This window comes from Melopsittacus undulatus, chromosome 4 (assembly GCF_012275295.1).
Source record: "Melopsittacus undulatus isolate bMelUnd1 chromosome 4, bMelUnd1.mat.Z, whole genome shotgun sequence".
Lineage (NCBI taxonomy): Eukaryota > Metazoa > Chordata > Aves > Psittaciformes > Psittaculidae > Melopsittacus > Melopsittacus undulatus.
The window spans coordinates 50,712,103-50,830,355 of record NC_047530.1 but is presented as its reverse complement, the minus strand read 5'-3'; the positions used below and the strand labels follow the sequence as shown (position 1 = coordinate 50,830,355).

Sequence of the window (118,253 nt, the reverse complement as noted above, 5' to 3'; positions counted from 1 at the left end):
GTTGTCTTTCTTTTGCACCAGTAGTTCTCCTAGTGCTAGTTGTTGTGTATTTTCCTTAATGCAATCAGGAGGAAAACAGCTAATCTGACATGACAAACTCATTGTATCAGAAGTCATCTCTGCTTTAAAACATGTGTCATATGACTAAACACCCTACTCCTGGTACAATGCATCCCACAGTAAAATTGGATGGAGTTCATCCTCAAATGCCCTGCTATAAACACTCCTAACAAAGGCCAACAAGAAAACATAATTCAAATGAGGGACATCTGTTCTCAAATGTTTGCAGATAATGACTGGATCAAGTGTGTGCATAAAGGATAATTATTTTCTGCAGATGGTTTGATCTGGTATTTTACACATTGCAAAAAATCCTCGTTCCAGCCACTCAGTAAAGTACGTGGGTTTTGTTGCAAGAGACACCTTCCTTATCCCATGCTGCATTTTCTAAACACAAAAATGACTAAAACTATAAACAATGAAAAGATAAAATGTAGGTGTTATACTTGAACACAGACCACACACATTTTCAAGTTCTGTGTCTTACATTTCTTGTATTACACTGACGGATACCCATGTAATCCTCAGTGTGAAATTTCGTTAGAAGAGAACGGCAAAATAAAGCAGTTATGTGTTGTGCAAAGGGATCCCCAGCAAATTTCAGAGGGAAGGTCTGCTCAAAGATGACGGTGCAATATGGTTTTTAATACAAAACAATTCTACCGCCTTTCCTCAAGACAGAGGGATACAAAACAACCATGACCAAGACACCTACTTACTAAATCAAACCCATGACACTCCCTTGCAGTGCATTACTAGCCCCAGGATAACACTGCTTGGTTGGAACTCTCACTGGAGTCAGTTTGATGGCTGGAGACCAACTCTTCCTATATGAGTGGGGCCACGGGTGGGTGCCTGTGGCCTGAGGGGCTCTGGGGACCCCCACACCTATAGCACCATGGGGCTGGGAGGGTCCTTTGTGCCTCCAGCACAGCAGGGGGGGATCCAGAGGCTCAGACAGCCTCTGAAAGATACCATTCAGAAAGCCGGTGGCTGCAGGGTGTCCAATGAACTAACTGTCACTCTCCTTAACACAAATAGCTTTTAATTAATATGTGTGCCTGGAGCATGAAATCACCCCAGCAGACCTGCCTCTGTAAACATCTCCACCTAAGCAGGTGCTGCTGATCCAGGGGTGAAATCCGTGGGCATCTGTCTCACACAGCCCTTGGAAAAGCTGCACCTCAATGATTTGCATGGAAAGGATTTCTCCTCTTTAAAATCTGGGAGCATTTACACTTTAAAGAGGTGCCTTGTCAGACTGTCTGTGGGTGTGGGCAGGTACTTCCTGCTGGGTTTGTGGAGCTTATTATTTTTGCAATTAGAGGAACTAAGAAAGGAGAGGTTCTGAGCCTAAGAGGAGACTCTGGAGCACAAGGTGCGTCAGCAGCAGGAAGGATGAGGCAGGTGGAGGAGGCAGCCAGCTTGTGTCCCACCTCCAAGGCTCTGGGGCTCTCTCAGGATGCCAGGAGGGATGAGAACAGCGGTCTCCGCACGGGAATGGTTTGGGTCAGTGCCCGGCAGCCCTGTGGGACCTCCAGCCTTTCCTCACCCTCTCGATGCCTCAGCCCCGAGGACGCCCCTTGATAAGCCCCACACCCATCAGCCCCAGGACCCTCCGGCCGAACTACACTTCCCATCGTGCTCCGGGAGGCAGCAGGAGGCGGGGCAAGGAGGGGGCCGCTTCCGGGTTGGCGCCTGGCTGCCGCCAGCACCGTGTGTTTACTTCCGGCCGCCCCAGTGCGCGAGTGTCAGGCTGAGGAGGGGACCCGGCGGCAGCCCCGCCCGCAGCGCGCCGGGCAGCCCGGCAGGGAGCGAGCGGCCCGGAGCCCGGCCCCTGCGGCGGTGAGCACATGAGCGGGCGGTGAGCGGCGAGCCGGGACCCAGCCATGGACTGGCTCATGGGGTGAGTGGGGCCCCCTGTGCCGCGGGGGACACGCACCCGCCGGAGCGGCCCGGGGCCGTGAGGCGAGCCGGTGGGGGAGCACGGGGAGCCGGCGGAGCGGGGAGGCGCCGGCCGGCTGTCGGGAGCGGGACGCCCCGCGGGCGGCGCAAATGACTAATCAGTTCTTGCGGTGGAGGTGACAGAAGGCGGCGGAGTTTGCGGGGACAGCGGGGGCAGCGGCAGGGAGGGCGGTTGGAGCCGAGCTGCGCTGGGTGCAGCCGGCCGCGCCTGAGGGAAGGAAGAGGTGCGGAGGAGCCCGCGCCTCGTCCCAGGCGGTCGCCCTCTGAAAAAGTAACTTTCGTCCCTTTTTGGAGGGGTTAAAGGAGGACAGGCGTTGCAGGTGCTTCCCACCGGTACCGTGTGGGAATAATCCCTCTGCGACAGAACATCACTTTAAACCGAAGGGCTTGCCAAGATTTAAATGGCTTTCTGTGGAGAGGAGGAAGAGGCCTCGGCAGAGATTAAAGCCAAATCAGAGGCACGCCAGGGGGCTTGGATAGCCTGGGATTAATAGTGCTAATTAGGTGGAGGCAGAAGGTAGCAAGCGCTTTGCTGATGGTTTTAGGTCTGAAAACCTCAGTGCAGGAGAGGGAGATGCAGTTGATGGGAGTGACCTGATATGCTACCAGTATTCCGAGCAAGATAACGCTGTTCCTTCTTGCGTGAATTGTGCTGGCGACCTGCACTCAGGTGAACTGTGAATAATTATGCTTCAAAATCCCATGAGCAGTGGATTTGTGCTTCAGCAAAACTAGTATAGCAGTGGTAACTTGTTGCCCTTCTTCACAGTAGTTTAGTCTGGTTCCTAAATGGGATCTTTACCATATGAGTTGCCTCCTAGAATACAAAATAAACCATTTTGTTGCAGATGCTAAATGTGATGCATTAGAAAGATCATTTGTGTTTATGGCCTTTTGACTGCGGCTGAACTGTTTGCTGGTGAAAATATGGCATTTGTTACTTATCTTCAAACTAGATATGGCCAACACTTGAGCTTTTGTTAATACCAGTTATGTTTTACCGGAAGTTTGACTCCTCACTGTGATGGAGTGAATGCTCAGTAGCTGATGGCTGCATTTTCCTCCAGCAAACTGAGCAGTAGAACTGCAGTATTTGTGGCATGTGAAGGGGTCTGTATGCGGTGTACTGCAACACTTGTGCCTTGTAAGTCAAAGGGCTGCACTCTGTTATTACTTGATCTTAACGAAAATATAAATGAGAAGCTTGTTTTGATAGGCTTCATGATGGCCACAAAGCACAGGTGGTCTGCTTTATTTACTTCGTAAAGGTAAAAGTTGATGTGTCAGAAAGTGCCACTGTAATGGCAAAAGTTGCAACTCATGCAAGATGTTTGTATGACTCAAAATGCCTCGTGTACGCAGTTGTACTTATTTTGTGAGAATTATGTTGTAAAGTATAAAAGTATCAAGGTATAGTTCAGTCAAACACAGTATGTTAATGTGCTGGTTTTCTCATGAAAATTATTTCATCCTTTTTGAAGTTGTTATGAAAAAAATTGGCATTTGCTCTGCACTTTTTTACCTGGGGTGGGTGGAGCAGTCCATGTGTGGAAAAAAGACTTGCCTGTTTTCCCCATTGTAATGCGAATGGATTCTGAGTCACTTGTGTGTTACCTCACTTGTTCTCAGCTATTTCCTGATACATTTCTCATCTGACCAAACCCAGTATTGTCCCACTGATGCTCTTAATGTCTTCTCCTTTAAAACTTTGCTAGTTACATTTGTGTGAATTTGGCGAGGGTTATGGCAGGAAGGGAGAGCATTGATATTTTAAAGGGAGAAGGCCTGAGAGACCCTCTCTTAGGTCCCTGACTCAGGATGGCTGTTGTTGGCAACTGTGTGTCTAAATGAAAATATCCTTCGAGCTGTTTGAGAAAGAAACTAAGAACAGGGCAGAAGTTTGGGTAATGTCACTTGCTCGGCCTTGTGAAAACTTCAGCTCTTTGGGTTTTTTGTATGAGAAGGGAAGGGCTGCCGAAAAGCCTGCTGAAACAACAAGAAAATGGGTCACTCGCAGTAACCCACCAGGTTATGTTGATCTCAGCGACTGGAGAGCAAACTGTATTGGTCTGCTTCTTGGTGTTGTCACTCTCTCCTGAGTAAGTGGCACTGCTAATACTGTGATCTTTGTTATTCCTAACTCCTTTGGTAATGTGCTGGTTTGCAGTTTCAGCTTTCCATGTACTTTCTATACCTTTCTTGTATGTCTCATGTTCTTTCTTGATGTTTTGCTGTGAGAAACACTCTGTGGTTTAGCTTCCTATTACTGAGAAATTAACCTTCAAGTGGGTGTTTAAATTAGGCAGCAGTAACAGTTACTTCTGTTCTAGATTTCTACCCTTCAAACTTGTGTCGCATTTATCCAATAGACGATTTATCGTGAGATCTGCTTTATTCCTTGCTGTTCTTACCCTTCAATTGTGGTCTCCTGGAAAGTGGGGGAAGGGTAAATTCTAATCAGACCATGCAGTGCAGCAGTTCAAGTGTCTCTGAGCACCTCAGAGTGCTTGAGATACAGAAAATGGAAGCTGAAGCTTATAAACAATAATAAATTTATTATGGATTAACAAATGGCTATAGGCTTATGTGGTCACACAGCAAAACTTCTCTGGGTGCAGCCTTTTGTTCAGCCAAGTGCTTCAAAGTCCAGACAAGTCCTAGGGGAGAAAGCTGAAGGGGAAAAAAAAATAAGAAAGAAAGGAGCTGCTGACATATTACAGTGTGGAGTTTACCACTAGAATAAACCTGAAGTCTTTTCTGTTGTCAGTTAAGCCCTTCCACTGAACATAGCCTTAATACAGATATTGATGAAAGACTATGGTTTTTGCAGTGCATGCTTGCCATTAAAAAACACAAATAAACAAAACCCTCAACAAAACAACAAAAAAACCCACCAAACCCAAACTATTCTGAGCTTTGTTTTGTTGTGCCTAGAATATATTTTCAGCGCAGCTTTGACTAGAGATCAGTGTTGCTTAATTGCTTTGCTCACCAACATCTAATGGAGATCTATATTATCCTCTCTGGAAGAGATTCTAGGCTTTTGTGTTACAAATGGTATTGATCTGCTTTTGAAGTTCAAAGTAGCAACAAAGATGGGGATTGTTCCTTCAGTTATAAAACTTGCTTTTTAATCTGTTTTAAAATTCATCATTGAAAAAGAGTAAAGCATATTAGTGGTACTAGTAAACTTGACACAGTGTCCGTTACTTTTAATCTTTGGCTGTTAAGTCTGATGCTGCAATGCATTTTTTTCATAATAGAAGAGGACTGTGAACTGTAGCCTTTTTTGTGAACTCCAATGTAAAAAGCTAAGAGAGAAACCAAGTATTTTACTAATAATTACCTGTTAACCACAAAACATTATTTGAGGCTACATTTGTACCATAGTACTATTTTAGCAGGTTAATAGACTGTGCTGATTGAAACTAGGGAAACTGCAACAGTTTAACATAGTTGTGATGACAAAACAACTTGGTAGATGCATCTTAAACTGGGTAAAAAAAAAAAACCCTCAACCATACCTCTGCATAAATCAGCTGGAGAGCTTTGTATAGGCTATTTGAAAGCCTTCAGCATGTAGACCAGACCACAGGGTCTTAGGAAATAGGTGGGGAGGCAGAAAGATCTTCCATTTTTTCATTGTTCCAATAAACTAATGGCATTCCCTCTTGACTGCTACTTGAATGCCTCTGAGGACAAGAAGAACTCTGCATCCTCAAGAGGTGAAATGCTACTTCTAAAATCTTCAATGAAGAGGTGATCCTACCCCTCTACTCTGACTTGTGAGACCTCACTTGGAGTCCTGTGTACACTTCTGGTGTCCTCAACATAAAAAGGACATGGAGCTGTTGGAGCAAGTCCGGAGGAGGGCTATGAGGATGATCAGGGAACTGGAGCACCTCCTGTATGAGGACAGGCTGAGAAAGTTGGGGCTGTTCAGCCTGGAGAAGAGAAGGCTGCGTGGAGACCTCATAGCAGCCTTCCAGTATCTGAAGGGGGCCTGTAAGGATGCTAGGGAGGGACTATTCATCAGGGACTGTAGTGGTAGGATGAGGGGTAACAGGTTCAAATTTAAACAGGAGAAGTTCAGGTTAGGTATCAGGACAAAGTTCTTTATTGTGACAGTGGTGAGGCACAGGAGCAAGTTGCCCAGGGAAGTTGTGAATGCTCCATCTCTGGCAGTGCTCAAGGGCAGGTTGGACAGAGCCTTGGGTGACATGGCTATGTATGACTAGACTCTTTTTTTTTTTTTTTTTTTCCCTGAGGGAAGAGTGCTTGTTAAAAACTTAGCTACAAAACTTTTGTTGTGTATTAAAACTTTTTTCCTTGTGGAAACCAAGACGTCTAGGTCTTGTGTAGGGATTTTTGACAGTAAGAAATAAGTTGTGGTAGCATGTTCATTTTACACAGGTGTATTATCTTTCTGCCTTTCTACAGAGTCACAGCTCCTTCTCCCAGAGAGTGTAAATGGAGTAAAAGAGGAAGGGACTGCCTGCAGTAGGGATTCCTCCTGTCTTTAGTTTTCAAGTTGTAGGTCTTGCTTGCCATACTGTCGTATCATCCACTGCTCAATTATCTGTCCTTTCATATGTTGTCCTGGTGACTTGGAAAGGAGGGCTAAAAATGATTAAAGGTTGTCCTTTTCTCATATTCCACATCTTCAGCTTCAAGGACAGTTAGAAAAGCAATGGCCTAGAAAAATCAGGAAAACATAGATGGCAGAAGCAGCAAAGTCCTGATGAGCACATTTGTGCCAGGAGGTGGAACACACAGGTTTGCTCTACTCAGGTGTTCCGTAATCTGCAAGATAGAGCAACGGATAACAGTTGTAAACTGAAGAATGTCTAACCCAATATAACAGCCTTCTGACTTGCAAATTTTATTTTTAATGTCAGTTAATGCATTGTAAGTACCACGTATATACACTGCCTTGCGTAATCATCATCTGACCAGGACAAGTAGCTGGACAGTATGTTTCATTAAGACAGCATGTTAACTGTGCAAATTCAGTCGTTCCTAATATATGCTATACTGAGGATTTTTAACGAGTGGTGCAAGAGAAATTCTCAAGGACTGCACACTGCTATGTTTGGCTAGTACAGAAGGCTTGTGTGTTATGCGTTTATTTACTTATAAATGTCCTTTGTAAATGACCTTTACAAATTTTATTACTTAAAATAAAGCTAGCAGGTTTTCCACTTGTTTTGGATGTAGGATTTTGCCACATTATCCTAGCAGTGATTTTGAAGAAAGTAAAATATCTTGCTGATTGTTGTCGTCCATTCTGCATTTATGGAAGTTTCTAAGAAATATCTTCATACGGCCTTAAGACACTGTCCAGTTAAAGAAACACTATGGTGAAATATGAGTAATAATTGTTATGCAGAGAAGTTCTAGTCTTTAGCTGGAACAGGTAAGGACTAGATGTGGAAAAAAAACCACACAAGTGTTCTAGTTCTGAGTCAGTAAAAGTCCAATATACTATTTTTTTTTGGCTGTTAGACTAAATCTTGGTTGCTTTTGAACAGGATGCATTATCATAAAATCATAGAACATCTCAAATTGGAAGGGACCCATAGGGACCATCAAGGTCATTAATTGTAAGGAGTGCATCATGTAGTGGGAACAGTTAGAAATCATGCAACGTACTTAGCTATCAGGTTGGCTGATGCGTTGAACCAAAAAGAGTACTGTTGTCTTTGCCTAGCAGGCCTTTATGTAAAAAGGTAGCTAATGATTTTTATTCTAGGTGCAGTTTGAAACTTCCTAATTATAGCAAATATTTTTATAAATAGGAAGAAAGGAAGAGCATTAGAAGTTTGTCAGCTCCTGTAACCATAAGGAATGTTTTCCCCTGTCTTCCCTTTAGTCATCTTAAGTGAAGAAAGTCTCCTGCCTTTATAAGGCAGTCTTCCCCCTAGAAACTCTGCTGCAGTTTCTCACCTTTCACATCTTACATGGTGTGTATATTCTGTTTTTAATTGATCTCACAACAGGTGTTTCCTTTGCATTACATTCCCTGCACATTGTTGGCTTCACAGACTCTTTTCCCTACTTTGTGGAAGCTGAAAATAACCAGTAAACCAGACATGTCCAGTCCCATCGGGCAGGAGATATTCATGTGTTCCTTGTTTACTTCTATTTATAGATGTAACATTACCTATGGGGTCCCAGTTTATTCTCCACAGATAAATCTAGGTCTGTGAGCCACTTGCACTCAGTTCACTCCTTACTTAGGAGACTTCTGTATTATTTCATATACTTGTCATACATGAGCACTGTACCTCTGCTAAACCAGAAATTATCTGTGAAAACAACTAGTATAACATATTCTGCAGGTGAAAGAATATCTCCATTAAATATTAACTTGTAATATTCATTAGTATAGTAGTAGAGAGGTGCTGTTAATTTGAAACATGAGTTTCCAGGGCTATCGTAGTTTTAGAAAAGGAGTTGGGACTGGATGAGAGCAATTTAAACTTTTGCAGCATGTTGTTCCCTCATGTCTGTGGTTCTGAAAGTGTTCAGTTATATTACTGGGATTGTCATTGTTAAGGCTTTTCTGCTGTAGTGCAAAACAAAACACAAAAAATTGCAGGGCCTTGCTCCTTAAAGTGTCCTGGTAAAGTTAATTATTGATTTATTGGAGAAAATGCCAAATAAATCTTGCATTTTGAAACCTGTGTTACTTTAGCAGACCACAGAATTTTTATCTGTTAGGCAGTTACTTTCGTTTGGTCAGTACAATGCATGTAAATACTGGCTTGTTCTTATGGGCACATTCCCTTTCCAACAGGGATTTTATTGCAGGACAAGAAGAGTAGATCAATCTTGAGGTCCCTAGAGTAAAATGAACTATTACTTTCATGAGGAGGAGTTGAGCATTCTAAAAGGTAGCAATACTCTTCCCTTGCATCTCTCTGCATGTTGCCCTCTTCGTTGTGCTAGCATCAGTATTCAGGAAGGTTGATAGGTTAAGATGCTCATCTGACTGAAAACTAATCTTTTTTCCCTTTCCTAAGGTTAGTTTTCAGCTAAATGAGTTCCTGCAGCCTGTTTGTGTGGCTGCATGAATAATGTTAATAGCGCTATGGAGCTGGTGGGAATGTAAAGCTCAGGGAACACTCTTGTGGCAGCAAGGACTTAAATCAATTGAATGTATTCATTTACTAATGTGATTATTTGTGGTAATTACTCTGCAAATAATTAACAATTTTTTGATGATGTATCCTCCTGCCTGAATTGTTTGGAAGCACTGCAGAATGTCTGAAAACAGGAGATGCTATGATAAGGCTTCTATCTTGGAGCAGGTAGTGGCCTCAGAGCACTGGCACAGTTGCTGTCCTACTGTGTAACATTCAGTTTATGTCTAAACTATAAATATACTCACAGTGAACTGGATATTTATGAATAGTTTAGAATTTATAATTTGCTCTAAATCATGTTTCATCTACCTGAGAAAACTGCTGGCTCTGTCATGGTGTGAATGCAAAGAAGGTAGATGGTGTTTTGGGTGCCTGGCTGAACTCAGCAATCTCATTCAAGTGAGTTTTTGGGAAGCTTGGTTCACGCATGGTGGCCTACATAGCTTTACCATATTTCACTGGCAGTTTCCATCTGTTACATTCACTGGATGTGGGCCCAGAGCAAGTATACTTGAAAGAGTAAAATTAATAAGAGACTGCAAATTTTAGATAGCTGTGTGTACAAGTTTGGACTCGGTGCTGTCGGATCTGCATAATCTGCAGTCGTTGCTGACCTATTAAACAACTTTAATGTGGGTTTCTGCCAGTGGAATACTACTGAAGTAAAATTGTGCATAGTTTTTAACCCATGCTTAGCCTTCTACAATCAGTGCTAAGGTTATGAAACTTGCTAGGTTAAGATTTTTTAATGCCTGCCTTGGCAATTTTTCCACTCATTCTGTGATTAAAAAAACAAACCAAAACAAAACTTGGTCCTTCACTGTACTGAGCTTTATAAGGGATAAATGTGATCTAAAAAAATATTATTTTTGCAATCGTTTTTATAATATCAGTGGTGACTGTTGTATCTTAAGGACTCTTGCTTCATGACCTTGTTCCAGCACCTCAAACACTTGCTCTATAGGAGCTTCCCTGCTCCTGAGACAGTGTGCAGTAATTTAGAATAATCTATTTTTGCAGTTAGGATGATGAGTATAACTGTAAATGGCTGAACAAAGTACTAGACTTTTATCATTTGGAGGGGAAATAATGGTAGCTTTGTGTGTTTAGTTTTATTTTGCCAGCCAAGAGAAACTGGTCAGGGTGCAAGTTCTTCATACAGTCCTCAAAGCTCTAACTGTGGAAAAAGACCATTGAACACACACATTCAAAACCAAACCAAAACAACCCCAAAACAAACCTGCAACCAAACAAGAACAGAAAAGCAAACCAAATAAACAACCCTCCCACCCTCCCCAGAAAACCATTGCAGAACAGAATTTAGATACAGTTGTTAAGGCCCTGAAGAATGTCAGAAACTAAACTGGAATCAAGACAGGAATGACTGTCATAGATTAAATTCCTTCTTACTCTGAACATTTGGAGAGTAAATCCAGTAAGCTAGAATGTAAGCATGCAGAAAACTATATTTTAAAATGATCCACATCTGGTAACTCAAGCTCTTCAAAATAGAGCTGCATGCTTCTTTTTTTCTCCTTTTCTCCCCTATTGAGGTTGGAAAGGTGTTCACTGAATACGTTTATCAGTGTTCAGTGGCTGGATCCCTGCTGACCCTTCACTACACTGAAATGTGTTAATAGTTGGGACTTTCACCTGAGAAGTCTCCTAGTATTTATACATAAAGCACAGAATTTGTGTGAAGTGGGTTGCATAGAGGTGACCTTGAGACTTTAACTGCTTCATTTTACCTTAATGTGCCTTCAGCCTAGAATTTCCTAATTTGAGAACTTTATTTTGTGTGGTTCATCATAAAACAGCAGGGAGTGTTCAGGAAAGGCTTTGTTCCTTACAGTGTAACTTAACTGGTTATGCAAAGCTGGGTAAAGATGTGTTTTTTTACACCAAGTTTTTTTGTGTAAACCTTGTGTTTACACCAAGTTTTTTACTTTGTGGACGGGCTCAGGTTACAGAGTTAACTCTGGTTTCAAGTTTGGGTCAGGTGTGATAAATGATAGCTTTCTTTTCAGTCAGTCTTCTCTGATGATATCCAGGTGTTGCTGGAACTCCAGTCTATTGCTTTCACAATTGTCATGTCTAATAAAGTGTTAGTGTGTGACTGCTTTCCATCAGATTTAAAAGAGACAAATTTTTAGTGATGGCTAATAACTTTTATTAGACCGACAGATGTACCTGAGGAAGAATGGAAAAGCTTCTGGGCATACTTGTATCTCTTGTTTATATTAATAGACTGACTTGAGCAAAACCATGTTAGTACTACGGCTCCATGTCAGCTGGATAAATCTCACCTGCTGATGTAGCAGGGGGCTGGTACCCTTTAAAGTTAGAGCTCACCAGCCTACATTCAAAAAGCCACAGATGCTGGTTGTGTCATTTAAGGTTATCTGAATCTCTGCTAGGAAAGGGATAAGGTTAGAAATGAGAGTATTTGCCTGTTCTGGTCTAGGCTATCCAAATCCTCAGATGGACCTAGTTACCTCTGGTGTCATTTTGTTCTGTGAGCCAGCCTTTCTTGTTTAATCTGTAATTTCTGGTTGTGCCGCATGTGCTGTTGGGGCACATGTGCTAACCTGCAGTTCTAACATATTTACACCTCTTGCCTGTGTCTCCTTTTTATTGTAACTAGATAGTGCCATTTTTTTTAATTAGGTGATTTTTGAATTTGGACAAGAAATAGCAAAGGGGATACTTGGGCCTAATAGGTTTTGTTTTGTTTGCTATTTCAGTTCTAGTCTTAATCTTGTCAGGTAGAGAGTCTTCTGGATGCCCCTCTGCTGCTTGATTTTTGGGGCATTAAGGTGTAGTCTGTTTTCTGCACAGCAGAGCATCTAGCAGAGCATCTAGAGACGAGCATCTAGCAGCAATTGTTCTTATTCAGTCCTTCCTTTACTTGATACTGCGGTGCTGTTGGTTAAGAGCAATTTTTGAAGGCTAACCTAAAATGTTTTTTATTTTGGATATGTTTAGTAATGTTTGTTATTAGGCATATGACAGGCTTTTACCTTATGGTCTGGCACAGCACAGCTTTTAGCTTTGTGTTATGGGTGCTATTCAGAATGCTGAATATAGCGATTTGTATTCTCACAACCCCGGTGTTCCTATTGAGATTGAAAAGGGTGGGGCAAGAAGAGACAATATGAAGGTACTGGCCTGAGTCACTTGAGCTTGTTGAGGCTTGAGCTGGTGGAGTAAAGTGCTATGAAAATTCATCTGTGAAAGGAGAGATTCTGTGTTAATGCTTTTCATGCACAGCTAGGAATTTAGCTGCAAGTTTATAGGCAATGTGGCTGGCTTACTTTTCAAAATGTGGTCTCCTGTTTTCACACAGTACTATAAGGTATATAGTATAAGTTCTCAATTTATTTGTTTGTTTTAAAGTGTTTCTAAATGTTTTCTAGGCTTATTTCAGGCAGGATATACCAATCATCCACTGAAATGTAGGCTGGTATTGCTATATATGGTATAACTTTCCAAAATATTATTTGGATGTTCACTGCCTTACATTTTCTCATTCTTGTTAGTAGAATCAATGCTTTTGTTTAAATCACGTTCATCTTGGTTTTAGGTAGAGTAAAATCTTCTGAGGTTGACTGGTTGGGAATACTTGAAATCAGTCATCTTTTTAATGAAAAAATGTTTTCTGCAGTTCATAAAACACATGCAGTATAATTATCCAGGACCTTGCAGCTCAAAATCACTTGCTGGTTGTCTTCCCTCCCTGCCCCTCCCCCCCCCCCCCAATTTTATTTTCAGTAGAAATGTATGGAGTACTTTTTCTAAGTAAATAGAATAAGAAATACTCTTGCTTGGTAGATCCATTAAATTCCCATGTTCAAACATTTTATTCTGAAACATGGGCTCTTTTTTTTTCCTATTTGGCAAAGATTTCTTGAGAAGGAAGTGACTTTTATTATAAAGACAGGCTCATTTCAACACATTGGTTCTACTTGTTTAGGGTGTGTTTGCTATGTGCAAACACAGAATTTCTGAGCAGAGCCAAAAATGTAAAATGAAAGGGTGTTAAATATTTCTGTGGGCATCATGAATTAAGCTACCATGGAGATTGCTTAATTTCTGAATGACAACTTCCATCAAGGTTTTAATATGTTTTAACAGATACAGTTCAGATCCACTCTTTTAACTTAATTTGACTTGCTGTGTAGAAAAGTGTTCTTGCAATGACAAAACAGTAAAAATTTCTTGGGGCAGGTGGGGAGAGCAAACCTCAGAGTGCAGGAGAGACCACCAGGCTGATGGTCCCCAGTGTTGTGAACAGCCATTGCTGTTTGAGTCAGCAGTCAGAATTTGAGCAGAGAGGAATCAAATACAGGAATAAGGATGGTGCTTATATGTGTAATAAAGTTTTGCTAACACATACACCATCATTTCCTGTCTGGGTATAATAAATACAATAAATATAAATATAATTATTTTCAATTATTACTGAAGCCTTGATATTTTTATAAAACAGCACACAGTAGTATTGTAGCAGAGCAGAATTGCTGTTTATAATTGAACTGTAGCTGTCAAAACAAATGCCAAAGAACTTGAATCTGGGAAATTCCAGTACATGCTTGACCTAAAGGAGTAATTTACTGTTCATCCAGATAAATGTCTGTGGCATGGTTTATCACATGCACATTTTGCGAATAGATGACTGCAACATGTTACCCACATATCACAGTACACAGTATTGCTGTCTCTTACCACTTTTCAGTTGCCTGTGGCTGCAAACATTATTGCTGCACTATAATCCCTAGGCCAATAGTCTCATCTCATGGTTTGTTCATGGCATTTTCTTCTACTTGTGGACTTAGCACACTTTTTCTTATAATAGATGTGGATGTGGTTTGATTTGGTCTGTGACTTCACAGACAAAGGTTCTAGTCATAGTTATGCCCAAAATCAATGTGTAGTTTGATGATATCAAAAGTCAGACCAAATGATACTATTGATCAGTCTCGAGGCCTAAGATGGAGAAACATGGATGTTTCCTGAATGATGTGAGATTTGAACTTGAGGGCACCTAACTACCAGATCAATGCACCCTTCGTGGATTACAAAGCACTCCAGTGGGAAAGAACATCTGCTTTCTAGAGGGCTAAGATTTGATAGTGTGGTGGAAAATTAAATGCGGTTGGGCTGAGACGTGAAACTTTAAGCAAAATTGCATCCTCTGCCATTTCATTTGAAACCAGAGTTTAGCAACTGCACCATGTATGCTGCTCTTATTGTGTTAGTCAAATACTCCAGAAGTCAAACTAGACATGTGTTAAATGAGCTAAGAAAAAGTGATGAGGCTTGGAGGAGGTCAAAGGCTGTTGTATCAGGGAACCAGACTGCACATGCTAACTAACATGAAACCTAATCCACCCAGTGCATTTTGTCCCTAGGAAAGCGAAATGCAAAGGTATACTTTTCCCCTTTTCCTTTTAATTCTGTGATCAGCTATCCTCAATTTTATACTTTTGAAAAATAGCACACAAAGCTTTACTAGCTAGATGGAAGGAGATTTAATTTCACCTGTTTAATATTGCTGACCAAACAATGAAGTCGTTCTGGTCTGTATTACCTAAAATAAGAGGGATAATGCATCTCAGTTTTGATATGTTTTGGACGAAAATACCACATCATTCAAAATGGATGTTGCCAAGATGAAGTTTCTTGGAGTCTAAGCAAAATTGACTCTGCCCTTATCCTTTTGTTAGTATATGCACAAGTGTATGGACTTTTTACATGGAGTAATAGAAGGCAGAACCAAACAGCTGTGGGAACAGCTAATCCAAATTGGACCCGTGTTCCCTCTGAAAGTAATAATGTGGCTGCTCACAGGAACTATCCTCATGGCTTGTTTCCCTAAGATCCTTGGAGATGAGTGTTGTTGGTGGAGTGCACAGGACATGAAGTAAAAATATTGAGATAAACCTGTCAATAAATTAGTCTAATCTCTCAAGGAAGACAGTGGTTATCGGATAGCCATGGGCTACTCATTTAACCCAGGGTTCCTAAACCAAATAATGTTCTAGAGTGACAGCCACCTACGAACATGAAACTGTTAATTACTTTTAAATCTCATTTTGGATTTGCTTCTTTGCACCATTTTTCTAGTGTAGTAGTAAAATGACAGTGTGAGCATGACAGCAGGCACTGACTCAGACCTTCAAAGAATGACTTCTTCAATATGCTTGTTACAAAATTAAATCCAGAAGAACTTCAGATTAACTAAGCTTCAATAAATACTTATTCTGCTTCAATATGTGAAAAAGCAACAGCAAGTTCAAAAAGGGGAGGAGAATAAGGCAAAAGTGGGTTTAAAGACAACTGACTTGCCAGCATGCTTTTAGAATAAAGAACAATATTGGCATCTTGCATAGTGATAGAAGGCTGGAATACTAATATATACGAGAATTTTTGTATGCAACTCATAGTTGAGCTATGTGGTTTAAGTTGTATGATTCACTAAGGTGTAAATAATTCAGTTCTGTAAAAATGAACCATGTTAGCAAGAATACTAGCTAGGATAATACTGATTTTCAGTTCATGCATAAAAGCTGACCAGTCAGAGCCAGGAAGAAATTTCTCCTGGGATATGGTGTTGGGCAATTAGCTGCATTTCCAGAGATCTATGGAGTCTTCTGAATCAGTTCAGGGTTGGTCATTGTCAGAAAAGGAATATTAGGCTTAGTAGGCTGTTGGTTTGCATGATGCATGGTCCTGTGATACAAAGGTAGATATCCAACCACATTTACATAACAGGACGGTAAAGCTCAATCTTTCCTTCTGTTCACAGTTACCTCCCCTTTCAATGTACAGGAAGTTGAAATGCTTCATAAAAATCTGATTGTTACAGAGGGACAAAAATATATCTACCTTCTAAAATAACTTTTGTAACATCAATTTCCAGTATTTGTTTCTTCTTGCAAAAGTACTAACTATATTAGTCAGTGATCTGACTTTAAGTTTGGAAAACTTTTTAAGAAGTACTACTGGAATGCTTTTTCTTCTGTTTTGTAAGTCAGGGCTATTTGTGCATTTGCACTTCCATGATGTGTCTTACAGAAAGATTAAGAAACTGGTATATTTTCCTCCTTCTTTTACATTAATGCTTTTTGGACTAAGGTCACCTTTTCAGATTTGTTATTAAGTCAGCTGTCTTATTATTGTATTTCATTCTTGTGTTCGTTTTGAGGTTCTGAATTTACAGCATGTGGTTCTTAAGCATGATGAAGTCACTGATTTTCTGGTATTTACTGTTCCCTGTTGTTGAAATGACACCTTTGGGACTGTGACTGTCTTACTACAATGATTAATGATAAGTTGAAACTTTTAATGATATTGCTAATGCAATAATAATGAGGGAAAAAGAACTGCTTCTGGAAGATTTGAAATTCTGTGGAATTAAAGTATCCCAGGATGTTAATACTGAATCATGATGGTGCGCTTCCTTTATTATTAGTTTTCTAAAAGTGAAAATACATCAGCTTTTACATATGTAAATATACACACACACATTTTTGTGGGGTTTTTTTGTGTTTTTTTTTTTTTAAGTTTCTTCCTCAGAAAGAAATTTGGAAACAATACCACATGGTTTCATATATATATAAGTTGTATTATTGATCTACTGTTGTTTTTCTAATCTGTATTGCTGATGTTATCATTATAGCTCTTTCTCAATGACAAATATCTGCTTGAATCCTGGATGTGTTTTTGGGGATGCCAGATGGTACATTGGTCTTGGTCTTCTTAAACCTGCAGTGCTTCCTGAATAATTTGAGTACTTTTAATTTGCATATTCCTCTTGGCTGTTCTGAGCTGAAGCTTCTGAAGTTTTATTAAATTTTGTCACAGTCTGAAGGGTTTCAGTCAATGGTAGTACTTTGGATTTTTTGTTTGTTTGGTTGGTTTGGTTTTTGTTTTTTAAAGAGTTACAATATAATGATAATGTTTAAGCACAGTTCACTAATTATAATCCTTTAGTAGGAATTACTTTAGCAACTGGAAATATTAAATAAAAAGATCATGGATTGAAGGTGCTTTCTCTAAATGTAATTGGCATTTAACATTACGTAAGTGCTAAAGTGAATTTTCTCTCCTCCAAAATGCTAATGGTGAGGATCTGTAATAGAAAAGAATGACAACTTTTTTTTTGTCTCATTAGGTGAGTGCTTTCCTTGTCGGTGCTTTTATTTTGTTTGCTTGTGTAAGCACGAGAGAGATCTCAGCATGTAATCTAAATAATCTTCGTATTTTTCAAGTGTTATGGTTAGTAACATGCTAAGTTAATAACCCTAGCTTTATTTCTGTAGTATAAGTACAGGAGAAAAGTGTTAATCAGGAGACGTGTAAATAGTGTCTAAGTATGAAGGTGAAGAAAATACAATTCTGTTGGGGGACTGCAACAGAAGTTGGATTTTGGTATCACGCTGAGAATAAATCAGGTTTGTGTAGTGACTGGAAATGACCTTTTTATATTCTTTGTAATTGTTCTCACTTTAGGACTTTGAAAACCCACTGCTCTTCTCTGGCTTCATTCTTTAGTAGGTTTTAAATCAAACTGTTGCAACAACATTGTGTACTTATTATTGTCCATGTAGATTTTATGAGAATTTGTATTTGTGTAGTGCTCAACATATGAGTCTTGTACCTCAGCTCTTCCTGGTGAGATTCTGGTTCCTAAAAAATACAGTAGAACTTGACTCATTCAGGTACTGCATTCTCCAGAATCTCTTGGTGAACATTAACGGGTTTATCATCTAAATGATGATCTCATCATATGCCAAAGGAGCAAATGAGGCTGTAGCAGCTGTTATGAGCCTTTATTATGAAAAGTTGCACAGATCCTAAGTGCTATATTATCTTTGTCCTTTTTCCTATAGAAGGTGTGCCTTTTACCAAAACAAATAAATAAATAAGTTGTTAACAAATCCTTTGGTAAATTTTGAAAATAGTACTCATATGAGAGTGGAAAGGAAATTAAGTTAAAAATGCAGTTCCTGCTTCCTCAGCTGCACTGTGGCTGCAGCGTGCTTGTAACCTCCCTGATGGACTTCAGTATGATACAGCTTGTAGGCGAAAAAAAAGCTCTCCGGATTTTTAGCATGGCTGTGTCAAAACAGGAGATTCCTTTTTTATAGTGGAGAACTGTTGCTTTCTATTGCTCCAGTTTCTCCCTCCGGTATGTTTACTGAGGACAGTGTTTTTTCATGCTGTGCCTTGCAACCTGAAAAACAGAGCTGATGTGTGCATCAACTAGGAATGGTGCATGAGCTATGAATGTTTCTGTAGAGTGATTATCTTTAGAAAAACCCAACAAGTAATGATGTGGGAATTCCATGCTGATCCATGTTAGACTACAGCTGTGAGTGTTGTCAGTGTTTTGGGTACTACAGTAAATAAATTAGTGTTTAAAAATTGGAATGTTTGTCCATATACCACAGTAGCCTTTGCTTGTTATAATTCTCAGTTCTGTACTGATAAGGGAGATATTTTTTACCCCGTGTCTGACAAGTGAATACAAATTTCCTTTGTGAGTGTCATTGTCATAGCTTCTTTGTCATAGCCTGATATTATGAGAACAAAAGAAAGCTAGAGACCCTAGTGAGAATGTTAGAGAGGGATTAACAGAGCCTTGTAGCTATGGAGTTAAGCTGGGCTTCTGTTTTCATTGCCAGTGACATCTTGATTTATGCATACTGGAGATGTTTTTAAAACACAGAAGCAATAGGAAATAAGACAGTTTGCTTCTAGCCTGTGTTTCCTGCAGGGCTTCTTGGCTTTGCCTTCCTGTTAGACAAGAGCATTCAGAGCATGATCTTGGTGTTTTGTCCTCTTATGTCTGTTTATTTGTTTTGCTGGTTATGTAAAACTCTGGGCTTGAACCTGTTCTCCCCTTGCCCATGTCTTCCTTGAAGACATAAGTTGGGAATGTGCATGCAAAAAATCTCTTGCGTGCATCCTGTTTTCAAATTGTCTTATTTCCTTCAGTCTTGCGCTCCTACTGAGAATGTGGCTTGAAGGAGGATGTCTTGTGCTTGCATCTAACAAAGTTGGTCAGTGCTAAAAATAGAAGCGCATCTGTTCATAAATGGTTTTAAAGTTGGACAACTAGCAAGGTTGTTTTAACTAATGGATGGATTTATTGCTTTTTTAGCAGTATTTTGTGATGATACAGGCATCTAAGTACTCTAAATTGTGGTCTAGTGTGTAACTTTTCTCACGGTGTATATTAAAAGAAAGTCATTTGGTAGCAGGTTGAATATTCACACTGTCATTATGGAACAGTGTAACCGCAGATGAACTTGCACAAATACTGAAAGCAGCAGCCTGGAACAAAAATATAAACTTCTCTCTTCCTACTGTTTTATTTATTTCGAATGTGCAGAATGCTGAGGTAAGCAAGCCTGCAAAGTTGAAACCGGTTGGCTGTAATGTAAGCGTTAACTACTGTGAAAACAAGTCGTCTTGTATTACCAAGCGCTTCTGAGTCGCTTCTTGCTGGCCACTTGCTAAAAGGTGACCGAATTTGCAATTCTTAAACAGCCTATTCCTGCCATGATAAAGTACTTTTGAGGTTTTCAACATATGCTCAGGAGAAATACATTCCTGTGATTTTGCACATGGGTTTAATACAAAAGCAAAATGGTTGACGGAAAGTAAGTATTACAAAAGGAGGAGCTTTTAGAATGCATAAAAAGAGTTTTACTAGGAAGATGACTGGTGTTAACCTGTAGCTCTGTCTCAGTGTTCTTAGCTATTAAATTGCTAATACAAGGTACTGATTAGGGTCTTCCCATTCAGTGAAATCTTACTGCTTCATCATCTTTTTTTAGTTTACTGTAGAAACAGTGTCTTAACCCAATGTAGTTATAGTGCCGATAAAAAGTAAAATATGCCTTCATCTGTGTAAAAAGCATATAAGCATAGAAGCTTTCTTGGTCCTTTAAGTGCTCTAAAACAATAAGACTTTTTTTTTTTTTTTTTCTACAGAGCATTTAACCATAATACTGCAGTAATATGGCTTCACAGGATTTTGTCATTCAATCCTTCCATGGTGTCTATGCCACTGATTTCCGACATTGTGCCTAGAGTTTGTACTGTATCACTTAGAAACTGTGGCATCTCTTGTTTTTAAGCTATGCCAAAATACAGATGAGATTTTTTTTTTTCATTCCATCAATGTTTGAGGTTGGAGATACTGAATGAAATAACATGTAGGTTTTCCTCTATTAGAATTCCTCTGCACTTTATCCTATTGAGAACATTTGCATCATTATACAGCAGAAATGGTGCTAATGTTTGTTTTTGGTTTTGTCATACAAGGAATAAATCTGGTTTGGAAAATTCTTCTGCCTAATTCCTATCTTTAAAGTCTTTGTTATGGTTCTAATTGGTAGGTATTAGCATATGCATTAAAATGCAGAATATGCAAGTACTATTTGGAAAATTAAATGCTGGGTTTAGGTCATAATTTTGTATCATTTGGATTTATTCTGAACAAAACATTAGAACATTGAAGTATGAAAACTGTAAAATTATGGCATAAAATCAGCATCAGTAAAAATCTGTCTTATGCAGAGCTTTTCCTCTGCTACTATCCCTGCAGCTGGGGGGAAAAAAAAAGGCAGTATAATAAATGTGTTGCTACTCTAATGACTGAGACTGGAAAAGGTAAATGTGAAATTATTAATGTGGAGCTGAAAATGTAAAAATGTTAAAGTGCTTTTAGAGCATCAAGAAGGAGGAAATGGGGTGGATCACTTTGAGGAGAATTCTTCTTTTGAGGCAAAACAGACATGTATATGTTTTGCCAGTTGTAGTGTGCCACCCAGCACAAATGTTGGTACTGCTCTGTAACAACCACAACCATAGTTCTAGAAGAGCATGCCTGAGCCCCAGTGAGCTCTGACTGCTCTGGGAGTTATGGCCAATTATTTCTACTGTGATCCTTCCTCTGTTTTTAAAAACTTGTTTTCTGGAGAAGGTGAGAAGAGAGGTATTGGCATAAATACCTCTTTTGGTACCTTGTTCTGATTACTACAGGCTGCATATTTTGGTTTTTTAAATTTTTATTTATTTTTTTATTTCCTAATGCATATATTCCACTTTTTCTCCAGAAGAAGATTTTGGAACAACTGGAGAGTATGTAAAGGCAACCTTGAAGGCTTTTCTGTGGAGCTGAACATTAAATGTGCATATTTACAGGGAGTAACGGGTCTTTATAAAAAGCACCACAATACCCTATAACAAAAATCTTGGTATCACACAAAGGCTATTTTATGCCATAGTCCCCTGAGCACTTGGGGCTAATTGGGCTGCCATGAGAAGTGCTCTTTTCACTACTCCAGCTATTTATTCCTCTCTGCCAGCTCAAGTGTGAGGGATCTCTTTAGGAACTGGGTTCAACTGCTAGTGATGCAGGTTAAAACTATGGGAAGCAAACAGCATTTTAGTTTAACTAGGATCTAGTGTACTGTATTGCTGCATAAACAGCTGTGCATGGGAGCGGCACAGAGGGTAGATTGAGAGAACTGGAGTGATAGAGAGGGAGCAGCACAAACTCCAGTGATGGCAGCAACAGTTTGCTGGTTTAGTGAATTTGTGGAACTGTGTCATTAGGTGCTGTGGTCTCTCTGGGAAACTTGTTATGTACTAGACAAAACTTCTTTTTCTATAAAATAGGCAAATATAATCCATTTTCAGTTAAGTAATGTGTCCTCTGAGAAGTAAATAATTGCTCAAATGTATATAAAGTCATTCCTGTTTGCTGCAGCTGTGGAGGCAGAAATGTCACTAGAGGTTGACAGAATATGCTTCTGTTGGAAGAAAAATAACTTCAAATTTGATTAATCAGTCAGGATGGCAAAGTCAGGCTGCCCTGGTAAACAGCAGAGTAGAGGGGCCAAGGCAATTGCAGAAATAAGCTTCATGTCAGCTTGCCAGGTATCCTCTTTAATTGCTGCAGATCTCATGGGGGTCTGCGGTGAGTTTGAACACACATGTGTGATTTAAATATTTTTAAATGCTCATTAGGTTAATATGTTTTAATAGATGCTTTAGCACTCTGCATAACTGCTGCTTTTAGCTGAGATTTTGCCTTTCTAACTTGCCTGTCATTGTCAGAAGAGTAGTTTGTAAATCATCTGATTTTCTACTAAAATTAGACTCTTGCTACAGCAAAGTGAATGCAAATCAGACTCATTCTGTATGGTTTCTTTTGCGTTCTGTCACCCTCTGTGGTAATACCCAGCAAAAAGCTCAACTCTGTTGTTTGTCTTTTTTGCTAGTTTTTGCTGCTGCCATAGTATTCCGTAACTGCAATACTATGTATGCTTGGGACAGGAATGGATTACCTTTGTGGGTAATCTTTTGATAAAACACATTGCCCATTGTTGGATGCAGCTATTTTGCATGAAATCCCTGTTTATTGAATATGCTACTATAGAAGAATAATGATAAATGCCTTCCCTCCCTGAGTGCCACAGATGGAAAACTTGTGTTGGTCAGGGGACCAGAAAGAGGTTAGGAAATAGGATGCGCATCACACACTGTCTATTGCCACATGCTCCTGGCTACATGTTTTGTGATGTGAAAATCCAGTGTGTAACTTGCAAAACAAAAACGTACTTTAATGTGAAATGACATGAACTTTTCTACTAAAATAAACTATAACAGAATGTTCTCAATTCACTTTCCTTGCAAGTTGTCCTTTGTGTGACTCACTGAAGATGACTGTAACTTTGTTCAGCCTGAAGTTACCGAGCTGTTGTTCAGAGTACATTCATTCTTGTGACTTGGTTCACTTTTAAAAGCTCTGATTTTGTACACTTTTTCCCAGTAATATTTGTACTTCCAGGATGCAAGGGGCAGTGTGTCAATACACTCGTTATAGGACTAAGTGTGCTGTGCTCAGGCACAGTACTTTGGAGGTCTCCAGTGTATTGTGAAATGCAGCTATGTAGGTTTATCAGGAGCAGCTGGTTTTGTTCTCTGGATGGATCCTCTGGGAGGAGAGAGAGTGTGCTGGTGGCTTCTAGAGATTAGCTGGTGACAGTTTTGCTTGGGAAGCATACCAAGTTTTAGCAGGGCTACTGTAACAGTGATAGAATGTGAAAAGGGATGGTGGGAAAAAAACACAGGCTCTACTGATGTTTTTGTGTCAAAAGAAGCCTTCAGGATTTGGTTATCTTCATGTGGGTCTAATTGCAGCTTTGATTAGAGAACTGCCTGACACTTCCTACTTCAGTAAAGATCTGGCTGAGCTGTTACAGAAGACATTTGGACATACGAGGCCTAGATGAGGGGTCAGAGCAGCTGTGTCCTTGTGCAAGCGAGAGGGAGGCTGTCCGGTTTATTGGATCTTGTCAGATCATGGTGATGCATACTTCTTAAATCCCTTGGGGTAGGGAGGGGATGTCAAAGAGGGGATGGCTTATTTTAGGTAAGCTGATTTAGACAGCGGTCTATTTTCTTGTTCCTTTCTGGCGAGAAATGTGGCAAAGTTTCATGAAGGGGTAACGTGCAGTCTTCAAAATGTTCGTGTCTGGTGTCATGGTATTTTGCAGGCAGAAGATGTGGGGCAGATATGAGTCGGGCAGAGGGCCTGCAGCAGTGTGGTTAGTTTCTGTGACTTTTGTTTAACTTGAGTGTGGGTGAGTGCTGCTTTTAATGCTATTCCTACTCTCCTGATTCTCCTCTCATCTTTTTTTCCTAAGCTTATGCCAGTTAAGGATTGACAGCAAGCATTTGTTCAGTTATTGCTTCCTTTTTTATTAAAGGGTAACTGTGAAATCTCAATATAGTGACAGAACCATGAAAGATGTCTGGGTTTAATTATTGGTTGTTGGAACCTCATATTTTTTGAGAAAGTGATAGAGGTTTTGTGGGATCTTCTCCACTCTTGTAGTCTATTAGAGAGTTAGTACTTGGCTTGAGTCTTCTGTCAGTTTCTTAATATACAAAGCAAATGCTTTGCTCTCCAACTAAGCAGAAGGGACTTAATGGCTTTCAAACAAGTACTGTATTTTGGTTGATTATCTTATGGAAGGAACAGCATTGCTCCCGTGTATCAGTGTAGTTCTGTACTGTTTCTGTACTGTGCTTGGAGAACTTCTAGTTGCTACACAGGAATGGATTCTATCTTTTGCAGCCTAGATCCTGCTACTAGAGCACTGGCTCATCTGAGAAGTGGGAGAATGATTGATTCATTTTGGGACTGTAAGATAGACATAAAAGGCAAGTCAGCAAATACAAACTATTAAGAGGAAAGCATGCAATGATTGAAATGCATGTCAGACATAGTACAACTCAGTGTTTTAAATGAGTAAGAACTTGTCCTGTGCGTATACTCTATATGGCTGTGATAGTCAACTTGGTGTCTGGAGTTTTGCAAGTGGTGCAGCTGAGTTCTTAATCTTGTCTTTTAAGCGTAATGGGTGCTTGCTTGAAAATGCTTTTAAGTAGCATTTTTTACTCCATCAGAGCAGAGTCATACAAAAAGGTTGATTTAGGTTGTGGGGCCATTGAGGAAAAGGAGAGTGAATCAGTTTTTCCTATACCAGAATATTGCTGCTTGGTTAGTTGGTCATCTTTAGGGGACTGTGAGATGTTGCACCAACAGTTACTGGCTGCACTGAGTGAGTGGGGGAAAAAAACTTTGTGGGATGAGGGAGAGGGTTAATGAGGAGAAAAAAGATACAGGCATGCCTTTTAGTGTTGATAATAGTGATTGCCATTTCTAGAAAATAGTAATGAATAAATCAGCTATGACTGAATAGTCACAGATACAGACATAAAACTAAACTTTTGGGAGGATTTGTAGGTTACTAAGTGAAGAGGTTAATACCACTTTGGTGAATTCTTTAACAAAAACTTCATTAAAAAAATTGGAAGAAATATTTTTGAGTGATTTGTGTGGATTTGAGCACTCAGGAGAGATGTATCCAGCTCTCACTTTGTTTCCTAAAATCAAGGCTAGAAAGTCCTGTAGTTTAATTGTAAACTTTACAGTTATTTTTCTTCTTCACAGTAGTGCACTCAGTGTAATTGGGAACATTTTACAATGGTAATGAACTTGGCAAGAGAAGAGCCCTTTGCCTGCTGCCAGACTAAAGCAAATAAACAAATAAGGAAAACAAAAGATCATCCCTCCCTGTCCCCTCGGCGGGTTGCAGGAGCGGCTGGCACCACTGCCCATGCTGGCGGAAGGGTGGAATGTCCTGCCGTGCATTCCACGCAGATGGCCTGGACCCCAGCCACCCCAGCAGAGCGGAAAATACCACACTCTCAGCAGTGCCACTTGTGATTTAATTGGAACCGAAGTTAGCTTTAAAAAGTAGCGCATCATCAATTTAAACTGTTTTTCTGTGTTTCTAAAAATTACACATCAATTTTGGTCTCCTGTTGTTTGCTCGGGAGAACCTGAATGTTTCCCTCAAACAAGTTAGTGGGACCTTCCTCTTTAAGAATAACATTTTTTCTTTTTTGGGGCACCTTGCAAATAAGTCCCGGTATAACCATCTGAAGAGAGCAGCGTCATACCCGAAGAGAGTGGTTTTTCTGTAGTCATCTCTTCTGGCTTGAGAACCAAAATGTTGGCCTTCTGCTTTCAAAAATGGTGAAATAATAATGTTTCTTGAGTTGCAAATACCAGTGCTGTTGCTCAGGACTATTTGGGGCAGCCGCTTGTACTTCTAGACTCATTCATACATATATGATAGTGATGATCAATACTAACTCTTGGTAAGACAAAAGTGAATGCATCTTGTAGGACTCTTTTTAGAAACTTGCATTCTCAAGCTCTGAACCGGGGTCTGAGCAATTTATGTAATAAGACTGACTGTAGAAGAAATGTGCTGGTTCTTGCAGGACTAGGTACTCATCTGAGCTTATCTTGCATTTTGCTGTCTGTAGCACTGACTACAATAACAGCTTCTTATCGTTAATCAAATCTGCAGATAGCATGAGAGAGGAATGTCGCTCTTTTCCTGTACCTTATGCATTGTTTGGTGAGTCACTGTTAAGGAAGCAAAACAGAATAACCTTAATTGAAGGATGTGATAATAATGCTTTTTAGTTATTTAGCAGGCAAAATCTGACACCATTAAGGAAGTAGAACACCCTGTCATTAATTGAAGCATATGATAATGGTGCTTTGTAGCTGTTTTGGAGGTAAAATCTGTGATTAGTGGCACATACTGTTTTACAAGCTGGACAAGGATGTTAGAAAGAACATGGAGAATTACTTCACATAAGCCTATGGTGTAGTATTTACGCTGAAATGCAACTTGGTAGTTCAGTGCTTCCTGACATTTGGTAAGAAATTATTCATTGCAACAAAAGCTGGGGTATGGCTTCCACTTAAGTCTTGAATGAGGGGGATGACAGTGCTGTTTAGAAAATTGAAGTTCAAGTAGTCTGTTTTCAGCAAAATATTTCAAGAATGCCATGCAAATCAATATATTAGAATAACAAAGTACAAATCAGATCATCTTGCTAGCAGCTGATGGCAATTTAAGGCCAATCCTACTCAGACAGCCATTGAAAGCAGTGTGAAACTGGAGGAATCCAGTGAGTACTTACCATCTGCATGTTCCTGGTGCAAGAGTGCAGAAGGAAAGGTGAGACTCTTCGGTATTTCTGGGCTTGAAAAACTGCTGAGGCCTGAAGGATTGGTTCATGTGTGCAGCTGTGAAAGAATGAAACTGTAAACTGGAGGTATTTTCTTGTGATGAAAACGGCCAGCAAGTGCTGGATGAATGTCTTTTGTTTCCCTACTAGAGTCTAATCCAAATTTGAGTACCACAACATGGACCTGTTTGAAGCCTTTGTGTGGCACTGGGGTGTTTTTATGTGCAGGTGAGTGCATTGTAGTTACTGCTGCGTTATTTTCACACTGAAAGTAAAACTGCAAAAAACAAACTCAGCTCCAGAACCCAGCACTACATGTTAAGATCTGGTGTGTTGCTTTTCCAGTGTTTGTACTTCAACATGCAGCTCTTAAATTCTTACTGATAACGTTTTAAAAACCTTCACAAGACTAGCTGTTGTACAGATCGGCTTGCCTTGCTTTTATATAAACATGGTTTAATTGTTCAAGTTTCATGCATAGTCATAGGTAACATTAGCAAGGTCTCTACTGTGATGTAGCTTTTCCTCAGTTTAATGTTGTTTTCAATGGGCAAATTACGTGCAGATACATGTGTCTGGACTATCTGATGAAAAACTATCTTAATTTTTTTCTTTCTTTTTTCCATATTTCATAATGTCTGTTGTTTTAAAATGTCTAAAGGCAATTACCGAAGCCAAATCAATGCTGGCTGATTATAAGAGAAATGTACTGCCTGGAGCTGCTTATTCTAATATCACCTTCCTGCTAACTACAATTAGAGGAAAAAATTACATTAGTCACTTGAAAAGGACAACAGTTCCTGTTTTAACAAGCCAAGTAGCTTCCCCTCCCCGCCCCCCGTTATCAGCATCCTTTTGCCTGCTTGGTCAAGCTCAAAGTACACTGTACATTGTGTTGCAAATTGCTGTTTCTTCACTAGCCAGTGTTCTTCACCAGGATTTATAGTTATGATGCAGTGATTTCTGTTAAGCAATGAATTTTAGGTTCTGTTTAGTTTAGCCATTCTTGATGATGAATCAGTTTGTTAGTTGCCCAAGTTGCTTGTAGGAGCGAGCATCTGTGTACCTACACCACCAAGGCTGTCCAGGAAACACTGTTCTCCGAGCAGTCCTCTTTGGGCAGGACCTGATGGTTGTGGTTGAGGTAGTGAACAGCTTCAAGCTGGTGTGACACCGGCAGAGTAGGTGAAGCTTTCTCCACCAGTGCAAACTTCGTGCAGCATGCCATGGAAGATCAGTGATAGTGGGGCTAATACTTCAAGGGTATCCTCAAGAAGTAGAGATTCTTCAGCTTTTTTGTGTGACAATTAAACAAGGGTTAGCTGGTGTTTTTCAGCACAGGCAAATCTTGCTTTTTAGGGTAAAAGAAGCAGAGAAACATACTATCCATGAACACAAATGTAATACTTTAGAGTAAAAGAAGCAGAGAAACATAGTATCCATGAACGCAAATGTAGTATGTGCTGCAGCATATAGAAAAGAGCAGCATGGATATGAGGACATGATATTTAATTCAGTTAAAGGCTGGAAGGTGTTTGGCAGAAAATGCACGCACATATTTGGAGGAGCGTAAGCTACTCCAAAATATGCCACGTTTTTAATAACGACTTGCATAGTAAAGTTTACTAGTTCATTTTCTTGGCAAACTAATGGTTTTAGTTAAGTTCTTGAAATAACTTGTCATGTGAATAAATGAAAGAGAAAATATTTTCATCAGGGTTTTCTCATTAAAATGTATAAAATAAGTAACAAAGTAACCCCAAATATGAAAGGTTTGGGTCAGTATTTCTGAAAAGACAAAGATGTTTTTTTTTTTCCCCACTCCTCCACCCCCACAGCCTCTCATGTCTGTTCTTCCAGTTACTCATCCCCAGTAGCTATTTGGTTGCCTTTAGGTATTGTAATGCATCAGGGCCAGAGAGCACTAGAAAAGGGAAATGGAGACCATTGTTTGGTGCCAGAGTGCTCTTTGCAGGTAACTGGTGATTTGCAGAGTAAGAAACATGCAGACTAGGACTCCAATGATCTGTGGCATCTCTGTTGTTGGGAAAATAGTGAATAAGAAAAAGTAATGAAGTGTTTTGTAGGATACTGGATAGTATTTAAGTACTTTGTTCAGCATAACTAAAAATAACCCCAAACCAACAGAACATCAAACATTTGTGTCTCCAGAAGTTCTTGAATTCATGGTGGTAGAGCATGATTTGGATACAAAGCAGGTATTTCATATGTGGTCAAAAGTGCAGTCTGCATTTGGTTATGCTGATTGTGTACTATAGACTTATCACTGAGAAATGTCAAAAGTTACCTAATCTCCACCCTCACTGAATTATTGTAGAACCTTTTCTGATGAGGATGATAAAATGCTTCTAAACTTGACTGCTGCAAGTAAATTTCATTCTCTTTCCACTGAGAGGGAGGACAAGTATCCTGCTATGTACATATTATTATAAATGTTTGCTAGGAAAATTTACTAAGTAATGTTAATGAACACTGAATAAAATACTCTTTTTAGAAGTGGAGTTGTTCTTGTGACTAATCGGATTTTTTTTTTTGCTGTGCTAGTTTAGGAATCTGACGTCTGGATTTTTGTTTTGAATTTGGCCATTAGCATACTAGGTGACTTCAGACAGGTGTCTCCATTTCCTTTTGGTCTTTCACTTCCTGTCTAAAATGGTTAAGACCAGGTAAGCCATTGAGATCTGCTGATAAAATGAATTTTAAGACTTGGATGTGGTTATATTATTGAAATATTTAGTCTGTATCGTATTAGCTAGTAAGAAGGCTGGAACATTGGTAGGTATGACAAATGTAGATAGAGGGGTAAGTAAATTTTCCCCTGGATAACTTTTGTATTAACAGAGAATGTGGTACCAGAAAATGCAGCATACCTTCAATGTTAGGAAAGCAATGCCACCACTAGGTTCACACTGTAGTTTAATTTCATACTGTGCGTCTTCCCTCCCCAGTGTAAGAGATGGCCACATAGGTTGTGTTTAAGTGGGTCAGTATGGATGTACTAGTCTAGATGAGCTTTGCTCTTACCTGTTCATGTTGGAGAAACTTTGTAGTGTTGGTTCTGCAGTGATTGCTAGCACAACACTGAAGTGATGACCAATAACTTATATTTACCATTGTAGCAGCACTGTTGTAAGCCTGAGGAACAGAAGTCAGAAGAATAAGTTTTTGGCTGCTAGAAACAATTTTGCAAATAGCATCAAAAGTATGTTTTAAAACTGGATATTCTCTGTGGCTTTGTACTCTTCAGTCTAACAGGGAAATTTTTGTTCAGGTAATAGCCTCATTTGCAGAAGCAATATTGCGCACATTAGTGAAGAATCCAAGCATGCTTGGATTATAGCTAAATGGAAGAATTAACAACAGACCACTTGAAGAAACAAGCTGAAATTTCTTTGCTGTACAGATGTATTTATGTGGGTTTCTGGAAAATTATACTTATAAATGGAATCTATTTCCTTAAATATCAAGAATCTGACTTTTTTTTTCCTAAGCCATGCTGTCAAAAATGCTTATATTTTGGTTAAGTGGATAATAAGAAATAACTACTGATGTAGCCCTGAAATAACTGATAGTGAGAATGATGTTTTGAAATGCAGTGATATCAGTTCAGTTTGTCGTGTTTATGCATTTTAAAAAAGAAAGCAAGAATTGGCAATAGAGGTACTGTTGTATTTTGTTTCTGGGTTATCTGTGAAACACTACCAGGAATTTAAGATACATCTGGCATAATAATAAGTTTGAATGAGTTCTGGCAGCATTTACGGTTGAAAACTCGACAGTGTTTTGAGTACTTCACTTTTCAGGGTAGATAAAACTCCTTGCACCACCTTTTCAAGGGAGCCTCTGAAAAAGGCAGTGGTGCAGGAGGTTTGTGAGAAGAGGCATACTTCATTATCCCGGGTAGTATTTTGCCTAGAATATCTCCAGGCCCAAGTCAGAGGGAAGGAAATGTGATGCTCTTGGATCCTGTGGCTTCAGTTTATATTTCCATCTATGTTGTTGCTCAGGCTTTCAGTTTCTTATTGTTGCCTTAGTGGTAGCATGGTAACTGCGAACCCATTTTACTAGTAATTTTCCTGCAGTGGTCTGGGACATGCTTGTTTGATGAGTAACAGCAAACACCGTATTTAAAATTAGCTTGTCACTTGTATTTAGTTATCTTCAGAAAATCTAGTACCCTGATTTTTCATTAAACACACCTCCATCTTCACAGTCAACTTTTAAATTGGGAATGCATACCTGTTAGATAACACATGATATAGTTTCATTGTACGTGACTGAGGGTTTTAAATGTCATTCCCCTCTGCTGTGGACTACTGCATCTTCACAAATACTTTTTTGCAGTCCCTGATAAAGTAACTGAGAACTTTCTTTAAGAAGAAGACCACCACTAATACCAAGGATTGGAAGTATTCATTCACCTGTTCCTGACCTACAGATGAATTGTGCCTTTTTATTTCTTTTTTTTTTAATTTATGATTATTTAAAGCCATCTTTCTGCTTGTCAGATGAGAAGCACACCTGGTGTTTTGAGGTGTGAGAATTCTGTGATAGAGCCAAGACCTTCATGAAGGGGCAACTTCTCTTGCCTTTTGCTTTGATGCTGCCCTGTCTTCAAGCTGTGCAGATTGACATCTATGCAGGACCTGTGTAACTTTTTAAGATTAGCAAATTATAAAGGTATTCCTCATTATGACCTTGGGAGGTGAATATTGTGTTTCCCAGACATACATAAAGAAGATGGAGAGTGCTGTGGTTTGCATCTCTTGGTGGCATATTTCCAAAAGAACATTGTGCAACTTCAAGCAAATCAAGAAGATACATGTTTACATGAAGGATGCTGCTGCTTCTATCACAAGCATAATTCTGGAAGTGTAATGAGAATGAGAGGAAGTGGAGGACTTCCTGCATTAGTTTTTGTGGCTGTGTGAAGGGGCTCTCTAAATTGCAGCTCTGTTACACAACTGATAAAAGTAATGTTAGGCTTAGATAAGTCTCTTGATGTGAACTACTATATGTCATCTTACATGCAGTGTGGTTAAATGTCTGTTAACCTGGAAGTCAGCACAGCAGTAATAATACTGAGTATTCTGCTTGTCTTTGTATTTTACCTGAAGTTTATTCCTTTCCCATGAAATATATTAGTGCTAGACTATGTCCTTAAAATACGAATCACTCCTTTGTGAAATGCTTCCACAGTAAACAAAGTACTTAGCATATGAGTAAAGGGGTATATATAAGACTGGAGAAGGAAAAAGTTAAGGAGGGGGTCTTTGACGTTGTCATCATATATCCTCCTTACGGATCTTAAGGCAAGAAATGGAAAAACACTAAATAGGAAAGGAGTAATTTTACGTGGGAAAAGCTCAGGATATACATGGTGTGCTGTGGGGAAGATAGTTACTTAGATTCCTTTCTGAAACATCTGGACTATCATCTGATTTCTGGATTTTGGGTGACAGTTAATGCTGTGCTGGATGAGACTACCTGGTTAATGATTGTATTTGACTCCTGCACAATCGGCTTATAAACTGAATCGATTATGTTACTAAACATGTTTTATTGTCTTTTCTGGTGATTCCTGTTAAGTGTTAATCATGTTTTTCTGTTCAATGTTTTGTTTTGCAATATCTTTACAGTGTCTTTAGTGAGTATTCTTTCTATTGCTCAACTTACACTGTTTGTTTCATTTTCAACTTGTAAGTTTGCCTCTATGACTTTTTCTTATTAAGGTCTGGGACCTTGATGAACTTTACTGTAGGGCTGAAGGGTGATTTTGAGGCCAACATGCGAGACATTTATTTAAGGTGTAAGGAGAAATGAACACTATTTCTCTTCTGCCTTTGACCTTTGTACTTTTATGTAGTGTGGTTTTGTACCCTGTACGTAGCAGGGGAAGTGCTTTGGAAAGTGTTTTTTTTTATATCTGTGGCTGAGAAGTATTACTGTGCCAGTCAGCTGCTCAGTGAGAGAGCTTTTCAGAAACAGTAAAGCATGCTGGATTTAATTAGCTCAGCTTTGCTGTCTGACACTGAAAGCTGGTTTTGGTTTGTTTTTTGTTTGGTCATAATGATCACTCAGATCATTTGTAGCCATGTTAGGAAAAATCCCAACAACACAGGTGAAAATGGCTTGTTGCTTCTGAGAATTTTTTTATCAGAGAAAATATCTTCTGAAAATCAACTTGATTTTCCTGTCATTGTGCTCTGCTGTGCTCTACTGCAGGTGTGGATATCCTGTATTAAGTGATGTAAACTAGAACAGTACTGGTTCCCAGCAACCCAAATGGTGTGTGTTTGCCTCTGATAACTGCAGTATGTTTAACATCAGATATTCAAAGATTTCAATGCAGAGTAAGATGGATTAGGTCATTCTCTGTTAAGGATATAATGCTGACGTAGCCACTTAGGTAAACACAAAAAGATTTTATGATGACACACTGATCTTGTGGTGTAGGTTACTGTAAAAAAGCAGAAAACCTTAAAAGCAGAGACCAAGGACAGGGGTTGCAGACACACTATAAAAGCTGAGCTGTTATGTAATGTTGGGGTGAAAAGCAGCAGGGAGAAGCTGGATTTCCAGAGTCCAGCTGCTTCCTCGTGTCCAGTGCTCTAGAGAATGCAGGAAATAATTAACACGAATGTGTTTTTAGAATGATGTCTACAATTTCTAAGTGTATAAAAGTGCTGAACACTTTGTTTCATATTCATTGAAGGCCACATATGTGGGCTTTTTTTTGGTACTTGTTGGTGTCTTTCTCAGTAGCTTTACCTAGAGAATCAAAACATAGATTTCCTAGCCTTCAAGAGGCTCATTCAGGAGCTGACCTTTCCCCATAGGCTGTATCAGGTGAAAAGATTGAGTTTGCCGTCAGTTCTTCTTTGCTGCTTTTAAGGTTTAGGTTACTTTGTGTAGGTGTGAAACTTCAAAACATGGACTAGTCTGCCTGTACAACTGCATGTGTTGTAATTCTTTACTAGCACTAGGTGACGACAGTGTTCTAGAATATGCCAGTCTTCTCAGGCTTCATAAAAAAATCTCAAAGGTCAAATAAGAATGTTTGCTAATTAAGCAAAAAAAAAAGTTTTCTTTCTATATATTCATCAGTAGATTCAAAATTAATTATAATTTCTATTTATTGCATCAATATTACTTTCCAAGAAAGTGACTAAAACTACCATTGTTTCCACATAGTTTCCATTAAGAGCCTTGTTCCGATTGGCTGTTTTAAATTCTAGGGGTCAAATTTTGTCACAGTATAAAAAAAAAAGGATTTGGGTTTTTTACCTGTTTAATCTCTATTGCTGGAATGGTGTTTGGTTCATGTCTTTCTCCTTTCTTTTATAGTTGCGAGCTACAGACACAATAACTGCATTTTGCATGAAATCTCTGGCAAGGAGTATCAGTCACAATACTGGCAACAGAATTATTTCATGTCTTTGCTTACTAAACATATGAAAATGATGTAACACCTGAAAAGCTATATCAGTGAAGCTCATGTAATCTGTCTCTGCAGTCCACGCTTCTAACCTGATTTCATTTTAAACACACAAAAGAGGTCTACATGTTTTAAAGGTCATGGTATGTGTATCTCTGTCAAAGTGGATCATTATGGGAAATTCATGCTTTTTTTTTTATTTTTTCCATGCCTTTAGTCTCTTTGGGTTGTAATTTCTCTTAAAAGTGGAGATTAATAAACTTATTTTGTTCCGTTATTGTAAGGTGAAGCAGGCATGAATTTCTTGTGATTCTGAGCTTTTTGCCTAGTACTGAATTACCTGCTTGGACCACACTGCCTGTAATCATGGCATTTACATGTAGTTCTCTGTATGGCCTGGCAGCCTGAATCCAGTTTTGCTAGTTTAACTAATCATGATAGAGAGGATATGCTGAAAAGTGGATTTAGAATGTGCTTCTACTGACAGGCAGGTCTTTCCTGTGGTTCCTTGGAGGGACCTTTGGAATTTATGATTTTTTTATTCTGTAGCATGATAAATCTAACTGAAGTTGTGGATTTAAAAAATTATATGTCTGTTCCTGCTAGCCCTTTCATGCGATTGATGCTTTTCTTACGCTTGCAGACTAAGTGGTTCAGCAGGCATAATATCTCTCAGCCAAAGAAACTAAGCATATGGCATCTGAAGTGAAAGAGTGATAAAGCATGGTGAGGCTGCCAAGCAGAAAGATACTGCTATAGTGACAAAGCATGTGGCAGCACTCGGGGCTTTCAGAGAGATAATGTAGCTGCAACACTCTTGATTTCTAAGGAAGAAATTGCTGGAAACATGATGCAGTATTATCTCAACAAGATGGACTTGGACTAGGCAAGGTGTGTCATTGCTTCTGCTATTGCAGGAACAGTTTGACTGCATTTAAAGTGCTATTTATAGCCTTGCCTAAAAAAAATAAATTCTGGAAGTTGCTTCCTTTCCTGGTTTCAGTGTGTGCCTTCAGCTCAGTGGCAGTGAAGTGCATATTTCCATAGTGAAATGTGGTCTGTCTTCTCCTTGAATGCAGTGTTTAGTGATGCAGGTAAACTAATCCAAGTCACCACATCTGATACTTGTGCACAAGCATAGCTGAAGCAAGTTGGTGGGGGAGAAAAACTGATAGTTCAAGATAGTTCAAGTTCATAGGTTTGTATGTGGGTCAGGGTGAGAGCATTGGCTTTGAAACTTGTATGTATTAGGTGTCATTTTTAGTTTGAAGCTTTGATTTCATGAAGAAGAATTATCCAAGCTTAATTTAAACAACAGATTTTGACATGCCAATGATGACAAATACTTTTGCTTTGTCATGCTGGTTTGGGTTTTTTTTAGGGTCTTCACTTTGTTGTTGTTAATGGGCTTTTGTCCTCCTGTCCCTACATAGTATTTTATTATCAGAGATTTTGGTCCTGCTCCATGAACTATAAAAATTGAGAACACTGCCATGTTTTGGAATAAAGACTGAGATTTTGGGATTATTATTATTTTTTTTTTAAATAAAGACTTGAGAAGTTTCCTCTTGCAGGCTGCAGAGTGGAAAGTGAGCTAAATTGGCTCAGGTTACGTGCTAGGGTATATTTAATATCTTCTGTTGGTTTTAAAATAAATATAATGTTTAGTTCTAATGTATCTGGGCTCTTTTTTAAGTAACAGCCACCAACAGTGAAAATTACTCAGGACTTCATAAAGCCTGTGAACTTTTTTCTTGCAGTAAGAGGCTGCTTGGATCTGCCTTGAACAACCTCAAACGTGTTCAGCTATTTTCTCTAGAAGAAAGCCTGCTCTCCCCACAGAAGCATGGAGTGAAAGGTCATTCAGAGTTGGAGCTAGTGTAGCTTAGACAACAGGAAGAATAAAATATTCAGTGTTATCTAAAACAAGCATTCTAACACAAGGAATTTAACATGCACGCTATGAAACAGATGCGAGGGGTGCCATGCAGGAGCGGATCAGGTCCTCTTCTCCTTGCCGGTTGAGTAATCGCCCTTTAATTTTTGCGATACCATTGCTGGAAGTGAAACCTCGTGGTAGCGTGTGTGGCACGACGGTCACGGCCCCTTCGGGAAGGGCCCCGTGGGCAGCGGGCTCCCTCTGCAGCCGCTTGGTGCCAGCGCTCCTCGGGAGGTCCGGGCGCCGTGTGGGGCTGGGGTGTTTTGCATGATTTTGAGGGAATGGAGTCGGCCTCCAGCTATGGAAACTTGCTGAAGCGTACGCAATGTACTCTTAGCGGCTTTGAAAATCTTCTGCTGCCAGCTGGGGTTTGGGCTGGGATACAGGCTGTCCCAGCTCCCGGGCACTGCAAGGCTGACATGCTTCTGAAGTGATGTATTTCCTCTGTTTTGAGTGGCATGCACCCGTCTTTTTTACAGGCTCAGAGACCCTGCATTCAACCAGTTCAAACTTTGTGCTCCTTGGTGTTCCAAACCAATGTATTGTTCAGCCAAATTATGTTGCTAGATGTGCTGCATTTCCAGGTTTTGTACAGGATATCAGTCCTTAAGTTATTCTGAGTTTTAGATTTTTATGAATGTCTAGATCTCAAAGTGGAGCAACTGATACCATATAGAAACATAGCAAGGTTTACTTTGGAGAATGATGTGGTTACTGTTAGTAATCAATTACTAATTATGGTATGTTTATTAATTCAAAGTATTTAACCAATATGGATATATTTTCTTTAAATATCTAGTGTCTACTACACAGAAGAACATTTCATGACACTGTTATATAATTGGTGTACCACAGATGACAGGAAAATTTTAAATTAATTATCTGGGCTTATTTTTTAACATCTCACTTTTTGTTCTTTCATTATTATCAATATTGTATTTGTTTATAAGCTCTTGTGTTGCTAAAAGCATGAGCTGTGCTTGCAGTGCTTTAGTGCAGCAAACTCTGATTTCTGGAGTCTCTATGTGCTGGCATGGTATTATGTAGTATGTAAACTTTGAAACCTGCCTGACACCTTTGTTTGCCCTCATGGTGAAAAAACAGAAGGAAGAAAAACAGCAACTCAACCTTCCAAAAACTACTAAAAACCCACCATAAAACAGAACCCTGAATGTTGTAACAGCGTACAGAGAAGAAGGAAAACCAAGGAAAAGTAAGGTACCCATATAAAGCAGAAAAATAGAATGGTGTGAAAGCTGCTACAATTTTCACGTTCAAGCTCCTCTTTCGGTAGAGGGCAGAACTAGTTCAGTTTCCTTTAGAGTCCACTCCATGCATAGTCATCGGCAGCTTCTGACTGCATTAAGCTGTTCTCAATACAAGCTTTTAAGAATGGCTGAATGAGGACATTTAGTTGATTTTGTTTGTAATAGACGGTTGGAGGAGGATTGTGAATAGCTTTCAGAATACCCATGTAAAAATATAGTCAATCTAGTATCACAAGATTAAGTTCTTTTAGTAATTTATCTACTTTTAATGGCAGGGTTGCTATATTCTTTCTTTGCTCCTTGGCCAGATAACTCTGTGATTCCCCGGTTTCCTGCTTATGAATAGAGTAAGTCCAGTGCACAGGAGACAGCAAACCTGGTGAAGGCAAGATCTGCTTTGGACTGCTGTGTATGATATATATTTGCTGATTCACTGCAGGATGACTATTGCCACAAAAAAAAAATCCAGCTTTTCAATTTATTGGTAATCCCCCACTGCTAGTTTTTCTACTGAGGTAGGATGCATTTAAGAGCCTATTTTACCATCTTGTGACTAACGACAAAATATAAATGACGACAAAGTGTAAATGTCAAACGTTATTAATTGTTAGCTCCCTTTGAAGTTCTTTTCTGTATTTGTATATTATAGGCTTCTTCCACAAGGTGGAGCTTTAAGGCTCTGCAGCTGGGATTTTTTCCCCCTCTTGGCTGATAAGCAGAAAGATGAATGGAACTCATGAAATATCTTAAAACAGGTTTAAAATTACAATTTCAGTGCTTTTCAAGAAAGTGGGTAGGTTTTCGGAAAAAACCCCACCAGACTCAGCAGATATTTTTGACTCTTTAACATAGCCGAGTTACTGGAATTAACATTATAAAAAGAGGAAAAAGAAGGATTGGAAAAAGTAGTTCTCATTACTTATTTATTCTGTTGGAATTAATGTTTCTTTGCTTTTAAACTGACTTGAAAGGTAGGCAGGACTAGGTAGACAAAAGCAGTATGAAAATGCTTGCTAAATCTTCACTTATTGGGAGGAGGTTTGTTTTTTTTTTTTTAACAGTCCTACCCTAAAAGAAGAGGAGGAAACTTTAGATAAGAGCTATTCCGATAGTTAAAGGCAGAAAGCATATTTCTTTCTTTTGCACAGCTGTCTTTTCAAGAATGAGCTATGTATACTCTTTCTCTGGAAGACAACCTTTGTGTGCTTTTCACTCTGCCTGCCAGAAATTGCATCTTGCTGAATTCCGGAAAAGTGCCACTAGTATTTCAGGCCATGTTTCTGTAATCGGTTATCTTGGGCTTCCCATGTTTCTTTGAGTATCCGAACTATTGCCATCTTGTTGGAAATCCCCTGCTGTTAATTTTGTTGTAATGGAATTCTTCATCTGCTCGCTGTGCTGCTGCTGGTAAGACAATTTCATGTATTAACTAGCACCGGCATGTGTGGACATGAGCTGGTACTGCGAAGACAAAACCTGGGAAAGAGCTTAGCTGGAGAAGGGGGAAAGGGGACTGGACTGGGGAGGGAGGGTAGCAGCAGGGAGGGGAAAAACAAAATCTTGAGTCTTTCCTGTCTAGCTTTTCTGCCTAAAGCTGGCCTTTTCTGATGGTAACAAATGTTAGTAAAATGCTTGCTGCATCTCTTTGAAGCAAAACTTGTGGATAGAAGCAGGTTTACGGAGCGCTTGTAACAAGTACTTTTTCCCCTCTCACCTTTCTTCATTAAACTCGTATGTTTCTCTCAAAATGTTTAGACTTTATTAGAACTTTCTGCAGGGTCTGTGTTACCACTCAATGCTTGACTTGAGTTGCAGTTGAAGGTTGTGAAACATTTTCTCAAATTATTTGTGTTGTTTCTTTTTTGCTTTGCAGGTGGTGTGTTAGTATTCAAGAGATAAGAAATTGGTTATGATTTTTCATAATATTATGAAAATTATATTAAAATGTGTATTATATTATTGTGTGGTTTAGGAGTCTCCCTAGTTAACAAGTAGGAACAGTAAGAACTTGGAACAGTATTTGCATATCAGAAATCCACTTTCTTCCTTTCTAATGTTGCTAAGCCCCATCTGATGGCTGTCTCAGAAAATAGCACATATCAAATGCAATGAAAACCAGGTATTCTTTATGCCTAACTAAAATGAGTTGAGAGCCTCTCTGGACAGACAGACTACCACTGATTTCTAGGCTGCAGATGCAAGTTAAGAACTTTTCTTTAAACTTCAGTTTCCCTCAGATGCTATCAGAGTCTTGGCATGTTAAGAGCTGCCTGGAATGTCTTTCTTTTGGTTCCTTTCCCCCCCCCCCCCCCAGATATTCTTGTCATGCAGTGTGTTAAAGTATCAGTTTGTTACCAGCTGAGTAGCTGTATCTATTGGTATAGAAGATGCAGTAGGCCATTTGGACAGTTTCATGAAGAGCCCTTCCCCGTAATATAACGTTAGGTTAGATTTCTGAACCACAACCTCAGAATAGAAGTAATATGAGTAGGGTGTTTGAATGAGCTTGAAATCATGTTGGGGTTTTTTTCCCCAGATCTTGTGGGACATATGGTTGTGTATGGGCAAGAATTCTTGCCCTTCCTTCTGCTGCTTCTGCCAGTATGGGTTTCCAGTTTCCAAGGCCTCTAAGTACTCCACCCCTTCTGTGGATGAAAAATACCTTTATTTTCTGAAAGCAATAACAGTATCAGTTATTTAAAAGTATTGTATATACAAGCTTTTGCATAATCCTTAAGCTTTGTAACAGTGAGTGGTTCTGTAGCAGCCAGTTCCAAATTCCAATGACTGTCTATAGACTTGGATAAAGAATTACTCCTTTCCCACACAGCTTTACATAAACAGTGATTTTTGACAGGGGGGTACAGGGTAAATAGTGGTAATAAACTAAGAATACTGATGGTATATTTACTAGGGATAAATATTTTTTATATTACACTGGCCAATGCTCTTTTGACAAAATCATTCTGAGCAGATGGTTCGGAGGCATTCCTCTGTTGGTAACAGAATATGGCTATCTTAGAACAAAGATTTTCTTAGCATTTACTAGCCAAAAGATTATAGTTTCTTTATTTAAACAAACTTTGGCATGAAGATATCAAAATAGCAGCCTAAACCAGATGCTTCCAGGAATACATGTGGGAAGGGGATAAGTGTAGCCTTATCACCCTTAGAGAATGGAATAGGGACTTGCTTACTGTTTGGATTCCCCTTACAGTCCCTTTTCATTGCAAACCCTATTTTCAGAAGAATGTGAAATAAAATACAGCATACTTAGCTTTAAATCAGGGTGAAAAATCTCAGTGCAGCTTACAAAGAGAGAAGAGAGATACAATGATTTTTTGGGATGGTAGTGGAAAATGTCACGACAGGGACGATAAATGCTGTCAATAATAAAGCTGCTGTGACTTCAGCATCTGCTTTTTTTCAAGTTTAGTAGTCTATAGGATTACCGTCCCGTCTTCTGTATCGTTTATCTCATTTTTCATGTTGCTGGTAGACCTAGATGCTCACAAAACTTTATGAATATAAACTTTACCCTCTTGTTCCTGCTTGTAGTGCACTCTTGTCTTGGGCTAATACAGTTGGTTTACAATTGTTCATGCTAAATTCTAAGATAACTCTTTTCTGTGAGGCAATGAGAGAATGTTCATCAGACATCAAGTACTAGACTGATGTTAGCTTTAAAATCAGAATTGAAAATAGATATGTGAAACAAATGCTTAAGTTCCAGTGCAGCAACCTCTTTTCCACTACTGTGCCATAAAGAGTGCAAAACTATTAGTCTATTCACTTACCTCTACGGTTATTAAAGCTTAGCTGTAACTGCTGGACCCAACAGGTGCATTTCCTGTCCTACTTTAATGGCAACAACATGTAGAACGTAACAGATAAAGCAGTCATCATCTTCATTAATCGTAGTACATGTTCATTCATATTTGTTTTTTTCCCCTGTTAGCATATCCTGACATATGATTGTCTTTTCAGGTATTACGGCAGTTGCTGTCTTTCCCCCTCTAGTTTCCCTCACTCACTTTGCTTCCTTGGCCTTCTTTGTGTACTTAAATTTTCTTCTAGGTTTTCTTCAAAGTGTGACTAATTGCATGAGTTTTAAAAGAATTAATGCGTATCCTTCCCCCCCCACACCTTTTTTTTCTTTTTCTTTTCCTTTTACCTTTTTTTTTTTGTTTCCTTATTTCCATTCCACACACTCATACTCTTAGAGTATGAAAGCTCAGTGACAAGGACATATGATGTGGCTTCAGATCAGAGGCCAGATATCTCAAAATATGCTTTGTTGGATTTTGATCGACTTTGTGAACCACCCTTACAAGTGTCTGAGTGTGTGGTTAGTAAACCATTGACTTAAGTAAATCGAGTCCATCTTAGCAGTGGTAAGGCAATGGGTGTCTCCAATCATAATGGGGTAGTTTATTGTCTCCTTATGTTGCATTGACTCTATAGCTGATGGACATAATTTTCTATAATTATCTGGCTCACTCCACCTGTGTTAGCTGGCTCCTATTATCAAAGGTTTTTAGGTGGTCTATAACTCATTTCAGTTTTAAATAACAATTTCTGGGTCAGATTTTCAGTTCATGGAATTAGCTGATCTTCTAGTAATAGCCAACCATTGTGTATAAACTGAACTTAAATAACTTCTGATGAAGGTACACCTTTTTAATCTGTTAAGAAACTAAAGAAGGGAGGAGATAAAACAGGAACTTAAAACCAGTTAATCAGCTACAGCTATTACACAGTAAATGACTGTAAATCATACAGTGGATACTTCATAACAGCAGATAAATCTCAATTAGACAATCCTAAATGCTTATGGGTGGAGCCATGAATATCATTATGCAGTTAGTGCATTACCTTAAGCAAACAGATCACACCCCTTAAATGAAAGGATAGATCTGAAAAGTGTTTGAACTGTTTGAAATAAATTAGGAATCTTTTATACATTTCTCTGGAAAAGATTGGTTTCTAACAATGTAAAATTGTTAAAAAAAAGAGTATACGTGATAAAAAATCTGGCCAGGCTATCTCATATTGCTTATTTATAGTATTTGGTTTTCAAACTACCCTATAAAGGAGTGGTGAATTTTCTTTAAGTCGTTTCTTGTATTATTTTTGGTCAAAATGAGATCAAAGATATCTTCTCACAGTCAGTATTCTGACAAATGTAAATGATAGAAAGGACCAAAGAAGCTATTCAACTAACTTTTAAAATCAATAGTAAGCCTAGAGGATAAGAATTTGACTGAAAAACCAGCATTGCAAATGTGGTAGTGGCACTGCAGTGTATAATATTGCCTCTAGATTGTGTTGTTTTTCCCACCAAGGAAGATGCATTATTGTTATTACTGTTATTAACATTCAGAGACCATGCTTTGCCTAATTTTTTCCCAACACTTTACTGTTCTGATCATTTCCTTTGAGGTGCTGGATTTTTAAGGTTCTACCTGAACTTGGTAAGTTTTCTGTACTGCTGTAGCTTTTCTGTAACTTCTTTTCGTAGCCCAGTTGGGTTTTACTAAAGTTCTGCATTTTATTTTTTCCTCTTGCGGTTCGTTTCCTAAATTAATCTTTCCTGAATCTTCCTGATAGCTTTAGTCTTTAAATGGGGAACTGGCTTTGCTTACTAAATTTGATTTTAGAGTAGTTTATACCTAAATATGTTGTACTCTCAAGTATCCAGCTTTATTTCAGTTTTAAATCCTCTTGGGTCTTTGAAGGTTTTTTTTGCATTTACTTATATGATAAATAATGTCAGATTCTTTGGTATGAATAGGGTTAAAGAAATCTGTAGACATCTTATTAAAACTCATTAAACTGTTCAATGAAGCCTCAGTTGGAAACAGGTGGGTTTTTTTCTTTACTTTCTACTTATTTTGGCAACACTTTTACTTTCTCAAACTAAACAATCAGTAATTCTCTCAAGCTTGTACATGAATGACAGTGTTTGTGATAACACTGTTTTGGTCTTTGTGGACTATACATCGGCCTGATTCTGCTGTCTTAGTGCAAAGATAAGAATGACTGATTTTCTGGGAGAGTCATAGTTTGAAAATAGTTTGGAGGGTGATGGTCTTTATTGAATCTGAGTATATAAACTACTGCTTTCCTGTCATGTCAGGAAATCTGTTGCAGGTGACTGGGATCATTAGGACTGAAACCTACCACTCTACCTTATTCTTCTGCATCTGCTTGTCAAAATAGCATCTGCTTTGTATGTAGTAAAACTGGGGCTCTGGTTGTCCATTATAGCATTAAGACCCTTTTCCTTTGCCCTTTTATTGGCTTTCTGCAGCTTTGTAGGGAATAGATTGTATAAAGCATGCCCCTGGAAAGCAGAGGCTGTTAAAAGGTTTAAGACAAATTTGTTTGAAGACAAAGAGATCATTGAGGAAAATTGTGGAGAGGGATTGAAGGGCTTTTGCACTTCAACAGAGCCTTGTCTGTCCAAGACTCAGTCTGCCTCTGAGTTCCAGCAGGCTGCTGAGAAGCAGGCCAAGAAAAGACCTTCCAAGACCCTGTTCCCTTCATCTGAAGTCTGCCATCTGGACGGAGGATGGCTAGAGGGTTCCTGGAACATATAGAAAGGAATCTCGAGGGCTGAAAATAAATGCCAGTGGAGACAGGAAGCGTCTGAGACGTAGGAGGGTTGGAGGAGGGGAGCTGCTTAGCATCACTGCTCTGTAGGTCACAGTACTGGTAAGGATGAGAGGCAGATAAGGAGAGCCTCTGTGCTGCACTGGGAGATGCAGTCTTTCCTCCAAGGCCTAAGTCCCTCTCCATTTACTGCTTTATGTCTGTGGGGGCATTTTAGTTGTTTGTTACAGGGGTTCATCAGAGTGAGTCAGGTCTTTTTCTCTCATAGGAAGGAGCGCTTAAATTTCTAGCTTTTGGCATACTAGGAATTTTGAAATAGAAAAGGTTTATATAAAGACAGATTTATGCCAGCTGGTCTTAAAATTTATCTTGATGCTGCCGTGTTTGGGTTCTCATGAAGGCGTGTGTTACTTCAGCGTGGTGGTTGGTGGGGTCTGTTGCAGTCGGGTCAGATAATGTTATGAGTGGGACTATGCTGCCCTGAGTGGTTTTTCTCATGTAGTAAAGCCAGTGATCTGGGATGTTTTATTCCTCTAGTGTGCTTCAGTAAGTGTTGTAATACTGGAGAACAATGTTCTTCCTTTTTGGGTTGTAAGGTTGGCATAGTCTTGGTTATCTACTCTGAATGGAAATGTCAGCTAATCACACCACTCATCTTTTCTTTCTATTATATCTCCAAGAGAAAATTTAGAGTGAAAATTCTTTGCATTGCATGTTGTGGTTTTTAAGGATAACCAGACAGATAATGGTGAATGTTTTTGCTTTGTGTGCTGTAAGTATTAAGTTGAAACGAGGTAAATTTTGTTTCTCAAGATATTTCAAGCACCTCCTTCTTATCTCATTGAGCTTTGTAATGCACACAGTAAATGACTCTTCGCAAGATTTTAGGGCTGTTATCATCTGAGGAGTGCTCTCAGAAGACCAAGACATTAACTCTAGATAAAGTTGGACTCCATGTGTAGCTGAACTTCCTTCACTTCCCTTCACTTAATGCTTCTGAAAAATGAAAATTAAAAATTAAAGTATCCTCAAACATTCAGTTTATATCCCATGTGAAGCTGGTGGCACCATTTCTTATTGCTGCCCTTGGAAGCAGAGTGTGCATTAAGTGCCTGCTAGAACTGAGCAGTAGTAGAAAGGCCTTTCTGGGTAAGAGGAGGTTTGCAGAGAAATTGTTTTATTGGGTACATGCACTGGCAGCTGCCTTGGTGAGATCACCGCAGATAGTTTATGGTTTGATTGAGACTTTATGGGGTAATGAGGGTGTGATACCTGAGAGCAGAAGGCACAGATTTGCAATGAGGATCATGTCAAAGTAACACTAATTTTCAGGTTCCTCATGGTACTTGTTCAATGAGTTAGCCTGTTAGCCTAATGTTTTAATACAGCTCTCTGGTAGGATTATGTAGCTGAAACACCATATATCTAACTGACAGAAATCTTAGTCTGGAAATTGTAATTTGCATATTAATTAATACACTGAATTTGGGAAAAAAAAGAATATTATAAACTCGTAATGGAAAATATACATCCTTCCACAGCAAGATCTTCACTGCTGGAAGATGTCTTGTTTTAGTTTCCCTCTAAATTACTCACTATATCATCACTTACAGTGTACCAGTAAGGACTGTAATTATTTCAGAGACTTTGCACACAGCTACCATTTGAATCTGTAATTAGGGGAAGTGCAGGTTATCTGTGCTTAGGTTAAATTGTTCTCCAGCTGCAGTATGTATTTCAAACTCCATAGCACAGAGTAGAGCTACATGGTGTTGCAAGGTGAAATACTAATATATGCATTTAAATGCATCTTGCTCTTGAGGAAGAAATAAACAGTGGAGAGCATCATCTGTGTGCCAGCTCATTACCTTATAAGTGGTTGGTTTTGTTAAAAAAATAAATTAAAAATTAAAAAAATCCTTAAATGTTTTAGGACTGCATAGTGGTAAGCTACATTCTTTGATAAGAGGAGTGTGACATGTGCTTTTCTTTTGCAAGCTTTCCCAAATGTCATTAGTGTTTTCATAGAGTACTAGTTTTCCAGAAAAGGAATTTCAGTAGTTTGTTGGTGTTCAAATGAGTCATCACTTATTCTTTGCTGAAAGTCTTGATTTTTCTTATTGTTCATGTATTGCTATGAAAGTCAGGATTTTAGGTTGCTGTTGCTTTTGTAGCAGTAACTTAAGCAATTTTGTAACCTTTCTTGGCTTGTAATATTGTAACTGGAGCAGTGCAGTATGGCAACATTGGAAGGGCATACCTTTCTGTATGTAACAGGAAAGACCACAGTGTTACTATCTAATTGTGAGCCAGGCTTGAACAAAATCCTGTATTCTCAAGAAGCTTTTTGAGTTCATGGTAGTGTTTTTCACCTTTCTGTCAAGATCAAAAATAAGGAAAAGACCTTTTAAATTGAATCTTTCTGCCCTATCTATAGAGAAGGACAAAACAGCTTAAAGATTACGACAATTGTTTCTAATAAGCTTAGTCAGCACTTATTACAGTTACTTTACCTCTTCGAGCACTTGCTGTTGTACTTTTGTGGAGTTTGTGAAATTTGTTACAGCAAAATTAGGGATTTTGTTAAAAAACCTGCAGGTGAAAGGTGGAATTTAGTGTAAAAAGTTTCATGTAAATGTACATGCATATGCATTCCTTATAGCACATCATTGCTTTCTGCCTGACTCATAATATGAACTATCTCTTTGTTGTCATGGAGTCTCTGCAATAGGAAGGTTGCTGATCAGTGATACACATAAGGGAAGCAATTGTTTGTTGTGTGATTGTGCCAAAATTTGTGCACTGGGAATGGAAGAGAAGGAAAAGATGGCCTTGAAAGTAAGCTTGATTCTAATGTGAGTGGAGAGAACTTTGTAGTATATGGACTTGAAATTATCTTGGTCAATAGGTTAATCAAAGTTGGTGACATATATTAACAAATGTCCAAGTGTTGCAATGCTGTTCCATAAATCTGTTAATGAATACAGAATATCAATTACTCATGTGGGGACAGGGGAAATGGGAAGAGGTAGAGACATTAAAAAGATGAAGCAAGGACTCTGGCTCTAGATTCATAGTGTTTTGTAGGTGCTTGCATAAATAGTTTATCTGGCACTTGAAACTTCAGAGGCAGAGATAAGGCATCTCACTTGATGATCCAAATTCTTCAGTATATGTTACTTCATAAGTGCAGTGTCTGAGGAAAATCAAATGCTGTTTTAAAAAAAATGCTGCCAACCTGCAATAAAGCTTTATGAGAACTGTTGTTTGATATAGGACCAAAACAGGCTTATGCCCTGGTAGTGATTCGCAGAAAACTGGCCTTGGTTTTTCACCACTTATGAAGAAGAGAGCTTTTGTCACTTAAACTTCAGATGAGTATGCTTTTAAAGGTTAACAGCAAAAGTACAATAATATCCCTTTCTAGCTTTCACTGCTCTGAGCTAAGCTTTATCTTATTTTATTGCAATGTAGTGGGTGTTTTGTTTCTAGAACATGTAGGTAATCCATTATGGTACCAGGATGTGGGGAGTCTGGTAATACCATATCAAGAGTACAATTTTTCATTGAATTAGTTGTCAGAAGGAAAAAAATGAAGAGGAATGATTTTCTGAATGATGATATAGCCTAAGTTTTAAAAATAAATTGGGTTTCAGCTGTTGTTGTGGAAGTTGATTTGTAAATAATGTGTGGGGTTAAAGTATGATGCTTGCTTGATGCTCTCAGTGTGGCTGTAAAGAGCTGTTCTGGGAATGCAGCAATTGATTCAGCAGCCATTCCATTGCATCCCTGTACTGAATTTAACTGGAAATGGAGACCTCTGCTAGCCTTTTTAAGGGCTTTTTTTTTTTAATACTGGTTTTTATAGGCCTTTTCAGTTGTGAGATGAGCACCTGAAAAAGTGAAGGATCCTACACTAGCACAGGAGTTTAAAGAGTAGGCGTGAAGAAATAGTACAATATAAAAGCTAAATACCTTTATATGGGTGCAAATTACAACTAAGGGGAAATGTGGATAGTTAGAGGAAGAAATGTCAGCTCTGCTGGAGGCAGACAGGTTTGCAGTTATTGGAGATTTCCTTCTTTCATCACCTGGAGCTGAACCCAATAGTGCACTTTGTCTAGCTTGCTTGTCTAGGCTAGTGCAGAGCAAATGCAATTATAAAGATGCTCATGTGTCCTACTGGAACTGAATGTTTACAGTCAGTATGTGCAAGAAGGCTGCTTTAAGGCCTGAAGTCTTTTAACTGTTGCATTTTGAAACTTGAGTTGCTTGACATTGCATGCCCAAATTGCTTTAATGTGCATTATTTTGGATATGTACCAGGTGGCTAAAATTCAGAGAATAAACACCTTATTACTCTGGTTATATCTTTTTAAAAGTTGCTCTGACTATATACTTTTAAAATTTTGAACTATTGAACTAAAGTAGTTCAAGGACAACCTATACTGTGATCTAATATCTGTTCTTTGATTTTGCTTCTAGACATGACAGGTATAGAAGCCAAACATTCTTTATGCTTTTACTTTTAGATTATGTGACTGCAAAGACACAGCCACACATATTTTGCTAATTGCTCCTGTACTTTTTTTTTTTCGGTAAATGATATTTACTCACAGTGTAAGTGAATGTTAACATTTCTTATCAGATAAGATTTCTCTGTCTCTTTAAATATCTGACAGAAGATGATGTCAACTGGACAGTAGCATAGTGTGAAAATGGCCCATTATGAGCTGCTCCAACTACTGGAGCCTTTAAGCTCTTAGCACACTGTACTATTTGACCCTAAGCAATTTTTGTCCCATTTCACTGACTAGAATTGGAGAATGCTCCATACTGCAGAGATGTAAATGGCCTGGCTAATGATGTGACAACTGACCTTTTGAAAATTGTGTGCTAATTAGCATAGTCTTCTTGAGTCTTCTTCACTGCACTGTAGGCAAGACCACTTGTATTACTGTAGGATAGTAACTTCAAGCAAAATTGCATAAACTGGGGTTAAAAGTCCAAACTGAATAAGTAAATAACAACAATAAAAATAATAAAAAAGAGATAAATAGTAGATGTTCCAGAATAGCATGTAAGGGGAATTCCCTTCTCAATTTGCTGTGTAAGATTTCTTTTGCCCTCTTTTGCCCATGTGCTGGAAATCTAAAATTACACTTAGAGTGGTTTTAATGATGGCTTTTGAACTAATTCCTCTGAATCATGAATGCAAACTAACAGCTCTGTGGTTGTGAACCTGAACATTTGTACATCTGAGATTTAGGTTAAATCCCCTTGTGTGAGTTGAAATTCTGTAAAAGAGCATGTGTATGGAAGGAATGGCTCAGACAGGTACCCAGCCTCCTTTTGATAAATTCCCAGCCTCCGTGATTGCCTGTGTTTCATCCACCACAGTTAGTTAAGCCATGCTCTAGTGGACGTATACAGGTAAAGAAACAGGAAGTTCCACCTGAACATGAGGAAGAATTTCTTTACTGTGAGGATGACAGCATTGGAATAGGTTGCCCAGAGAGGTTGTGGAGTCTTCTTCCCAGGCGGTAGTCAAGAGCCATCTGGACACAGTCCTGAGTAATCGTGTGCTTTAAGTTGACCCTGCCCACACAGAGAGATTGCACTAGATGACCCCCAGTAGTCCCTTCCAGTATCAACTGTTCTGTGATTCAGTGAAACACAATGAATGAGGTTGAAACGTACTACTGTAGTCTTAGTATTCCCTTTCAGTCCTGGAAGTAGTACAGATGGAAATGTAAAAAAGGAAGCGTAACACAAGTGCAGTCTTAAGTAAGCAAGCTGAATACATTGGCAGGAGAGACTCGTTGTGGGGAAAGAGTAGGCTATATATGGTATGTACCCTTAGATAGTCTTGAAAGAAATCGTATTTGACTGTCATATGTACATGTGAAGGTGTATGTGGTGCTAAATTGATTGATGATGGTTAGAAGTCTTTCAGAAACACTCATGAGCCGTTCAAATGAAAAGCTGTCACTACCTGAAAAACATGGTGGTTTTGAGTCGACTCTGACCTGTCATATGAAGTTCTGTGGCTTCATTAATTTGGCACTATTTCAAATTTAAACTGAGTTGCTTCCTGGTTATTCAGTTTTCAGCCAAAACCTGGTTCTCTCATTGAAGCTTGTCTTTGCAGCAAGATCAGTCACTCCCCTTAAGCTGGTCTTCTAGGTAATGGCACAGTAAAAGGATAAAAATTCTGGTGGTAACTTAGAAATTCTGCTTTTAATGTTGAGTCACTCCATCTTTTGACAGGAAGAAAATGTTTCATTCCCAAAACAGGATTATTTTGCTTTGTTCTACCAGATCACTTTTTGGCTGCTGAAGGAGTATATTGCCTTACCTCTGGGAGTATTTAAGATCAGCTTTCTAGGTTAAAACACTTTTAGGATATGACTGTGTATAGGATGGGATACATAATGTAAGTGAGGAGTTAAGGATTGCCTTGGACTGTAAGGCAGTCACACAAGCTAGATAGACTACTTCTCAGTGGGAGTCTGTAAAACTAGAAATGTGGCCAGGCAGCAGTCATGTAGAGTTTGGATGGAATTTAGTGGCTGGTGTACAATTTTTTCTAACTTGATAATGGTTAGAATATAAAGAATCCAGTAATCACACATTGCCTACAATGTTGCTTTGAGAGCTGAGCTCTATGTTCAACAAAAATCTTTAGAGAAAGTAGATGTGTATGCATATAGAAGAGAGAACGAAGGGCAGTTATTCAGAGCTGAAGTGCAGCTTCTCTCATGTAAGAAGTATTTTGAAAGGCATGAGGCTTAAGCAGTGACATTCTAATTGACAGCTGAGGTTTTCAGAATTTTGTTATTCTTTCATTTGGTGCCTGGCTTTATATAAGTCAGTTCAACTCATAAAACTAGACTTTGTATCTTCTCAGTTTCTGGCTGCCCAAATGCTTCTTGAAGTATCATTATGGCCATTTTACACATTGGGAAAAGGAGATTCTGAAGCAGAAGACATGAGCTAACTAAATGCAGCAGACTTTATTCCTGGCTGCAGAACATTTAAGTATTGAGGAGTCATTTATAGCTACCAACTATCAGATTTTGAAAGTCCAGTATTCTGGTCTAACTAGATTTTTACTTGATGTTCACTGCTGTGCCTTACCTAATGCAATGAAAATGCACAATAGAGATGATACCTTGTGTGCCTTATCTCCGGTAATGTACAGAGACAGAAACAGCACTGAGATTCTGATTCTGTTTCCAAACTGTTTCCATTTATTTGTTCCACTTTATAGCTGTTTAGTCCTGGATTTTTCCATTCTCATGACTGTAACAATCACTGAGATGAGACAGGCTGCAGGGGTTGTGGTCTTTTCCCCAAGTGCTGTAAGAATATCCCGAAGTGCTATATAAATGTTAATGTTCTGATGTCCTGAAATACTTTGACTGGGGTGAAGTATTCTTGCCTTTTTTTGAAGGATGGATGACAGGGGTTATGCCTGGGGTTTGTCTAGAAAGACTTTTTTTTGTCAGACATTTGGGGTCTTGCAAAAATGCAGGTAACAGCAGCTGAAATCCAGCTTGGCAAGAGCTTATTTAGAATCACCTGAAAGAGCCAGCGTTCAACTGATTTATGTTGCTGTATTTGCCATTGACACACATGATATTTTTCACTCTCCACTTAATTTCAGAGAAGCTGTTGTATTATCTGTGTTAATTTAGAATACTACAGAATGATCTGCAAAAATAGTAGTGTATTTATTGGTTTTGAGGTAGTTGATTCTCTCTGAAGTTGTATCATGTAAAGCATGTCTGCTAAGTTAGTCTATAAATGTAGAATTATAATTTTAATGATCAGAGTCTATGCTGAAATGTTCAGTTCTCCACTGTTATCTTTTCATACCAACCCGTCAGCAACTGACAGAGTAGCATAAAGCTTCTGATTGTGGTTGTCTTCCTGTAACGTTTGGCTTTATATTCTTTTTTTGCTAAACTTTGTTGTGTTGTCCTATGTCTGCCTCCTTTGGCCAAAGCCAACTATATTCCATGAGTGCAGAAGCGTTCATTTGTTTAGATTTTTACTGCATGCTGAATTCCAGGGAGTTGATGATCAAGATTTCCCTTCCCAAGTAAGAATCTTTACACAGATCTTTCAGTGCCATCTAAGTTAGGAACAGCAAAAGAACAACTTAATGACAGACAGATTTGTCATCTTTTGCAGGTGTAAATGTTAGACTTTAAAAGTAAATACTTTTCTTAAATTTATAATATTTGGCACTACGAATCTGTGTTTTCAGTCTGAACTTGGGACTTAAGTGAATTTCTGTTCCCCTAATGCAAGAGGAGCAGTTACAAGGATAGTAATGATAAGAGGTAAGTGAATCTCTGAGGACACTGGGGTGGGGGGGAGATGTGTGCAAGAGCAAGCACATAATCTAGTTTAAAAGGAGATTCAGAGAGTGAGTGCCTGACATTTTTCATTTGTTTCAAATTACAAGTGTTTTAATGACTAAGCATGTAGTTGTCTATCTCCTTACCTTTTGTACTCGCTAACCTATGTATAGCATGCAGTCTCCCTTATAAAATTTTGCCTTTTACCCAATTGTATTTCCTGATGCATCTTATTTTTAATGATTTGTTTTGTATTTGACCAAAATGGCTGTTAATACTGTTAGAATTTTTCTTCCTTTGTCTTTATTAAAGGTTTATATAGCAAAAGCTTCACTTGTGGTATAGGAATCTGTGTACTGTTTCATTATTAACAAAACCAATCTGGATTTGAACTCTTTTTAGTACAAAAATTGGTTGTAGCTTTTAGCACCTTAGTGTGTGGCCACTTAACTAAATTTAAAATTTAAAAAGAGAGGGAAGAAGCAAGTTGTGCAGTAGAAAATACTTTTTCTTTCTGCCTGTTTTATGGGGATCTGTACGTGCCTGGTCGCATGTAGCTCAGTTTAGCTGAAGTCTCTTTCTCAGAAATGTCTCTCCTGTTCTCCCTCCGTGGTACTTCCAGACTTCTCCTGGATTGTATCATTAGCTAAATTTTGCAGCAGAGACTTTTATACCGACTGGGACTTACTGGGTGGGGCATTTTGGTAAGTCATACAGTTGTTTCCTGTTCTTGAACTGAAGGGGCAGTGCCTGCTCTAAATTACCTGCCTGCTGCTCTTGCCAAGAACATCAGTCTTCTCTTACTATTTATTATGTTACTTTATGAGCCTTCCTTTGAGATGGACAAAGTTTTGGGGGCTGATCTGAATGGGGGTCTTCATACTCTATGGCCATTTGCCACAGTTATATAAATAACTGTTGTCCACGTGGCTGGTCTTAATGGCCATCTGCATGAGGCAGGGCAACTTTCACCTTTTACTGGAAAACAGTATTTTGCCACAGCACACTTGTTAACCCTGTGTAGGGACCTCTCTAACACTGAAACTAATAAATTCTGTCTCGCTGCCTCTGTTTTTAAAGCCTAGAAATCCATTCAGGTAAGTTAAAAACAATGCACTCAAACACTGTGAAGTGTGATACCAAACTTGATACTTAACTCCTTTGGGCAGCCCTCCCAAAGAGTGGTCTGTCCATGTTCATTTTCTCCAAACCTACCTCCAGGAAACTGCCCAAAATGGGGGATCAAAGCAGGCAGCGTGCCAGGCGTGCCAAGGGTTTGCATTTCAGGCAGTTTGGCATACACTGAAAGCTTGGTCTTTCCCATACTAAGCCATGGGCAGACGTCCATTAAGAATGATTAAGCAGAATTTACATAAAGGCATTCTATGATGTTGTATGTGCTTTTTTTTTCCCCTGCTGCTTTTTTCCCTTCTCCTGTCCTCGTACTTGAGGAGTTTTGTGTGGGTGTGTATTTTGTTCTAAATTTACAAACCTCGGCTTTTGCCCTTGTCCGGCAGAGACTGCTCACCCACCCTTTTCCGTTTCCAGGCGGATTGCTTTTCTGTTATTTCAGTTCTCTAACTTTCTCCAATGCTGTCCTGTTTTGCTTATTAGGAAGTGCTTGCAATAACCCTTTCAGTGCTGCTGTCATCTTTGCCTTACATCACGACTGGCTGCTGTATTCATTTAATAAAAACCTCTTAAGAAGCAAATTAAAGACTTCTTATTTGTTACAGGTTTCTGTTTTTTTACAGGGAATGGGATATGGCTTTCATTTCTATATTGACAACTGCAGTGTCCCTGCACAGGTTTTTTTTCTTCAATAGTAAGCCAAAACCCTCACTGAAATGGGATTTCTTTACAGCTTTGGCAAAGAAATCTCTTCAGCTCTGAAGCTGAGGCAGCACTATCTTCATGTGTCAAATGAATTAGCAGAATTTTGGGAAAAATATATTTCCAGCTATGTCTTAGAGTAAATTTTCCTGTTCTCGTACTCCTCTTTTATCGTTTCATTCTCTATACAGGTGTTGACATGCAAGATCCTAGTTTCTCTGAGTGTTTAAGCCTGAATTAGCTATGTAGTTAAGTAGAACTGAACTTGACTGACCCACTGTTTGGTGCCCTGGGTGTTGTATGAACTAATACAAACTGCTGTAAGTGTGTAATCAGACCAGTAAAGTAAATGCAAATTTGTTTCTTGTAACAATTTAGTGCTTCATTGATTATCTTCAGAATTAACTTGGCCAGCCTCTAAGTGCAAGTTATGATGCAAGGCAGTAGAAAACAAGGTTAAACACTGGGTTTGTGGGTATTTTCTGGAAGAAAAGGGTGTAAATTGTTCTCTTCAATAGCATGACAAATTCAAATAGATTTTTCAAAACTGTTGTAGGGAATGGGTCAAGGATACATGTATAAAATAACCTTAAGTGCTGTAAAAGTAACTTAAACACTTGTGAAAAGCCATGGCTCTGGCAAACAGGGTACATATGGGTATGTTGTCTCCTCTCTTTCCTGACCAGATGTGTATTACTGAGGTTGCTAGCGAGTGTTTCTTTTTAGATGTAGAAAGATGCTTCATTCATATGCAAAACTCTCCCTGGACAAATAATTAAGTTTTGAGTGTACTGTAGGTCTTTCCAAGTAGTAGAGGACTAGCTATTCTCTTCTGTACCCAGCTTTTTACTTAACATGTGCATTTCCTTATTAAATGGAGATTTTTTTTTTTTTAGTAGTAATTGAAACAGATCTTTTAAATACTGTTTTCAAAGCACAGAGTAGCTGGGAGATGGTTGAAAATGGTAAATCATCCATACTAATTTCTGTTATCTAAAGAACTGTACTTTGAGCTAATGTCCAGAATTACTGGGCCAAATAGTCCTGTTGAAATTCTCCTCAGAAACAGAGCAGTGGTTAGATGAATATTTAGCCTTAGAACAAATAATCCATACTAAAGTTTATGGATTCTGCTTGGGGAAGGGAATAAAAGAGAAGTGGCCTGTTAAGAATGCTTTATTTGTCAGAAGGGATCTTAAGGAGACATAAAGGTATTTTCCCTCCTCCCATGCGTTTTCACCACAGTAATGATGATTCAGCTTGTGTATGCTCTCTGGAATGCGTACGTGTAGGGAGAAGAGAAAAGGGTTTCTTTAGGTGCAGCTAGCTGAATAGTGTAGGAGATAATGTGTATATCATATTGCCTCACCATGGAGTTGCCTACTTCAGCGAGTTTGTATTTATTTTCATGTTGACTAAAAATAAGGGTGTTTTTATCTTTGTAAACCAAACACATTTCTCCAGAAGACCTCTCCGAAGCAGGAATTCATTGTTTCTGAAGCAGTTGTGTTGGCAAGTAGGCCTTAGCTGTGTTTCTGTGGTAAGTTCTTTTGTCCATGATAGCATTTTGGGATCCTAGCATCAGTGTGGCTGGCTCTGGCTCTGATTGGGCAGTTTATATTTAGTTGCTGGTTTCCTATAATAGTTTTCAGATGGAGATGTTAAAGAACACATACCCTTGTGCTGCTGTAATCCCTGAAAGAGGATGGGGGAGTGAAAAAGAAAAAAAGCATTGATGTCTTTTCAGCAGAAGTAGAGTTTGGAAAAAAAACCAACACAGCAGCTTCTTGCAGCAGCAGGATGCTGAAACTTATTGTTAAGAAATGAGGTAGCCAGTAAAACCAAAGTGATCAGAAAATCTGTGGATACATCCCTTAAATTTTGCATCCAGAAACAAGCTTTAAAAAGCTGTGGGAAGATCTGCTTTTTTAAAATTACAGAATTTGAGATTCTGCAGTTTACAATAGTAGTCAATTGCTATTATGTAGTAGGCATCAGATACCACATTATGACCTGTGTTCCATATTGCTGGTGCACTTCCAGTGCAAATTAGTAGATACCCAACCCCCTCCCCCCCCCCCCCCCCAGTGTCATATATGATTTAATTTTACTGTCAGATGTGTCTTTTAGGTGAGGCATGGTTTATTTCAGTGAAAACTGAAGACTTACCGGATTTACTCTGAGCCTGGGTTTAAGACAAACTCTCCAGAAATCCTGTCTTTAAGGAAGAAAACTGAGTTCATTTTTTTGCTTGATTCTGGGTTTGCAGAGCATTTAGAAATTATCTGTACATATATTCTTTTGGTTTATTAGCTTTAACTATTTTTAATTCTTTAAATTGTTAACCAAGCAAATCATCCTAGTTTTCTTTGATAAGCTTCCAAGAATGTGCCTCAGCTTTATCCAGCTGCATGCAGGGACCTAACTTGTAGCTTTTGTGTGGCCACGGTCAATCTTCACTTGCTTGAGGGACATCAGAGCCTGACCATAGCAACTGCAAGAATCAGGCCGAGATGCCAGCCAGCATGTAGGTAGAACCTTTGCAAAGTTGATGGTTGAGAAGAAATTGAAGTATGATTCTTCTCTCCCCCCCCCCCCCCCAATTGTATAATAACAGCAGAGTGCTGCTACCACTGTGGTAGTAATTTATTGCACCTAATTGCAGTCCCAGCCAGTATAATTTATTTTGAGAGAAAACAATCTGAAGTGCTGATATCTAGTTTGCCTCATGTGGTTACACAGCACAGTTTTCATTCTTTCTTCCATGGGAAGCAAATCATAGAAAGCTAGGGATGAGACACAGCTATAGGAGGCCAACTATTCAGTCCTCAGCTAGGGAGCAAGATCATTTCAAAGGCCTGCAAGCATGTAGACTCTGTAATCTATTCCTGTACTTAAAAACAAAAAAATCTAAACTGACCTGGTTTGTTTCCTAGTTAATTCAAGCCCCTTTGTGATGGGTAGAGCAGAAAGAACATTTTGTTTCCCTTTTCTTTACACCAGCTTCCACTTTCTTGGAAGGTTTTACCTTGTTTTCCTCCCTCGTTTTTCTCATCTGTGAGATAGATAATATTCTTCTTGGTGCTCTCTGGGCTCCAGCTAAATGAAGACATCTATCTTCAACTAGGGTGCCAAGGGTTGGGCACGGTATTCCAGCTGAGGCTTGACAGATGCCGAGAATTGCTTTCTGTCTTGCAGATGTAGCATATTTGTACAGCTCAGTCTCACTGCCTTTTTCAGCAGTACGATGTTGTTGATTTCTGCAGCCTATAATTCATTGTAACCCTTTTTTCTCTCAACACTTGTGATTTAATCAGCCCCTAGATAGGTATACTTGGTTACCACCTACCTGTATAATCTCAGGCACCTGGAAAGAAATAAAGCAATTCTCCTATTTTTAGGCTGGGTTTCTTTAACTTAAATGTTCAGATGACAGCTCTGAAGGAACATTGCAAAGATGGGATCAAGATGGAATGCAGCTTGACAAACACATTGTCCTTAGATATTCCGACCATTAAAATACAGAATAATGCTGTACTCAGGCTGGAGTTCTGTGGGACCTTACCCATTGCTTTCCTCTAAGTAGCAAATATTTAATCTTTGTATTTGAGTAGCATGCAGTTTTCCTGTTATGCCAGAGCAGTTTCACCTAGGGCACAAGTGACAGTCATTTCAATATTCATTGTTAAAAATGCTTTTTGTGTGACTTATTACTTGAGTCGGTGCTTATTTGCTCACAGACAGTAAATGATCAACAATTATCTGGAGCAATTTTTGCTTTGTGTGGTAGATTCACCCCTCTGGTCGAGGCAGTAAGCTGTGCAGCTCTTTAGTTCACATCTATCAGGGAATGGTAGGGTGCAGAGAAAGGAAGGAAAACAGCCTCATCAGAGACAGTGCAATCGTGTGATTTATGCAGGGCAGCCTGCCCAGGACTGGACTGCTGCGGGGTATTTTTCGCTGCAGTGCTGGAGCATGACTTCGGATCTGCTTGGTTTTAACTTTATACAGGGAAAATAAACCTCTTAACCACTAGCTGTGTGTCCCTTTCCACATGTGTAGTTTCCAGCTTGATATTAGGGGAAAAAAAAACCCACAGGGTCTGAGTATTTGTTATTTAAGGCTTCTTGTTTAATTGCCTTGTGCTCCGAGGGTAGTGCTGACTACTTGATAGTCACAACAGGGCTCGTGAGGAGGAGGGAATAGATCTGAAGTTGCTTTGAGACTAATTGGAAAAAGCAGCTCACTGATAAAACATCTTTGTACAAGATTTATTCTTGCACATGGAGGGAGTGGTTAAGGTATTTTATAAAACCCCTTCTCCGTGAATATTTTCTGCTTTTCCTTGGTGGGCAGCAGGGATTTTGTCAGACGTGTGCTGGGGAGATTTTACACCTCCAGACTCTGGTCTGGCTGCAGGCAGTTTCCTCTGGGCTTCCTGCTAAGTGGCTCTGGTGCCGGTTTTGCATTGTTTCTCACTGATGACTCAGAGAAACAGGAAAGAGGTCCCCTGGTGAACAAAAAGCACAACCACCAAACAGGTGCCTGTATTCTGGTCTAGCAGAGGACAAACCACCTCATTCTGGATTTTTTCCTAAGATTGTTATCTGCGAGTATGAGACTCAAGAGGAATGGTTCGTACACACTGAATGGGTAAGAGTGAGCCTGCATCCTCTTTTGAATCCTCATCATTAAAACCACGTGAAAACAGAAGCCTTTATTTTTCTAGTGACGGGGTACATGAAATAATGACCAAGTCCTTTGTCTCAGAAAGAGCAGAGGATCACAGCATATGAAATATGCAGCTCATTTACATTGTTCTGCTTTTTATTACGTTTGTTTTTAAAGTGTACGCATTTTCTGGGGGCAGGTTAGAGTTGCCTGTGTGTTAAATTGAGGAGGAACTGTGTGATTCCAGAAGAAATGCCGGTGGTAATTAATTTAAGTATTTATAAGCAAACATCCTATGCTCTTTATAAGAACAAGAGCTCAGCTCCTTAAATGTGATGCTCCCCGATAGGGAATACAAATGATTTTACATTTTGTCAGTCTAAAAAATAAGCTTAGTTTCAAATACTTAAAACTTCTCTGAGCTACTTTACTAGTTTTGTGGTTTTGAAAATACTGGATTTGAAAATACTGGCTCTGTGGGGGTTTGTGTTGTTCCCCCACCCCCGATGCTTTATTAAAGAAAGATTTTTTTTTTTTCTTTAATAATATGAGAGGATTAAATATCAGAAACAGAAAATATACCATTACTGGAAAGACGATAACTAGCTAGATATTCCTTGTTTAAGGAATATTTTTGTAAAACTGAAAATAGGGCATTTTCAGGTGACAGTATTTTTTTTTAATAATTGCATTTGATTTTACTAAAGCAGATTCTTTTGTGTCTTCCTATGATGTAAATTTTATTTCTCAGCACCGCATACCTGAACTGAAGATGACCTGTATTTCCACAGTGCAGTGTTCACTGTTCCTTCGTACCTGGCAGGTGACTTGACAAATGTAGGAAGTTGTTTGTCTTGCACTGTCATTTTATTTTGCTGCTGCTTTTAACCTTCTGTAATGAGTAAGCATTGTGATCAGTGCTTCACGGCTTAGTGCTTCATTCCTGAAAAACCCAGTTGTATAGAGTACAAGTGTGCAGACTAGCCCAAAGTTGCCTAGCTGCTTTAAACTGATGGTCCATTGTGCACCTGGTTGGAAATCTCTACATAAGAGAGGCAAATAGAAGACCAAGCATATCATATAGGAAGGGCTTTGGCAGTGTTCAGATGGTCTGCACTGTTTTTTGCCTACACTGGATGGAGAGTGCCACTTGGAAGGAAGGGTCCTTTGCTTTGCCAACATATATTTAAATTTGGGTGATTTTTGTTTGTTTGTTGTGATTTTGTTTGTTTTGTTTTTGATTTGATTTGGATTAGGTTTTTAAAGGCAAACTAGATGGATACTAATGTATTCCTGCCTTATCTTTAGGGGTTGTTTTATAACTGTGATGTAAGTTCCATTATCTGACTACATGCAAAATCAGACATAATTGAAAGCTACCATCCTACAGTATTTGCTTTTAAGCTGCAAGATAAGTTTGTCACTCAGTGGGATTGAGTTTGTAGTAGAGAGAGGTTAAGAATATATTAGCATTAACTTGGGTTTTCTTGCAGTTTTTTGATCCTTTGAGAGATTATCTTAATCTAGAGAGTCAATTAAGAAATGATGGTAAAATGCAAAATGTAATGGATATTGCTTATGCTAAAGAAAGTTTTCAGATTTTATTTACGGGAAGCACAATCTTTAATTGATTTGAGGTTTATTAAAAATGAATGTATGGGATAGAACTTCAGGGAAATAAGTTGGGCAGTATCATCCTGTGCATCTGTTCTGCCTTGTTCTAACTTGCAGGATGCTGTATAATAATTTTAAGGAATTTCAGTTGTTGTGGCCCAGTGCATACCTGGCATTGCATTTTACAGCAAGCATTTAACTGGAAGTGTTGTATTACAGTAAGTAAAACCAGTGGCACCTAGATGCTTGCATGGAAAAGAAGCTTCAGCTGTGAGTTTGTGGGAGACTCTAATATTATCTGATTCTAACATGCTGATGTGCTTTGCTCTATTAAACAACAGATGCTGAGGAGTGAATTTATCTAATTAAAGAAATTCCTTTTATGTTTATCTCTTCCCTAGATGGTTTAATAATGCAAGGTAATGGAAAAAGAGCTTCAAGTGTGTTTTCCTGTTTAGCCTAAACTTCTGGCATGTCAGCAGAAAGGCTTGTTTTGATCTGTAGGGGTTTTTGTTTGGGACAGTGTGTTCCACTTGACAGGTGGAGCAGCACCCTCTCGCGCAGGTCAGTTGAGGAGAGGGGAGCTGATTGGCATGGAATGTTGTAGGGCAGATACAAATGCAGCTGCAGCAGGTACAAGTGCATGTCAGGGACATAACTACTGCAGGATTAATCTTTGAATGTAGTGCATGAATTCTGTCAGCTTGTCTTTTTTCTTTTTTTTAATTAAAGTGGGTAGTTTGTACAGCCAAATGTGAGTACCTCAAAATAATCAGCGTGTTCAGAGATACAACTGCAGAGTATGGTGATAAACTCACTTGAGTATACTCCAGATCAGACAAGGTGGTGGCACACTAAATATTTAATAATGGTTAAAAGGTTATGCATCAGGAGCAATAGGAGAGGATTCTTTACATCAAAGGTCACTTTGACCTGCCTACTATGTTGGATTTTATTTTGTAAACTGGAGCTGTTGAACTTCCAGTAAGTTCACATTAAAAGGTGTAACTTAGAACCTGTGAGGGAGAACAAGAATTCTGTTTAAACCCTCAGCTTCTGAAAGTGCAACTTGTACTCATGTACTTTATCCAGATCTTCTTAAAAAGTAAATAAACTATGCCTTAATCTTTAAGTTCTCACATACTGATTAATCAAGCTCTCAATGGTGTTTTTGTTTTAGGTGATTCTGGTATCTTGGATGAGGCAACTAAAAGGAGTGATTGCAGAAGCCCAATCTCTAAGATACAGGGGTTATGTGAAGACCCATACATCTTTTGAAAAAAGATGCTAACTTTTCCTGTTGATAGTTCTGACTTTGACACTTAAAGATATTTGATCCAGTTTTAAGGAAAATCTTGATTCTTGCTCTTAATTTTGCTTGTAAGCAAGGAACTGTAGCAAGAGCCATCACAACAATTAGTTTTTTCCTTGGTATGATTTGATCAGGCTCTGATTGCACTTAGAAGCTCATAAAGGGGAAGAAAGACTGCAAGTGGAGCTAAGATACTTGAAAATGTTTTCAAACCTAATACTATCAAAAATCTCCTGCTGCTTAGCCTTTCTTCTGTTCTGCTGTAAAGCAGTTGATACTAGTGTAAGAACTGTACAAATATAAACTGTAAACACAACTAAAATCCAGAGTTTCATTTAGAAACAGTGATTTATAGGTATTCTTGCAGCAGGTCTCACTGGATATGGGCATGTGTGCTCTTGCTTTTTGAAGTGGATAATGGTGACACATTTGTGGAGACAGGGATTTGTTTGCTGAGATTTGTCAGAGGATACTGAGTTAGGAGACCTACCTTATCTTGTGAAGCTGAGGTAGAAATCTTAACTGCCAGCATCTCTTTGACAGTGTTGTTAAATCAGCTTTGCTGTTATGTGCTCACCTAGAATATGATTGTATTTCTTTGCATTGCAAAGTTTCTTTTTATAAGTGATCTCTTTTGAAGGTCATTGTAACTTGGGAGATATCCCTTTATTTGCTTGGTGCTTTGTTTATTGACAGTGAGAAATGCACTGGCACTGTAATCTTTTCAGCATAATTTTCTTTTTCTAAATGTGTCTGTGTTTTTGTGGTTTGGGGGGTTGGTTTTTTTTTGGGTCTTGTCCCTTTAGCATTTGGAATTACTGGCAGTACAAGTCTTTGCACACGGCTAAGGTGTCAAATATTAGACATGTTTATTAGACATCTATTTCCTCTTTTTCCTCTAATGAGTTAAGGAAGGGTGTAAATCCAAAGCATGTACTTCGCAAGATGTGACCTCAATGCACCCAAAACAAGTATGCAGCTTGAACTTTGGTGGTGTGATCCAAGCTTCCTGTGCCTTTTAGAATCATAATATATGAGCCTACGCATTCCTGTAACATTTGTAGTGGTGCGAATCTGTGCCTGTGCTGGTTTACACTTGCAATGGACATGCCCACTGTAGGAAAGCTTTGCTACTGTGTGCAATTTTAGAAGTGCTCTTTTGGACAGCTGGCAACTTGCTGGCCTTGTTTTAAATATCATAGTTTACCTAGTAGACTGTTTATCAGTATAAAATTGCTCCCAAATTGGGATTTCTGATGACCCTGGTCAGTGAGCCAACATGATGCCTCATCACTCTCATCTGCTTGGCATGGCAGTTTTGACAGCTCTTTTCTAAATCAGTGCAGGTTTAGAAACTTGTCAGCTATCTGAAGATGACTTAAAACTAAGCAATGATCTCTCCACCTCCTGCATAGTGGCCATCCCAAACTCATGGTTATGGAAACTGGACAGCATATACAGATATGTAGCACAAGGTTAAATGTTTAAATGTTAATTATTTTTTATCATCATTACTGTACCTGACTTTGCACTGCTGAATAACTGCTGCATGGCATGTTTTCCTGGGACAAAGGAACATAGCTAGATCATGCATTCTGAAATCTGACAGGGATGAAAGCTTTGAAAATGCATTTTGCAGGCAGCATCTCAGTCAGTGCCTGTGCTGCTGAGGAGCCCTTGCTCAGTCATGAGAAGTTCGTGTTTACCTTGTGATATTGGTGTTCCAAGTGAGAATTGGAACAGTTTGACATCTCACTTCTCCTGCTCAGTGTTGCCCTTGCCCTTCTGAAAATGCTCTTTGAGTTCTGCTCTGCAGAGACTGTTCTATTCCTTCTTTCTTCTTTCATCTCAGGGTTATGTATAAATGCCTTCAGGTACATACAGTCAAAGGCAGAAGTAACTGATGCCTTGAAATAATTCAAATTGGAGGGAGACAACATACTTAGGAACATCTTAATGATTAGTTGGATGCTCAGCAGACTCTGATAAAAATATTGCTGGCCCCATGATCTGTGGTTCCTCTGCTCCAACCCACTGCTTTAAACTAATGCCTGTTGATTTTGAGCCAAGCACTGAAATTGAAAAAGCATTTATTTTTCTTGTGTTCTTCCATCTTGTACTGATGCAAAGCAAGCCAAGATGAAAAAGTTCTATCTTGTTTGTTTTGCCCAAAAAAGTGCAAATTAGAAAAAGCATAGTGAGCCTGCTTCAAAGGCTTTTTTAGTATGCATTGTTGCAAATGAAGGAAAACTAGCACTAAGGGATGTGACCAACAGCTTGTGAAAGCTTGTTGAAATAGCTCATCTGGCAGACAGCATAGTATGAACACCCAAATACCTTATCTGAGGAGAAGCAGCTGTTTGAACTGCTTTACAGTCCTCCCGAATTACCACATCCATATCACAAGAAAAAAGGGAAAATCTAAGGGTAGCAATAGAGACTGTTATCCTTGGAAAGCACAGCACAGATTTATCAGTTTAAGGCCAAAAATGTAGATCATCCACTTCAGTTTTCGCTGGATAGGGAATCCGTTTTTGGAGAGCCTTCTTCAGAATGCTATATGGTGTAAAAAAAAAAGTAAGCCAAGATGCTTAAAAAAATGTAGGCCAGCAGTGTTGACTGAACTCCACCTCACTTGAGGTGATCTTGGTACTTTTTCATCAGCTGTAGCCCTTTGTGCTCGTTTGTAACACAGTACAGCTTGCTCTTCCATTTTCTGAAGCTGGCAGTGGTTTTCATTCACGCTTCAGTTACAAAGTGAGTTGGCTTCTCAGGTGTCATTAAAATGTCCCTTATGTTATTTTTCGGAGGAGGGTTCCTGCAGTGTGTGCAGGGATGACAGAAAGGACTGCTGGCTGTTGCTGACCACTGCTGTGTCATCTGTGCCTTGGAGGTTCATGAGTGCAGGTTCTGGTTGCTGTACTCCCAGTGCTTTGCCTGAGAAAGACCCCTCTGCCCCCCCTTTACCTTATTGTTGCTTCTCCTGTAGGAACTTTGGAGAGGGATGGGGAGCCGTCAAAACCTGGAGAAGCAGAGTGATGATGAACACAAGAGTCTTGAAAGCAAGCAGCAGGGCTGACAGTGGGCTTCTTGTCACTGTCTGGTGACAATAACTTACCATCTGCAGCAATTCTATGACATTTTGGTGTTACTTATGTCCTGTTACTGTCCTGCTACTGTCCACCTTATATGAGAAGGTTGCAATATGTTTGCCAAGTGGAGGGAGATAGAAATATGGTTCAAAATACTGAACTACTTCCAGAATTGTAATTCCAAATCTTTTGCGTTAATCTTCACTTTCAGGAGTAGTATTTCTGTTATAGCTAATGTGGGTATTACTTTTGTAACTGTTGTCCTCTGTATTCAGCCTGTCTGTTCTGGTAGCATTTGTCCTACATCACAAGATCTCATCTGTGTTTTCTTTGGGTTTTTTTTTGCATGTGTGAGCATTCAACAATAGTTAAGTATTTTTATATTCATTAACAATGTATGAATAAAGATTTAAACTGTAAGCCTTATATGGGGAAAGTATTATAAACGTAATGCTTCCAAATAGAAGATTTCATTAGAACTCACTCTGTGAGTCATTGTTGTTATATTAATAGAGCTGTTCCCAAATATGGATTTGGAAATGGGCCTTCTTCATGGTCAGTGCTGCAGATGACTTACAGAAAATAAGCATTTACATGAAATATCAAATAGGTTTTGGGGGGTAACCTCGTAATCAGTCACTCAGATCAATGGAATATAGAATCTTGTAATACAGTTCTGAAATTGTAGTACTTTATGCCAGATAGTATTTTAGTTGGTAAATCTTTCTTGTTTTCATGTGAAAAGTGGTTAAGAAATAAAAATCTCAGGCTGTGATATAGAAAGGCCTCATTTTAATATCTACTGCCACAACTGCTCTGATCACTTAGTTGCCTAGCTTTTGGAAGTATTTAAATTAAATAATAACCTATAGGAATATATGGTCATTCTCATAGGTTATCTTTGTGCAGCTACCAGTAACTCTTCACAAATACCTGAAGCAGAGACATGTTGTTGCAGGTCATGTCTCTGTGTGTATGCTTCTCTCCCTCTTCTTATTTTTCTTCTCTCCCCTTAGTGTTGTGTGTACTTACTGGAAATGTCTCACCTCGATACACAAAACAATGCTGTGGCACAAATTCAAGAAAACTGTTGTCCTTGCTCTTACACAGAATCGCAGGGGATGATAAATGTTCATATTAGGATTTGAGTATTACAAAGATGCTGTTTCATTAACAACCTGGGGCCAGAACAGGGAACAACAGCTCACTTCTTTTTTTGGCACCTTCTGTGCTATCTCCCTCCAATTAAACTGCCTTGTAGAGTATGTAGTGTGGTCAGGGCTTATAATGAAGGTGGTATATATGCAGGGTTAAGAAGTGTCCACCAAAAGTAGCCATATAATTTCTGTTCTACACCAGAGCTATTGACATCCCAGTTTATAGCTCACTAATAATAATTAGGGGCAGTAAATTAACTGTAAGTTTTTACATCCATTTCTGTGAATTAGAGATTCAGTAGCTTGATATGCAATGGACAGTTTAATTCTACTTCTTTCCCCTAAGCTCCGAGTACTAGAGCTTTTAGTGGGATATTACTGTGAAAGCATAATGAACAAATGCATTAAATGTAGTAATTTTAAAAGCATTTTTTCCAGTGATTTCAAGCTTTTTGTTAAAACAGAATGGGAGCTGATTTTCTTCCCTTACCTGCTGTCAAACCATGCCTACAATAATGACGATGTAAATTGAGGCTTCTTTCCTCATAGCTGTATTGAGGGGACTTCTGATTAAGGTCTGCTCTAATGCTAAGAAAGAAAAGTAAAGCAAACCCTGATAATGATTTCTTTTTTAAATATTCCATTCCCAAAGCTCTGTGCTGCCAGTGATGCAGGATGAGCCATCGCTTTTCTGAGTGCTGCTAGCTCAGCTAAAACGAAGTGTGAGTTCTTTAACGTATTCTGCGTGGGACAGAACAGCAGCAAATGCCTGTGCCAATGGATGCTAAAGATAACGAAGCATCGTGCATTGGCAGGAAAGATCCTAACGCTGAATGTTAGGTGGCTGACAGCACCACACTGATTTTTATGTGCATGTCAGGTTTTATTGGCTTGGGAGTTTTATTGCATGGCAGTCATGCAGCTACATTACTCAAAGGTGTTGAACCTATTCTTTTTGAAGATAAGTCTTTGCTTTCCCAGTCACTTTTAATTATGAGGATAGTCTTGACAGAGTAACAAGGCACTTTTCTGAGGGGATTTTAATAATTTTTTTTCATTGTAATTTGATTTCAAGGAGCTTATTAGGGGATTTTTGTCATGAGCGACAGCTCACAGAACACTCTGAAGAGGAAGCACATTGACTACATGTATTTAAATCTTTTCATGGGGTTAAATGCTGTGGTTTGTAATATTCTGAGGACTCTCCCTGCACTTAAGATTATGATTATTTTTATTTCCCTTCCCCATGTGTGAAAGCCTGTTCAGTCTGACCTCAACAAGCACAAATTAAGGTAGTGAAAGACATCAGATATTTTTTTTTTTCAGGTTCATTCCATTCACTAAAATATGTTAATTTCTCAGTGGTTGAAACGTCTTCTTGAAAGAGATTGAGTCCTGTCCAGTTAAGCACTCCACTACTAAGCAGTTTGGATGTTGGATGCTTTTAGTGAAGGTGGATCATGTACCAAACTTCGTGTGTGTAGCAATCGAGTTATTACAGGTTTTTCTTTGGGTAGCTATCTCAGGTAGCTTCGAGCCAGCATCTTAGTGACTGACTTTCCTAGAAAACCCACATACTTTTTTGTCCTAATAATTTCTTTTTTTCCCCTGAGCTAACGACAATGTTGTTACCTGCAGTTTCTGAGGTGGAGGTGTGGAAGTTTTTGTGTGCTCTGGAGAGCTAATCGGCACTTGAAACAGTGTAGTCTCATTTATAAAATAGGGATAAAAATGTCTAGCCACTTTATAAGGCGCTCAAGAACTAATCAACTTGTACAGTTATTTAAAAGGTCATATTTCTTCTAATTTGTTGCCTTTGTGTAAAGGTAAATAAAGACTGCAAAGGTCTAGCCACCTGAAAACTCACATAAAAATAACGGATTTTTACATTTATAGGTAGGTCTGCATGAAATAGAAATACATTTGAAAACAGCAGCACCAGGGTGAGTAAACATTAGTAAGCCCAGCCATCCTGTCGCTTACCCTAGAATAATTACTGGTCTACATTTGAAGAACAAATCTTACTGTTGCCAAACTCCACCTTTTTCCTGCCCAGTCTGAATGTGGGAGAGCCTTTAAAAGAATCTGTTTCCTGTTTCCCAGACAAGGGAGGGGAAATATGTGTTTTCTCCTTGTTCTGAAAAACAAAAGACAGGCAGTGACTGCATACCCACATCAGCTGCCAGCCTAAACGTGAGCATGCAAACAGTTGAAGGTTACAGCAAGTTTCTTCGTTTGACCCTTGGCAAAATGGCACATTGCTACTGCAGTCTGTCTCATCAGGACTTACCCAAAACTTTATGAGCAAGAAACTGGCCGAAAAGTGATAAAGAGAGCTGGATGAGTGTTTTTTACTATGTCACTTTGACCTCATCTTTGAAGCACAGAAATAACTGTGCTTCCAGCATTGCTTCTCAAACCCCTTGTTTTCAGTTTTATGGGTTAATTTTTGTCACAGATAATTAGCTTTGGAGAGTGAGTTTTGCAAGGAAAAGGAGATACAGTGTCAGGGAATGCATGCCTCTGCCACTTGCAAAGTAATCATAGCTCTTTCCAAGTGCAGTGCTAATCAATATGTGACAGCAATAAAAACCATACCACTAAGAACAACAGAACTGTAGCATCACAGAATAGTTTGAGTTGGGAAGGGACGTCAAAGACCATATTGTTCCAACCCCGCTGCCACAGACAGGGACACCTTCCACTAGACCAGGTTGCTTAAAGACCCATCCAGCCTGACCTTGAACACTGCCAGGGGTGGTGCAGCTTCAGCTTCTCTGGGCAGGCAACCTGTGCCAGTGCCTCACCACCATCACAGTAAAGAATTTCTTCCTAATAGCTAATCTAGATCTACCTTCTTTCAGTTTAAAACCATTCCCTCTTGTCCTATCCCTACATACCCTTTCCATACTTCCTGTAGGCGCCCTTTAGGCACTAGAAACTGCTGTAAGATCTCCCCTGAGCCTTCTGTTCTCCAGGCTGAACAACCCCAGCTCTCTCAGCGATTTTTTATTATTATTTTATTTAGTATTTGTTTTTCTTTTGACTTAGATCCAGACCACAGGTGTGGTTTCTCCAAGACCAAGTCTATTCATTTAGGTTTTGATGGTTATTCCAGTTCTGTCCTGTGTTATGTGAACAAGAGTAGCTGCAGCCTTTTTCCACCTTAAATTTTGGACATTATTCATATTTGAGCATTCTGAGTTAAGATGGTACAAATGGGGACTGCTGTGCTTTCAGCTCCGCTGGTACAGATATAAAAATAAACCTTACTCTCACAGAGGCAGCTTCAAACAAGTTGAGTCCATGTCTGCTTTATGCTCTCCTTTTAAGGAAAAAAAACACATACTTTTGCAGTCTGTGGGAGAACTGAGCAGTTAATAGTGATCGATAGTGGAATTGTACTGCTCACATAACAAGACATGTAGTAGTGTGTCCCTGTGTTATTAGAGAGGTCTATGAATAAATAACAGGTGTCCTAAAAATGGTTCAAGAACTAAAAAGCAGCAGTTTAGGTTTTTCAGAAAGTGGTTGTAGAGTTATCAGTTCCCTTTTATATGCTCTGGGAGTTATGTTGTGTGTAAGTTCACTGCTTTTGCTTTGTCTACCAGCATGCATTCTGGCTATAGTCCTTCTGAAGGGCTCCCTTTGGTGGGAGGGAGAAAGTTACTTACTCTTCTGAAGAAAATTAGTAGACAATAAAGAAATTGAGCTTTTGATATTGTATGTGTGCGTATATATATATATGTATATATTGAAAGTCTGGACACAGTAACAAGTTTTCAACTTCACTGCCATGACTGTCAATAGGAAATAAGAAGTGTGAATTCCTACTTCTGTATGCACAGGATACTTTATCATAACAAATTTGCTCTATAGCATGAGTAAGTGTGATAATGATTGAGGCAGTTTGTGTTGCAGATTGTATTGCAATACAGGTTAAATATTTTCATTGTCATGTTCTTGAAAAATAATTACACTTTGTCTGTTCCCCATGTTGAACTACAGCAATGCAATTCCAAAATAGATCCATCTCTGACAATTAAAAAAAAATACTTTAATGGTATGCTTCATTTCATCCTTAGGATTCTATTTGCCCAACATATATACTTCAAACGAACTTCAAGATCCCAGATATAATGCTCAGGCTTGATTTGTTTTATTTATTGTTATCGCTTAGTGTAGTCCTTCAAAGGGTGGTCAGAAAACTACAAGACTGAGAGGAGATTATTGCCTTCTGGTAATCTACCACCATGGTACTTGAGCTCTTTTCTGACACCTGTGTGTGCATGCTGAACAGCTCCACTTGGATTGCCCCTCTCCAGTCTCAAGTCTGAATCTCCTGTTTCTCAAAGTGTTTTCCTGTGTTCTGGAGCACTTCTGACTTCCTCCCACAGCAGTATTAAACACCATATCCTGGCAGCGTGGAACAATGGAACAAGCAGCTATGTGTAATTTTTATCACTTTCACTTACGGGAACTGGCATAGTTGCACGCATTGGGCATTGTTCTTAACAAGTGCATGTGGTAACCTGTTAGCATAAGCACGCTCTTCAGCAGTACAGCTAAGCCACTGCAGTGGCAAACCTCCCCTGAAAGAGACTTCCTATCCCTAGCTGGGTTTCTGCTGTTTCTCTTGTATCGAGTGCTTCTGAAATCGCTCCATAGTGAGCTGAGTCACAGGGTTAAATTTGCAGAAAACAAATGCTGTGAAAATGCACCACTTCCAGTTGGTTTGGGTAGGGGGCCATGGATGGGAATACTCCAATAACCTCTCTGAGGAGGCCAGCTGATAGAGTGACTTAGCTGTGTCACCAAAAGATGCCCTCAAAGGATTTCAGAAGATCCTAGTGGCATTTTATGTTGGTAGACTACTAAAGAACACTGGTAAGAGGGATTGATGACCTTCATTTGTTGAATGCATAAGCCACTATTAAAATATTAGTTTTCTGTATGTGGGCATTTAGAAATTAAAAAAAATCACTTAGAAGTTTCAGATATCTCAATGCCAGGCTAGTTTCAGTTCTCTGTATCTATTCAGCCAATTTTTGAACAGCATCACAGCCTTTGGATCATCTAACATTTATTTGCACAAAGCAGACATTTGTTGCCTTCATGGAAATGTGAGGCTGTTTGTGAAAGGTTACACAAGTAGAATGCCAAACTACTGATGTGTTTCTCATTGCCATTCTGTTTTTCTTACGCAATAATCTGTTAACAGCAGTTGTGGCACAAAAGCAGATGTGTACACTAGAGCAGGACAGCCTGGCTTCCTTTGTTGCATTGTGAGAGAGCATGGGCTTTCAAGTTTCATTCAAAGATAATTGTCTGGCATTAGAAGTAAGGCAGTAAATGAAGCCCCAAAGAGGGTACACTGCAGCTTTAGCTTATAGTAGAGGTGTAACCTGCTAAAGCTGGGAAATATCTGCAAGTTCTTGCCTGCAGAATGGCAATCTGTTAAGCTTTGGGTCTTATCCATCAGGCAACCCAACAATTCTTGAGCGTGTTTATTGGAGAAAGGTGGCTAATGTTTTTCAGTGAGTTCAGGTATAGATGGATATATTTTCTCCAAGTTCTGTATGTTAGTAGCATTGTTCAAGGAGGACCAAGGACAGTATTGAGGGAGATGGGGGCACAACTTATTTTGGGGCCTTTCATTGCTGAGTATGTTACAAAAGTAAGGATGGGAGATTGCAGTTGTGCTTTTTGAGTAAGGGGAGGGAGAATAAAGAAGGTGTTGGAGTCATCAGAGAGTGAAGTGGAACTGAGCAGCTTTCCACACTCATAGTCATACTAGCAGGTGATAAGACATACTCATTCAAGTTTTAGGCTGCATCATCTTCTCTCCTCCGTTCTACACTCTCTTGGGTCAGATAATTTGACTTGAATCAATACTGCTCTTTGCTCAAGGGTATGCAAGGATTACAGTGGAAGCAATGCAGTGATAAGGAGCTAATTTTATGTGGAAGCATAAAGACATACTGTTTTGGCCATGTGCTCTGCATTTGTTTGTTACAACCTAATTTTGATGATCATGCAGTGGCCTCCTTCCCTCTCCCCATCCATGGCTGTGAGTGTGAAAGTGAAGAAAATGAATTACAAGAAAAACAAGTTGTTGGGTTGTTTTTTTTTTTTGCCCTTGAGGTTTTTTTTATCAAGGGTAGCACAACCTGTGTGGGATGAAAAGATCCTAATTGTTACTAAGCTGATTAAATATTTATAAGACAAGGGCTATATTATATCTATAGCTCTTCTGTCTGGAGAGTGTAAGTAAATGTATTTTACAGCTTTTTTTTTTTTTTTTCTGAGCTCAAATACTGAGAATTAGCATACCTCTGTCTTAGGATGCAGATATTCTCTGAATTTCTAAATGTTAGAAACTTAAACATGTTAATCTTGCAATGTTATTAAATGAAAAATGGTACTTTAACTGGGTCTTCCTTCCCCAACAAATTAAAGTCCTGTGTGCTTGTGCAACTCTATTAAAACTTTAAGAACAGCTCCAGATCTTTTGATCAGTTGTGCTTACATTGTTTTGAGTAAGCACTTAGACTGCTTCTAAATTAGAAAGGCAGAAAAGACCTGCAGTATTTAAAGATTGGAAAAAAGATTTCTAATAATGAAGCAGAAGGAGATTTATTTTTTTTTTTAGTTTCTCAGAAGGTGATCAAGAGGTGAATGTAATATCTTGCTAATGAAGTTAAAAGAGGGGGGAAGAAGAAAGCTATAATCTAACAGAAGGGATAACAATCATAATTGGAAGCATAAATGGATGTTAAAGCTAGAAGATTTCAAACATTCAAAGGATATGATTTTTAACAATGGATGGGATTAGTCATTGGAACAAACTGCTGAGGAGAATAACTGATTTTTCTTTCTTGTCAGATGCACAAGTTAAAACCAGATGCGTTTCTGGAAGATGTGCTTTAGGCTAACTAAGCCTTGGGTTCACTACGGGGGTAACTAGATGGAAGGCAGACAAGAACCGAATGCTGGTTCTGACTCCAGAGACTACAGTGCTGGTTGTTGTGGTGTGCTGGCATACAGTGTACCCAGGCATCTCTGGGTACCAAGGGCTGGTAGCTTGTTCTGTGGCCTGCACCTGATTGCCCCTGATGCCCCGAGGGCCTCTGGAAAGGAGCTCTGGACATGGGCATCCACCCTGCCTTGGCTGCTGTCTGCTGTGGGCTCCCAAGCCAGGAGGTGGGTGGCTGCATCGTCCCCTGCACGTGCAGTGCCTTTGATTTGTGCAATCCCAGTAAATCAGGCTTTTCAGGGAAGCACTGGGTAGGTGCTGTGGTGTACAAGCCCAGCTTGCCACAGGAGGAAACGTGTGACTCACCCAGTGGAAAAGTTGGGCGTTACCCACGTTTTGTCTCTGCTCCAGATGCCTTCCGGTGGTGTTGCTTGGGCTATGAAGAAGGTTTTTGAGAGTACACCTGCACTGGAAGCAAGTCAAGTAAAGTTATAGGCAAAATGTGGGATTTTTACCAGTATAGCTTGTTTTACTTGGACAGCTTGGAGGCATGGGTGAGGGGTGGCTTTCAAAATGTGTGTGCAAAGTACAGGTTTCATAGGAAGTGCTGTGTCTACAGTAGCAGCCATTCTTTGCTAGCATGCCGTAGTTGTGTAGGCAAAATATCTTCTTAGATCAAAAAAGCACACGTTTTCATGCTGAAATAATTAGACTATATAAGCTATGAAAGCCACAGTGGGGACACAACTGTTTAGTTTATCTACAAGGTTACTAACAGATGAATTCAACCCCAGGAAGGGGCGTGCAAGGCTGGTTGTATCTACGGGGCAGATCTTGTCTCTATGTAAATTTTAAGCTGTGGTAAGTATTGCTTATTTTGTCTTGTCTTTAAAACTGCTGTCCCCCAACAAACCCTTACTGGTGAAAACAAAGCAATAGTGCTGTATGAGGTAAAAGATAAGAGGAATTGTGTGTTACCTGCATGTTGTTAACAGCTGAATCCATGCCAATTTATTCCTTCTCCAACCAGCTGTTTAAAAGGTAAAGTTTTGTCTGAGGAGGCTTTTTTCCTAAAGGACTTAACGAATTCTTGGATGGTGAAGCATAATTTCTTGTTCCTGCTCTTTTGGGATAGGAAGTAAACAGTGCTGAGGACTGTTGAGAGGCCTGGGATTACAGGGCAGTGGGTGTCTGTCACTGCGCAGCTGATTGATAGCAGGACTTCCCTTTCTGTGTTTATTCTGTGTTTTAACATGCACCCAGATTGTGATAGATAATGGTATTGGCTTCAATTAAGTGGATTTTTACCCGTTTATAAATTTGGTCACAGGGAAAGGCAAGCAAGACAATACTTCATACAAGAATTGCTAGACAGTAGTGCTAGCAGTATAGCTATAGTCAGGTTCCAAATATACGTGAACACTTGTATAGGCAAACAAAGCAAAGCCTGATTTGTAGAATGAAATATTTTATTCCTTTCAGGAACAGCAATAGCAATGTGGTTTGAATGTTCTGTCATTAAAAGCAACAACTGTACTCTTATGATAAAAGGATTTTTTCAGAATCTGCATTTAGTTGTCCATGTGTTCATTGTATAAATGTAGAGCATGTACTGGGAGGAAAATGAAGATTTTCTTCTGCCCTTTAGAGCTACAATAACATGCCCTCATCCCCTGTCTTTCCTGGCCCCCTGAGGAAGCTTCATCATATTGATCATGATTCTTGAAGAGGTTAAGATTCAACCTTTTAATTTCCAGTTTAATAAACATTGGAACATACAGAAAAATTCTTTTGAAGCTAGTCAGTTTTTTGCGTACCTATCTAACAGCCTGGTTGCATTGAAAAGGCTGGAACTGGATCCTTAACAGCATTCATACAGTCCTTTAGATTTAGTCCTGAGTATGTAGGAGGGCACTGGGGAGCAGAATCTATATTCTGTATTTTATCATTTCCAGCCACAGAAATGAAAAACTGAATTCTGAAGTATAAACAGAAGCTTTCATACAGAGTGCAAACCAATATACCAAGGTTAGCTTCTGAGTGCTTAGTTTCTTTTTAGCTGCTCTCTGTCTTCTGTTAACATGACCACTCCTCAGGTGTAGTTAGCCTGACTTGGCTGACTCTTTGACAGGTATGTCTACAAGTAAAACAATGTAAGATTGTGTCTGCTCAGAAGAATTGTGCATGGCTCATGCTTCCCACCAACATATGGAAGAGCTTGTAAAGTTTAGGTGGTATTTTCAATAATCTGATATGTTTTGTCCCTGGTGCTTCTGGTTAATATGTGCAATCTAGAAATACATGCTGTTTCTTCTTTTGCCAGGCCTGCACCTATACATTTTATGAAAACATCAGGAGAAACTCCTCAACGCTCCTGTTGCATAGACATTTAGAAGTTAACTCTTTTACTGAAGATTTAAGGGTATTTTGGAACCAGCATGCTGATTTTATTTTATTTATTTTATTTATTTTATTCCTGTTTTATTGTCTTACAGAAAGTTAAGGCAGCTATGGTAAATACAAGGGAAGTATAATAGTGAAGAAAACTGAAGGAGAGAAGTTAATGCCTGTTTCATAACACTAACAAAAATAAAGCTACTGAAAGTAAAAATAGCTGTTCTTTTACTGAAGTAAAAACAATGAAAAGATTGGTGCAGCCATGTGTGGGTGCGGACCTGTTTATGTAATGTGGGAAAAATTTTCTAACAAACTAAGAATAGTGGTTAAATGTTTGTCCTCTTGGTAGTATCCTGGTCATGATGCAATTCTCAGCAAAACGTGCTATAATTATGCAGGGAAGTTGCTATTTGCATGGTGGAACACAGTGTATTTTCCCTGGTTTCAAATCATTCTAGGAGCAGAATGTTGAAAGAGAAAGGTTCACTTACTGTGTATTGGGGCACATTTCCTTGATGTACCTTCAAAGTGCAGAAGGAGCTCAGGATGCAAGATGATTGTGTGAATAGTATTCGTTTTCTCCACACAATAAGCCTGGAGAATAAAGAATATTTCAGGTAGTGTCTATCACTGAATTTAGGTAAGATTTGACATGCAAAATCTGATATATATTTGCTTTGCCTTATAGATGGGCTCAATTTCACTTGCACCTTAGAAGAAGTACTGGCTGAGTTGGACTTTTGAGAAGTCTGGAGTCACCCTTCCTCTCCTCTGTTCCCACAGAGTGCCTCCTCTGGCACTCACCCGCCTGTGCATCCTCACAGTAACATTGCAACTTGAAAAACATGGCTTTGCTATGTTCGTGGTAATGGTGTTTCTCAATAGCTGAGGAGGAATTACGATAGCATGACATGATCACTCATGGATCCTAGTCTCAGTACATAGTGATACGGAAGCAAGTAATTTAGGACTAGTATGCAAAACAAGGCATCAAAATGTAGGTTATCGTAATGTTTCGCTTTTTTGGCTGTGGAATTGAGGTAGATCGTTAGTAAAATTCATGAAGAACACTCTTGGCAGACACAGTAGTGACCTCTCCTCAGTTCCTGTCCAGTACCTTAAGTGTGGCTTTTTCATGCTTGAGAGCAGACAAGGCTAATTTTCTTATTGCATTATTAAACATGACAAATAGCAATCTTGTCTAACCAGAACAGCAAAGCTCTTCTGTCAGCCGGTGCTTTCCTTTGTTTCTTAGTAAATAAACATCCACTCAAGAGTTGTAATGGACTATGGAAGAAAAGGTGTAAATCCAGCCATAGAAGGAATTCTAGGGAAAATGGGGGTTTTAAGCAAGACGGCATCAGAAAAGCCTTACCTGTAGCAGTGTTGCTTAATGAAAGACGTGTGCTTAATGGTTTTATTTTTGAACTCATGTCTGTGTCTCCATGATTGGCTTAAACTCAGGGCTCTTCCATTGTGCATAATTTTGTCTTTTTTTTTTCCTTTTTCCTTGATCAGATGAGATTTGGGTTCTAGAAGTTTCCTTTATTTCATTGTTTCTCTCTCAAGATATAATCCATGACTGCCTCTTAACCAGAGTTTACAGCAGTACAAGCATAATAAAAATACTTGTGTACTGTGATAATCTAGCCATAATTTGGAAGGCAGTTCTCATGACCTCTCTATGCTTCCAGGAGAGGCGTCAAGAAAAATTGCTTTCAAACACTCTGAGCCCGAAAAGGAAACTTCTGATCATAATTCCAGCAGTTCTGTGTTATTATTTTTGTATAGAGAAGGGACATTTTCTGTAAGTTTTACTCTTTTGGGTGTTCTTTGAGGTTCTTCACTACTAGCATGATTTCTCTCAGTGTCTAGCTTAACTTGATTTGAAGAAATGTGATTTAGAAACAAGGGATGTGATACAAACCCAGTACTCTTACGTATACAAGCCTCTTTAACCCACTAGTTCATTGTTGATCTAGACCAGTGTGCTTCCAGGATATGCTAGTGTAGTGCCTGAAAAAAAGTGTGTCTTGTTTTTAACCTTAAATTGTGTTATCCAGACACTTCTTGTCCAAATCTGCCCGGAATTTGTAGGAGAGGGTTGCTCTCAAGATCGTATGATCATGTTGAGTTTTGTAAGATGCTTTAAATTTCATGCTATTGAAGTGTGAGATTCAAATCAAATGGGTAAGTGAATGCATTTAAGCCATTTTCTTTATCAGAAAATCGAAGTGTGAAAACTGGATATGTTTTTGTAATGAGTTTTAGGGAAATTACAGGCTGGTTACTCGCCCTATGCATTTTTTTGTGGCTGTGCCTACGTAAGTGTATGTCCCATGTGAATCACAGGCACGGCTGGCAAGCGCATTAAAGACCCAAGACATTACTGCTGTAGGAATGTTATGGTTCTCGTGTGTAACATCTTGACTGTGATCAAGTGTCAAGAATTGCCCTATAAAATGCCAAGGTTTTTCTAGTAAATGTACAATCTCTCATTTAGCATACTGAAAAAGAGCTGTTAATTTTTTCAATCCGCTCAATGCTTTCTCAGGGGTATGCTGAGATGTCTTCAAAGGCAAGATCTTCATGCTTTTACTTCCATGACTGCTTGAAACGCAGCCATGTAACTTGAGCAGAGGCAAGTACCTGTGACAAACCACTTGTTACTGTCTTTCTGTAGCCCTGTGTCCATCTCCTATGCACGCCTTCACATGCACACTGACCAAACAGGTTTTACTTCAGAGCTGTGAAGTGGCCCCTCCCCTGGTCTAAGCTGCTGCAATGCAAACAGCACTGACACAGCTTTGCAAGACTGGAGGACTGCTGGGAAACTTTTCATCCGGTTCATAAATTTGAGCTATTTCAGGTTTTAACTTGGGTGCTCTGTGGCATCGTTTACATGGCAAAAGCTGTTACGGCTTCCTGTTGCTCTGATCTGTGTTGGGCCCATGAGGTACTGAGAAATCAAGTTACCTGAGATGTAGCATCTGTGTTTTGAGTCGTATATGGAATGCAAGCATGCACTGGTCTCAGTGTGAACCAAGTCAATTTTCGGACTTCTGGATTTTGTGGCCCTGCTCTCTAGAAGTAGTAGCTAAGGAATTATTCTGTAAGTGCCAGGAATTAAAATGAACAGTTTCTCCTGTTTAATGTTACATAATGTAAGCTCTGTGTGTTGTATTTTGTAATGCATGCCTGGAGAAAAATCCCCTAGAATAAATTTCATGCTTCCTTCATGAATTGTTTTTCCCTCTTGTTGTCATCTAATGGAACATTACCAGATAAAATCATTTGCTATACTGAAATGAAGCCATTCTTAGCACAAAAAAAAACATAAAGAGAGAAACTTGTATTTCCTTAGCGGCTCTCCATCTGTCTGGGAAAACTCTGCAAGTTCACTCCCAGCATCTCCCTTTTTCCTTCTATGCCTTTCCCACCCAAGTGAAGATAGTCCTGACCAATAACAGTACTGACACACATACCCTCCTTTCCTGTGCTGATTACACCTTTGACTTCTTAGTCCAGAGTTTCTTGCCAATTTGCAATTAAGGTTTTGTTTTCCGTGCCATATTTACCCAAGTCTGTGAAAACAGTAGTTGTGTTATAAAACTTACAGGGAGAGTTCTGTATATATGTAGCAAGTAGTCCTGAATATGTTAAACAATCCCTGGGGAGACCTTCTTAGCCAAGTTTCAGGAGCTTTACCTCTTTATATGAAGCTTGAGGTCCAGCTTATTTGGCGAAGGGAAGGAAAAGGAGTCTTTCATTTTAGCATTTCTGTATCAAATGCATATTGCACTAATGCTTCCTGAGAGTGCAGCCTAGTTAAATTTCAAAATTGGGCCAACAAAAAAAGGAATGGTAAAATGTGAGATAAATTTCTCATTTGTGTTATAATGGAACTAACAGTAGCTACAATGGTATAAATAAAGCAACTCAATCTTTACATTATGCTGGAAGCACCCCATGCAGCCTATCAGCAGGTACTCTGCTTAATATGACTTCTTCCTCTGACTTTATCTGAGATACATGTGTGGAAAGACACCAGTTTGGGCACTCAGAATGATAAATGCAGTAGCTTCACCGGCACATCTTTCTTTCTATTTTCTTCTCTCCTCCTCCCCCACTGAAAGTAAAAAGGGGATTTTGTCCTCTTTGAGATAGATGCTGCATGTCGCTAGAGCTTCAGGATCACTTGGAGCTATGCTAGGCTTTTGCCCAGCAAACTGTCTGGATGGAAGACAGTTTTATGAGGGTGATAGATTTGAGCTGTTTATTTGCAAATATTTTCCGGTTTATTGTTCCTTTATATCATAGTGCCAAGCATATTGTTTTGCAAACCAGAAAGAGGAAAACTTTCTGCTTCCTGAGGCTGTGTCGTTGTGATGTTTTATTGTTCTGGAATGAACTATGCAAGAAAGGTCCTGTATAGGAACTTCTTCATCTGTCACTGAAATCTGTCACTGCTATATAATGTTATACAACACCTTAGTACAGAAAGGAGAGAACTTTTTCAGTTGAAAGCAGGAGAAACTTTCATTAGAATACAGTAATCTTTGAACTCGCCCAGGATACAGATAATGACTTTTAAAAACAGAACTTATTTTTATAACAGTGGTAAGTTTTCAGTGATGCTGGAAACTAAGGTCTGAATCTGGTATTTGTGTCCAGCTCCACAGCAATTCATTGACTGGGCACCTGCATTCCTGGAAGAGCTGCTCAGGAAACAGTTGTCCTGCTGGTGTCTGTTTTGCATTTGTCACCTGAGGTGGGCTGACTCGGGAGCAGTGACTGAAATGCAGGTGATAAAAATCAGTCAGTCCTCTGTTTCTCATCACTTCCACATGTAGAATCCCATCTTTTCTTAATAGTTCTTGGGCACTTGTTGAGTGCTGATGAGTTGATTATCTGCTGATGAGCTGCTGCTATTGCTACTTCCTTCAAGACATTCATGTTCTTCAGCTCTCAGTCATACATACTTCTTGATGAACCTGGCTTCCCTTGACTTTTGAGATGTGCCTACACATGTGCCAGAAATACAATACCTTTGCAGTCATGATTTCTTTGTTTGGTAGATACAGCAGCATTCACTTTCCTTGTTCTTTGTTCTTGATAGCTATATATAAAAAATATGTGATGAATCCTTGGTTCTTATTTAGTGCATCTTTTCCAAAATGCCATAATACAAATTATTTGGAATTCCTGGTAGAACTTCACTGGTATTTTGTCATATTTTGCTGTTCTTGCTACAATTGATTGTTGTTATGGATTAGGTCAGAAGTATCATGTACCCTTTTTTTCCTCTCTGCCTATTGCAGACACCCTCCCCATGTCAATTCACAGATACTTCTGTTAATGGTTTAGTGATGACTTCAGTTCACAACTACACAATCTTTCAGCCCTGGCTGGTGGGTAAGTGGGTATTCTAGCACCAGTTTGCCACTGCTGAAGCACACTTGTGCTATGGACAGATTCAACAGTAGTTATGTGCACAGGATGTTGAGGAAGCAAGTGAAAAAGAATCATAGAATCAACTAGGTTGGAAAAGACCTTTAAGATCATCAAGTCAACTTTTACCCCAGGACTGCCATGCTACTGATGGATGTAAATAGGCAGGATAATGCATGGTGGTAAGACATGCCCTTGATGAAGTGCAGATATGCATTCTTTGGAATATGCACACATAGAGATCAGACCAGTAGCCATGCTCAAATAAAGATAGTGCTTTTAGATTGAGTACTGCTCTTCCTGGATGCAGCAGCTTTCAAGCACACCCATTTGTGTCTGCACATGTGCTCTGAATCTTGTTAAAGTGTGAGAATCCATACTGCTTGTACGTTTTAAATTACTTATGTTAATGCCATATCAATAAAACGTGCATGCTTAAGTTGTGCTTCCTATAACAACCTCATTTCATTTTTATTATTTTGAAGCATTTAAAACTGACTTTGACATGCTGGTGGGCTTTCCCACAGCTTGCACAGAATCCAGTACTACAGGTAATCTATAGCATGCAGCTTGAATGGAGGAAAAATGATAGGTGGAGGAGAGGCTGGAAGGGGTACTGTGGAGACCCTTTCCCTGTTAAGGAATGGGAAAGGCATCTGTTTGATACAGAAGCTAACAGAATAGAGAAGTGGGTCATTTATCTAGGTCAAAGCAAAAAGATACCAGGTTTAAAAATTCTATTTCAGTTGATCTATAAGTTTTAACAGCAGAGCATCAGCTCCTAACCTGTGTGGGGTCATTGAAGCTCCATCTCTGAAGAGCAAATGTTTGGCTGTCAGAGTCACTGAGAGGCCAGCTTTCCTAATACAACTGCACGACCACAGAGCTGTATTTATTTTGGTTTGACCCCTGGATTTTTCTTTAATTTACTTTGGATAGACAGACTTTTTTGAAAACTTAAGCTGCTTTATATCACCAGCTTGTTGGTTTTAGGGTGGGTTTGTAACAAACAAGATTCTCTTTGTGCAGATTTCACTGGTGAACGAACTGAGGGTGACTGCTCTCTTGGCAGGTGTCCTTCCTCTGTTTGCCAGGACTCCTTGCTTTTTAATGTTACTGTGACAAGTTGCTGTTACTCGGGGAAAAGATTGAGTGAGCATCAGATTTTTCCAGGGTTGGATAATCTTCTGTATGAAGCGCTGGGCTGCGGAGTGAAAGCTGAGCTGTGCTGAGCTGCAGGCTTCCTGTGTGCTATCAGTGAAGTCATTAAAACTCCAGCTGAAGTGGATTGCTGGGAGAGTGGGAATAAAAATACCTCCTGGTTCACAAGGGTGTGGAGGCCCAACTGGGACGTGTGACTGAAAGACGAACCGACACAAGGCGACACCACTGCCTGGGTCGGTGCTTTGGGTGCAGGTTATTTCTCCTCATGTGGCTGCAGTTTTTCATGGCTTTGTCCCAGCAGCGGCCACATTCCCACCAACTTTGACCAAGGGATGCCAGGTTGGTGATAGCAGCAATGGTGTGACTGTGCTAAGTCTAATTCAACAAGTCTGGTGGCTGTCGGTTTACAGGGGAAGATGCCCTTTTGGTGAACCAGCTGGAGTGCTTGGCTGCACATGACTGGGTACACCCTGAACGTTTGGCTATACCCTTCCTTCCGACTGCAGCCGCCCCTGCCAGAAACGGCAAAACCACTGTTTTGTCCAAGATGTCACACATCGGGTTTTAGCTTGTCAGAGTAAGTGATGTCCTCAGGGTTTTGTGTTCTAGATCGTGTCTCACTAGAGCTCTCAGGGGTTTGTTATGATTTGGCTCTGAGTGCTACATCAGCAAGCTGTGGGCACAGCTGCCTGTCCAGAATGTGTGTGGAGTGACCAAGGAGTTGCACATACAGCACCTTTCTAAGGTCTGTTAGGAAAACTCATGACAAATAGCTTCTCAGTGTAAAACTGCTAGTCTGTCACAAGAGACCTTGTGTTGGAGGATGCTGCTTGTCCTTTGAGGACCATTATCCAAGCGCCTGTCCTTAACTGGTCATAGTGGCAAGTCTCTTGCTGTTTATAGTTTTACTGTTCTCCACTCTTCCTCAGTTTAAACCCCTCTGACAAAGGTTTTGATGTCATTGCTGGGCTGTTTGTGGCAGAACCTATCTAGCTTTGCTCTTGGGCTAGCCCATGCCCTTGCTTGTCACAGTCCTGAGCACACAGCCCAAACCCTAGCTCATTAAAGGTGGTGTTATTCCCATTTCTCACCAGAAGTCCGGTGTGGCCCTGTTACAGATGGGGCCTGTATTGCTCATCACTAGCATCGTGTTTGCCCCGTGCCCAGCAAATCCGCAGCCTTTCTTTTTGGCTGCCAAAAGACGTCTCAGGTTATTACCGATGGTGGTGCTCGTTTTGGGCTGTGCTGCTTGGATTTGTGTAGGGCCAGGGCCGGGTGCTTTCTGCCTTCTGCCCTGCCGCCTGCTGAAGCTGACGTGCAGTGGAGCCCCGGAGCGCCCGGGCCCGGAGCAGGAGCCGCAGCTGCAGCCGGGCCCCGCTGACCGTGCGCGGCCTCCTGGGGGCGGTGCCGGGGGAGGAGGCACGGCCGCCGCCTGCCCCCTGCGCCGCCGCTCATTGGCGGGGCCGGGCCCGTGCGGAGCGGGGCGCTCGGCGGGGGCAGTGTCGGGAGCCGGGGCCGTGCCGAGCCCAGCCCGCGGCGTGTCCCTGCTGGGCTGCGCCGGGCTCCTCCCGCCTGCTGTACCATGGTTGGGGATCACGGCAGCCTCCCCGCTGACCGGCCCGGCCTCGCACAGAGTCCCAAACCCGGATTAAGCTGCAAGATGGTCTTGCAGGCGGTGGGCAAAGTGCTGCGGTAAGGACGGGAGCGGCGGGCGGGCAGCGCGGCTGCGGGGTCGGCCCCAGAACGCGTGTGCGGCCCCCGGGAGAAGGGAGCTGGAGCTCAAGTTAACTTGGCCCGGGCGCCTTGCTCCGCTCGGCCTCTCTCGTGTCTGGGGGAGGGAGGCAGCTTTGGCTCCCTCCGGATCTTGTGTAGCAATCCGGGAGGGTGGAAGTTGGAATGGCAGTAGCTGCTTAGAAAGATTTGTCCACCCATAATACTGCAGTCAAGTTTTGTTTGTGCTCCATGAGAACTAAATTTCCAGGACGTAAGCAGTCAGTGAAGGTCCTGGTTTCCTGAATAAGGAGCCTGACCAAGTCGCTACATATGCTTTGGCATGTTTTCTACAGAAATTTTGTAGGATGAGGGGAAAATATTGCTCATGTAGCTCGAAAGGACTTGTGTGAACACTGAGGCGTGTGTGACTGCTGAGACCAAAACCAGACTCTTTGGCAAAGGATGTGCAGTAATTTGATTCAGAGGAGTTCTGACCCTTTCTGCTTTGCAGGGAAAAACATCACCACAAATATTAGGATTAGCAGCCTTGCTCTTCAACAACTGCAGCTCTTTATTTTGGTTGTGTTCAGATGTTTGTCTGGGGTCTGTGAAGAATGACAGTGCTGCTCCAAAAGGAGCCTTGTTCCTCTGGCGCAACTTTATTTGGCAAGCTTTGATTTGTCCCTGTTCCCTGCTGTCTGCTGCCAATTGTTAGATGTTTGTCAACAGAAACATTATCTCGCTCTTCTGTTGCCTCATGTCTCTTCTCTCCCCAGCAGTTTAGGGGAGCTGTTTGTTAAAGCAGCTCGTTCTGCTCACAAAACGGCTGAGCTCTGGCTGTGACTTTAAGCCCCGTGAACTTCTGTAGTTTAAGTAGGCTTAGTGAGAAGCGCTGCTCGGAGTTGCGCTTGAACAAGTGCTGTATTGCAGGACTTGTTGTGTCGGGTCGTCCTCCACCCCCACCCCCAATCCTTTCCTGTAAAAGACATTAGTTTAAGGATTTCAGTTTTCTCGTTCAGCTTTTTAACGAGTTTAATGTCCTTTCTTTGCGTTTTTTGGGGCGGTGTGTCTATGATTCTGTGTGGTGTTACACAGCTGGTCATATCATAAAATCCTTTGGCCAGTGGCTTGCTATTCATGCTGTGAACCTTTTGAAGTTTTTGGTAGCTGTTCTGTTGGCAGCACTCCCAGATGTAAATAGATGGGTGCCTCTGTAGGCAAGAATTGCCAAACCTTTTGTTCAGCGTCTATAGCAGTTTGTTCTAAAGTATAGGTGACTTCCTGTAACTTAGCAGTGGAACATATATTTTAATGATTTTTCAGTGTATGTGTTCATAACCTTGTCCTTTCTGCTCCAGCTGGAGGACGTGCAGAAATTGTGCATAATTTTGTGTTTGTTTTCTGGTTTTTATTTCCTACATATACCATAAAACTGTTGTGAATGCAGGAAAAAGTCATTGTTGTGCATGAAATGTTTTGGGCTTGGGAGTTAATAGTGTAACTACATTTTACTAAGCTGCTCCTAGGTGGGAGCGATTACTGTTTTGTAGCAGAGGGTTTTTCAATGTGTCTTTCCATTCTGGATTATCTCTTTTTGCATCCTTTAGAGAGAAATGCAAAGTCACAGAAACTGGTTCTCTTATTTCTCAAATGGGTGCATTATCTGACCGTATCTGTGTTCCTTCATCTTGCTTTTCAGTTTTTGTTCTGTACAACATAAACTCATCCTATTTGGCAAAGAGCTTAGTGTAAGAGCACAGGCACTAGCTAGGAGCCTAGATAAATAGGAAGTCAAATCAAAGTTTCCTTATTGCATAAATTGGGTATTTGTGCTTAAAAAAGTGGGAGCCCAATGGTGGTGGAAGAACAAGCCTCATGGGAGCTCGTTTAGGCTGAAAATGGTGGCTTGTTGGTGACAGCTGTGGTGGGATTTCTTTGAACATGGGCATCTGCAGCTGAGCTTTCTCCATTTAATTGTCTGTGGAGAAGAGCAGGGAACTTAAAGATGTGGTTGAATGCAGAGGTGCGATGCCAGCCCAGTACAGCATGACCAGCTCACTTGTTAGCACTTACATCGTAGTCATACGAAGTTAAATGATTTCACATTACTGTCATGGTTTAGCTTCTACTTCGGAGTAAGTGTGGGACAGAGGGTATCAGATAACACTTTTAAGCCTGGCCACCTGAAACACTGCTGAGTTTTGTGTGGTCTGTACAGAAATGAATCAATACTAAACTTTGGACAAAGTAATTTTTCTTCTGTTGATCAGGTCTGCAAATGGCTTGATGAGGACAGAGGGTGTCTTGCTTGCGTGTAGCATGGAGTTATTAACAGCCTACTGCATTTTAGGCTTTTTTCTCAGGCATAACTGGGAACTGTCATCATCACTGCCCCCACCCATCCTCCACCCTCCACAGGCTGCCAAAGCCTCGCAGGAATTCACAGTAGACAAAGAGCAGGGTGCCCGTCTTCTCTTCAGAGTGCCCCATTTCTCTTTCCGTCTTGTCTGTGAATTGTGAAGCTCAGTTGTTCCGGTACGATGGTCAGGCAGTATGATTTTCCTCCATAGAAAATTCATTGTACATCATTTACATGAGTTGCGTGTACTTACAAGTAACTCACTCTTGAAGCTTTTAACATACAAGTTGTTTTCATTAGTTAGTAGATCTGAGCCCTTGTAGCAGCTCTGTGCCAAAGAGTGTCACTAGTACTAACAGCTGCCAAAGGAAAAATGGGTACGGAGAGGAAGCATGGAGGGAAGTGTGTGGAAGCAAAAAGGCTTTGCAAGAAGAAGCAGTAGCCCTCAAAAGAGTTTAAGAGTGTGAGGAAAGACAAATGCACCAGAAAGGGGGTGGGAAGGTAACAAAAGCAACAGATGTGCTCTCAGCATTTCTAATTAATTTTTTATGAAAGCTACTGTTAGGTTTATTACTCCTTTAAATTATTAGTGATTCAGCTATGAAGAACTCTGGAGATGCTTGTATCTTTCATCATATGGGCTAGTAGACTGTGTTTAACATTTCAGGGATGGGGCCAAGACTACACACTTGTAATGATTAAAAAATATTAAAATACCATTAGAAAAGTGTCATCTCCCCTTATAATTAATCACAGCATAGCCGAGGTGAAGTTCTGTGTATTCCTTAGCGCAGCGTTTAATTAGGGCTTTCGTTTCACTTCAGATGTTTTTGAAATAGGTTAATATAATTTTTCCTGTCTCATGTAATGAATTGTGTAATTATTTAGCCCATGGTTAGGGAGGGGAAAAAACCCAAGATGCACACAGTTTTCCTGTTGTTTTTTTTTTTTCTTTGTTCTGTTTTCTGCAAGTTGGTGGCTCCAGAGAGAGGTAGAAGGGAAAAGGGGAAAAATGTGCAATGTGAAAACGTGGAATATTATTCTGCTTTTTAGCATTATTTGTTTCACTTTTGTGATGGAGCTGATTACTGCTGGCTTCCTTGCAGAGGTTTGCTTTTTACTGGCCTCAGGCAGCACAAGCAGAAGGAAGACTCAGCTACATGAGAGGTCCCTCTCTGGTCCCAGTGGATAACTGAGCTGATCATAAGTGTTCTTCAGAGCAACGTGTTGGTGACTTCAGGACAGTGTTCATTGCCTGTGCCAGTGCTTGAACCTGAATTCAGGCACTTGAGAGTGGCTCAGAACTGCAGCACATTTGCCGTGCTGTGGCACTTTGGGTCCTGTGATTTTTAGAGACTGCTGCTCATGCAGCTTCGTAGCCAGTGCATTTCGTCTTAAATTTCCAGTGAAACCAAGTCCCTCTGGGATAGTTGACTACTAATCAGTGATACGGTGTCAGGAAAGAGGAATGGTGCAGGCTACAGAGTTGTGATGGCATTGTGTAATGAATTCTGATAACGTACAGTGTGGTTTATGTGTGCACACAGCCCAGGATGAGTGTGGGAATAGATAACTGAAAACTTCTCTTTCTCAAGAAAGCCTCCCTCCTTACAGCAATGCACAGGAATTGATTTGGATACTAAGCAATAAATAACCCCCCACCCTCCTTGCGTAGGTGTGCATTGGCATTACCAACAAAGTGTGATTTTTACAGGTGCTTTTCAAGTGTAGTAATTTGTCTCCAGTGATAGTGTGGTAATGATTGCTTCAGTCAGGTGAATGAGCAGGTTTGTGTTGGCAGCTTGGATGGTGCTGTGTTTTACCACATCCAGCACTTAGGAATTTTTCAAAAATTAAATTCCTTGCTTATTCCTCAAATAGTTCCTGGCAGCTGAAACCAGGACATGAGATTAGGAAGAAACCAGGTTGCATCTGATCTTGGATTCTGGTTTTTAAGTGATTATGCAAAGTCCTGTTTAGACATGTTCATGAAAACCCACATAAGGTGGGTAGAAGAAGAGTGTTTGGTGTGACTGCCTCTTCTCCACTGCCTTGACTCTCGTTGCTGAAGACAGTTGTATGTGATGCTCGTGTGTATTGACAGGACTAAAGCAAGTATTAAAAACATCCAAAACTATGCTGTGTTATCCTAATTCAGGTAGAAACATTTTTAAGACAATTTAGTCTGGTTTGTAGTGTTAGAGAGTAATTAGGAAGAGCCTCATTTAATGTTAATCTGATTATTGCAGGAATCTGAGAACAGGTGGAGAGAAGGAAGGAGGGCAACGTGGGAAGGGGCTTTTAAGGAAAGGACTTGTAGGCAAAGTGCTCTTCAGAACGATATCAGTTATTTTTATCCTGTTCTTTTCCTTTCTCCCTCCCACAACTTTCCATTGTACCAAAATAGTTCAAAATGTTTATGGTTCAGGGTAACTGACATCACCAGTTGTCGTGCTGTGTTTTACTGAGCATTTCTGTAACAGGAGGTGGTTCCTTGTTCTAGGACAGCCTTTCAAGACTCGCCCAGCTACTTGTAAAGGACCAGTGACACCAGGACAGTAACATCCTGTTCTTTGGCAAGGTGTGACCAGGCAGAAGGGGCTTTGCGGTAGCTCCTCTGTGCATATGAAAGCACAGATGTGCTGTGGAGATGGTTCTTTGATGCAAGTGTCCTGTCCTGAGGACTGCGGGCTGCAGTGGAGGTGGGCTTGAGTGGCCTGGCCAGCCTGGTGGACAGGCTGAGAAAGCTGGGGCTGTTCAGCCTGGAGAAGGCTGCATGGAGACCTCATAGCAGCCTTCCAGTATCTGAAGGGGGCCTACAGGGATGCTGGGGAGGGACTCTTCATTAGAGACTGTAGTGATAAGATGAGAGGTAACAGGTTCAAACTTAAACAGGGGAAGTTCAGGTTAGATATAAGAATATTCATTACTGTGGGTTCTTTACTCCTCCATTTCTTTGGGATAGTCGCCTGTTGTTCACCTGTTCACTTGTCATGACCCTGGTGCATTTATGAAAGTTGGTGAACCTCGTACAATGTATTAACTTAATAAAGTCAGTGCCTTTCTTCAGAGGTATTTACAGCATTGAGCTGTGTTTTGGTTACACGTTCTGCATCCTATGAAGTGATAGCCAGAGGGAGAGGACTGCTAAAATTCTTTGTGTTGAAATAATCCTGTAAGGTGTCTCCAGAGCTAATATGGGAAGGGCACCTGCCCAGGGTTTAATAAGGTGAGTTTTTCCTCTGGGTTAGGGGCAAAAGTATGCTGCTTTTATCTGAAGATTCCCCCCCAGCCACTTTAAAAAGAATAGATTGGGTTGTAATATCAAACTGAAGTTATTTACCCTTCTTTTATCTCATTTCCTTGGTGTGCATCTGTTTCACTGTAGGATTTGCTCCAGATTTTAGCTGCTTGTTTCTGCCTGGAAGATGATTTCAGTTTATATACTTGCAAAAGTGTGAGCGTGCAACATCCATCCGTTTGTGAGCTAATTACAATTCCTGGTTTGGCTCTTTGCTTCCTGTTATAATAGCCCATGATTCTGGTGCTGCTCTTTAAGGAGAAAGTATCAATTTCACACTTAATTTCTGTGTACTGTTCTCTGTTATCTCAACCTGTCTGTGGTGCACCCCAAGGTCTTTACCAGCTACGCTTGTAGGAGGAAAAAAAATATCCTTTTCTTTTGCCATTCTTGATCTTTGGCGAAGAGCTGTGGTGTTAGGAAGGTGGGCTCCCGCCAGTTGTTGCTCTAAGATGGCTAAGACAAAGTGTATCTGTTCCCCTGTCATACATATTTCTGTGACTACACCAAAACTGAGTGTAATAAAGTGTTCTTTTGTTGAGGGGGATTTTCTAATCCTTTTTCTTAATCCCTGGTGCTCTGGGGCTCAACAGAATCTTAACTAAGACTTCAGCAAATTGCTGTCAGAGAAGATGAGATGTTGATTTTCTTTTAAGAGCTGCCAGCACATACTCCCTAGAAAGGTATGAGATATATGGATTAACCCTTTCTTCCAGCTTTCTGAAGAAAAATGCCACTTGTTGGCATTAATGAATTAATTAACACTGGAGCTGAGTTGTTTTAATGTGTCAGAAAATGCTGCTCTGTGAGTTTTCCAAGTTAATTCCTGTCTGCCACTGACATAGCTCTAGAAGTGCTTTTGCTCAAACAGCAGGGGCTGGTGGTAGCGGATGCTCCCCAGGTAAAAGGAACATTGTGGATGCCTGTGTAATTCCCTTTATTTTCAAAAAGGAGGAGTCAGCAATGAATGCAGCTGTCCTCAGAGGGCAGGTAGTGACAGAACAGTGAAACTCTTAGGACAGCTTAGTATCTGCAAAAGATAATTTTGGCACACATACAAAATGCATGGAGTTAATGAAGAACGAAGGCTTGCGCTTCTTCATGGTGATTTATAACAATTCACACGCAGGAGGGATGACATGAGGTGTACCTTGACTCACAGTCCAGTCAACCCAGATCTCCTCCTCAATCTCATGTGAATGCACATTCCAGATTCAGAACACCAGAGCCTTACAGGGTAAGTGCTGATAAATCAGCAGGATGCATTTGGCAAGACAGGGGGAAGGAAACTGTGGCAAACGAGGTTTTGCTGATTCTTCATTACACAAAGTCCTTGATTTTGATGTGACTGCTTTACTTCTTCAGAACAAACCTGTGCAGGGAAAAGATAAAACTGGGGTCTTGAGAGTGCCATCTGTGTGGGACAGGAGAAACTATATTCTGTCTCAACTGAGATACACGTTTTTCTGGTTTTCAGCATACAGTGCTTTTTTCATCTCTATAGGTGCATCATTCAAATACAAAGATTTTTAAATCCATACATCTTATTTAGTAGTCAAGCTAACCTATCTGTTAAGTGACCTCAGTTACAAGCTTTTTAATTTCTATTGGTTTTTGAAGTAGAGAATTGAGAGGTAACTCGATCACCCAGCAGTGATACTAAACTCCTCCAGAGACAGACTTCTTCACTATTTAGGGACTTTCATTTCCTCGTGGTGAAACTACTAATGCAGCTGCACACAAGTAGTATGGTTACACCTCTGCAAAACCAGTATGAACTGCTGCTTGCTGCCAGGAATTGAAACTGAGTTTCTCAGGTGGGCAGTGCAGGCTGTGTTTGAAGGGAGTGAGCTGGTCACAGTCATCCCTTGATTTGAGGTGTGATGTTGGGTTGCAAAGGCCAATGTAAAAGCCCAACTTCATGTTGTGTTTTGAGGAAGAATCTTAGGTGTTGATCTGTGCTTATATGAACTGAGTCTACATGAGGAGTTAAAATCATTGCTTGCCATTTGCACGTGCAGCCAAGGGAATGAAACACATCCAGCACACAACTGTGCCTCTAATTTTAACATTTATTTTTGAAAATTACCAGTTTTCCTTAAGCAATCTCTTGGCTGCACTTTCAGCATTTAATTAAAGGATGAGTTTGTATTTCAGCAAGCCCTTGAAGGTGACACTACAAGTTTGACTGTACCTGTGTTTTGGGGTTTTTCTGCCTGCTAATGGATCAGTACGTGTCTGTGGAGGTGCTTTACTTAAACTGCTCGGTCTCCCTTGGTATATCCTGAGAAGTAATAAATTAGGGTTGGGAATCGCTGCTGTCCCGTGAGCTAATGAACAGTGGCTGATCTAACTGTACCAGTAATTAAACTATTATCTACCCTACAGGGTTTTTTTTAATCAGTCATTCAGATCTTCTTTACTTTGGCCTGGGGTTTCATCGAGTTTGTGTTTTAAATAGAGTTTTCTTCTTCTACTCTGCAAAAAGCAAAACTCTAATTTGCTGTTTCCTCGAATGGACTGAAGCAGCCACGTGCTGTTGGTGACAGAACTGAACAGAGCACGTTGCATCATCCTGTTAAAGTTTAAAAGTAGACTGCATGGTTAGAATAGTGAATGTTTTGTACGTACTGTTTGATAACACAAGTTACCTAATTAAGGTAATTCTTTGATTCCGTTTATCATTAACTCTTACCCTATGAAGAGGCACAGTTTATGCCTTCTAACTATGGCTTTCAGGTTTTTTTGTTTAACAAGGTAGTTTCTACTAAACTGAAAGGCACTTCTCATCATGGATCTGATCTAAGGCGCGTGGCAGGAGAGGTGGCTTAAATCAAAGCCAAAATACTAACAGAATGAAAAAAAACATTTTGATCTTCACAGCTGCCATAGAGGGAGAACTGACCTTGACTAGTGCTCATTTCTAAATCCTTCCTAATTAAAATGCTGTAGTTAAAGTGCGAGAGATATTGGAGCTTGATACAGTGGATGAGAATTTCAGGTGATGCTGATTCTTCACATTGGTATTTCTTTGCCCAACCTGTTCAATAACTAATGACTGGGTAGGTAAGTGAATTCCTCCCAGCTGTGTCTCAGTGTAATGAGGTGCACATGTGTGTGCTGGTACAGATGCTTTAAAGTTGAGCTTACAGGTGCTGGCACCCAGAATTGGTTGTGAATAGTGAAAACAACTTGAGTTTGTTGTTTACCGAAGCTCCTACAAAATAGCTCCTGGAAGCTGTGTGCAGTAGCTGTATTGTTACCCGTGTTTCTATGTTCACGCTCAGTTGTGGCATGCCCGAGCACTTTTCTGTCCTATTAAACCACATTGTTTTTAGGTGTAAACCACATGGTGTTAATGTGAAGGGTTCAGCTGCTGAACTCCTGCTTACTGTGGGATTACATACAGGTGACATCTTCAAAGGTGGGACTGTAGTAGCAAGGCAGGTGATTAATTTGTTTTCACTCTCTTCCCAACAAGAATAACTTAATTTACCATTCCTGTGTAAGACACTTTTTGTGCCTGAATAGTTGTAATTTGCCCAATCCTGCCAGAAGACATGGGCCTTTACTGCTCCCTGCCTCTGGGGAGCCGAGGAGGGAGACAACAACTGTGACTGAGCTCAGCTGCAAGCTGACATGTTGCACCATGTTGAAAAATACTTGAGTTGAGAGCACAGAGTGAGTATCCTGGTTAAGTGTTTGGGGAATGCCGTATGGTCCATGCTGCCGCCTCGGACTGCACAGCATGATTATAAAATACGTTCTTAAACATTTCTGTAGACTTTTGGGAGTTGAGAAATGTCTACTGTGCTCGTAATCTGAACTTTACATGTACCTGTCTTCCAAACCGGTGTGTGGGTAAGGTGGTGAGCTTGGCATGCACACATTCTCTTTGTTGCGGGTTTTCTTCAGGCCACAGCAGTACTTAAAGCTAGTTAGTAGTGTTGGAGAAATGTATGTGTTGTACAAAGAGAGCTTGCAAGGCAAAAAAGCAGGGAACTAAAACACCTCTTACGAAGACAAAACCTGCCTGCACCCTCATAACTCTGAGCAGAGCAGACTCTCTGCGTTTGTGTATCTTGGGCTATATAGCAAGAAGCCTGTCTGACTGCTGAAGCCAGGTTGCTATGGTGAAATAATTCCCAGCAATTAAAGCACAGTTCTATCTTGAAAAGCAACTCTGTGCAAGCTGTGTTGTGAAATCCTACATTTATGAGGCTGTGAGGTTTCCAAATCAATTTTGCTTGGTTTAGAAATATAAAGATAGCTTTGCAATCTGCCAGCTCCACGAGCTTTGGAAGGGCTGGAAGATAACAGTGTCCTCAGTAGTATATGGGCTCTGGTGGTGAACTCCTTCCCCACAAAGGTGGACTGAAGCGTACTGCATGTGCTCTTCCAGAAAGATAACAGGGAGGAGCAGTTGCTGCCAGCACTTGAATGTAGTCATGACGCAGAAGCCAAAGTAACTCTAAGTGTCTTCCAGTGGAGGATTACAGGATAATAAATAAATCTCTGCTGAAGTTAACAGACATGTCTGAAAACATACAGAGAATAGGTATTAACAATTTTGTGCTTTTACTACAGTACATTCACTTCTTTCAGTTAGCAGAGGCCAAAAACCCTAAAAAAGAGGTACAGGCTTGTTTTGCCAAGTATGTTATTTTTAGTTTTCCCTTGTTCTTTGCAAAAGGTTTTTCTGGCCTCCAGAATTTCAAATCCTGTTGAAAAAACACCATTCTGAGTAGTATAATAATAAACCTGACAACCCTATGTTTATTTTCCCCAGAGTGTTAAGAGCCACCCCAAAACTACTTGCATTCAGATCTCAGGGCAGATCACTTGTTCTCATGGCTCTGTACTGTGGGAGATCTCCCCCCTGCGGCATGCAGCCTCTGTAACAGAGCCAGGCTGATACCTCTGCCCTTGTCTGCGCTCAGTTGAGAGCCACTCGCTCTTCTCCTTTGCCTCAGTGTTTCAATTAAAGAAATGTAAGGTGTACTGTGGGTGTCTGCATTGCACTGAAATATTTCCCAGTATACAGAAAAAAACATTTATCTCAGCCGACTTTAAAAGGTCCTTGGAGAGCCAGTTCAGATATATAAACATTTACATATGCAGATATCCGTGGCTGGGTGACATGGTTCCTGCTCATGTTGTCTGGCAGTATGGGAGTATATTTAGCAATGGGGGATGATGAGGAAGCATTTGTGTTGCTAGAATTCAAACAACACTTTCCCTTTAAGGGAAGTAAAGATATAGGAGCATCCTTATCTTGGCATTGTGTATGGGCCTGATGGGTTTGGAGTGTGTGCCTGGGAAGTAAAATGAGCTGTGTGTTAACAAGACAAACCCCAGGACAGAACTTCAGCCTGTGTTTTCAGCTGATGAGCTGATGAAGGGCTGGGCAGAGATGCCTTGGAGAGTTATCATGGCACGTCCTTTCCTGTCCCTTGCTACACAATACCAGGATTTGTTCTGAGGATACCATTCTAGAGGAGGAGTTGCAAGCAGGGAGAGATATACCACAAGACACATTCTCAAGCAGGGATTTGCCCTCTTTCTGCTCGGGTTTTGTCTTCCTTTGTCAGACAGCCAGAGATTGCCTGCAGTTGGGAACTTAAAAACAACAAAACCAAACCCCAAAACCACTACCCCATGTCTCTCACAGGCTGGGGCACCTATGGTGCAGTGTCCTGCTCTATGGCTTGTTTGAGCATTGGATAAATTAACTGTTGCAACACTGTTAGTCTGTGACCTGCTGAATCTCTCTTACCACAGGCCTGATTTGGCTCTGTGTCAAGCTCTTGAAAGTAAACATTAGGAAAGATTTGTATCCTTTTTCTTTCCTAATCCCCAAATTACCAAACATCTGGACTGTCGTACATCACTTCGGGGCACTTTGGGGCACAAAGCTGAAAGAAAACATTTCAAAAAGAACATTGGGGTATTTGCTGTTCCTACCAGTGAGTGTCTCATCTAAATTGCATCACGGGCTCCTAGAAATAAACAATCTGTTCATCTCCCATCTGACGTCACTTCCTGGTGTCCCTGCAGCTCTGCCCCACTTGGCCCCTCCTAGGTGTGCCCCTGACTGAAGGGCAGCCTGGATTAGACAGTCAGAAGAGCCTCCCCAGAGGCAGGCGGAGAGGCTGGACACCTCCTCTGGGTCTGGGGAGGAGCTCTGGCAGGTAACCCAGAGAAGAAAGGAAACTCCAGTCCAGCATGTTTCACCACAAGAATGCACTCTCTGCATTTCTGCAGCATTAAGTGAGCTGTTCACATGCCTGGCCTTGCCTCCATAGCCATGCTTCCCAGAGCTGCATTGAAGATGGGGAATCCTGAGCAGAAGAGGAGCAGCAGCAGCAGTGGTACTGGACCACCAGCAAATACTTGCTTGCTCAGCACTGTACTTTGAAAAGCAGTTAATAGGGAGCTGATACACTGCTATGGGCAAACACTGAGGTAGTGGTGGGAGGTTACATGCAAGGGAGGAGAGGAGGAGGGAGAAAAGTAGAATCAGAATCATTTAGGTTGGAAGAGGCCCTTAACACCATTGAGTCCAACTGTAAACCCAACACTGCCAAGTCTACCACTAAACCATGTTCCTAAGTGCCGTATTTACATGTCTTTCAAGCACCTCCAGGGATGTTAGCTCCACCACCTCCCTGTGCAGCCTGTTCCAGTGCTTGGCAACCCTCTCAGTGAAGAAATTCTTCCTAATATCCAATCTGAACTTCCTCTGGTGCAACTTAAGGCTGTTTCCTCTCACCCTATTGCTTGTTATTTGAGAGAAGAGACTGACCCTCCCCTCTGCTCCTTTGAGGTATTTGCAGAGAGCAGTAAGGTCCCCCTGAGCCTCCTCCAGACTAAACCATCCCAGTTCCCTCTACCACTCTTCATTGGACTTGTTCTCCAGACCCTTCACCAGTCTGACAAAAGGGAGACAGACATACCAGAGCCACAGCGTGTGCAGGTGCCCCATGTTCTCTTTGCTTTGCCAGCAGCACCAGCTGAAACAGTTTGCCCCTGCAGAATGTTTTGGGCTTTCTGTTGAGAAGCAGCTCTATGAAATAATGTTATGGCACTTGTCATCCTTAACATGCCTGCCATGCCTTGGCACCGACTGTTTACAGCAGAGCATCCGGAGGCCAAGCAAAGATTCCCTTTTAAGGCAAAGAGCCACTATGAGAATCCAGAAGAAAAAGTTTCCCTGGCATGTAGGGTACATTCTTCTTTCCTCCTCCTCTTAAATAAACTATTAGTAACTTTTAAAAACAGAACAAAAATGAAGAAGCTGGGCCAGAAATGCTGCCAAAGGCATTTTATGCTGTACAGCCCCCTTAGACCTGTGCAGCAACCGAGCCCTGGAGCTAACCCAGGGCAGGAGAGGGGAAGAATGAAACTTAAGGTCAGAGGGATCTGTCAGATTGGAACAGAGACTGTCTTAAAAACCTTAGTCTCCTTCCATTCCTCAGGCCCCGGAGAAACAGTCTGACCACAGCAATCTGTGAACAATTGCACTGCATGCTGCACTGGGATTTGGGTTTGCTTTGCAATACCTTACACAGCTTATCTTCCCAAGCCAATGCTCTTTTCTGCTCTTTCCCTATCCTGAACGTATGGACATCCAGGATTTGTGTTCTGGGTGTGCTGACACGTGGCTTTTTCAGCTAAAGACTTAGCAGTGATCTGGGTTAAAACAGGACATGGGATTGCAGAAAAATCTCCACAGAGATTCTAATCTCATATGGTTTTAAAGAGAGAGGAAAATATGAACACTGTCTCTTGCTTTTTCTTAAAGGAAGGGCAACTCTGCCGATGTTCAAATGAAGCTTGTTTTTCCCCTTTTCTTGTGTGCTATACAAATAAAGATGTTGAATGACTAAGAAGTGATCTTTAAGCTGTGTAGCAGCTCTAAGCTTCCTTGTGGTAACTAAGGAGAAAAGACTGGGCTGCAGGGGCAGGAAACAGGGCAGCCTCCAAGAGTTTGTTCTTGTCCTATAAAAATAAGCGTAACCTGCATCTTCATTGTTCTTGGGAGTTTGTCACTAGGATTCAGAATGTTTAGCTCATAAAACTGTTTGCTTCCTGCTCTGAATGGGGTTGGGATTCCTGTACTTACACAGAACATTTCTAACTAGAAATTAACTGGTAACTTCTTTCCACTAAAGTGCCACAGAAAACCCAGAAAGGTAACAAGCCAGTCTGAGAGCAACTAACCTGGTTTTCCTTACCAAGCTGTAGCTTTCTGTGGATGGCCAAAATCGTTGGGTTCTAATTCCCTCTCCTTTTCCACTCACATCCCGTTTGACTCCTTACCCACAAATTAAAAAACCCTGTATACATTTAATTTTGAATTCTAAGCCCTTATTCACTGGAAAATATAAAACCATGAAAGTGTTCATAAAGATTGGCCTAAAAGACACTGTAAAAATGTTGGCTTGCTGCCTCTCTAATTCTGTGTTTCAAGACGCTAACCCCCATCCTGACATGACCAAGAAAGTAGGTTTTGGCAGGAGCACTTCACTCCATAATACTTCATCAGTGGATGGTATTTTAAACCATGGCACTTAAAAAAGAAAGGAAAAAATGACAGAATAAAATTGAAGGCCAGGGTAGTTTGATGTATCCAGTAGCTCTGTGGTGAAGAGGTACACCTGGGCGAGGTGGATATGGTGTTGCTGTTAGAGACTTAAGTTTTCTACATAAATGTTTTAGTGGGGAAGGTACCATTTCAACCCCCAAGTTTCCCAGATTGTGATCTATCCATACTATAAAGCACAAGTGAGGTTACATGACAGTAACCCTCAAAACCTCAAGTGACTTTTTAAATACTATTTGGTACCATTTCTTTGGGCGTCCTATTTTTTGATCTTCCTTAAAACAGTATTACTTCTTGTGTCACTTTTGCCTGTGGTGCTATGGACCTTGGGGCTTTTACTCACTTCTCACCAGCAGTGACTGAACACTTCATAAATGGATTGTCAGCAGTCTAGACCTGCTCTCTGGTACATTTGATGGGGATTGCTAGGATTATACCCACCAACCTTGGGCAGGAACTAGGGTCAGTTACTAAAGTAAATAAATGCCAAAAAAGTATCTTTGTCCTATAAGGTTCCTAATCTGTGGTGGTTTTCATCCTCACAGACTGAGATGGCTTGTGAGTTCTGAGGTTTGCAAATGGGGAGACAAATTTGCTATGTAAGGCCCGTTGGACCTGTTCTGTCAATTTTCAAATGGAAATCAGAGTGTTTGAGACTTGGCTGGGACCTGAAACTGGTGCATGATCCAGAAGGCACAAAGTGATTGGAGTGTTGCCTGCAGCTCTGCTCCTTGCCACTGTAGGTTTTTTTAATGAACTTTTAACTTTCTGAAGTTACTCTTGTATCTGGTACTAAAACCACTTCAATAGGCCACGTATTTAGAAAGGAAAAAATAAACAGGCACACACACACACACACCCTGGGTAGTTAGCTGGGTGTGAAGGAGAGGAGATGGTGATTGGAGCATCCTCAGTTTTCCTTGAAGAGTTTTCCGTTTCAGATGCAGTGCAAGTAACTGCACAGCTTGCTGAAGACAGCAAGAAATTAGTATAGCTGTGCTGGTTCCTCCTGGAGAAAAGGCATCCTGAATTGGCAGAGATAACCTTAAATTGCATGATCAAGTTTAGGGGAGCTTGGCATTTAATAAATCACTAGTGTTTCCTCTGTGTGATTGACCTTGCAATAAATAGGATCCTCAGGACCAAAGCCATGGATGCCTGGTACAATTCCAAACAGATGAGAGCTCCATCAGGTTATGAAGCATATCTGCATAGTGGACATTGTGTCTTTGATACTTCTTCCATTAATCAAATTCTTCCACATGTGCTTCTTTCTAAACAAGCCGTATCCATTTAAAGTGAAGCACATCTTTAATATTTGTACTATGAATAAACTTTGAACCTTTCAGCCAGTTTCTGCTATGAAATGGGGATAATACTTTCTTCAAATGATTTTTAAACTAAATGAATACCTCAATGGTGCTTTGAAGATGCTCCAAAGTGCACGGGTTTTAAAATCAAGAAACTACTGGGCATCTGATCAAGAAGGAAATGAGAGAGAGATTAGAGGAGGATCTTTATTAACTGAGATGGGATAAGAAAACAAGCTGGAAAATTGGCAGTTTTACTCATAAAGCAGACTAGGGGGAAAAAAGTCATCGTGGCCCAATGGGGCTGTCACTTGGTTCAGTGTCTTATACGTTTCTTTCTCCGGTGAAATCCAGGCAAACTTCCAGCTGCTGTGTTTTCTCAGCTGAACAAAAGGCTGAGTATGGAAGCCCTGCTAGAAGCATTAATGAATGTACGGTCTTTGTCTGGAGCCAGTTTGCTGAACCTCCTTAGAAGGGACCTCTCTTCTGCCATCTCCCATCGCTTTTCCCTCTCTGAACTTACTCATGGGTGTGACTTGGCCTGTGACATCACGTTCAGCCGAGTGCGGAAAACCAGACACACACAAACCTGTCCATCCTGGGAGTTATCTGAGGAACTAGTTTGTACTCTGGTTTACCTGTCAGTAACAGCTGCCGAGTGTTGTCTCCTCAGGTTCCCTAAAGATGTTTCTTTCCCTAACTAGTAGTAGCATTGACAGCTAGGTTTTGGTCTGACCTTCACCACACTGCTGCATTACAGCTGTTCCTCCAGCTGCTTTGGAGATACAGCTGGTCTGACACAGACATGTTAAGACACATTGACCAGAATTCTCTTTTTTTTAAGACAGGTAAACACGAATCAGGACTTTGGGTTGCTTTAGGGTGCAGTGCTTTGAAAGGTACTGCCCTTTTTACGGTTTTATATGACATTTAGTTATGTTTTCCAGTAAACATTTGCAGGTGATGGATTTTGATGTTTCCTGAATAGAGCAGTAAAACTCCACCATTCTTGTCACTTCTCCTTTCATTGAAAGCAGGCTGAATGAGCTGTTGCTGAATGTGCTGCTTTATGTTTGTTCCTATAGTCTTCACTTCCAGGAGTGTTCTGGGACACCTTGGAAACAGCTACATGCAGTTTTTTGTATTTGTGTACTTTAAACATAAAATGAAAAATTAAGGAAGGCATCCTGAATGTGAACAGCTTGCAACAAAGGAAGTGATGGACGCTTTGCTTTGCACAGTTGGAGTTGGTTCCAGGTAGATGGTGTTTTCTTCCAAGTCTTTGAAAAAAGAGTGAACTTGGAGGTAGGAGAGAGCGGAAGGAAGGAAGCTAACTCCTACGTTTTGTTTGGTGATGCTGGTAATTGTGAGCATATGAGTTTTGGTTTATCTAGAATATGGAACTACAATTTATTGATTCCTAATCACATGTCATCGAGTTCCTGAAACTGTTTCTCCTGTACTGCTGTGAGCTTTAGCTTTGTAAGTCCGTAAAGAAAATGCCTCAGTATTGACTAGTATTGATAATTTCCAAACTAGACCCATGGTTTTACAGCCTGGACTGAACATAACTCAGTTAATATGAGTAAGTCTGACTTTATAACCGCAGTTCTGCCTCACTGAGGGAAGATGTGTGGTGTGGTCTAGTTCAAAACTTGATAGTTTTAAGACTGGTATTTTTTTAGCTTGTATGTACAGCGTTTGGACTGTGTAGTGTCCCAGCTGCACTGCATGCAGGTCATGGAAATCTGTTGGTGGAAGGTCTCCGTGGGCTTGCTTCAGCTCTCATCAGCTGCAGAAGATTGCAAATAAGTTTGTGCTGCACACAGCAATTTGACATGCAGGGTTCAGGGGTGTGAATAAGCCCTCTGATAGCAGTTGATTTCTGAGCATTTTGCAGATTCACTGATGATACATGAGTCGGTGTGTTTTTAAACTGAGCCAAAGCTTTGGAAAGGGGCAGAGCATGGGATCCTTCATGGAGCTTCTGTTTGAAGTGCTCCAGTTCCAGCACAAGGTAGTTGCAGAAAGACTTAAACTATCGCAAAGGTGCAAAGTGGCTGCATGTGCTAATCTGGCAGAGAACTGACATTGTGTGGAGATGAGGGAGTCTGGTTTTTGTAAAAGGATGATGTACAGTTTGCATTTGGAAACTTGTGAGATTTAGTGTCCAGTTTTTGTTTCTTTCCTTGAAACGGGGAGAAGATGCTGGTGTGGGTGAGGTACATTGCTCATTTCTATTCAGTGGAAGGCTTGCCTCAGCCTTGGATGTCTGGCTTCCTTCTGTGGTTTCACTCCCCAGCCTGGCTTTATGACAGACTCTTTGACCTCTTCTTCTCTCTCCCCTTCTCCTCCTCCTCTCAGAAAACTGTTCTTAGCTGATGTGGCAATACCCTAACCTGGGTCCCTTGGCTTAAGTATCCTAAAGTGAAGCAAAGACACAAACTCTGTTCTATCCAAACTGTTTCTCATGGATAATTTTTCTCCCCCAGCATGGTTAATGCAGTTTGTCAAACCAGTCCCTGAAGTTGAAGATATTTTCTGCATTATTGTTACTGGAATGGTAATTTTCTTTAAAAATCAACTTATCCCTGAATGCCTGAATCCTGCCCCCCAAACCAAACCTGAAAACCCTTAAACCCAATTGCTGAGAAGTAGCTTATGAATAAACCTTAATATTGCCTGTCAGAGGCCCAGCAGGTATGAAGGTGCTGTATGGAGCGTGCCAGGCTTGGTTTCAGTAATGTAGGAATAACACAGCCTGTGCTGGGAATTAAGCAAATCAGTGGCCTGGAGTATTTTTTACTAGCTCAGGGCCAAGTGCATAGTTTCCACTGGGTTTATGCTGTTGATTGTTAGGGTGAGATAGTTTCAAGTCTTAACATGGTATTCCTGCAAAAGGAAGAGATCAAACATGTTGTTTCATTTGCCGTAAAGTCAGGATACAGACTACTGAACAAGGCTGTTGTTTTATGTCATTACTCTTTCCCTGAATATCATCTTAAGTTCTGTGAAAACTTGAATTCTCAGGCCTGAGAATATATTAAGTATATCTTTCATAGCTTCTTTAACTACCTTTAAGCCCCTCCTGCAGTTCTTGCTTTCATGGGCTTTTCTTTTTTATCTGTAGCTTATTTTTACATGGTGAGGTTTAAAGAAGATCTAGCAAATGCAAGGGTTTGAAGACAAGAATAGTTAGCTGACAACCAGGAGCTGTTGGTCTAACTGAGCAACCCCTCTCTATTAAGAGCATGCTAAGGAATATCTGACTTTGCATGTCCCAAAACATCACCTTGTGGAGCATCTATGAGTATTAGTCCAGGTTACTTCATTAAATCAATGTAAGGGACAAATCTTTCAGGCTTTGTTTGAATTGGAGGGCACTGCTGTCGAAAAAGAAGATGGCAAGGAAATGTGAAAGAGTAGCAATGTGCTGAATTAATCTTCACATACACTGGTTTTAGTTTATTCTGGTACTGTGTATTCTGTTAAAAAGATGTCCTGTTCATAGCACTTTCTCTTTGACCATGAAATCCACCTTTCTCATTAAGGAAATAATGTGTGGCCATCTTTTCCCTACCAGAGACCTGCTGAAGTGGGGGTATATACTTGAGGGTATAAGCGTATATCCTGAAGTCTTGAAGTCACTCCAGTCTTGACAGGTTAGAGAGAAACATGGCAAGACAGAGCAAGTTGAAGTGCTGGTGACCATGGCCATGCTGGTGACCAAGTGATGGCATTCCTTTCTTGTGGAAAACTAATCTTGGTCTTGCCATACTGCAGTGCTGATGATGGGGATGATGGGTCATTCTGAAGATGGGTTTAATGAACAGATCAGTAAAGAGCATCCATAAAGAGAGAAATCTAAGTAATTGTACTTGCTTTGGGGAAAGCACTGGCACTTCAAACACCATTCCACAAAGATCTGTATCCCAGCCTCACATTAAAAATCAAACCTGCATGTATCTCAGACAGGGCACAGTTAGAAGATTATTTGAAGTGTGTTAAGAGACAGACATGATGTCAATTTCTTTTGGATGGGATCTAAATGAGTTTCAGTAGCAAACTCAATGTAGCTGTATGCAAAGGTGGGCTTGTCTTGGTTTTACAGGTCCTTAAATCCTCTTTAACCAAGAAAAGCTGAGAAAAAAAATCCTGGCATCTCTTCCTTGTATTCATTTGATAGTCCACAGCAAGCATTGCCTTACTGCGCTATGTCCCTCACCATTAAATACCTCTTCTGTCTCTGGTTAGGTGGATTTTTTAACTGCAGAAACATGGATATACAGCTGTTTGACTACATAGCCTGAAAGACCAAAGTGCTGACCCAGTGTCCTTTCTCACTTCTTGCTGAGCCCCTGGCCCTGGAACATGGGCTGGGTTGAGAGTCTGGCTTAAGGGCATTAAAAACAGGGTGGGAGGAAAGCTAGTGATTGCAACAAACACTTTAGAAATGGGAGATGAAAAGTCACAAAATGCTATGGAAAGAATGCCTTTTATGGAATGTGGTTTGCCTGCTTTTATAAATTGTAATGGAGGTTTATTGCATAATGCATCAGATTTTAAAGGATTTTCAGAAAAAATGAACTGAGATCTTTCTATCTCAGGTACTCCAGGAATCAAGTAGGCAGGTGGTTTTGCAGTTATCAGTGTTTCTAGCTGGAGTTACAGTTGCTCACTGTCAGGTTTCTGGTGTCTTAGAGAATGTAGAGATGGAGTGGTGAGGAATGCTGCCTACAGTGCAGCACAGAGTGTGCAAAAAGTGTTTTTCCAGCTGAGAGCTGTCTTCTTGCAGTGTTCCACCTCTGCTGTCCCTCAAATTCCCATTCTGCAGGTGACAATTAGGTGTATGATGCAGCAGATTGTTAGTATACTCGCATTAGAGTAGCTCCTTCAGGCACAGTGCCACTCTGCTGTCACAACTGTTCGTAGGAGGAAAGAGACTGTCACTCTCCCAGTACTTTGCAGTCTTAACTGGCAAAAGGACCATGGAAACGGAGCAGCTCAGTCTCCAGTTTCTTAAGGCCATTCAAAACTTCCAGTGTTACTTGAAAAAAGTGACTGAGTTCAAATACACTTTTTAAGAAACTATGTTTTGCTTTAACAACAACAGTAATAATGAAGTCGCTAAGGGGAGGGAAGGCAGGAGGAGCAGTGCAAACAAATACAAGAGTTCAAGTAAACCAGTTGCTTTCAGGTTTCTGTTGCTGTCAATCAACAGTAAAAGTAACTTCTCTTTTTTTTAACCTCTTGCAGGAAGTCCAAGGGAAAGCCCAACGGTAAAAAGCCAGCGCCAGAAGAGAAGAAACTTTACCTAGAGCCAGAATACACAAAATCCAGAATTACTGACTTTGAATTTAAGGAGCTAGTGATGTTACCACGAGAAATAGACCTCAACGAGTGGCTAGCCAGCAACAGTGAGTATTGTGATTGTACAGCTCTGAGCTTACTGTCCACACCCAAGCAGGCAGTCATTTGTGCTGCTTCTTTTTACTGTTTTTGGTGCTTAGAAAAACACTCGATGACTATTTATGCTTACTGCATAATGCTTGTCATTATACCTTGAATAGTAATTTAAGCTGTTTTACATACAAACCAATTGTGCTCACCAGCACAGAAGCCCTGATGCATTTTCTCCTTCCAGCTGCCTCACTGTGGCACTGAGGGCATAGAGGTTTTGACCATTTTTTGAGGGCTGTCAGATTTCCTTTGACTGTTTGCTTAACTGGCTGGTTTGTATGTTTCTGACTCAGCCTATTGGTCTTCCAGAAACATTGTAAAAATGGTAGTTCATTAAGACTCGCATGCAAAGCAAGTTATGCCTAAAGCCAGAAGTTTTCAAGTCTTCTGGTTGTATTTCTTTTCCCCGTGCCTCCCAAGCTTTGGTAGAATTAGCATGAATTCAAACTGTCATCAAGCTGGAACTCAGACATGACTGACTACTGTGACTGAATGCTGTATTTGTACATCCCTGTTCTGATTTACAATACTTCCCTGTGCTTCTGCTTCACCTGCCAGGCCTAACCTGCAGCTGTGACCCACTCTTGTCTACATTTTCAACAGTATGTGGTAGTAGCAAGAAACTACCTTTAACTGCACACTAGGAAAGTACATAGAAACTCATTAAAAAAGTGAGGTGTTCCCCTGAAGAGTATTAAGATGTTAAATCATCTCAGATTTTTAAACAGTTGAAATGTACTAGTTTTCATGCTGTTTTTTTTTAAAGAGATATGTCATGAGAACTATGAATGCTCTTTTCTGATCACTGCACATTTTAAATCTGACTTAAAAAGAATATAGCAAATTATTTGCTTTCAGCTTGTAGCAGAGTGTGCTCTGCTGTAAAGGTGAGGCTGATGACGAAGACGCTTTCCAGTCTTGCTGCTTAATGAGTAATAACAGCGGATGCATCATGGTGCTTTAATCTTAAATGAAAACAGGAGCTTTCTTTCTGTGCAGCTCTTTGTTTTGCAGTTCATCATTAGACCTATTTAGCAAATCATGTTTAAATTTATGTGCAAGCTCAAAACTCTTAAGGACACCTAACTTTGCTTTATTTGAATAATTGTCCAGCGCTTGAAAGTATTTTAGTTCTGAATTTCTTTCCTTTGTGTTTTATTTTTCAGCAACAACTTTCTTTCATCACATCAACTTACAGTATAGTACAATCTCAGAATTCTGTACAGGAGAGTCATGTCAGACCATGGCCGTGTGCAATACGTAAGTCAATGCTTACAGTTACAAGGTTTCTGTGAAATCTTCAGAGTCACACAGGGGAGGATGTTGGTGCTGGATGGCATTGGGCAAGTGTTCTACAGCAGATCTGTACTTAGTGAGAACATGGCAGCTGTATATCCTCTTCTCTTGCCGCAGCAGTGAAGGGTGGTGGAAGTCTGTTTCTGTGAGGGATCAGAGGGACGAGATCCTTGGACCGTTCTGAGCTGGTTTTATAAGGTCAGATCAGAGAGGCAAATTACCCTGTGCTTAGCTTTTGGGGAGAGGAGAAGAGCAGGGCAAAACTGTTCTTAGTGGTAACAATGTGGGATTTCGTAGAAGGCCAGGGAGGATAAACAAATTGCGAAAACCTCAGAGGGTGATTTTGGTAGCTGGAATGCTGACAGAGCACCAGGCTGCTGACAGATAACCTCTAGCCTGATGTGAGCTACTGGCTTTCTGCCTGAGCCCCTGGGCACAGAGGACACAAGTGGCAGCTTTGCAAAGAGTTAAGGAAAACGTTTTGGTTTGGCACTTCCCTCCTGGAGGACTTAGGAGACTTTTTTTTAACATTGACTAGCTATCACTTATGAAAGGAAGCTTTGTAGTTTAGTGCACATGGTGAATATAAGAAAAAGCTACCATAAACCCCTGCTCTTGATTAGCACAGTCCAACATGATGGAATATGAGATCTAGTTGAGTATGAATAAGCTTGTTGTGTCGTGCTGAGGTTTTTTTCTACAGCACATGTGCTGATAGTCCTTTTCTTTGTGCCCTCTCCCTGCATTTCTTAGGATTAACTTATTTGAGATGGATTTTAAAGCAGAAGACTGAGCAGTTAATCTTACAGTACATCAAACATCCCAGGGAATGTATGCAACAGAACCAGAGCTCTATATTGTATCTCTGACAATAATTACATAGTGCTTAGAAAGGAATCCTTGCTTAATATACTGGGCTATCTTGCACACTTGAAATTACTGTCAGGGGCTTTCTTTGACAGCACTGAAGAATCTTCAGTGTACAGAGGATATTTTTACATGTAGAACTTGGAAAGATAACTGCCAGTAGACAATTAAAGGCCATGCTAGGGACTTTGAAAGCAGGCTGGAACACAAAGTAATAAATCTCTGCTGGGCCAGATTTTATCAAAAGGAGACAGCATGTCTCTAAATGAGAAGTGGTCATCAGTAAGATCAGTATTTTGTTGACTCTTGCTCCCAAGTTTTCTCATGTTTAAATTCCTGATGTAGTACTGGCTATCCAAACTGAGTTTAACTGTTTATCCACTTGGCTGATGGGAAATAGTGGCTAAAAGGAGGTGTTGGTAGGGAACCTGCGTGTCACTCCATTCTGCTCTAGAGAGTCTGAAAGAACTTTGAGTTCTTTGTAGGCAGTTCAGGCTGCACGATGAAGAAAGGAAGTGCCTGTAGGCGGCTCCAGCTGTACTCTGTATTTTTAGTGGTTAAGACCAATAGCACAGTGTTCCTATCCTTTGTTTTGGAAAACTGAAAAATTGCGCTATTTGGGAATAACAGGAAGCATGTCTACACTTGGGTAAAGCACTTGAAATGGTTTGTGTTTAGCTAAATCATAACTTAAGTATCTTCCTGTACTTGGGAGCAGATGACTGATTCATGTTTGCAAACTGCAGACTGCATATTTCATTCTTATATCAAGTGTGCAGGTCTGTGAAAAAACCATGTTGGTGAGATCATCTGGCTACAGCTGCATACCTCAGTGCAGTTCAGCTTTGAAGGCCCTGTTCACAATTGTGTTCTCCAAATGGCAATTCTGGATAATCCTTACATTCCGCCTTTCCTAGCTCTTCCCTTTTGGAAGAGATATGTCCAAATGGAGTATTGAGAACTGTCTCAAAGATGCTCATTTGTTCATATCCAGTTATGACTATGACAAAGCCGTATGTTGCTTCCTCACCCCTTCCTTTTTGTTTTACTGCTTTCTGTTTTTCTCCACCACCTCCCAACCCCCTTATTTTAAGTTTTTTTTCAGTCTTTCCTAATGAAGTAAGGACATGCGCACTGTGTTGGAGAAACATCCATTGTGCCCCTGACCTGTCTCTAGTATATAGAGTGTACCTCCTAAACATCAGAGTCAGTTGCTAATTAACCTGAGGGACACTCCAGATTTGACCTGTTGTTGCTGTGATTTGACATCTACCTATATCAGACTGCTCCAGAATTACAGCATCTTGGAATAAGGGTGCACTTCGGCTTTTTTTTCAGTCTGATTTCTCTAGATAGCTCTGTATGAAAGTCTGTATTCTGCTTTTTTTATGTTTCCCTGCCCAGTTCTCTTAAGGCATGTTTTGGATCACACCATTCTGGTTGTACCTAAGGAAGGCTTTTTATATTTATGGTTGAGATACTGAAGTGACTATGGAGAACAGGTTACTTGTCAAGTTACTTTGTATTCAAATGCACTGGAAATACTCAATCCTAAGTTTACAGTATTTGCTGACAAAATAAATACCAGTTGCAGTTAAGTATTTGAGGTAAGGTTTTAACATCTCAGAGCTCAGTTCCAGCCAACTGACAAACTGAAGACAGATGCAGCCTTTAGCCCACTGTCAGCTATATGAGATAGCACAGCCATCTGCACACAATGAGGAGGAGAATTTCTGCTTAGACCACTAAGAGACATCTGACCAAAATCTAGTCGCCTTGTAAAACAGATGGGAGCATTTGCCGGCAAGGTGGGATAATGCCAAAAGAAATTGCAGAATGGCCAGTTATTTTCAGTTTAATGAGGGTAACATGAATGTAACTTTGGGAATTACTTTATTTCACTCATTAATATGCTGATGATTTGCTGTAAAACAGGCACTGTGTTTTAACACCCAATTTACTATTTAAATTGAGTATGCTTTGTAGCTTATTATTACGCAAACTAAAGCACCTTGAACTATTAACTGATTTTGTAGCTGACATCTGGGCAAAACTTCTCAATGTGCTGAAATGAGTGGAGCAGTTAAGAGCCTCTGTAATCTTACCATTTCCTTTCTCATATCTACCTTGCCCTTAGTGTCTCTGCATATGGAGGGTATTTCCTTCTAGAAATCTTAGCTCAAACTTGCATGTTTTGTGTTTTCTTAGATTTAAGTTCCCCGAGCTGTGTGCTTCTTTCTCTTCCCTCACCCCATCTAAATGTTGCTTTGCTCCATCAAACCACCAAAGGTATTCTGAGTTGCTGACACTGTATTACTGCCCTTGCATTTGGTAGTTTGCTATCCTGCTTTCTTCATAACCCATCTTTGGCTGTTTCTAGAAGGCCTCTCTCTTCCTTCTTTCCACACAACATCGGCCAGAAGTTTTTCTTACGTACTGATGTAACATTTGTTTTGCCATGGCTTCTATGTCATCAACACAAACCCAAAGCATTCTACAGGGAAAGTGATGAAATACATACATATATTAAGATGCAGTATTGTGGCATCACATGTACTATACTTTATTATTTGCATGATAGGCTTTTCTCCGTTAAACTTGTAGTCCTTTCTCCCTGCGATTTAGAGTGGAGCTGCAAATCCCTCTTGCTGTCCATACTGGCAAAGCTTAAATCTGCCAGAATTTTACATAGGAAATAATCGAAATCTGCATCACCTGAGCACTTTCTGAAAAGTGCCTTTGGGTCATCTTCTTGTCCTTTCTGCTTCCCATCCATTGCGTAATTCAGGACTGTACTGTCACAGTGCCAGTGGTGGAATGCAGTTATGCTGCTGTGCCCAGCAGAGCCCTTCAGTGGCCCCAACCTGCTTCCTGTCTTGTTAAAGGAGATAACTCCAGCATGGGTGGCAGCTGAGCACCAGGCGTGAGATGTTCATGGCATTTCAGAGGTTCCTGTCTTCCTCCAAGACCTGTGAGGACTCCGTTCACAGAACTTGTAACATAAGGAAGACACATGACTCTAATATACAGGACAATCCTTGCAGTTATCCCCTTACTTTAAATGATTCTACTTTTAAATTCTAATTTTGCTTAATTAGCCTAATTTTCAAGGAAAGACAAAAAGGGTATGCAGTGGGATGTTACAGCAAATTTAATCACGTTTTCATGTAAGTGAACTTGTACAGTTGCCAAACTGTTTCTTTTAACCAAAATCCAATTATTCAGATTCATTTTTGTGCCTAAGGGCAACTTTAAACTATGCTTTCTATCTTGCAGTTGAGGATGTCTGCAGCATGAGAAAACTGCTGTGATACAGACAGTCCAGTCTGCCTCTGCTCTTGGCAACAAGCATTATCTAAGACCCAAAATAAGTCTGAGCTGCCTAGAACTGTTTTACTCCAGCTTACTGCAGGACTAGACAAATGAGGTGGCTTGGGCTAGAGCACTGCATTGTATAATTCCTTATATGTGGACTATATAAAGGAAGTAAGCAGCGAGGAAGAACACAGTCTATGCCTAAGGGTCAAAATCCTAGTTTTGATGCCTGATGTAGCTCCACAAAGAGCTTTTAAATCCTGCTGGTTTTGTCTACTTGCTCACCTTTTTATGCAGTCAGCTGTGCTCTCTAGTAAACAACAGTGATCAAGCACCACATGCTGAAAATGAGCTGAAAGACAAATTCTAAAACTTACATGTCTGCAGAACTGGTTTTCAGTTGCCTTTCCTCTTAGAGCTTGAACCACTCTATTTCTGCAGCTTCCTATTGGCTTCGCTATGGCTTGGGGCATGAACAGCGTTGCTAAGTGTCTTCACCCCACTGCCCTCAGGTCCCTGAAGAACCTTTCAGGGAATCAAAACACAATGTAAATCAAAACTTTACAGTTGATATGTAACACTTTTTTTTTAGTGACTTCAAGACACTTCTGGTGGCCAGTATATCTAAAACTTCACTTTCCAAGTGGCATGTATATATCCATCCAGTTCAATGAAGCCTAGTCCTGCTAGGCACAGGAAAAACATCTAATCTGCAGTCTTTTACCTTCCACCCCACCCCCTCCACCCCCTACCACGCCCCCAAAACCCAAAAGTATGCAAAGGTTGCTAAATGTTATACTTAAGTGATATTTTGTCTACAGTGAAGCTTGTTTGGTGATTTGGTGAGGAATCTCAGCTAACAGATCATTAGCTGAAGAGCAGCAGAGTTGGAGTTGGACAGGCAGAAAATGGCTTTATGGGCTTATGTGTTGAGTGAGGCATCTTTCTAGCCAGTTCTGACACTCGAACCACCTTCAGCCTTGTTTCCAAAGGCACAAAAAACCCACCTATGCTTCATTCTAGGAAAACCAATACGATGGATTTCTTGCCAGTGCCGTAATACTATAGGACTGTGCCTGGAGCTTAGGCTGTTTGAAGGAAGAATTCAGGACCTAGAACTCAAGACACTTCAAATGTGACACGGGGAAAAAAATAAAACAAAACCCAAAACTTTTACCAAATTCCGTATCTGTGGAACGTTTCTAACTGTGTGCCTAATGCAGTGATGGGTAGGTGCTCCTGCTAATAGTTAGAGGTGCTTTCATTAACCATGGCTTTTGTAGCCTTCAGGTTCTCCATCAGGTGAGGAATGGCCACAGTTAATCAAGATGATTATGGCTGATTAAATTATGGTTTCATTTGAAGAGCCAGGCAATATGCTAATGTCTCCTGTTCCTTAAGATCCAACAGGATTATTTACCGGTGGCAGAGTCCAACATAAATTCAGGTGTTTTGGAGAGTCTTTAATCAGAGGAACAGAGTTCTAAGACATGCCAGTAGGAACGTTTAAAGGGTCCTGAAAACCCTCCACAGGTTGGATTTTGGAACGGGATTTGTAGTGCTTTAAAATGCTACCGGTACTTCAGAGCACCAGCTCGAAAACGCTGGTGTTTTGGAGCCACCTTCTGTCTGTTTAATACTACTACAAGACCAATTTATCTTTTGCACTGTTAAGCATCAAAAGATCAGTAATTGTGCAATGTTGCTACCCTTTAAAAAGAGATAATGCTTTCCTGTATAGTACTACATAGACAGGACATAAACTCTCAGCCTCTCACTGACGGGGTGTTACCTCTGCCTCACCAGAGCTCTTCCCCTTGGAGAATGGTCAGCAGGCATTCTGTGCTTAGCATTGCTACCTGCACTCTGGACTAAATTGATCAGGAGAAACAAGATTAGCTAACAGAAATTGAAGAAGTTTAATGTGCAAAGATACCATGAGGTAAATCTCTTCTGCAGCAGTTAGGATGTATTTTAGTAATGTTGTACCTGTTGTTTTATATTCAACACTAGCCTCTTAAAGGAGTTTTGCTGAGGAGCCAAGGTATAATGTGGTCATACTGTCAATTCTCTCCACAGACAGTACTACTGGTATGATGAGCGGGGAAAGAAGATCAAGTGCACTGCTCCTCAGTATGTCGACTTCGTCATGAGCTCAGTGCAGAAACTAGTGACAGATGAGGATGTCTTTCCAACAAAATACGGTATGTCTTCTTTTGAACATGTGCTTCCTGTGGTTCTTTGCAGATGCCCTAAGTAAGGTGGAAGTTACATTCAGCATATGTGTTAATACCACACAGCCTTCTCACTTGTTTGTTTGATATTCTGGAGATTGCATTTTCCTCAAGGATTTTGGGATCTTCTAGCCTGTATTCAGAAAGGATAAAAGTCTGAAAACTGTCAGCATGAATGTGTTCAATACAGCCTGCTGCTAGTAAAATTTAATCTTCTTGTTGATTTACTATTTCCTTTATAGCCCCAACACATTAAGGGGGAAATTGGATTGCCAGGAATGTGGCTTGTCTTCCTTGCCCAACCAGGCTTGTCTCACAGATGTTTGCAGGCTCCCTCCCTCCCTCCCAAAGTTTTAATGTGATTTTTAAGAACAGAAAAGCAATAAGAAAATAATTTGAACTCTAACTTGTATCCTAACAAGATTGCTATGTGCACTGCCTCTGGTAGGGGGGGAAGAAAACAGACCTGAAGTTACTGTAGATGGGCTTAATCAGGACTAAAACCAGCACTTCAACTGGGGAACTGGGAATGTTACAGTATAGCAAACATTGAGCCTTTGCTTACAAGTACCTTGATCTGGAGAGAGGCAGTGTCTAATGAGAGGGTGCCTAGTTAAGGGCAGCTGCAGTTGACATTTTTTCTTTTCAGTATGCTTGTTCAAGGGCAGTGAGGTCCTTTCAAGAGATTTCTCCATGTGGCCAAGTTGCACTTCAGACCAGTAACATAATTGATATTGTGCATCACACACAGGACCACGGGCATTGGTTTTTGCTTGCCTCAGTTTCAGTTTTAGTGTTACCAAAGTAGTTGTTCAATAATTGTCTTTCACTATGCAGGCACAGGACTGCTCCAGCAGCACAGTGTCAGCTGTGCCTCATAGGAGACACCCAGTGTTTCCTTCCATTTCTTTTCCCATTTGATAGAATGTCAACAGTGAAGTCAGGGAAGTCATTATAAACAGTCAAGCTGCTACACACTACTTTAGTTAGCTTCCATTTCAGGATCTGTGTATTGGTCTCCTAAGCATTACGGATTTACAGGGGAAAAATCTGCTGGACAATCTAGATAAGGACCTCCTTATCTAGGTCCTTATCTAGAAAAAAATATACCTGGACAAACTAGATAAGGACCCAGAAGAATTTCTCATTATTGTTACAGTCAGTAACAAAAGATGTTGGGGTTCTAAAGAATGATCACACTTTCTGATTTTTGAACCCTTAGGGTTTGAAACTTCAAATGAAAATGTTTAAAGAATCTGTTAGGTTCTTCCCCTGAATTCCTGTAAAAAAGTGAGGATGATACAGGGTGCACAAGTTGTCTGCTGTATAAGGTGGGCTAGGTGCTCTTACCCACAGCTCAGCCCAAACAAATGCTGCTGTGGGTCTGAAGGTGAGCACCTGGCACTATCTATCATGGTGTTTTCTCTTTGTTTCAGGCAAGGAATTCCCAAACTCATTTGAGTCCCTAGTGAAGAAGATCTGCAAGTATCTGTTCCATGTGCTGGCCCATATCTACTCCTCACACTTTAAGGAGACTTTGGCACTGGAGCTGCACGGACATTTAAACACACTCTACACACACTTTATCCTATTCATCAGGGAGTTCAACCTCGTGGACCCTAAAGAGACCACCATCATGGATGACCTCACAGAGGTCCTCTGCAGCAGCAGCGGGAGCAGCAGTAACGGCAGTGGCAACGGGAGTAGCAACAGCGCAGGAGCACAGAACCATGTGAAAGAGAGATGAGCCTTCCTCCAGGATCAAAACTAACATTAAAAACAATATTATATATTCTGTGTGTATGTGTATGTATATGTTCAGATATACATACAGACATATACAGCAATGAAAGCTGAAAGAAATTCTGCTGCCGCCACAGGATGTGTAGTCACGGGACTGTTACGGAGCTTTGGTTAATGCGCCACTTGGCGAGAAGTTGCACCGATTTTATTTTATTTTCTGTCCACTCCTCCTTTTACCTGTTCAGATGGATGACGAGTGCTGTTTTTAGAGGAAAGCCAAGCTTGAGTGGGGCCACTCCTGGTTATTTTGGTTGTTGGTTTGGTTTGGGGTTGGTTTTTGGTTTGTTGTTTTTTTGTTTTGTTTTGTTTTTTGTTTTGGTTGGTTGTTTTTTTGTTTTTCTTTTTCTGGTCTTGAGTGCGAGCCCTTTGTCTTTCTAGGATGGTGGTCCTGCCATTTAAAAATATCTATTATAATATAAGAAGTGACTTTTACTTTGAAGTGGCTTAAAATGCAGGTTGGTTTGTATTTCTGGGGGCAGGGGTGGGGGTGGTTTTTTGGTTTGGTTTTACATAGACTGCCCCTTACCCTTCCAGGAGCTCCCCAGTTGAGTGCATCTTGCCCTTTGTTAGCTTGGAATGGGAAGAAGCCCCTAGTTTGACTAGAGTAGCAGCTAAGGGCTTGCTACATGTTGGAAGTGGGCATAATCCTCCAGTTGTCCCATATACCTGGTCACAACATGTGAACATGCAAGAGGATTCACAAGCCTTTCTGCTTACTGCTCCTACAACATATATACTCTTTTCTCTGCTCCCCCGCCTCCTCTTTTCCCAGGCACATCTCTACAAATAGAAAGAGTAAGATCACTGGAATCCCAAAATCCATGTGCGAGAGCCACCACCACCATTTGCTTCCCACTGAACAGAGCCCCGGGGAGGGGGGAAAAAGGTACATTGAGTCAGTCACTGCCTGTGCTAGAAAGATGGCTGTTGGCATAAAATTATATTGTTGGCTTATTTTAGTTCATCTGTTCTATAATAATAAAAACAAATCTATCAGCCGCAAGCTTGGTTTTATGTTTTCAGCGTCAAAAGTCCATGGAATCCACCCATACACCTTCCCTTTCACCACTGAACACTGGTGGCCCTGCTATCACCCAGCTTTATAACTAATAATTAGTGTTCCACCCTGTGATTCTACATTTTTAATCAATTCCTTGCTCTTCCTGGTAGTGCTAAGAATCTTCTCCCCATATAATCTGAAGAGAAACACTCCAAAGCAGAGCACCATTTGGGAAAGAAACAACTGTCCTGCTTGTACATGCTTAAGTTCTGCAGATGCAGTGGGCTCCTGGATATTTTGTAGCAACTAGTGTATTACAGTTATCTGTGGATATAGTATTGTATCAACATTGTATCAGGATAGTGATACTACTCTCACCTTTCCACTTAGGAAAATGCCAAATTTTGTTTGCAGCTGTGCTTCTATCAAACCTGTGGCAGCCTCTGAGAATTGTCAGTATCCTGAGGTACATACATCATTAATGACTGACCTGGCATGAATTCTAGAAGGTTTTTCTGAATGAGGTCTGCAACTACCAAAAATCAGTAGAGAAAAAGAAAGGAGAACAAGTGCAAATAAAAAAAGAGAACAAAAAGCACAAGCAAGGAGCAAAAGCTTGTGAAGCATGTGAAAACAACAGATAAAGGAAGAAAAATGTGCAAGTTGAGAAAAAGAGCAAGAAGTCATAAAAGTGAGAAAAAGAGCAGAAACGCATGAGCACAGAAGAAAGGAAGTGGAAAAGATGAGTGAGAGAAAGCAAACAAAAACTTCATGAGCCCAGGCTTGTCCTGTGTTGTTTGTTTCAAGATTGCAGGTACCTTGTAAACCTGCAGGCAAATGTGCTGAGGTCTCACTGTCCGGCTCACCTGGGGGCTGTTACCACAGTCTGTTTAAAAGCACTCCTTCCCATCATGTCCTCCTGCTATGGCATCTATATCCAGAATAATATTCCCATTCAGTCTCCATTCATGCTGGTATGAGCCTTTCCATTACAATTCGTTATGCTAATGTCTAGGGAAAACCAGAGGTTAGCAGAAGCCATCAGACAAATGGTGTTTGTAAGAAAGACCCCTGGGCTACTTGCAGTGAGAGCGTGCGATAGTGCTCATGGTAGTAATGTAATAGCAAGAACAATCACACAAACACAAGTATTTATGGTAATTTATTACCTACTTGTAACAAAAAAACCCAACCAAACAACCAAAAAACCAAAACATTTGCAGTTCTAAAATAAAATCTAGAAATGAGACACAGTTTGGAAAGCTTTGATTTCAACAGGGTCAGCTCTCTTTGGAAAGAGTGACTTACTTAACTGTAACTTTAAGTTTCAGATAATAACAAATGTAAGGGTACCTGTAATTTAGCTTCCCCTAGTAGAACTGCTAGAACCTTCTATGAAGTCTGGGAACATATGGGTTGGTGCAGAGCAGCAGTTCAGCTACTAGGTGAACAGTGAAGAACCTGAATGTACACAAGTCCACAGGACCAGCTGAAATCCATCTGCAGGTCCTGAAAGAGCTGGCAAATTAGGTTGCTAAGCCACTGTCCATCATATTTGAAAGATCATGGCAGTCAGGTGAAGTTCCCAGTGACTGAAAAAGGGAAATATAACCCCCATTTTCAAGAAGGGGAAAATGGATGACCCAGGGAATTACAGACCAGTCAGTCTCACCTCTCTGCCTGGCAAAATCTTGGAGCAGATTCTCTTGGAAGGCATGCTAGGGCACATGAAAAACAACAAGGTGCTTGGTGACAGCCAGCATGGCTTCACTAGGGGGAAATCCTGCCTGGCCAATCTGGTGGCCTTCTATGATGAGGCTACGGAACTGATGGAAAGAGGCAGAGCAGTTGATGTCATCTACCTGGACTTGTGCAAAGCGTTTGACACTGTCCCACACAACATCCTTGTCTCTAAATTGGAGAGACATCACTTTGCTGGATGGACCACTCAGTGGCTAAAGAACTGGCTGGATGGTCACACACAAAGAGTTGTGGTCAACAGTTCAATGTCCAGCTGGAGACCAGTAACAAGTGGTGTCCCTCAGGGATTGGTGCTGGGACCAGTCTTGTTCAAAATCTTTGTCGGTGACATGGACAGTGGGATTGAGTGAGCCCTCAGCAAGTTTGCCAATGACACCAAGCTGTGTGGTTTGGTTGATATGCTGGAGGAAAGGAATGCCATCCAGAGGGACCTTGACACACTTGTGAGGTGAGCTGATGCCAACCTCATGAAGTTTAACCATGCCAAGTGCAAGGTCCTACACCTGGGTCGGAGCAATCCCAGGCACAGCAACAAGGTGGGCAGAGAAGAGATTCAGAGAAGGCCTTGGTGGTGTTGGTCCATGAGAAACCAAACATGAGCCGACTTCAGTGTGCACTCACAGCCTAGAAAGCCAACTGTATCCTGGCCTGCATTAAAAGGAATGAGATCAGCAGGTCAAAGGAGGTGATCCTGCCCCTCCACTCTGCTCTTGTGAGACCTCACTTGGAGTATTGTGTGCACTTCTGGTGTCCTCAGCATAAGAAGGACATGGAACTGTTGGAACAAGTCCAGAGGAGGGTCACGAGGATGATCAGGGGACTGGAACACCTCCCATATGAAGACAGGCTGAGAAAGTTGGGGCTGTTCAGCCTGGAGAAGAGAAGGCTGCGTGGAGACCTCATAGCAGCCTTCCAGTGTCTGAAGGGGGCCTATAGGGATGCTGGGGATGGACTCTTCATTAGGGACTGTACTGATAGGACAAGGGGTAACGGGTTAAAACTTAGGGCAAGTTTAGGTTAGATATAAGGAGGAAGTTCCTTACTGTAAGGGTGGCGAGGCACTGGAATGGATGCTAAAGGAAGTTGTGAATGCTCC

At 40.4% G+C, this 118,253-nt stretch overlaps 1 protein-coding gene across 4 annotated transcripts; it reads left to right on the top strand.

Moving 5' to 3' along the window:
- The first annotated feature begins 1,778 nt into the window (after positions 1-1,778).
- On the top strand, positions 1,779-115,399 carry MOB2 (MOB kinase activator 2). 4 transcript variants are annotated; one of them, XM_005149316.3, is made up of 5 exons: positions 1,779-1,966; positions 104,678-104,838; positions 106,048-106,141; positions 112,439-112,563; positions 114,030-115,399. In XM_005149316.3, the coding sequence occupies exons 1-5, from the start codon at positions 1,950-1,952 to the stop codon at positions 114,338-114,340; spliced, it is 708 nt and encodes a 235-aa protein (XP_005149373.1). In that variant the 5' UTR covers positions 1,779-1,949; the 3' UTR covers positions 114,341-115,399. The 4 variants fall into 4 exon arrangements, with proteins under 4 accessions (XP_005149373.1, XP_030904945.1, XP_030904944.1 ...); XM_031049085.2 differs by lacking the exon at positions 1,779-1,966 and adding an exon at positions 58,840-58,952; XM_031049084.2 differs by lacking the exon at positions 1,779-1,966 and adding an exon at positions 73,885-73,982.
- Positions 115,400-118,253: the final 2,854 nt, after the last annotated feature.

Excerpts from the sequence above, each read along its gene's own strand:
- MOB2 (XM_034062190.1), top strand. The coding sequence starts at position 83,716 with ATGGTTGGGGATCACGGCAGCCTCCCCGCTGACCGGCCCGGCCTCGCA. Across the intron at positions 106,142-112,438 it reads ACCATGGCCGTGTGCAATAC|ACAGTACTACTGGTATGATG; the intron begins GTAAGTCAATGC and ends TTCTCTCCACAG. Across the intron at positions 112,564-114,029 it reads TGTCTTTCCAACAAAATACG|GCAAGGAATTCCCAAACTCA; the intron begins GTATGTCTTCTT and ends TCTTTGTTTCAG.